This window comes from Kryptolebias marmoratus, linkage group LG17 (genome assembly GCF_001649575.2).
Source record: "Kryptolebias marmoratus isolate JLee-2015 linkage group LG17, ASM164957v2, whole genome shotgun sequence".
Taxonomy (NCBI): Eukaryota; Metazoa; Chordata; class Actinopteri; order Cyprinodontiformes; family Rivulidae; genus Kryptolebias; species Kryptolebias marmoratus.
Window position 1 is genome coordinate 19,889,409 of NC_051446.1, and position 144,179 is coordinate 20,033,587.

The 144,179-nt window shown below is 38.0% G+C and overlaps 4 protein-coding genes and 1 long non-coding RNA gene across 6 annotated transcripts in view; 1 reads left to right on the plus strand and 4 right to left on the minus strand.

Annotated features, from left to right (window-relative positions):
* Positions 1-1,119: 1,119 nt before the first annotated feature.
* cpxm2 (carboxypeptidase X (M14 family), member 2) lies at positions 1,120-33,282 on the minus strand. The gene is made up of 14 exons (XM_017433900.3): positions 32,705-33,282; positions 29,027-29,125; positions 24,229-24,338; positions 20,546-20,685; positions 15,671-15,755; positions 13,384-13,534; positions 12,920-13,008; positions 9,750-9,873; positions 9,402-9,598; positions 8,122-8,301; positions 6,703-7,000; positions 5,340-5,479; positions 4,038-4,137; positions 1,120-1,930 (listed from the first exon to the last, which is right to left on the minus strand). Exons 1-14 carry the CDS (start codon positions 32,976-32,978, stop codon positions 1,674-1,676), a joined length of 2,244 nt encoding a protein of 747 aa, XP_017289389.1. The 5' UTR covers positions 32,979-33,282; the 3' UTR covers positions 1,120-1,673.
* An 11,464-nt stretch (positions 33,283-44,746) lies between these two features.
* On the minus strand, positions 44,747-88,636 carry LOC108246576 (carbohydrate sulfotransferase 15-like). Its single transcript, XM_017434205.3, has 8 exons — positions 88,453-88,636; positions 63,857-64,428; positions 60,010-60,349; positions 54,596-54,739; positions 49,259-49,415; positions 47,544-47,700; positions 45,332-45,479; positions 44,747-45,243 (listed from the first exon to the last, which is right to left on the minus strand). Exons 2-8 carry the CDS (start codon positions 64,292-64,294, stop codon positions 45,044-45,046), a joined length of 1,584 nt encoding a protein of 527 aa, XP_017289694.1. The 5' UTR covers positions 64,295-64,428; positions 88,453-88,636; the 3' UTR covers positions 44,747-45,043.
* Positions 88,637-100,906: 12,270 nt separating this feature from the next.
* On the minus strand, positions 100,907-125,183 carry LOC119617853. Its single transcript, XR_005234273.1, has 2 exons — positions 125,021-125,183; positions 100,907-102,389 (listed from the first exon to the last, which is right to left on the minus strand). It is a non-coding gene; the product is annotated as an uncharacterized LOC119617853 (long non-coding RNA).
* Positions 125,184-132,296: 7,113 nt separating this feature from the next.
* On the minus strand, positions 132,297-139,920 carry oat (ornithine aminotransferase). Of its 2 annotated transcripts, none has more exons than XM_017433993.3 (10): positions 139,772-139,920; positions 137,369-137,601; positions 137,059-137,283; positions 136,648-136,743; positions 136,396-136,523; positions 135,788-135,910; positions 134,753-134,881; positions 134,515-134,628; positions 133,422-133,566; positions 132,297-133,326 (listed from the first exon to the last, which is right to left on the minus strand). In XM_017433993.3, the coding sequence occupies exons 2-10, from the start codon at positions 137,580-137,582 to the stop codon at positions 133,166-133,168; spliced, it is 1,335 nt and encodes a 444-aa protein (XP_017289482.1). In that variant the 5' UTR covers positions 137,583-137,601; positions 139,772-139,920; the 3' UTR covers positions 132,297-133,165. The 2 variants fall into 2 exon arrangements, with proteins under 2 accessions (XP_017289482.1, XP_017289490.1); XM_017434001.3 differs by having other exon boundaries at positions 137,369-137,598; positions 139,772-139,912.
* A 1,144-nt stretch (positions 139,921-141,064) lies between these two features.
* Positions 141,065-144,179, plus strand: part of LOC108246879 (phospholysine phosphohistidine inorganic pyrophosphate phosphatase) — a 25,962-nt gene continuing 22,847 nt past the window's right edge. Inside the window, exons 1-5 of the mRNA XM_017434638.3 lie at positions 141,065-141,200; positions 141,417-141,604; positions 142,156-142,309; positions 142,407-142,470; positions 142,558-142,650. Coding sequence (XP_017290127.1) covers positions 141,070-141,200; positions 141,417-141,604; positions 142,156-142,309; positions 142,407-142,470; positions 142,558-142,650 — 630 coding nt within the window. The 5' untranslated portion in view covers positions 141,065-141,069. The remainder of the gene's footprint in view (positions 141,201-141,416; positions 141,605-142,155; positions 142,310-142,406; positions 142,471-142,557; positions 142,651-144,179) is intronic.

Here is a 144,179-nt window from a genome sequence, read left to right on the forward strand (position 1 = left end):
GAGAGAAGGAAGCTGGAGTTGTCAGAGTAAGCTGGTGATCCATAAAAGCCCCGGCAGAGCTCCGATAATTAGAGTTTCCCTGTCCCAACACTCCCAAGATACAATCTCACTTCTGCAGAAATCATAAATTGAATGTAACCACAATCATTAAGTTATCGGAATGTAACTGAGTTTGTGTTCCATCAGGGACATTCAATCAAGTAAGAGCAAACGTGAAATCAGACCTAATTTAAATTACTTACAGCAGCATTGCTTGTGACATCAAATGCAAATGTAAGCTGGCTCCTCAGTGACCATTGCCTGTCTGGATGTGTTTGTCTTTGTGCTGGAACAATCATCTTGTATTCATCAGACCTAAGTGTGAATTTCAGCCCCTTGTTGTCATGGTTCCTGGGTTTTGGTTTGTGTTTGTTGTTTTAAATGACTTCAGTTCTGTTTTGCCTTCACTTTCTGTTTTAGTTTGCAGAGTAAGCCCATTTTTCTGTCATGTCTTCATGTTCCAGTGTCACTCCTGCTACACATATGTAATCAGCACACCTTTTTCTTATGTTAATTATTTCTGTTTGTGTTTATATTTTTGCCCAGTTTCCCTTTGTGCTTTGTCAGATTCTGCTTTTTCATTGGTTCCTCTATGCTGTGTTGTTTATTTTTGTTCCTATGTATGTCAGGTTTGCTTTTAAAAGCTGTCCTTCATAGCCAAAGCTGAGCTCAGTCTTAGAAATAAGGTGAGGAACTCAGTCATCCCAAGCTGCTGCTCCTCTACATAGACAAGAGTCAATTGAGGTGGTTCAGATATCTCATTAGGATGCCTCCTTGACACCTCCCTTTGGAGGTTTCCTAGGCACATCCGATTAGGATGAAACCTTTGGGCAGAACTCACTGAAGGGATTATGTATCCTCTCTGGCCTGCCCTGGGGATCCCCAAGGTGGAATTGAAAAGTGTTCCTGGGGAAAGGGATGTCTAGACATCCATCCTGGACCTGTTACATTCATGACTAGACTTCTGATAAGCAGCAGGAAATGATTGGATGTTTACCTTTTTAGTTATAATAATCATCATGGAAAGTGTGATCACTTAACCACAAATAAAATGTACACACATTACTAACTAAACAGATGTAATTTGTCCAGACATTTATTTAAAAACTAAAAGTAAAATGTATCAAACAACAATAGCATACTTACTTGGAGGTAATAAAGCTTTTGGAATGATTTACATAGCTGTTTTACACAAGTTATTAAGTATGTACATAATGACATTCATGGCACTCAGGCTACAACAGGCTTCACATCAATTTGTATTTAAAAGAATAATCTCTGATGTGATTTTAATGAGTTATCTCTAATAAGAGCATTTATAAAATATATTTTAATCTCCCTTTGAGACGCAGACTTGGCCTTTGTCAGAATGAAATACTTGCATGTTTATGATGGCTATGAAGAAGGATATGTCAACAATAAGCACCCTGATTATGTCAGGGTACATAATCAAACAAAATCATACAGGGATCAAATAAAGCTTTCGTTTAATTTCATTTATGTTTTGAGTCTCCAAACAGTAATTCCTCTGACGGCACTCTGACGCAGGTCCAAACCCAAGCTTGGACACCACCCCAGTCTCATCAGAGCAGATGTTTGCTTTTAATTCATGTTCTGGCTTCCTCCTGTGGCCATTATGTTCCCAGAATTCGTTCTCTGAATCTGCGAGCTTGAAGCTGCCTCATAGGTAGTCTGATGGGCTGTTTGTTGAACTTCTCCATGATTTCTCTGATTCGAGATAAGTTGGTCCGGAGAATGGTGAAGTCGCATCGCGTGGCGCCCATGTCGTAGCCCACCTCGCACTTTTTGCTGGTGAAGCCGTAGCCTTCAGCTCTGGCTGTTACTCTGTACTCTCCAGGGTTGAGCAAGCGCCAGTAATCACCATCAGCAGCTGAAGAGACACACAGAACAGGTCAATATTTCTGTTTCGAGTTTTCAGGTATTGTGCAGTGGCCACTCAGGTTAGCCAAGCACAAGTTTTTTCATTGATTTACAGTTGGGGAACTTTGAAAATATAAGCTGCCAGCCTGACAAACATCTTTACACTTCAGAGGATCTTAAAGATTCAATATTACACTGGTTGTCAGTACTGAAAAAGAGTTTAATCACAGTTATGTTCCTGTGTATGTTCGAAAAAAAATAAATAAACAACTTTTATGTGATTATTCATCATGGCCAATTACTCACACCCCCATTACAACACTGTAAAGTCCTTGAGCAGCTCCTTCAGCACAAGACTTTTACGTTCCTGGTGCAGGAAGGAGCGCGACCAAAGGTCATTCCTGCCCACAGCCATCGGACTATATAACTGTAATAAATCATCTCATTACTTTACACTTTCTCCTCTGCTTTTATTTTTCTTTCATGGACAAAAGTCAAAGCAATCAATTCAATCATAATATGTGCAGTATATATGTACATGCTTTTTTCTGTAAATGCAAAGTTTGTGAATTATTATTTTTTTCTTTTTGTCTGTGAATATTTATTTCTGCACATTGTCCTGTTACTGTCATGACATCCAAATTTCCTCATTATTATAAATGAAGTCTTCAATCTCTTATCTCATCTTATTCATACAGGAATTTTTGCTTTTGGCTAGTTGGTTTTACTTGTAAACAATAACAAACAGTTTATTATGTAGATACTTCTGTTTTTATTAACAGTCTCTTTTAAGATTAAATTGCCTCATCTGTGCAGCTGCACACAAGAGACATATGAATGTGCAAAAACATTCTTTGAAAAACCCTTTGGTAGCTAAAGAATTTGGACCTACTATTATTGGTACAACTAATTTGGGATTTTCAAATATTTTATATGACAACCCCGAGCCAAAAAACACTAAAATTTAGAGTAATAAGAAATTACTAGGAATAAAATACGAGTTTTTTAGTAATATATTAACCCCACCCCCTAGAATTCCTTGAAGGAATTGATAAAGCCCTCGTTAAATGTCAGGTTTTGATAATGTGCTTTGTAAATAATCTTTATTTAGCTCAGTTATATTTGTAAATTGTTTCATGTTTTGCTGTTTCATCATATTTTTAAATAACTGATATTTAAATCTCTCTTTGTGCTAAAGTATGCCTTTAAGTGACCTGTCAAGTTTGTTCACATTCCTTCATTTTCTTCATTTAAATACTCACACATGAGACAGTCACTGAGTCAAATAAAACACGATGGCCTGTCTGCCTTCAGTTAAACATCCAGGCTCACATCTGGTTGATTTATTGATAAATCAGGGTGGAATCTATTTGTTTTGTGAAATGCCTCATTATGAAATGCCATTAAACTGAGAAGTTTTCACTTTTGAAATGAAGCATCTGCAGCAAGGCTATCTGTCCTTTCCTGCCACTACCGCTGATTCACTGGGCAGGAAGAAAACTCCATTGAAAATGTCTGTTTTCCAAAAAGTCATGCTGTTATTAAACAAATTCAAAGCAGATGAGAAAGTATACTTTTCTAAATAACTTGCCTAAATACATTCCTACATCTGAGAATAGCAAGGAGTTTGAGAGGAAGCAGTGGCTTATTCTCAGTTCCAGGAATAATAATGCCTAATGTCTTTGTGATAATTTGATTTCACACTCTAAGTATGAAGCTACTTTGGCTGGCTGTATTTTTTTAGGCACCAGCAGAAACTGCCTTGAGGACTCCCAATCAACAGTTAAACTAAGATCTAGAGACCTCATCCATCTTGGCTATGAATTCAATCTGATTCCAGTCGATGGTTTTGCTAAAGAAATACATCTGTTTCTGTTTGTGCCTTTTATTTAGTCTTACAAAATACTAATTAACTGCAAAAAGAATATACTGACATGTGGAGAAAGTTAAATAAAGGCATCCATGAGGTATGTTCATCTGCAGATGGTTGCAAAATCTCACATTACCCACATAAAAACAATAAAAAAGAAACATTTTTATGGTCCTAGTTGGAAGCTTAAAATAACCACAAACACGAACAGTTACTGAACAGACTCAGATGAAATGTAGGAACGTACCTGTGCGGATATCATGACTGATGCCCTCCACAGAGACGATGGCATTAGCTATTCCCCGACCCTGTAGGTCCCTGACTACACCTCTAATCCCACGATGCACCTGCACGGGGAAAGTGTGACACAAGTTCACTTTTCCAATACTCGCTGCATATAATTCCATACAATATTTAATGCATTATGTGATCACATCTTATTTATAATAAATGATGTGAACTCAAGTAAAGAAAGATCACAGTATCATACATTGCTGTTGATATATTTTCCCCACATCCAGCATCAATATTTAAATAAAAACTGTGTCAAGTCAGTGAGTTCAGGTTCTCTAGAGAGAATAAGGGAGTTTTCTTGCAAAGCTTTCTTTGTGTTTCTGGGAAAGCAGCCCTGATTATAGAGAGAGCTTTAAAATCCATATTATTTATCATTCATTTTAAAAGAAGACACAGTCTCATGCTTGATGTTTTTTGGGGTACACAAATTTCAAGGCAACTTCCTGAGTTTACTTTAAATGCAAAGTTCCGAAAAAGCACAACTTATAACTTCAACTAAAGGATTTGCCAAGAATCTCTTATAGTCTGTGGTATAGGCTTTAGTAGTATTAATACAGCATTTTTATTTAAGCACTTAAAGGAATAGTTCAGATTTGTTAAAGAAGGATTATGTAGAAAGGTTAGAAACAATTAATATTTTACCTGTTGTAGATAGATCTTTAATTTGGTTCAAAATGACAAGCTAGGAGCTTGCCTGAGCGGTTCAAGCTCAAAGTAGACTGCTGCCATCTTAAAACAACTTCAAATTTAAAATATTTTGCTGCAGTTAATGCAAATACATTTTTTACCAACTATTACATTGCTTTCAATTTTGCATTTTATTGTTATTTTCATAAAATGTGATGATTATTTGCAAGCAAGTATAGCTGCATCTATTTGCAGCAATTCCAGTATGGCTCGTGGTACTTCTGGCAGAAATAATATTTCTCAATGGGAAGTATGGGTGCAGAAAGTGCTGCAGCACCCCAATGGATGTTCATATTCAGATATAACAACATGCACTGTCAGTGTGCCTTTTTATTTTTGGTATTATTCACATAATACCAGGTTCTAGGATTTTCAAATTCACACACAGCACCCACCTGCTAAAACACTTTCCCAACACTATGACAGATAAGCTTTTGGTTGTTCATAACTTTTCCACAGAACCACACTCCAAAAGATTTGAACTACACCTTTAGGTGAAAGGACATCTTGTACTTTTTTGTGCACACGGGGATGTTCCTTTGTGTTAACGAGTAAGCTGACTTTGTACCTGCTCCATGAAAACAAGAAGAGACTCGCGATTGTTCTCCCACTCCTCTGGCAGCTCGCTCTCGTGAGGGAATTTGTCACAGCCCACATACATCGACAGCTCAAAGCAGTTGGTGTGCAAGTAGCTAAAATCATTCATACCTGCCGGGAAAGAGACACAAATCCATGGTTCAAATTACAGGGGGATAAAGGAAGAGTTTGACCCCCATAATTAAGCCCATAATCATATGCTTTACAATATATTTGTCAAATATGAGCACAATAGAACCTAGTGTTAGAATTTCAAACACCCCTAAAGTTCAACATGCCACTCCTTAGCCCCCTTTGCACACATCTAATTGCCATTTAAATAGATAAGTAAATGTTATAATTAATTCTTTTTATTTTCCCTTCAGAATTGCTGTACTAGACTGTGAGGTGTCTAAGTTTGACTGCTTTCCTACTTTTGCTGAAAGGCAGCTGACGTAAAAATGTTGTCACCCACCATCCCAAAGCTGCTAACCATAATAAAACTCAGAGGTTTTTAAAAGTTCAAATGTATGAATAACTCATTAAACTAGATTACATTAACAGTCAACATTACCAGTCAACATAAGCAACATGGAAATAAACAACTGGCACTTTTTGTGCCTTTTTGTGCAAATATTATGACTTAGAAAATGGAGGTTGCATTAAAATCACTGCTCATTGTGCAGGTTTAATACTGAGCATGATAGCTTGTCATATTTAAGTGCTGTTATCAGTTTAATTTTAATTAAAAACAAAATGTTTATTAAAAATAAAATTTTTATTAGACTATAAACCGGCTGACACTATAAATAATTTTGTGGGCTTTAATGATACAGAGGAACAAACCTACTTTAAATGAGGAATGATAGGAATATGTCCCTCTTATTCATATTAATGGTTATTTTTGATAGCTGCATGTAATGTGATTCTGCTTTTAATGTACTGTGTTGCTGTTGGGTCTGTTTTGCTTCAGAATGCTCTGTTAGGGACATCTGAATGGAAAAATTATAGTGTGATAAACAATCAATGAACTGGAGAAATGAATGTGGTTTTAGTACATGTCAGACACTCGTGTAAAAACAAGCAAAATATTGGATAGATTTTAAGATTTCAGTTTACCAAACTCTATGTCAGCACTATATTAGATTGCCTTCACTCCTTAGACAAAATGTTTGAATTATTCCGTGATGCATCAGGCTAAAACCAGAAGTACTCCCCAGTACTCAATCTACATGTGTTTCCATGTTAGCTAAACAAAGAAACAATCCAAAAGCTCCATGCTGAGCAGAAAAGAACTTTCATGGTACAGTGTTAAGGTTAGTGACAAAACAACATCAGCAGATATGGACACTAACTTCCGGCTGCTGTGTGCCAGGACGCTCCGTTGATGGTCCCGTCCTCCTTGGCAAAGTCTTCTGTGTGACAGACCCGTCGGTTGGCATCAGTCATCAGTCGGTGGGTGGACGCGTAGGAGAAGGCCAGCCAGCGGAAGACGTGGTCATCAGGGGTGGGGGTCTGCTCCATGGCCACCCCCTGGGAGCGAGTTCTGTCATACGGGAAGGTCACCACCAGCTCCCCTCCCTGGAGGTTCCCACCCAGCACGAAGGGCATTTTCTCCATCCATGCTATCAGCGCTCGTGTCTCCAAGGCAACCTGCAGTGAGGGTACACAGGAGGCATGGATAATGTAATTAGTACAATCATCTAAGCAGTGATTGCTAAATTAACTCCCTCATGCTGAAATAATCTCACTGCAATGTGCTCTCAAGGGGATGTGATAGAGCTATCAAAAAGGCTGTTTACACAGTCCGTGCTGCACAATTATCTCAGGAATAATGACTCTAATATGTAAATCATTACAGCCCAGCTAGAATCCAGTGATCAGCAATTGTTCATGCTGTCAGGCTTGTATGATAAAACCAGCCTTCTTATCTTGTAGCACTAGCTGGACCAGCCAGTGGGGCAAATAAGGATAGGTTTCGCTGCTTTTTGAGCACAGATGGGAATCCCAGTCCTGCAGCTGCAGTTGCTATTCTGGAGGCTGTGTGTGACTCATCCACAACTCCCACCAACGTCAAAACACTCGTGAGGGGGAGCTTTTAATAGAATGCTCGGTGTATTTTAGCTCTCAGCCTTTTCGTCACACATAGCAAACTCGTTCTCTTGTCCCAAAATAGACAGTGCTGATGCACCCTCGTGACTGCTGTACCCTTTTCAAACGGCTGACGGTCTTTACTGGGAGATTTGTTTGCTACTATGGGGGTGGGAGGCACAGGAAAAGAACACAATGCCAGTCTTTATCACAGAAAGGTGAACTGTTTCCTGTTTTTTGACAACAAAAAAACGTTTAGGCCCAAGAATACCAACTAGTTCCTGTTAGAGGAGTAACTTTTAATTTTAATATCACCAGTTAAGATTTATAAATGCAGTTGAAAGTAGTAGTGAACACATGTGATTTTATTGTTAAACATAGCATTGACAAGCTCAATTTGAATCTGGATTTACAGTATATAATGCAAATGCTTTTCTATTGCTTAAATATTGGTGCTAAAGGCTAAAATATACACACACCATAGCATTTAATATGGCACATGTCAACAAACGCCCTTAACATCAACAGCACAAAAACCAAAGTCCGTCCACTGGTAATAGAGGTTAATACGAGATAATACGAGTGGAACTAAATCTATCACTTGTGATATCTTCAGTTGTAGAAAGATTGAATTTCCCAGTTTATTACACAGTACTACAAAACAGTCAATCAGTAGGACTCACTGAGGCATTTTTTGACTGGTACCATTCTGGGATGGGCACGTGGTGGTTGGGCATTTTGCGAGGAATCCACTTCTTGGCCTCAGCCTCCCACAGAATGGAGTTGAGATCGGGGAAGTTGTGGTGAATATCTATCCCATCATTGCTCCATCGACCAAGAGACCAGCCGCTGAGCTCTGAACCCTGTGTTAAAAAGTAATACAATACATAGAAGAAAAAAAAAGATGGTTTGAGTGGCAAGCATTGAGTTGTATTCATGCAAAATAGGCTCTGCAGAATCATCAGAGTCAGGTCCAGAAGGTGCAAGAATTACACAAGGATGCATTAGACTTATGAACATTAGAGAGAAAACAATGAAGACTGGTGACTCCTTTGCATCTCCATAAAGATGCAGAAATCTTCTCTTGCTACTTTTAGCTTTTAGCTAATGTTTTGCTCCTTTTAGCTAATGTTTTGCTCCTTTTAGCTAATGTTTTGCTTCTTTTAATTTTAACAATTCACTTTAAGCTTCTTCAGTAGATTTCAGTCATTCAGCAGCACTCAGCATTCACACTGTATTTGTTTGTCTAGATGTGTGTTACTTGCTAGAGCTGGTGACTGTGTTGTTTTGTTTATGTTTTTCCCGTTCTTACTGCATATAGCAAACAGTGAGTCAAGAGAAGCTAAAACTGTTAAACTGTGTATGATTAGTAGTACTATTGCTGATTTTTTTCACATAGCAAAATCATCAGATTCCAATAAATATATTAGAGCTTCAAATACTAAAATTACTGCAACCCCCTGGACTGAATATGATTATGGTAGCTAAAAGGGGCATTTTGGCTGTCATTTTTAATTTGACAGGGTTGAATAAACTTGTCAAATCTAATGTATATTTTCTGTTAAATACAAACTGACATGTGGATTATTAGTGAGACACGTCTTTGGTTTGTATCTGTGCCTCAGCTTACCAAATGACATCTAGAGGATCACTTGACTTATATCAGGCAAGCACTTGCTCTTGACCTCTGACTTATCTTTATCAATTCATGTTTCATTAAAATCTGGCCTTTCATCTCGTAGCATTCACCTGATTTAACCAAAACACAGTTATCAGTGGTAAATTACAGCAGAATGTGCAGCCATTGTTCATTTTATGCAGTCTATCGCTTCATAGAAACTCATTTCCAGGATGGACCTATGCCACTTTTACTATAGACCTGCCTATTAAGCACATCAGATGCTGTTTTTGCCACAGGTCAGTTGATGAAATGAGCTCACTAATGATTGTCTTGCAGACTTACCACTTCAAAGACTTTCTCGTACCCATCAGGGTTGACGGATGGCAGCAGGTGGATTCTGGTCTCCTCCACCAGGTGACGGATTCGCTGGTTGCCAGATAGATACTCCAGACACATGAACTGCATCAGCAGGAGGAGGAGCTCTCGTCCCAGCACCTCGTTACCATGGGAACCTGCTGTGTAGCGAAACTCTGGTTCACCTGGTCAACAAGATTGCATGCGAGGAGCAGTGAGAGTCAGATAGAGGGGGATTATTTACCCAGTAGTTTCAACTATGGCTTCATGAATGCAATATGGTAACATCAGTTATTTGTACTTAAAGCAAACTACAGTGTCGCAGTAGACACTCACCCACTTCATGTTCTCCTGGCTTGTCAGAGATCTCAATGGCGTATAATTTGAGGCCACTCTGAGACTTTCCTATGTTATAGATCCGGGTGATGTTGGGGCACATTTCATTAACCACTTTCATAAGCTGCAGAGGGTGAAAAAAATAAACAATTTACTTTTGATTTTTTTGTTTCCTTACAAAATTTAATCATGCATATGCCCTAAAAAATACTTTACTTTTTGAGTTTTGCCAGAAGTGCTCACAGATGTGGAAAACACTATAAAATGTAAGTTTTTAACTATTTCATCTTTTGTCAATCAAAGACTTACTTTCAAAAATAAACATGACCTCAGAAAAACAGCCCTGACTTTTCCTTTGAGGATTTTTTTGCTAATCTAACCTGACTATGATCTCTATAGTTTAGTAGAAGTAAAAAAATGTTCTTGCAAAAAAACTTGATAGTAGAGTTTGTCACAAACATTTGGGGCAGAACAGTTTTTACTTACTCAGCAAAAACTGAAGTTGTCCTAGCAAAAGGCAACATATTTGCTTTTGTGATGCTGTAAAATAAAATGCATAAAACAGAAAACACTCAAACATAGCCAAAGTTTCCTTAGGTTATACTCCGGTAATTGTATTTAGCTACATCCTACTATTATTCAGAGCTGAAAAATATGCTGCTGAAAAGCAATCAGAACAAAAGGAAAGTTAAAACACCTTTTACTCAAAAAAAAAATTCAGAAATTAACTGAGAGATGAGAAGTGTTCAAGTCAGGATTTGAGCTAAATAATGAGCTAAATAATGAGTTCTCAAAACATATGAACATGGGACCAGGTTAAATGAAAGAAAAAGTGATGTTGAGTACTTGATTGCACCGGTCAAGCTTGGTTCTTCAAAGCAACATTCACAAATCTGGTAAATCTTATTAGGTCTGTTTTAGAGTTTAAAATTAAATTATAAAGCCTTAAGAAGCTTCTCACTTTGTTGCTGCAAAGCTTTTGTGAAAAGTTAATTTAGCAGAATTCATTAGTTTGTATTTCTTTTTTAATACTGTGTGTTTCAAACCAGTTCTGTCACAGGGCTTTTTTAGTTTTTCTCCAGCCAGTGAGGGTGACTTTGGAGAACCAGTGAAGGCAATTATAACGACAGGCTCATCGAGGAATTGATTGAAACAGCAACAGTTATTATTTACCCATTTGGGCATCAGTGGTCACACAAAGATGTGCAGCAGGAAAAAAGACCAACCAGCTGTGAAATGAAGCAACAGCATTAATGCCGGAAATCTGCTTTGGTTCGCTGCTCCTGCTGCTGCTGAAGTCATTAACCACTCAGGTGTGATGGGCTTTTAATTAAGTGTGGGTTAAATCTTGACCTCTCTAACCAAGTAAATCACCAAACAAATGTCAGGTTTGTCGATGGGAAAAAGGATTACAAGATGATGGGGGTGGGTGTGAAAGTCCTGCTCTCACTTTAATAAAGCTCAATGTTCCCCTGATAAATACACCCGGACAGTTTTATTTACCAGGATCAATAGAAGACAATTTTCTTTTTCTACAAACTACTCACTTCTTCTTTATCTTCTTTTTAAAAAAATGTTGGAAATGGTCTTTCATTTAATTTCTTTTCTTTTCTTTTCTTTTCTACAGTCTGCTGTACTGACCTATTCCCAAGGCCACTACAGTTGTGCTCTAAGAAAAGGACAGTCCTTAAACAACTTAAGGGATATCTTTTTACTCTCATGGGGCATGTACTTTACTTTTGAGAAGCCACAATCAGCTGCCTCCACTTGAAAGTTCTGGCACACCACAATTAAAGCTGCTGCAGACAAAAGGCGGAGATACGGTACCTGGTTCCAACACAAAGAAGCAAAATGTCACAAGTGAAAAAAGCTTTTTTTAAAAAGGGCTTTAAAAATAGTTCTTCCTTTCTTTGTAAGACCCTACTGAGGCTGTAGACTCTGCATGGCACATCTTAGCCTCAAAGGTAACAAAAAGAAAGAATAAAGACCTAGCATTCTTTGAAGGAATGCATATCGTCCACAACCTTTTATGCAAAATTTTATACGAAGATCATCTAATGTTGAGAAATGAGTGAGTTGAATAAGTTTTGGTCAAATCTTGTAAATAACTTTAGGTGCCATCTCATATGGTATCACAAAATATCAAGCTCAGAGTAGGTGATGTGAATGACTCAGCTACTACCACAACAAATTTTAGCTCAATATCTGTAAATTTGCCAGAAGTACAGCCATTTTTGTACTGACTAATGTTGATTAGGCGTGGTGAACATCTTGAATTGAATGAACTCCAAAAGGTAATAATTTGTAAATCTAATTATTAATTTCTGAAAGTTTCATTACATTCATCTGACTGGTTCGAGAGTTCATGGTTAAAATTATAAAATAAAGATCTTGCACAAACTGTCAGTGCTCAGAAAGTGTGATGGGGCTCAGTTTCAGCTACTACCACACCAATATGTAGGTAAATATCTATCAAATTTAATCGGTCATTTTTGTCTTTTAGGGTCAGTTGGCTGTGACAGCCATCTTAAATTGGATTGACTCCTAAAGTTAATTTTAGACGTACATGCAATGATTACTTTATGCAAATTTCATTCAAATTCATCCAGTGGTTCATGAGATATTTTGGTAACATACAGACACATATGAATATTAATGTCCACCTTTCAGCAGCGGAGGATAAAAAGCGAAGACCCACACTTGATTTATTCACCTTTCAAATCATTTTAGGATGCCATCTAAGAAATAATCTGCTGATTTACAAAGAACCTGAAGAATGTAATGTATCTTGTGGGTGAGATAAACAGCAGCTCAGGACACTTCTATTCCACTGTTTGGCAAAAACACAAGACTTGCTACATTTCAGAAGATTACAATTCACTGCCACTCAGGCACATTGTGCACTGTGACAAACACAGCTGTCTTCCTTCTCGGTACAAACAGGCTTCTGCTCATGACAACTATATGAATAAGTAATGACACAACCCAGAAGGTGCATCATGCATTTTTATGCTTCTCCAAGTGCCTGGTTCATTTGTTCTGCAGCATTCTTTGCTCTGGCAAAGGGACACAATTTAACTGGTATTGGCTTGCAGTTCAACTTAATGTTGCAAAAGAAAAAAGATCTGAGGGTTCCCGAGAACTGGATGCTGTCTGTTACCATGACTCACCTGCCTCATTTCTTTATAGCTGTGATGCCTGAAGTCCAAGTCATCGGTTGTTATGACTTCATTGCGTCTGTGGTAATAATTATTTGGATCTGGAATCAGATTAGACACAGTTACTGATATTCAGTGACTCAAAGAAGCAAATAAATTCCTTTTGTTTGGAATAAGACCCAATGACTAGCCATGATTCAGCCTCATAAGATATTAAATAACACATTCTGGCCATGCAGGCCAGTTTTGGAATTTAGTGACAAGTCAATCCCAACTTTAAGGAAGAAAACTTGGATATATAAACTGTCCTGCTGGCATTCAAGAGTCAAACATTAACAGCTCAGTAATTGTGCCAAACTTTCATCATTTTGTCAAACCTTGACTCATAAAACCAAAAGTAACATTTTTCATCCGCTGTTAATCTCAAGTTAACTCAAACCATTCATGTGTCTGCTTTGTTCATACAAATCCGCCACCTGGCAAAGGACAGCCGAGGATTTCCACTCTCATACAGATGCTGCCGCTGTAAAACCAGGAGCGAGGGTTGATCCGAATGTACCGGGCCACCACGGGCGACGGGAAGATGTTCTGGACTGGGATTTCTTTTTCTCTGTTTCCACGGAATATCTACTGAGGCAAACATATGGTGAATGAACAGTTAATAAATTAAAAACAAACTACTTTTTTCTAAATTTAAAAGCTGTAAGTATGCGAATATGGACTGGAATGCTAAAAGAGCTGCAAATCAAAGGTTTTAAAGAAGTATCCTTAACAACAACAACTCAAATAGTTTGAAGTTGAGGTTGTGCAGAAATTAACATTTATTATCCTAAATTGTTGTAGATAGCTTCGTGAATGATCTTAGAGAAAAAGGGTTTTTTTAAGGACTGGATTGACAAGCTAATGGTTAGCTCAGACGGATCCAATAACAAAGTCTGTTGACAGCATTTTAAAGGAAATATTTAGTCATTTTCGAAGTGATGTTCTGTTAAATAGTGAAGTCATAGAGAATGAAGTCATAGAGAAAGAGCTAATAAAGAAATATTCAAGCTAATGGCTAGTCACACTAGTGCCACTTTAACAGCATGTTCTTTAGGCAAATAAAAAACAACCCTTGCTCAAAAATGTCTTGCTGGTGTGATAGAACACAATGTTTGCAAAAATTAAACCCCTACATTTTTGCATGACATCATTCGTTTACTTTGTTGCTGTTTTCTCAACTGAACAACGTCGGTGTTATTACACAAACATTAGGTGTGCTGAGGCTGCTAAATATATCAGTCCACCAGGATTATTCCAGGTCTTCCATGAGTTCAGTAAACTTTTAGACTGACATGTTGATCAGGTGGACTGGCTTAATAACCTGGACGTTGTTTGGTTGAGAAAACAGTGAAAAACTAAACAAATGGTCTCACAGAGGTTTAATTTTAGCCAATATAGTGTTATATCACACCAGCCTGGCTAGCCGTTAGCCTGATTCTTTGGTGGATTTTTTCCTCTTTCTTCATCACTCCGTTCTCTACAACTAATTTGACAGAACATCACTTCGAAAAATGATCGATCCATCCTTTTAAAACAGCTTGAATTGCGAATATTTTGAAGCAGTTTATGAAAACTATTGTTTTTGCATTGTTGTTATTTATAAAAAGGATTCCATGGTTATTTGCAAGGACAATTAGCAGCAGCTAGCTGTAGCACTTCCAGTGCAGTCTGAGGCACTTCCTGCAGGGATGCCGTGCCAAAATAATGTTGTAATGCAAAACTAATGGGAGTGAAAAAATTTAGAAAATACCGTCCATAAAAGGAGTTGTTATAAAGTGGCAAAAATCAGACTAGCCATTAGCTCACCAATCCTGTAAAATTAAACTTTATTTCTTCATACTGAGGTCAGTCAAAAAACTGTCTACAACAGGTAAGACATTAATTGTTCATCACCTTCCCACAGAAAGTGGAAAAACTTTAAAAGAGTTAAACTATCACTTTAAAACTAATACAATGATATGTAAATTAAAAAATAATAATAATAAAAATAAAAATGACAACTGCAAAAACTTGAAAGATTTGGTTATTAAGGTCCAAGGCACAAATCCACGCCCCCCGAACCATATCATGAAACCTTTATACCCTGAGGATTTCCTTGCAAATTTTACCACCCACGGCTGGAGTTCTTCTCTGTACCTTTTCTGGTATTTTGAAAGGCCAACAGAGCAGCTTGGCATTTGGCAAGAAGGGTGGGTGAGTGGGTGAGAGGGAAGCTTGTAGCAGAGACTTCAATTACTGCAGGGGGTTTAATCACCCACACAGATGACATCAGCAGACACAGGAGCGCACAGTTACACTAAACTTAGCTTGAATGTGAGCCAAAGCAATTGTTAAATTTAAAAAAAAGATTTTTTTAAATCTCATTCGTAACTGATATTCTCCAATTTAGGTATGACTGTTTATTACATCAAGTGAACAAGCAGACAGCAAAACCAGGCACAACTCTAAGAAGATGAGTTCCCATATGCATGAGAATCATTAGTATTTACTATCACCTCACAGCTCATTAAGCTTGGAAATAAGCAGACATCTGACTCTTCCCTAGTAATTACTCTCAAGCTATAATTCATTTTTCCTTCTGGTTCCAATTAGCAATTGACTAAACTTCTTATGTAGCTAGTTAACAGGAGAAAATAAGGACAATGTTCTCAAGGTTACGGTGTGATAACGATTTTCTCTTCATTTGGATTTACCGCATGTCAGAAGATTGATTTAACTCACCAAGTCCTCAGAGCCATTTGTGACTGTGATCCACGTGTGGCTGTCGTTGCTAACCATAACCTTGTACGAAGTTACCCAGTCGCTCCTGTTAGCATTAGGAGACAATCAGAGAATAAGAGGAAAAGTCTAATATTTTCAGACTGAATTCAATGCATACAGAGCACCAAGGAGACTATAAAGAAGCCACTCACTTCGCATTCCGACACATAAAGTCTCCAAGGATAAAATCCCATTTACAAGTAGTACATTTGGAAATGAGCAATTTATATTATAATGTATTTTATTATGTTTAGGGGAACGGCAGAAAGTGTAATGGAGGAAATCTTGCTAAAAAATGAGGCTATTTTGGCAAGACTTTTATAAAGACTGATACTTGTTTCATGCAGAGGTAGAATGCAAACAAGCACACAGGCTTACATATAGTACACACATGCAGTCATGATGCATATGAATCTTTTTTTTTTTAACCACTACATCTCAGAGACAAATGTTAGTACTTTTTACATCATCGCTGAAATTATTCAGCTCCTCAAAGGAGCTTAGGAGAAAAATACCAGATTTTGTTTCAAATATTAACTTTTTACAGCAGTATGTAGTTGGCACAAACAAACAAACAACAACAAATAATATATATATTATTTGTAGCTCATGCAACTACAGTAACTGATTATTTTCTTTCAGTACATGAGTTATAATATTCTCATATTAACAAAATGGTCACAGATTCAAGAATTTTACTTGTAACTTTTTTAAAATACTTTTGCTTTACGTGTAAAAAGTTAATTTAATGTGATTCACATAGTATATTCTTTTCTTGATAAATGAATTGTCAAGTTTTTATTACCCTCGAATGAACCATTTAGAGCTTTTTGCTCTCATGGTTTTTTGTTTAAGGCTTATGTAAGAACCCAGCTGGCATCACAATAAATGAAAAGACTTTAAGAGCAGTAAATGATGTTTCTTTTTCTCTTTTGTAACATTGCACCTGACCTAATGTTTAAAGTTAATGCGATCCTGTGATTCATTAGAGGCCATATTGTGGCCATAAAAGGAAGGTGGATGAAAAGTTCGGGGCGCAGTGAAGAAAATAATTAAAGGATTCAATTATTGTGGATTGTTTTGTGAGAACTTGATGGTATGCTTTTAATAAATCAAAGTGCAAACCCTTTCACCTGAAGCAGGAGCTGCACATGAATATGAAGCAAAAACAGAAAGAGATTAAATTCATTTGGAATGGGCAAGGAAACAAGAATAAACATTAGTGTGGCTTTTCCTTGATGTTCCCCTGATGAAGAACAAATGGATTGAAATGTTGTCAAAGTTCCTTCTTCATCAGGTAATATGGTCTGCAGCTACAACTTCTTGCTAGACAGTGGGTGGATGCAAATGAGATGGTTACTATCTCTATTCTGTGTGCCAGGTGTGAGTAACTGTTACTCATGAACCTTTAAGGAAAACACAAGAATGCCTTTTTTACCTCTGTCTCTCCTGATAGACTGAGCTAACACCCACATGTTTTACAGCACTTCTAAACTTCACCAGTAGCCATATTTTATCTCAGTTCTTAAAGCCAGATACTGTTAAACATACTGTTTAATGCTGTAACTCACTGTAATGTTAATAGGTGCACAGTATATATAGGCTAATAAACATATCTAAATCATAGTTAAAGACTGAAACAAGTTTTTTCTTATAAATCTATTTTAACAAGAATTTTTTTCATTTTCTGCAAAAATAAAATGTGAATGCTGAATGCATGATGATTTTGATGAAATTTGTTAAGGAAGCTGAAACTGAGTTGTCAAAGTTATAAGAAAACAAACTGACTTCCATTTCACTTTGATAAAAGTATGTGCAAATCAATGCATTGTAGGTAATTTTGTTGCAATAAAACACTGCTTTCATTCTTTTCTCCAATATTTTTTGTGATAATTAGTTTGAAACTGGCTCTCAAAGTTGGGAAAGACCCATTATCCAATTATTTAATGAAAAAAAAAACATGAATTGCTCACCAATGTATTTTCCCTGTTTATTTCCTTATTTAGCCCTCTTCCCCTCTTTAAAAATTCTTTTACATTTGTTACCTGCAGCAAGGCGGTTATGTTTTCATTAGTGTCCATCCTTCCATTTGTCTGTCTGTCAGTTTTTTTTAATTAATTTTTCAGGATATGTTGGGGTTTTTACAAAAACAAGTAAATAAATTTGGTGAAATCCTGCAATCTTTTTTAGTGACCCTATGGCCTTGGTGAAAATTTGAGCTCTCTGAGTGCTTCTAGTTCCATTACAGTGAACATAAATTATATAATATTCTTTGTCCCATTATTTCTAAACTATATACTGTATAGTTTAGATTTTAGCATCCTTGTGAATAGGGCTTTTGTCCAACTACTTAAAATAAAACACATATCATTTTGAAAATTAATAAGGCAAAAATGATTCAGCTTGAGATACAAAAATGTCCATTATTAGCATTTAAAGCAGTTATCAATTTTACAAGCTGTAAATGAAAGTAATTCCGAACAAAAAGTTGTCCATTACACAGCAAAGGAAGTTTAAGAAGGGGGGCTTTGATGCTAAGAAGCAAAGCATCAATCATAAAAATGCCCTTTAAGTATGTCTGTAGGACTTCACAAAATACTCAATGTCAGCCAGAGCTCTACGGTATGTATACTTTGACAGTCCCTTCCATACTTCTGGATAAAGACATCACCGCTGAGCTGGTCCAGCCTCATAAGAATTCCCAGTTCTGTTAATTAAAGTGCTGTTACAGACAGGAGCCCCTGAGCTGGCACCGCAGACAAGCTCTACACACAGCTAATTGCAGTGAAAATTCACTCCCAGGCATCGGTATCTCCTGCACCTTTAGATAGCACCCGCCTTGAAGGCAAATCACAAATATAGCTTATTAAATAATCCTCCTTTTTGCTCAAACTGCGCGGCAGCTTTCAGAGGTCTGTGCAAGACCCTTTCCAATTACAGAACATAAAGGGCCAGAAGTTGTCAAAGATTATTTCAGAGCAAAGTCAGGTGGTTGGGGATGAAGTTAACTGCTTTTGTTCACAAAAGAGCAGCTTAAAATAAAGATGTTTGTCCACTCTTCCTCCTATTATTGTAATATCATTAAAAAAAGAAAAACTTGACATGAAAGTGATTTTATAGTATATAAAAAGATTAGTATCCTTAAGTTGCCACATTTGGTACTTTTAATTTGATATTTTCTTTCTCTCTGCATTAAAGACATGTCAAAAGCTCTTAATCAATATTTGTAGTGGCGGACATGATTGATTGTTGTAGTGGAAAAGCTTGTATTGGTGTTCCGACTTACATATGTAACTGCAGCTTTGATAGATTGCAGTTGAATCTGTTTAAATTGGCTTATTTGTTCCTTTTTTGTAGAAACATCAAGCCTATCAGTGGGAAAGGTTGGAAATTTATACAGCTTTAATTTATTCTTCTTATTGGGTAATCGCTGATTTGTAAAGCGCAACTGAATGGTTTTATGAACATGAAAGATTCAATTAATCACAGCTAACGGCTCATAAATCATTCATAAGGTATTCCACGTTCAAAGTGGGTATCCAAAAGCCATTACAATAATCCAATTCAGGCAAAAAAGAGAAAAAAAATAATTCTGTCTAGCTTTCTGCCACAGACTGTTTCTGTATAAAGTCTGATTTGTTCAAAACTGAACAAAACTACTTTTTTGGCTCAAAAACACCTTTAAACTTTGCATTTTTGTGCCACAAACAATATGTTCTTTAATTTACTTCATCACCCTGTATTTAATTTAAATGATTTCTAAGGTTTCAGGGGTGTTCAGTAATTTATTACCCTCTCATGGTGAAAGAAAACATGATCTGAGAGCATAGACTTTTAAATTGATGGATTTTTATTGGTCTTTTCTGTAATGGCATTTTGATTGAACATTTGACATGGAATCATCCATATTCATGTTTACGTATAATTTAAAAAATGTAATGTGCAGCCATAGAAAACCACTGGGTGTCACAGTAGAGTAGCACAGTTTTACATCAGCATTGGTTAAATGATGCATCCCAGGTGTCGTTTCTATAGGGCCAAAAGTAAGGATTGCACTGCAGCAACCAAATTGATGTGTTTGGTGACATTTTCCTGCTGTTTTAAACTATAAAGTATTATATATATATAAAATTAAACATTTGTTTGTACACAGTATTTTAAATTACTAAGGTTTATATTTCAAATTTATGTGAATATCTTCAATAAAAATTGTTGAGATGAAACATTGGGAGTGGACATTTATAATGTCGTGACCTATTAAGAGATATGAAAGACTGAGTCTGCACTAAGAATAATCAGATCTATAAATCCTTAATCCTACAGTGAAAAGATCGAAAAAGATTTATGAGAAAAGCAAAAACAAGTAAAGGTTTCATACCATCAGAGGGAACTATTGAAAAGCTTCCTTCCTTTATTTATTTATTTATTTATTTATTTATTTATTTACAATCTGTAATGTCAAACTTTCCAAAAGGTTTTAAAGGAAATCAGAGTCATCCAGATGACTGGATTAATTATTGCCATCTGTTTAGTGCTTATATTGAAGTCGTTTTAAATTTGTGCCATATGTAATTAGATATTTGGCAGTTTACTGTGTTTGGGTTTGAATTAGACGCTTTAATGCTCCATGGATGGCAGATTAGGTCTAAAACTGCTTTAACATTCTTGGTTAATATGGGCCTGAATGTAGAAAATACATGAAACCAGTCGTCAGAAAGACAACACCACCTGGCAACAAAAAATATCCCTCGCAATTGTTCCTCTGAATCAACTTCCTCATTCTGACCGTGCAACGTTCTGCAACTCATAATGCACACCTACAGGCTTCCTACTCACGACCAGAGGGAGTTCCTGCCCTGTGTGACGACCCCGGTGAACTTTGTCAGCCTCCTGGCATCCACCTCGATCCACTGAAGAGGGTCATTCCTCCCTGCACACCAGGCCCCATCGTACAGGTCGTCTTCGTAAAGGCCGGCCTGTGGGTCAGAAGGAGCCATTTCAGGCAGAGTCTTATAGCTGAATGAACCCCCAGTCTGAACCTTTTTTTTTGTGACAAACTTAATGAATTATTGACAGTAGAGGTAGTAATGGATGCAAAAGTCAACAAGGTTTGGCATTTTAATCCTCTTCTTTGAAATGTGCTGAATCAGCTGCAAGCAAACTCAAAGTAATCTTGACTGTAAGAGCGAACATGAGCAAACAGGAAAGTTACAAGAACATCGATAAATTAGGTTTGTATTTTTACAATATTGCATGCTTTTCCCCCAAAACAGTGGCAGTAAATGTAAGAAAACATGTTTTAGACATTATGTTATGTTCCACAGCAATAATTACTGTATTAGTCTGTAATATGTGCATTCTTACCCCCACTTCACCCAGATTTCTGCTTCGTTATCAACACTCAGACGTTCTAACGTCATTCTGTATGATGTCTTTATCATAACTGTCAAGTCGCTTTGAAGTCATTACCATTTCATAGGCTTTTTACAGCTGAAACAGGTCATTCAAAGAGTTATCTACAACAGGCAAAACATTGTTCCTAACCTTTCCACATAAAGAACCTGATTTGAAAAGATCTGAACTATCTCTTTAACTTGTGCTTATTTACACACTGACACCTCAGGGAAGGTGTTACAAGTTAAACAAGTTGATTTGTTCTAAACCTTGTAACAATAAGAATTACACAAAAACGAGGGGAACAAATGTTCATGTGTGTATAAAAGCAAATTGATTTATTGAGCTTGTTCCAGCCAGAATCTGTGGACTAACTGGATTGTTGTTCAGTGATGGATGAAATTTCCAAATACTGACCTGCCAAGTTAGCTCTGTTTAATGTTCTGTCAGGCTGTCACATAACAATGTGTCTCTACACTTTTACACAACAAACACAAAATATATTTGGTTTTTTATTCCCTTTTTGGTGCCATTTAGGATCCAGGTGCTAACACTTCAAAAACTATATACTTCAAAATAAATTACATGGCTCTTATATACTTTAATTGTTCAATACTGTATGTGTTTTTCTACATGATAGAGCTGAAAAAACTATACTGCACACAAACCTTTAGCCTCTTCCAAGTTTTACAAATTCCATTTTTTTTCTAATCTATTTTTAAATGATTTTTCTTCCCCTCATTAATCTGTGAACAATTCAAAACACTGACAGAAAAAGCAAATAGGCTATTGTATAGGTAATTGTATTCACTGCCTTCATTTAGTATACATAGCTCCTCTTGAAGTGATGGCAGCCTCGAGTATTATTGAAAATAACTCTTGGAGTTTAGTAAACCTTTTTTTTTTTTTGACTTTTTTTCCTTTTTTTCCCCAGACAGAAACATTTAGGCTCCACAGGCTGAACAGGAAGCAGCAGAGCACATTTGTCAGGCTTTACCAGAGATGCTCTGCATTTAGATTTAGACCCTTGCTGGGTCACTTGGGGACCTTCACAAGCCAATCTGTGTTTTATTAATTTCATGCTCTTGCTGAAATGTAAGCCCTTATTTGAGCACTCTAAAAAATCTTTATTTCTGGAATCACTTCTTTCTTGATTATTGTACTTCAGATACCAGTTTTAACTTCTTTAGGAGCATCTTGACTCTGTCTTTATTACAGGAAAAACATTCCTAAAGCATATTATTGGCTTCACAATGCTTTCCTGAAGAGGTTTTAATAATAAGGTGTTGCTCAGTGCCAGGCTGCCTTCACGCTTATAGCTCAATGTTTGCTTCAAAATTTTAAAAAGATTTTTCTTTTCATGGTCTGAGAATCATTCAGTTATGCGCTTTTTTTTTTTTTTTGAGGGAAAGAAAAGTCTATTTGCTTTACCATAAAGATCTGACTGCACCAATGGTCGTTCTTCTTCACCTATCACCAAAAATGTAAAACTGTGGATCTCAATCATAGTTATCATAGTTATTCTCATTCGCAATTACTCTCCTTAGTTAGCCAACTTGACCCGGAAAGTCTGTGTTTGGTTCCAAGATGTATTCAGTTTAATGCAATGGAGGCTTCTGGAGCCCTAAACTCTGCAGAAATCCTCACCCAAATCTGTGCCTTAACTGAATCTTTTCTTTCAGGTCCAGAGTAATTCTATTTGCCTCGTGGCTTAGTTTTCACTCCGCTGTACGACATTAACTGTGAGACCTTCTGTATATAAGCGTGCACCATTAGTCCAATAAACTAAATCTGAAGAAGTTGTTTCAGAAGCATTGCACAAGGAAAAAGGTGGGATGTGCCAGACTCCACAGAGGATTGAATGCTTGCACCACATAAACAAGGAATTTCTGTCTTTCATTTTTGATAATTACAAACTAAAAAACTTGTTTTTACCATGCTGTTGTATATAGAGTTTATCAGCAATGAATGTTGAGATTACTGCAACATTATGCAGATATTTGTGTTTTCTCTGCTGTATCCTGATATTGAGTGTCAGGAACATAAACAGAATCAGGCACATACATAAGTGAAAAGAAACAAAATGCATGGGAGACTGGCCTGGATCAACAAATTCATCTGTTTTTTATGTGTTTCCAGACACAATCTCTGTCCTCCATTGATTCATTTTACTTGGACACACACAAGTTCATACCCAGCAGACAACTAACCCTTTGTTTTGTTGTTTGGTGCCTCTTGAATAAATCAAGAACATGTGTTTGTGTGTTTTATTAATTGTGCGAGTGGATTTGGAGCAAGTCGGTTTAAAAAAGATGAGGATTGTGTGCAGACTGTGTGCAGCCAAGTACCTTTGAAGCACAACCAACAGGAAATACCAATACTCCTGAACAATTGTTTTTTGTTATAACAACAGTGCGGATCTTTTGAAGCTGGGTTCTGTGAAAGGTTATGAACAATTAGTATGTTACCTGTTGTAGATCGCTCTTTGGATGACCTCTGTTTGGAAAAAAGAAAAAGCTTTGACTGCAGTGGTAAAAAAAGTTTTATAAAATAGTGTTTGTATAAACTGCCGTGAAACCTTTGAGACTGTAGTTGTTTTAAGACAGCAGCAGTTCACTTTGGGCTTTGGTCTAGCCAATAGCTCGTCAAACTAGTCAATTAAACTTTATTTCTCCAAATTGAAAAGAGCTATCTACAACAGGTAAGATAATAAATACTCATATTCCTTCCAGAACCCCACATCAAAACATTTGCATTATCTCTCTAGGTGTGAGGATGAGTAACTGGTTTGATGGCAACATTTTTTTTAGCTTTGGGTATTATAATAAGAAGCAAGCTGAAGTTAGATGACACTGTAATCCACACTAAAAATAAAAAGCCACTTTCCACAGCTGCTATCTTTACTTAATGTTTAAGTACGACATTAAATCTATGCTGACACTGAAAGATACTGTCTCTTCTCAATCATATTTATTTTGTATTGCTGCATGGTGGGTGTAAAATATGAGTCTAGAAGACATTAAAGCTTCCAAAAAAAAGCTGAGATTTGCTAAGTTGCACTGCAAGCCCCAACAAATCCTTTGAGCTTGGCTGAGCTGCACCAGCACGTCACTTTTCAATCTTACCTGAATGTTAAGGCGACCTCTGTGCGCACCAAGGCCATAGCGTTTTGTAGACGAAGCATGAAGCTGGAAATCATTGATCTTTAATGACTCCAGTCCAATGGGAGGGCATTCTAGGCAAGAAGAAAGACATTTTGGCTTGTTATGGTAATATTATGTATCATGAGTTTTCATTGCTGAAACTACATGAAGCAAATTCTGTTTGTTATCAGATCTGTGATGTTTAAACTCCTGTGAAATTCAAAACGTGTCAAGTGTCAGTGGTGATTAATGATTGTACGCTGTGAATGCTTCATTTTTGTAACTTTGTGATGCACATATCAGAGCCACCACCCTGTATCCTGAATACATAACTAAATTATTGAAATGACTAAAGTAATGTGATTCTTCCTAATAGGAGATAATGGGAAGCACTGAAGCTGTCAGTCAAGCTTCAGTTTATATAAAACAGATAGAAAATGATCACACAAACATTTTTCAGGGTAAAAAACATGGTCAAATGGAATTTCAGTGTCATGTCAACACTTTGAGTTGTTATCTTTTGTGATGTGACAAGACACATTGTTATACAAAAAGAAAAAAAAATTATTAATGAAAAAGAGTCTGCAACGGCGTGTAATCAAAGTAACATAATATGAATGTCAGGATTCCAGTTTTCACCACAAAGCAACACTCTGTTTCTGTCAAAATACTTTCCTTGCTGTTATTCTCTTCCCAGATAAACATGCATTTTGAGAAAAAAAAATTAATGACAAAACCAGCTTTTTTCACTGCTTCACAGTTCTAACATATTTTTCTAGCAGGGACTGCACCACAACATCGTGGGTTTACAGGTTTATTCAAACTTATGGGAGTAAGGATGTGAAATTGAGGAGTCTCATCTGAGGAGCCTCATGCTTGGTGGCTAGGAAGGAGGGAGGTTCTGTCTCACTGGGCAAACATCCTGATAAACTTAGGACCCCTTAGATGGATAAGTGGCTCTTGGTAGGGATAAGGTTGTGATAAAGCTGATGTGAAGGTAAGGAGTACTGGAATGAACTGCAACAAAATGGAGTTGACTGAATCAGATGATGCAGACTCTGTATATCCCTCTGGAGTATCTTTGCTGCAGGTGAGCTGACCTAAAAGGGCTGAGTTAAATGAAAGGCATATAACAGAGTGGGGAGGATAAGAGGAATGAAAAAAGTAAGAATGAAAGATGAGGGGGAAAAGGATGGTTGGGATAAAAAGAGGAGTTGGGAGTAGGCACATACTGTCCATAACTGCTAGATTAAAATGCAAGCCTATATTAGCAAGCGATAGGCGACGATGACCAGTGATTTAGTTGTGTCCAATACTACCCCCCCACTCTCACACACACACAAGTTCAATAGAGGATAGTGGTCCTTACACACCATTTCTAAGGTACAGCCTAAATTTGATATCAGTGATTTGGAGCCATACATGCAAAAGGTTTCAAAAGTTTTGCTGGAAAGTCATTATTTTGGAAATAACACACAACATTTTCCTAAGAGAATAAAGCTGTGCATGTCTGAAAATGTTTCTTTTGTATGCTGGAGGGAGTTGCAAACTGTTTGAACAAATGCCCATATTTAAGTGACTGCAGAAACTGAGCTGGTGCTGCTAAACACAGCTCTTTGTGGAAGAATCTCTCATCTCTTTACGCTGCCGTGGATGTTATCCAGCGAGAGCCAAATGGGGAAATCGGAGCTGACGTGTGAAAAATCTCTGCGGCCCAACAGCTCTTTGGGTTAGATCAAGCTGGAGCACAGCAGTGGAACTTCAGAGAAAGAATTTCAGATGGAGCGCCGGTCTGTTTGTACATGCAGCACACGGTGCACGTGTCGCTGTCACACTGCCAGGGCTGCATTAACTAATGAGCACCCAGAAGTGCAGGAGGCGCAAAGGAATTCTCTTTTTCAAAATACATGTGAGCTTGGACATCCAGTACTGCTGTAAAGTACAGTATTTTCATAAAATAAAGACTTGAGATTCCCTAAAGGAATGCACATTGCCCACTGCCATTAATGCCAGAGTTTTGTATTTAGATCATCTTATGTTGAGAAATTAAGTAGTTGTAGTGATTTTGGTTGAATCATGAAAATAACGTTATATGTAATATATGCAATATTGCAAGATGTCAAGCTCAGAGTATGTGTTATGAATGACTTTCAGCTACGGCTATCGTCTGCTTTTGCCTTTTGGCGGCGGGCAATAAACATTGCTGCATTCTATTACAAGGGTAGTATGTCTGTCACATGCTTGAAGATTTGAAAAAAAAAGGAAAACAGCTGGTAAAAAACATCTATATGTGCATGAGACAATATGAGACAAAGCAAACTTAATTAATTTCTTCTGTAAACCAAAGAACAGAATTTGCTAAATATATAATAAAAAGAGAAGCAGGACCACTGGCAAGCCCAGTTATAGTTGCATTCACAATAACTCTATATGGCAATAAAACATGCAGCTGTACTTCACCCTTTAAGCCTACATCTTTTTTGACTCAAGCTGTTCATTCACAAGAGTTTAATAGTTGGCAATCTCAACATATTTTGGACGTCTTCAGACCTAAAATGAAGGCCAAAGGAACAAGCTCAACTTTACACACACACACACACATTTGTATGTAGGACATTGTATTGACTTTCATTCATTTTTAGAGCTTTATTCTGACCATAACCTTAACCATTACCAGTACACGACTAACCCTAAATCTAACCAAAAATGCATTTTATATCTTAGCCCTAAACCTAATCCCTAACCCAAAAATGAGATTTCCTGTATTAAAAATGGGTTTTGGTCCCCATAAGGACTACCACTCCTGACAAGGTAGGTGATTACCTCAGAAAAGGTTTTTTAAAAAATGAACAACCAAGTACAGACATACACATACAGAAAAAACTGTCTGCCAAATTGCACAACCCCAAATCAAATTCACCATTTGTATGGAATCCATAAGGATTCACACAGGAATAAGGCATATGGCTTCCACAATAATGTGCAACCCGACCACATTTTAAAAAGTCACATCTTCCTACTGTATGTTTCTCTTCGCATGTTACAAGTTTTTATTTGACATCTGGAGACCTAAAGTTCACATACTTTCCATGTATGATTTATTCATAGTGTGATCTTTCAGCAGCTTTAAACTGCTTTGAAACAAAATTGTTGGTGATTTCTAATAAAATGGACACCTCATTTCTGTAGAAGAAAACAAAATGTTGCCGTTTTATAAAGTTTAAATGTTATGGTGACATGCAGATCATAAAATGGGCATATCAGATGCATTTCTGCAGTCCCAGGCAGTTACTGGGTTTGTGCCTTTATCCTGAAAGTATCAAATTTATCCCAGAAAGAAATGCAAAGTAACCAGTCCTGAGATGAACATAAAAAATAAATAAAATAAATAGAAGATGAAGCAAAATGACCAGATGGAGACATAAAATATCCCAAATGTGAAACAGCTGGAATGCAAAACCACCAGCATCTGCACAAATGTCACAAAAGCCCTCAAAGACACCCAGAGAGGCCACAAATAAATAAATTGCAATCCATGTGTGACCCAGATATATAAAGTTAAACACAAAGTGACATAAAATGATCATGTAGCAGTAATGCAAATAAATAAAATAAGAACACAGAAGAACAAAATGAACATGAGAGCAAAAATGCTGCAAAACCAAAGACAGAGACAGAAAACAGTTAATGTTACTTTCCTCTGCAATAATGGCATTAGCATTGCATGAACATTAGGGTGATGGATGTGCTCCACTGTCCAAACTGTCTGAAAGGAATGTTTGATGATGCCTGATTTGAGTTTAATTCCCTAGGTTTTTAACCCAAAAGTGCAATAGCTACATAAAAATGTTTGTATATCACTGTGGTTTCAAACTCAGTCTCTGTAGCTTTACATAAAACATCTGTATAATATGAGCAAAAAATCAGCTTGGCTCAACAGATTTATCTTACATCTGATGGCAGTAATGACGAAGCATCCTCCTGTTCCACATCCCTGTTGGTCTGACATCCTCCTCCCAGTTTAATGAACTTCCTCCTGTGCATGTGGCAGGCACTTATTTCTGCTGCACTACTGGCAATAGCCTGGTAATAAAACTTGCAGAGAGCCAACAATTACTAAAGATGAGAAATTGAGCTCCTAATCCTTAGAAAGTGTTTTTATAGTGGTAAAGCCAAACAAGTATCTCCAACTTTTCTTCTCTGTTTTCTACTGTGCCAAATTAAAGATGGCTGCCTTTCATTTTTGTCTGAAACGTTCCTCACAGGAGCTTCAACATGAACTCGTAAATTCACTCCTGATTATCTGCACCTCTCCCAGCACCATGAGCTACAACTTCCTTTGTTTTAAACTGTCAGTAAATTTATTTATTTGCTAAAGCACATGCACTTTCACGTTCAAAGTAGAGTTTAATCTTTCTAATGATGTGCAAGAAAAGTTACTGAGGCACCTTGGCTTGCGTGTAGGAAACTTACTGCAAGCACTGGAAACCAAACAGAATGGCTTGTAGCTAAAGAGGACATCAGTGCCTCTGTGGCTAGACTCCGCTCCAGAGAGTATCAGCTACACTGCCAGAGCTTTCCTCTGAGGGAAAATATGCTTTCTGAACACATCATTTGCTTCCAAAATATTTGTCATCTCTGAGAGAGTTTGTTTCTTTTTTCCCATCCTCATGGCTCCCGTGCAGGTGGAGAAACAGTCCTTACACATTGGAGGAAAGATGAATTTTTATGAGATTATGAATTTCCCATAACAAGTGGAGGAGTCTGGTTTTTCACTCACTCTCTGTTATTGAGCTGTACTGTCCGACTCCTTCGGAGATGCTGTTTGGATCTTTCAGGGCGCTCTTGGTCTTCGCCACCTTCTTGCTGGGTGCTTTCACTTTGAAACAAAATCAAATTAGAACAAGGAAGGAGTTAAAATATGCAACAATAAATGATTCAAGCAGTCAGAAATGTTGATTAAGAGGTCAAAGTTTTGCAGTGCTGACAAAGGGGTAAAATTCTGCCCTGGCATTAAGGGCTGGGGACTAAGACAAAAAAAAATCATTTCTAAGCACAAACCTTTGAATTTTCTGTTTCCCTCATTTCTTAAAATTTACCTTTAAATAATCCAGAGTGTCTGGTAATTGTTACAAGTGATTTTCAAAGTTTTTCTTGGGGCTTTAGCTGCTTTTTGTTTGTTTTCAGTGCAGTACCTGACCATTTTCTAAGAGATTTTGAGTTTTTGTTTGTTAACTCACTTAATTCTAACCTATCAGTTTCTTATGTGATCTTTTAGCTACTTTGTTATCAGCAACCTGTCATAAAGTCACAATTTGAACTGTTTCTTTTTCTGAATCTTTGAAAAATATAAAAAGGTTGATGAACATGTATTTTAGCATCAACAAGGTGATTCCCAAAAAGCTGAAAACTCGTCATACAGGAGATGATCAGCTGAAGGATGATGTATCCTCTGCTGGGTTTGTTTCTGTTTATTTAAAAAGCATGACTTTCAGATGCTGTTCATTTGCTGTAGGAAATTTTAAGACCCAATATTTCTTCTTTTGTCTCACCAGGACCAATTTCCTCATATTTTAAAGCATAATAAATTGTCAAGTAGAAGGACTGGACAAAAAAAAAAGAATAAAAAAGCAGCCAAACCTCCAAATAAAGACTTTCATAAAGGCTGAATAACTATTAATCAAAACTACTTTAAACTTTATAACAAAGTCTCGCTCCTTGGAGCAAAGAATAAAGAAATTAGAGATGATTGAATCATCTGTACAGTATTGTCAATCTTCTAAACACATCAGCTGACTAATACATTAAAATAAGTGCTTTGATGCTTTCACATATTAGATAATCTGCCCTCAGGTTCAGTCCTGAAAACATCCTGTACACGAGGCCAGATTGGGGTAAAGAGTCACATTCCACAGACTGGAGACATAAGGGAAACGTGTGCCTTTTTTTTTTTTTTCCAACAGAGTCTCAGGTCTTGACAAAAGCCTCTCACACATCTGAAAGTCTTTATCCTTTTTTTCAGCGTGAGGACAGTTCCTTCTTGATGCTCGGAGCTGCAGATGTGCTTCAACATAACAGATGCAGAAAGTGCCAACATCTGCTCAACAAGACATGACTGTGAAACAGACTCATACTATCATGTTGAGGTGATCAAAATACAGTAGTAGCTGTTAAAGTCAAGTAAATGTTAAAATCCCTTTGATGACAAGCACATTTATGTGTAAAGCATCCTTATTTTACTATTTATGTTTGTGGATTTTTTTTTTCAACAAAAAAAGAACATTTTTAGTCTTTCAGATCATATAAAAAGCTAAATGTGTTTCTAAGTTTACTAAAAACAATGCCTGCCAGTATTAAAGGTGGGCAATCATGTAATTGCTTTTGCTTGTGCATGTTTGTTTGTCTGTCTGTTAGCAAAATATCTCATGAACCATTTGATGAATTTTTTTGAAACTTTCAGAAAGTAATCCTAGATGTTTATCTACAACTGATTAACTTTTGGAGTCAACTTGATTCAGGATGGGTTCTATAGGTTATCAACCTTAAAAAACAAAAAAAAAAGCTTTAACTTGATCAGTTTTACAGATACTGAACTAAGATTTGGTCTAGTAGTTGCTGAGAGTCATTCCCAACAAAAACCCTGCAAATTTAGAAATCAGTACAAGCAGCACTTAGAGGAACTGTTACGATAAGTGCAACAAAAGTGAACACACTTTGTATAATACTTATCTATCGCTCAAATTTAATTTAAAAGACCTTTAAAACAACTGAGTCCGTTACAGAAATATTATGAATAAGCAGAGCTATTTGTGTAAAAAATTAGAAATTTATTTAAACAATTTTCAATATAAATTCTACCAAAAATTATGAATTTCATTCAAAATGTTGCTTAATAAAAAAATAAGTCCTGTTATTTGTATTTGCAAGGGGCCATGCTGAAATTGATACTGGATACTGGTGATCTTTGAGTCTTTAGGCAGCACTGCATAAAACACAGACAGAGAGTTAAGAAGAAATCACTTCTTTAGTCACACAGAAAAATGGGACAACTAGCATGAAAAGCTGATCTATGTATCCATTTATCTGAACACCATTTTGGCTTTTTAAACTTTAATTGAAAGTTGAGTTTCTCTTGATTTAAATCCACAGATTCAGCTCAACCATTGACCAACACAATATCAGTAAATACTTTGGCTTTTAAAGTCTTTGCAGTCATCATCCATGTCCTACAAGCACCTTGCAGAGCAACGCAACGCAGAGTGAACGCAAAAGAAACAACTTTGATCAGAAAGCTTCTGCAGACTTCTCCTCCTGTGGTCCCACCTGCAGCAGGAATCCCTGCTCTAACATGTGAAGTCAGATGCCTGGAGGATGAGGTCAGTGTCCACACTCACCTAACTACAATAAAAAACAGAAACCCTCACGCGCACACCCCACCGTCCTCCAATCACATGGCTGTATTTCACACATACAGACACATAAACCTGCCACTGCAAAAACTGAGATTCACATGGTGAACTCACTTTTCTGCAAGAAATGTGTAGATTTCACTCAGACTGTCTTTTTACTTCTGCAAAGCAAGACATTTTTTTATTATTTTGCTTTTGCAGAAACCTGACAGAAACATAAATCTGGTTTGTGTATGCTGGGAGAAAAGGGGTACACTTTAAGAGGTCATTAGTTTGCAGGATTGTTATTTTCCTATAGAACTGTAATCTGTTCCAGGTACATAAGAAAATATGTTATTAAAATTACAGTTACTTGTAACAAATGGTCATGACCACATTTTCCTTTACATTTTCTGTGAAACAAGCTAGGCCATATGTTGATTATTATTTATTTTGTTGCTTTTTTAAACTTGTGCATAATATCGTTGTCTTTTTTGTCCGTGAGCTCTTGCTGTGGAGGGTTGAAGTTGCATTTTATAATAACATATATCTAATAAATATCTATGATTTTATTTTAAGTGTTCGAAGTATTTCAAAAAGAGTTTGAGAAAGGTCAGTTATTGAGTATGGCTATGAGGTTATGATTGCAGGTGTAAAACAGTTAACAGTTAATTGAAGTAACTTATAATGGTAACTAATTACATTTTTAAAGTCACTTTCCCAGCACTGTTAGTTTACATGTGAATTATAATTTAGGTGCTCCCTGAAGTCAAGGTTCAATTTGATACTTTACCAATCCATTCAAAGTTTCTCAGTTGTTGCTGTTTTATGACAAATTCTTTAAAGGTTTGATGACTGAGTTCTAATTTTTATGCAATGTTTGCTACACTGTTTGAGACAAATGCCTGTTTTTAATTAATGCTGCTTTTATGATAATTTTACTGAGAATTAAACCTAACACTGACTTAAAAAAATATGAAATATTGACTTTCATTTAATGGTAACACATCTAAAAGTTTTAATCAGAACTTTACACAAGTTGTGTGTATAAGGTGTAACCATCTCTTTACCTGACTTTGTAGGAGCTGCATTTTTTTCTGTCTTCTTGTTGCTTTCTGCCTTCCCTTTAGGAGTTTTCTTGCTCTGTCTTGGGTGCTCATGCTCATCAGGTGTTGAGGAAATGGGCTTCTCTCGCACTTGAACCTGATTGTATCGTTCCCTTGTCAGCATCTCCTGCATGTAGTAATCCTCATGCTCCCCAGCAGAGCCAAGGCTGAGGTCTGCGAGCCCTGTGAGGAGCAGCAGAACCAGGGGCGTCAGGAGGCTGATGCATTGCCTTGTCATGGCCTGGGGAGGGGAGATTATCTCCGGCTGAAAGTCCCGTCTCCAGATGAGCCTGCTGCTGCTGCTGCTGCTGCTGCCGGGCTGTGTCCCATCAACTGCTTGTCTCCCTCTCCCCTTCCCACTCCAACGAGAAGCGAGTTCACAAAGTTCTCAGAGCACTCCAAGTAAGTAATAAAGGCAGAGGAGCCAGAGGGTCCATGAACGCTTCAGTCTGGGAAAAATGTAGTGAGGGAGGGAGGAACGCAAAATGCAGGGGATGAGGGAGCAGACACAGAAACAGGTGATTCACTTTTTTCCCCTAATTTAAATCCACTTAGCTTGCTGACACATTGTACTGTCATTTTATTGGTCTGAGAAAAAAAAAAAAAAAAAAAAACAGGGACAGAAACATGACCTGACACCTACAGGATCTGTTTTCATCTTCATCCCCTCCCATTTTGTCTTCCATGTGAGCTGTTTAAACAAGAGGAAGGTTTCTTTTTTTTCACCAGCAGGGCAAACAACAGAAAAGAAGCAAAGCCAAATGTCTTTTAAATGCAGTCTAAAATTGCACAAAACATGCGTTTCTAACCAACAGTAGGAGTCAAATCCCTGTTTAAGACTCACTTGTTGCTTTTCTGTTCCTGTGAAGCCAATACATTTGCAGTACTTCGAACATTAACAAGGAGTTGAGATTTATCCAAACAATCTGTCAGTGGAGGATCGAGGCATGTTCCAACACAGGGATGGAGCGATGCCCTGAGTGTCACTGCTCATCACATCAGCACTGTCTATTCCTGAGAACACTTTTTTTCCCCTTCTTTTTTTTTTTTTTTGTGACTAATGACTACAGCAGCTTATGAAGCCGAACCTTTGCAAAAGTAAAACTACAACAAACCCCAAAGCAAGTCTGAAGCTGAGATCAGTTTATAATTAAAGTCATAGCATTCCTTGAAGGAATGCATATCAGCTGTAACCTTTCATGCCAGCATTTTAAACTAAGATCATCTTGTGTTGAGGAGGGATGGAGCTGTAGCTGTTTTGGTCAAATCTTCTAAACGACATTATGCACGATCTCATACAATATGTGATAGTGTATGTATTGAGGATGACTCTCAGCTACTACCACACCACTTTTTTAGCTCTATATCTGTAAAATCGACTGTCATACCCATTTTTGTGTTGACTAAAGTTAATTAGCTGTAGCGGCCATCTTGAATTGGGTCGTCTCCAGGTATTAACTCCAACAGTTAAAGGTTTTTAGCAAAGATGTTGCGCAATGTATAGAAGTCAAACATGTGCTGTAAATGACTCTCAGCTACTACCACACCAATTTTTAGCTCAATATCTTGAAAATTGTCTGGGTTGCAGGTATTAATGTGTTTGATAAGTTCACTTAGCTGTGGCAGCCATCTCAAATAGGTTTGACTCCAAAAGTGGATCTGCTGTAGACATATATTCAATAGTTTAATTCTGAGAGTTTAATTAGAAATCCATCCAAAGTACCATCAGATACTTTGCTAACACTACAGACAACACATTTACACATTACACATTCTACTGTTAGCAATTTAGCTAACTGTATAAAAGTTAGTGACATTTTTATTAGGAGACTCCCTGTTTGTAATCTTGAACTTTTGGGAAAATAATTGAGTTACTCCTATAAGTAAAGAAATGTCAAGTCCAATAGAGTATTTTCTCTAGTCCTATTGCAACATTTCATCAGCCTAATGCAGAACAAATTGAGGCAAAGTTAATAATCCCTTAATAGGCCTGAATTAAATGCACTGGTTCATCACACAGAGCTAAGAAAGGTGGGCATTCTATGCAGAAAAGCCTACATAATAAGCATGATGATCCATCTGTAGCACCTGAGACAGAGTTCTGAATAGAGGCAAAAAAAAAAGGAAGGTTTGTGCCCGCAGGCTAATCACAGAAGAACAGGATCTGGAGTGGGTGGACAGCTTACGGCTGCCAGGCTCTGCTGGCACAATCCTTCGCCAACTTTGCAGGCTCTCATTGTTCGCCCACTCTTCATCTAGACTACACCCATCCTGAGCTGTCTGAGAGGAGGACGAGGAGGAGGAGGAGAAGGAAACGGAAAGAGAGGATGAGACAAAGGAAGCCAAGAGGACTTGAAGATTTTACTGTATGCAGAAGAGTTTGAGACATAAAAAACCCTTTCATGCACACCTCAAAACAGCTGCAGCTCAACTGTTTAACATCTTCATACAAACACTGGATGGCAGTGAAGCCTCTGGGGAGAAATCTACAGTATATAGGCGCAAACTTAAGGAAAAGGTGCAAGAAAATATCACATGAGATTTTATTCAACATTCATTTTAGTTAGTTATTTGGCAAACTTCTTCAGAGTCACAACCTTACATGCTAAATTTTTAAACAACGATCTTGCACAATCACTTGGTGCTCAGAGTATTAGTTGGGAAGGACTCTCAGCCACTGCCACACCTAATTTAAGCTCAATATCTGTAAAACTGACTGAGTTATAGACAATATTTGTGTTTAACAAGCTGTGGTGGCCACTTTGAATCAGATTAACTCCAAAAGTTAATTAGTTGTAGCACCCTTTACAGATGCAAGCACAAATGTAATTGTTATTTCTTCAAATTGTATACATTTTTTTTCTAACATTATCAAAGTAAACGACACTCCAACACTGAAGATTTATCTAGTTGTTGACATGTGGCCATAAAACATGATTCTTTCTAACGTCTCTAGGCTGGAAACTAAACTTAGTTAAGTGTGATTTATCAGTCCCTGGGCATTTCACAACGACTTTGAGCATGTAGCATTTCAGTGGCATCAAAATGAATTTGAAACACATAAATTTAGGGTTCACACATTTCCTAAGGCTGCTTCAATGAGAACAGTAATGGTTAATGCATAAATAGTTTAATAAGTACAACACAGGACATCCCCCAGCAGCTGAGATCTATAGAGCACCTTAAAGTATCACAGTCTAAAAGTGTTGTTCTTGAATGTATGTGTTTTTGTTTTGTTTTGAGGGTTGATCTGGAATTTGTTAAGCTCAATTTGTGTTAGTTAGCTTTGTATGGTAGCCTTTAAAAACTTCCTTTTTGATTTTGTAAAGTCAGCACTTTGTTCTGCTTCCCTGTCTCACCTGAGCAATATTAGTAATCAGCACATCTGTTCTTCATTCAGTTATCACTTCACTCTGCATATATGTCTCTTGGTTTCCATAAATTTGTCAGGATGGGTGGAGACGGAGGCAAACCCAGAACGCAGACTCATATTAAAAAGAAACTAAATTTATTAAACAAGAAAAGTTAACAAAACAAAAGCTGACGAGGCAGCAAACAAATAAAGAACAAACTAAAAACTAACCGAAACAGGACCGGGAACAAGCAGGACAGAAACAAACTACCAATAACGATGGAAACAATAGACAATGGACCAGCGGAGTGTGGAAGGCCGGGTTTTAAAGACTGAGGATAATTAGGTAAATGGAGACAGGTGACGTGATTACAAAGTGGGGACAGGTGTAGGTGTGGCAGGGAGATAAAGAGAGAGACTGAGGAGGAGCAAATGAAACATGAAACAAGAGACAAGACAGAAACCAAGCAAACCAACAAACTAAATAAAAACAAAACCATAACACAGAAAAAACCCAAATCACCACAAAATTAGTGTCCGATCAGTGTTTTAATTTGGGTTTTGTGCTGATTTTTGCTGGTTTGGTCATCGCAAACAAAAGCCTCTCCTGCAAAATAGGGTTCAAAGGGCCTCAGCTGACAATAGAGCGGAGCCAACACAGGAATTTCAAATCGACAAGGCAAAGAGCTTTAAGGTGAGATGCTTGTTTTTGTGTTTGTCAAGCAGCTGTAGGCAGCTTAGACAGATGTGTGAGGATCCGATACGCCTTGGTTGTGTGCAGCGGCAGAATTTATGTTTTTAGTTGGTTCAACTGTTTCCCATCATGTAGCTGGTGTGCACGGTGATGTTGCTTTGGCGTAAAAGCGAGACATACATTTACAGTCTTAAAAATTGACCAATAAGAATTTAAAGTTCAATAAGCTGATCTCTTCTGCAGAATGTTTTCCAGAGCTTGTGTTGCTGCATTTTGTATTTTAGCTGAAAGCATGAGTCTGTAGTAGACAGTTCATCATTTTAATGTGATATGTTTCCATTTAGTTTTCTGTCAAAAACTGTCAACCTAATCATGTTTTTAAGTTTTACAATGGAAAATAGTTTATTAAAATTCCATAGTAATAATTTAAAAATGTGTGATTGGGTTTGAAAGTTTTTTTAGGTAACCCTAATAGATACTGGGAATCAGTTTCTATTAAACTCATCTGAGTTACTGGAAATGTGTCTTTCACAGAATGTATGCATCTAAGTTTAAAAGAAAGTAAAACATGGCCATCATAAATTTAAAGCATGGCATGATTTGCTAAGCCTGAATCTGGAACAGACACATTTTCTGCAATAAAATACCTACTTTGGTTTGAAAGCGGGCAAAACCTGCTTATCAGATCAGGAAGCAGAACAGCTTGAGACAGGCTGTTTGGACAATACCTGTCTTTCTCCACCGGAGAACACCAAAGACAGGAGAGTGACGGTTCCTGCCTTCATGCAAGAATCTCTTATAGGAAGAAATCCCCAGCTGTATGCTCATTAATTGGATGCCAGCACCAGGAGTGACATTTTTGTGACTCAGCGGCAAATACCTTCCTGCTGCTGCTTTGTCACCTTGTAATACATAAAGAGGTGGGAATCTGAGGGTGTAAAGTATATGTCTACGGAGAGAATCTAATTATTCTTGAACAATCTGTAATTAGCATAGATCAAGTGTGTTCCATTATGACTCGTAACTCCAGACCTGGACAGGCATAAAACTGAATTTGCAGCTAAATCTGATGCTGAAAAGCAAACATATTTAATTAGGATGGACTGGTGCTGTCACCGTTTGAATTTAACAATGATGTTGATTTAAAAAATTTGAAAAGGAATAAGTACAGAGCCCGCTTTGGTTTAATTTGAGGGTTTAAAGCCATGTCAGAATCATTAGCTTTTTATCCAACCAATCTGCAGCTTTTAAATGTGAAAAACATGACACTTTCTTCAATCTGCCACAAATAAGATATATTTCTGTATCGTTTCGACATGCTCTTCTAAATTTGGCCTAATTTAGCTGTTTGATCACTGAGTTAACAGAGGAGAACTGGTGTTAGACCACTGCAGGTTTTTCTCCTGTGTCCATGGAAACCGTGGAAAACGCGGCAATGGTCAGATTGAAAGACAGAGACACATGTGGAGCTGGAGGCTTTGAGATGCAAAGCCTTTGTCAGTTTATGTCTTCATAATATCCTTTTTGGAACTCAGAGGTTTCAGCCTTTCCAAGACAGTCCAGTCGATGTGACAGCTAGATGAGTCAGTGCAGACATTTCAGATTGCATCAGAAACCAGTTTTTTTTTTTGTTTATACCTCCTTTCTTTTCATTTTGATAAATCAAATGTTTTAAGCAGCAGGAACGGTGTGAAGTTATAGGTCAGCCACGTGATCTGAGCCTCTCTCATCCAAATTCAAATTTTCTACACTGTTGTTTACTTCAGTTTAGGAATGTAGGGTTTGAAACCTATACACACAAATCCTGACTCGCTTTTAAGAAGAAAAAGTTAAATACTTGCACGTATGTCACATATAAACTTTTAGAGTTCAAAACCAAAAGTGATTCTATGTGTGTCCTGAACTACTCAATAACTGAATGATAGCTGAATGAAATTTGGAGGATTCAAAATGTAGAGTTCAACGTTTGAAGCAACCCCAGATAAGCATAAATGGATGGATGGAATTCAACATTTTACTTTATGATCATTTTACATATTTAGATACTTTTCTGTGTACATGGAAACCTGAAAAAAACAAGTCATCCTTTAAAGATGAACTTCATTTTTAGTCATTTCAGCATCCTTTATTTTGTTGATTTGGTCAGATGCTTTCTGTTCTGATTCCCTATTATTCACTGATGCTCAGATGCTTTAAAATATAGCATTTTTAGGATCAGATTGCAGTTGTTTCTAACATATGCAATGAAACAAAACAGTTTTATTTTTTAAAAATATATATCTAAAATGTGGCCAGAGGGCTACAAGCTGCACTTCGACTATCTCCTTCTGGCCTTTGATGTATTTAATGAAGAAAATAAAGGCTTAGATTTTTTTTTTTTTTTTTAAAACGACCTTTTCCTGAGTTTTGAGGTGAGTAAAAAAAGTCTAAACCAAACATCTTGGCTGTTGAAATCCAAGACTGTGGAAAGTTGGGGTGCTGAGGATGCTACAGCACCCCCTGTAAGATGCCTGAGGAAATGGGTGTCTAAACACAGTTTAAAAAATAATGAAAGCCAAAAAAAAAGTTTTATTCATGTTTTGAATTCCAGTGGTATTTCAGTATTTATTGTATTAACCTGATCTATCAGCCAGCAAACATATTTTCTCAGCACTCCCTCAGCTGAAACATGTCTAAATCCAAATGTTTTAGACTAAACTATGCTGCAAGTTTTATTTCTGAAATTAGTAGAGGCCAAATGTTGTATTGGCAGAACCAGAATGAGGATTACCATTTTTGATTGTTTTTATTTTTTTTTAGAAAAAGGAAAATAAAGCGCTCTAAATATCACATCTTGTAACAACCAGCTGTTCTGTTCTGTTTAAGGTTCAGCTAATCTGGCTAAAGAAAATGTTTTTTAAAGCAGTAGCAATTAAGTAAACTTTTATGTTGGTGAATTTAAGCAAGTCTTTCTTTGTTTGTGATTTTTTTTTTTTTTTTTTTTTTTTTAAATATGCATAACAGTGGTGGTTAGCATACTTTATATGGGTTTTATTTTAATTAGTGGCCCTCTAATTGCCTTAACTAAGTCAAATGTTTCTCCAGAAACAATGTTGCCACTCCTGATATGCACAATATATCTTAATTTTACAAAACTTCCACTGTTCAGTTGATTAAAATACAGAGCAAAAGAGTGAACATCACCTAAATTTATCTGCAGACCTGTGACACTCTGCCGGTGTGTAAATACTCTTTATAAACAGGGTTTTCAGGTCAAAATGAAAGCAATTATTATATTTAACCTGATATAATACTCAATACATCTCTAAACAATGACATTCAAGGCTGAAAAGTATAGATTTTGAAGCTTTTTTTACAATAATTTTTTTAAATTTCAGCATGAACTTCTGTATTTGTCACATTTTTACAGTTGTAGAAAATATATTTATCCTGTAAGGTTTGCTACCTAACAGTCCCACCCAATGTGCGACCTGAGCTGATGAAAGGGAACTTTTTTTTATCACAAACGTCAGATTTGTAACAGTGTTGGGTCTTGGTGCATTTCAGCATCGATTCCCTCAGTTTCCTTTTTTTAAACTCTTCCTTCCTGAACACCTGTGTTTCTAATTTTTAGCTGAGATTCAGCACAGCTGGGAGAAGCTCCAGCTGGATGTGACCAAAGCAGGCCAGATGTTCTCATTTAACAGTTTTTACTTTGAATGGCAAGAAGGGATTTTTCATATGGGCTTCATGTAATGTAAGTAACTTGAAGCAACATGTAGCTTTGTGTGTGTTCTTCGCTGCCCAAGCAGTTTGCCGCTTTGCCGTAGGTAAATTCAGCTCCTCTTACGGGACTTCTTGACAAAACAATGGCAAAATAAAACATGACATGTGACCCCCAACCCTATGTATTTTTGTCCATACTGAATCAAGGATTTGGAAGATCAGCAACAGCCAGAAAACTAACACTAAAGCCTTGTGTTTTGCATCCTTAAGGGACATCTGTTGATTTAACTGCTTCGAAGAGATGCTCCACCCAGCCGCAGATGTAACCACATTGAAATTCCGTCCCTGTTCTAAAAAGCTTGGCTGACGTTTAAGGTGAGAGCTAATGCAGAGCAATGACCCTGGTTGCATTCAGCGTTGTTGAAAAGAGACACAACTGCAAGGACACGGGAGACTTGGGAGGATGGGGAAATTCTAAGAAACATCTGGTTTAGCTGCACTTTTTTTTGTTAAGAACCAACAAAAATTGCTAAATTTTCCCTATGAAGATGACCCAACACTATACGTAATTGTCAGGATAAATAAACATGCAAAAAAAATTTTTCAAAAAGGCTGTCAGTCAGTAATATTTACAAACATATTTGAACGTGCTCAGAAAACTCAGTTAGCTGTGCAGACTGTGGGAAGAGAGACATGGGGCAGGAATCTCAAGCTTCACCAGGAACCATTTCTATTTCTGCAGCACGTGTTCAAAATAGATAAAACTGCATAGCGCTGTATATCACAAACAGATGTTTAGAGCTGAGCCTCTCCAACGAACGCTTGGAAAAAGACCAGGATGATATTCTCGGCCTGTAATAAAATTACTGCTATATCACTGGTTTTTACAGAGAAATCCGGCATACTTGAGATAATTCCCCTTTAAATTTATAAAAACAGATTTCTGCAGCTATTGTTCTTTTTGGTTTCTTTTTTGTTTTTGCTTCATCATCAGTGGACATGACTGAGAGTCCCACAGCCTCCTGAAATACAACTGGCAGCCTATCAGAGCATTAAGTCAGCTAGATGGATTACAAATGTTTGTTTCATGAGCTTGTTTATCCAGATTGTACCTTTCTTGTTATTTCAAGAAATGTGCTATTAGCCAAGTGAGATGAAGCTATGATTCAAATAAGAACTTTTTCTTTTGACTTATGAGCAGGGAGGAATTTTCACTTTGTTGCTTTTCCTTGACAGACTTCTTGACCCTGGTTGGAAAGAGTTCAGAGGTCTTTGCTGTAAACGGTTTAGGTTTAATTTAACAGAGGATTTAACTGTGATGAGGCTGAGGGCAGAAGTTAAGAAAAGTGGTGGTAAAAAGATAGAAGAGTGAGTCTTCACCTTTAAAGCCGTGCTTCGGTGCCTTTCCAAAATGACTGAGGAGAAATGGACCATGAGAAACCCCAACCCCTTCCAACAACCTGTTACAAATCTCCTAAATGTGACCTGAAACGGTCACATGTTACAGGTTCAGGGACTCAATCCTCCTCCTGCCAGCATCTAGATTATATCTGTCAGATTACATCAATTGGATGATGGAAGCAACTCCTCTCAAAGGATAAGACTTTGATTTTGACCTTCCCTTTTTGGCAAGAAATGTCCTTAAAAGGCCAAATACTGCTTTAGTCTTTGACAACTTTCCTACAGTTCTGACCCACCTGTGGTTCTTATACTCAGGACCTTTAGTTTAAGTCATTGGGTGTAAACTGATCGAAAAGACAACATTTATGTTCATACTGAAATGAGGGAAATGCATGCAATAATAAATTTGTTGTCATTCTTAAACAGAGAATCAGTCCTGGCATTGTAAATTCAAGCATTCAGCCGGTTTAAAGTGAACAAACCTGCCACTGGGTAGTTTGGTGTTGTGTGTGTTGTAAAAATAAAAAGCACACATGGCAACATGTGGATTAGCCTAACCACATAATCGGATTACAAAAAAATGAACAGCAATAAAGTTTTCTTCTTTTCCAACTTTGACTTTATTGACATAATAATGATTAATGGATAATAAAACTTAAAGCCTTTCCTTTTTATGCTGAAAATAAAAACAGTATTTTGGGTAAATTTTTCTAAAAGTCTCCCATATGACTTTTGATCATTGAGAAACACAAAAAAACCCTCTGCAAAAGAAAAATAAACCTACATGTTGCAGAATATGTATAATCTGCTGAACTTTTTGAGTGGCTATTTTGATTTATGTAACTCTTTTGAACTTTATTTCCAAAGTTAATGCTATGAGACATTTTACAGACAGTATGGTGAACTTTCATTAGTCAGAAGGTCACTTCTTTGCTCCTTGACCTCTTAGGTAAACAGTGCTGCTCCTCCAATTACTTCAGTAATTCCTTATTTCAGGCTCACTTTTAAGTGTTAATTTTTATCAGATGTCAAGCAGAATAGATTTTATTTACCTTCACTGCACTTTCCTTTTGTTCGTGAGGTTTATTATCCTCACTCCTGCTATCCTGTGTTGGATTTAATCTAAATTTTCAATGTTAAAATCACAGAAGTAAGAATCTCTTTGCCAATCATCAAGTCTGTGTTGCCATTATAAATCAGTTCCATGTGAGCTGTTTGATTGAGAGAACTGCCAAAAACATTTTCCATGACAGCAAGCTGCCTTTTCATCAAGCAAATGCCAAAAGTCGGCACAGAAGTAAAATAAAAACAATAGTGAAGAAGCCTTTAGGGTTTTGTTTAAGGCAGCAGCTGTCCAGTTGGCTGTCAGTAACTGGGTTCTGATACAACACAGACCAGGTCAAAGGAAGCTTTGATAACTTTTGTGAGTTCCAAGAAAAATGAGCTTGGCTGAAGGCTTTCATTGAGGTGTGACGTCTCAAACCAGACGGCTGAAGCGTCCAGCTCCAAACAAAAATATGCAACAGATATGTTGATTTTCCCGTCAGGTTGCCTTGAGTCAGAAGGAAAAACTGTTGCAACTAGACAAATAAAGAGGTACAATCCTTTTGTTACATCAACTAAATTAACTTTATTACATTCAGTAAAGTGAGCCTGATTGTAAGTTTTCTGGTAACTGGTGAAAATTTCCAGTTGCACAGATGTGGTTCTTTTTAGTTTCTGCTCTTTAAAAATGAGGCAAACTTTATTGACATTTTTCGTAGGTCCTGTCTGCCCTCTTGTGTTAAAAATAGACATGCTTAGACTTCAACGAGCACAAACAGTACTTCAGTATGTCAAAGTGTCCTATTTCCTCGCAGTTAATAGTTAGCATTCCTAGGAGTGCATATCGCCTCCTAGACTTTAGACTAAGATTATTTTATGTTGAGAAATGATGGAGTTATAGCAGTTTTGATCAAACCTTGAAATATGCACAATCTCATGCAATGTCATGCTCAGAGTAAGTGTTGTAAATGACTCTCAGCTACTACTACAACTAATTTTAGCCCAAAATCTGTAAAATTGACTGAATTACAGGCATTTGTGTTGTCTAAGGTGAGCTGGCTGAGGCGGCTATCCAAAAGTTAACAAATTTAATTAAAATCCATCCAGCAGTTCTTGAGATTTTTTGCTAACAGACAGAGTTGACTGTAAATCAGACTTTTAGGTCAATTTACAGTGGTATAGTCATTTTTGCATGTTTAAAGTTAGTTGATTGTGGCAGCCATCTTGAATAGGGTTGACTCCAGAAAAAAAAAAAGTAATTTGTAGATGTAGACCCAATGATTACTTTCCGCAGGTTTCATTAAGATTTGTTCAGTGGTTCAGGAGCTATTTTGGTAACAAACAAACACTTCTGATTTCTGATCACTCATTATTCATGCTTAGCTGTGTCTCAAAACTGATTAAGTGTTTAATCAGAATACTTTTATAGTTAACTCTTTGCAAACTTACTCGACCACAATTTTAAAAATACTTGATTATATTTATGTTGCTTAAACTTTTGTCTAACTTGTCTGAAGTTTGTCATTAAAACAACTTTTATTCAGTTGTAAACGCCTCCTAACAGTGGGAAATTCTTCTTATGTTGCAGTGACATGAATTTTACAGCAGAGGGCGATGTTGTCTCATTTATCTATGGTGACATTGATTTCAGCTCTTGTATCAGACCAGGAGTTATAAGTAATGAAAAAAATCTTTAATACATTTGAGCTAAAAAAAAAAAAGACTATCACATAACCTGTTTTCAAATCTGTGCTTTCAGCAATTGTTTATGAATTAAACCCAATTTAAAAAAAGACAACCTCAGAATCCGTTTTGTTATCTTAAAATTCACAATTTATTCTTGTTTTTTTCTGGACACAAGAAACCACCAATGAAAACCTGCCAGCATCACTTGTATTCACACACTCCTCTTCTCTTACACACACACACACACACACACACACACACACACACACACACACATGCAAAACCATCACACTCGCTTTGTGCTTTTTACGTTTGTTGTATCTGATTCATCTCTGCATTTATAACTTAAAAATAATTTACACTGAAAAAATAAGTTGATTTTCATGGGCACTTGAGAAAGATGAAGATGAAGTCTGGCCATTCAGGGTCTTGAGTCATTCTCCCAAAGGAAGGAGTCATTCCGCAGCATTTTAGCCAGTTTCTGGTTGAACGGCGTGTAAAAGTCCCGCAGGATCTCCTTAGTGATCGGCAGCATGGGCCCCAGGTTTTTATCTGCTGGTCTTCTGGTGTTGGATGCTGGACTTCTTGTGATTTCTGACTCTATTTCTTTTGCCAGTGGTCCTGTAAGAAACAAACATCTTTGTAATTTGCCTGCTTTCTGAAGAAAAGTTGTTTTGTGTTACACTGATCTAAGTCTTATCTTACTTACCAAGACTGAGAAAGTCAAAGACTTTGTGCATTGTGTATTTCCTGTTATTAGCATGATCTTCCAACCTCAGGACCAGAATCTGTTCCCTGCTGAAAACGGTCAGCCAGTCCATTAAATATACAATATAAAGGCCCACTTGCAATCTCACCTGTTGGGGTACAAAAGAAGAAAAAAAAAATGGATGATCAAGTTTTGTCCAAAAAAGCTTTATTATATGCAGAAGAACATGGTGGTCTTCTTTAACAAGAACAAAAGGAGGCATTTTTACCAGCTTTTTTTCATCTACCCCATGAATTCAATACAGAGGGTCACATGTTCACATGTGCAGGCACTATGCCATGGTTTATATGTGTAAAATGGCAGAAGGACATGAAAAAAATATATATTAATGGCTGTTCACTACTTTCAAGTCAACCAGAGATGCTTTCACATTATGTAAAGTTTTCTGACGTGGAAGTTATAATTTAAATGCAAAAGTGAAAACAAATCTGATGAATGTAAAATCGAATGCTCTTCTCCTAATAAGCAGTAAAAAATATCTTTATATTTTGCTTTCAAAGAGCCAGACATTCTTGTAATTGCTATAAATGATATTCAGCAACTGTTCTCTGGGCTTTCCAGGAATATTTCAAGTTTTTCCCTGTAGACATTGGCTACTTTTTGCTCATTACAGTCCCGTCGTTTCTTACCCGACAGCTTCCAGAGATACAGGCTTTTTGTTGTCAGGTTTTCTAATGCAGGTGTTTGAATCACTGAGGCAATAACAAGGCTAACTCACTTGGTGGACCAGAGTTGTGTCTAATTGTCATACGTAACTTAAAAAGACCCCTTTTTTAAGTCACAAAGACAAACTACAAAAATAATGCTAAAGAAAAGGATCTTTAACAAGCATTAGAGTCGCATTTCTTGAAGGAATTCATATTGCTTGCCGCATTGCATGCCAAAGTTTTAAAGAAAGATCCTGCATAGTCAGCGCTTAGTGCATGAGAAAGAGATACCTCTCAGCTACTACCATATCAAATTGTAGCTCAATATCTGTCTATCTTTTCACCTCTTGTGCACTAGACAAGTTTTCTGTGACCTTCTTATGGCACACAGTGCCCCCTTCTGTAAACTTCAGGGACAGCAGTGGACAAAAATGGGTGAAAAAGCAGCCATTATTTAATTGAATTCTTTAAAAAACCTTAATAAAGCATAGAAAAATACTAATTCTAAGATTATTAGGAATGCTTTACTAATAGGATACAAAATGTAAAGAAATGAAGGACTGCATGTTTAGCAAATTGTTTGTGAAAAGATTTTAACAAACCAGCTAAAATTCTCTCTGAGTTTTATTGGCATTTTCTGTTATTTTATACATTTATTATGTTTAATCAGTGTAACTGGAGGTAGACTCCTTGTTGTTGAAATGGACAGTGAAAACTTTTACAAAATTGCTGTGGAGCCCAAAATTACTTATTATTTTTGGCCTTTTTTAGCAAAACTAAAAAACACATTTTAAATGCTGACTATTTATAACACAAACCAGGAACTCTAACCACTGTTCCATCCACATCTTTCTTCACTTTATAATTAAAAATACTTGTTTTTACAGATTAGGTCAATTGTTTTCTCTAGCCGGTGTTTGTAATTGTTTTATCTGCGGCCTCAAATCTGAGCTTTATAATTTGTATAACAGAGACAAAGGAATGTAAGCACAGCTGTAATCCTTTTCAACATGATCTAATAACTCTGATATTAGAGGATGGACATTTAGGCCAGCTGCAGGGAGTAATCGCTGACCCACAGGGACGTGGAGCCTGTCAGAGGCAGTTTGGGAGACGGACCTCTGAATACCAGGCAGTCTACGCTCCGAGCCAAAAGAGGACTGTCCAGTCTGCCTCAGGGTAGTGTGGGAAAAGCTGGCCTGAAGCCTAACACCCAGACTTGTTCTTTGAGCCAGAAGGAAGTTCATCGTTTTGCTAAACTAGTTTTTGTTGCACACAAAAACGGGCTTAAAACATTGAATTGCATAGCAGTGTTTCAAATTCTTTTCTTCAAACTCAGTTTTTTCAAGCTTTAGCATGCGCTAATGAAGCGTGGATTTAACTCCATCTGCTGTTTTTCCAAGCCCTTTTTCTTTTTCTCTCTTCCCACCAGCTAATAAACTGGTGGCTAAATGCGGCTCTAAAGCGGAGCTGCCAGACAAAAGCAGGAGGGAGGGACCACTCACTGGCATGGCGTTGTTGACGGTAGTGTTGTACACACAGGAGCGCATTGTGTACTCCGTAAGGCACCCCTCGAAAAGCTGCAGCGACTCGGACACCTTCTCGTGGAAATCCTCCGCAGATTTATTGGCAATACCGAAGTAAAGGTAATCAGAGTAAAGCCTGCAAGACAACAAAGTAAACGAATGAGAAATAAATGACCAACTTGTTATTTTCTCAGGCTTTATATACTTGCAGCACTACAAAATGTATCTACTAAAGACAGCTGACTATGAAGCTACTCCAGTACAAAAAATAAATCAATAAACAAAGGATGTAAAGCTGTCAAAAACCAAAAAGCCAGCACAAAAAAGGATCGGTAGAGTGAGTCATGTAGCATCTCCAATAAAACTTAACATGTGGCACAGTGTTTGTATTAAGGAAAGGCACAGGTTGTAAACAAGTCTCACATAATGAAACTGGCGTGGTTAGTTTAATCGACCATGCAATTCATTTCCCCCACAATTGTTTTTGGGAAAGGTAGCACAGGCAGCCATCAACAAAGATAATTACTGTACAGAAAGCCTGCTCTGATGTCCTTCGAAGAAAAAAAAAAACTCACAAGGATAGTTCAGCTCTTTTGAAACTAAGTTCTGTTGAGCGGCTTTAAACTGTTTCGGCGGTTTATGATTGCTCGCACACGAAAATAAAAATCTCTCCACATTTAGCAAATCTTTATACTCAAGTGGAAAAACACCCGCCCTGATCTGTACAACTGGAATCACAATGTCAGCCTCACACTTTTTTACAAACACGAAATACAGTAGTTTGTAAAACACGAAACACAATTATCTAATTTAGACAGAAACATATCATAATGTCTCTTCCTTGTCATTTCAAAGCATTGGCTTTTAAATGACCACACCTATTGGTTAAACTACCAGGTGTGTAAACACTTGTGTGCTTAACTGAAAACCCACCAATGAAGTGTAAGTACTATATGGATGCAGCATCTGTGCAGGGATGGATTCGGTGCATAAGGAGGCTGCTAGTTGAAGAGATGAAGCCTAGACTAGATTTTGTTTTTTCAGAGCCCCCAACCCTCCCACTGTAATTGTGTTTGATATAGTTATTTTGTTTGTTTTTTTCCCCCCATTATGTGTCTACATGAATGCTTGCCGAGCTTGCAAGAGTCAGAGAACTGGAATATATTTTGCTCAGCCTTTCATAACGGCTGACTTGAGTAAATGATGCCGTTTTATAGATGTAGGTCTTTGAACGACCTCAGTTTGCAGAAACAAGGTTTGATTCTGACAGAACTGATGAGCAGTCGCATAGAAAAACTCCAATGATTCCATAGAAAAACTATTAAGTCAATAAACTTAATTTCTTCTAACTCAACTCATTCAAAGTGCTATCTACAACAGGTAAGATATTTGATGTTCTTCACCTTTCACAAAACCCCTTTTCAAAAATCTGAATGATTTGTTTAACATGGAAACATCACAGGGATTAATCGTTACTGTCCTTGCATGTCTAATAAAAACATAAGGAAACTTGTGTGACAACCAGTTTCAGTAAAAAGCCAACCCAGCCTTCATGACAACACAGCTTTTGTTTCCTATAAACCTGAAAAAAGTATCTGTCTGTGTCAGCAGTGTAAATAGCAATAATAAGGCTATTTTCCCAGAACAATATCATCTGTAGAGCAGGTCTACAGTGAGGTGGAAAGTTCTCCCACCTTTCCACCGGGTCCCTGAGCATGACAATGAAGCGGGCGTCAGGCTGCAGGGCATGGATGAAGTCCTGGATAAGGAAAGGAGGCTCTCCCTCTGTGGTGTTGTCATAAAAATACACCCAAGCGTTGTTGTCCCACATGGTGGAGGCACTGGCTTCTCCTGCAAAGCACATCCACAGCTGCTCAAAAGAACATGATATATACACACAGGAGTTGTTGCAAACAAAAACAAAACAAAATACATGTGCAGACACATTTTTGCTGCTCGTGGTGTAGTGTATCCATGACTCAAATTTATGTTTTTGTAGATTTTTACCAAGAAAATTCCAAAGTTGTTGTGGTTTTTTTTGCCCACCCTTGGAGAGCCTGGACTGCATCTGGCTGTGTTTATCATAAAAACTCAACCCACTTCACAATTTCAAAGGTTTTCGGGCTTGGCATATGGACCACAGAGGGAACTATGACTAAAGTGACAGGAGTTTCCATCTTGTTTAACTTCTCGTTGCGAGTTCTGAACAGGTTTTTGTGTAGGCTGGCATCCATGTGAACCAATGAGAGCCGTTAGTCATGTATAGTAAAACATTTAGGCCATTTGCATACATTTTTCCGACCAAAACTTTGTATTGTCTAACATGTACACCTGACCATATATCTTAAAATCTGAACCTTAAAAGGTTGTTCAGATCTGTGTGTGAACTGCCTCAATGTGTACTGAAAATGTTTTCATTCAGACCACCTTTGGAGGTGATCCAGACCCCTTTGAACCGTCATACGTTTAGTAATCCGAACCCAATCCATCCTGAGCCAAGCTGTAGGTTTTCAGCTCACCTATATTGTACAGCTAAATAAACCAACTGAAAGGCATCCATAGACTTGTGATCATTTCACTAAGGGTTACTGATAATACTACAGTAAATTTCCTCCTCAACAATTTACCACCAAGTGTGAACAGAGGTGTCATAGCTGACCACTTGAAGTCAAATCACTCACAGCGGATTCATAACAACAAACTTTAAAAGTCTGAGTGTTTCTTTTTCTGAAACTCAGGTTTTACACTGTGGAGCATCACCTTTAATTTTGAACATATGTCAGATAAGATCACGTATTTATCACCATTGACAGATTTGATCAAAACTAGCAAACTTAATAATGGAAATCTGATTAACCTTTGAAGTTGACCTGATTCAAGATGGCTGCCACAATTAATAAACCTTAACAAGCACAAAAATGCTTCAAAAATTCATTTAAAAAAAAATTAAGCTGATATTTGGTGTTGTAAGAGCTGTGAGTCATCTTCAACTCATTTTCTGAGCACTAATGCTTTAAGACTTTAGAATTACCTGAGAGTCAACTCTGCCTGTTAGCAAAATAGCTCATGAACAACTGGACAGATATAGATACAATTCTCAGACAGTAATCACTGGATCCACATTTACATCAGATTAAATTTTGGAGTCACCTGTATTTAGGATGACCATCACAGCTAATCAACCTTAGCATAAACATGGTGATAACTCCGTCCATCTTACAAATATTGAGCTACAATTTGGTATGATAGCTCAGAGTCACCAACACACACTGGAAGTGATAACAGAATATGTTTCATTTCTTTAAGATTTTGACAAATGCCTGAAGCGCCCACTCTTTTTGAAAATAATCAATATTAAATCATCTAGTAGGAGAAGTTTGTTTCAGCCTCCTCATACATGCATCTAAACTGAGGCAGCAGCTAACAGCGAGAGCAGATTCTTGCTACTCCTGAAACAGGTCTATATAATGACAAATTCACAGCAAAAACACAAACAATAAGACAACAGTAATTGTTTCTTCGATTGTGAAGAAAAAACACTGTATTACACATCTACTCAGAAGATGTTTTTCAAACAATTTGAGCCCAGAAACTTTCTCAGGCTGTGCTTAGCTATGATATTCAGGATTCATTAGGCTGTCTGTGCCTTCATTATTCGCTTATCTGTGAAGTGAAGCTGTGATGTATTTGGATGAGCCTTATCTTCCTCCCTTCCTATTTTCTGTGATGACAACAGTGAATGCGAAACAGGATCGCTGCTGACGCCTGAAATGATCCACACTGTGATCAAGTCTATTTAAGGGTCTCCATGTCCATTAAAGGGGCTTGTTTTGCTCCACGGGAGGAGGCTGGAGCAGGACAAACAAACGAAGGAGCCAGACCGCCGTGTCCCTCTGCTGCTCCGCAGTGGCAGAGACTTGGCAGACAGTTGAAGAGAATCATGGAGTGAAGATCCTGGCCACAGGCCTGCACCTCGCTGGGTTCTCCCAGGGCATGGTATGAATACTGAGTGGGCTTTTGGCACACACTCCACCTCTGTTACAATGATTACTTATTTAAAGAGGAAAACAAAACAGTGCGGCACGCTAAGTTGCGCTCAATGCACTGAGTCCAGCATGAAAAGACGATTGTTTCTCGGTTTTTCTTTGCAGCTAAGCAGCTTCTTTGAGACAGTGTTTGGGCGATGGGAAAGGACAGAAACAAGTAGACACAGCAAGGCTGGAAACAGGATATGCGGATAGAGGAAGGAGGTTTGTAAGACCCCTCCACCCCGCTGTGGATATTATTGCTAAGCCTGACACACAAAAACACAATGATTTCTTTATACAGCACTTCAGTGAAGTGGCTAAGTGAGGCAGAAGAAAGTCCAGTATTATTAAGGTGTTAGAGCCTCTCTTTAGGGCTGAGTCACCAGCACTAAAGAGAAGCATTTAGCCTCCCTCCCTCGCTGTAGTGAGAGTGGCCGCTCTGTAACACTGCACACAAGGTTACAAGTGAAGTTTCAGGCACCTGTCAAGTCGAATTCAACCAGAAATGCTACCGGCTGCAGCTTGATCAGGATACAGAACGCTGCCAGGTCACTTTCACACACATATCCTGAAGCTGCAACATGACCTGAGTAACGATCATGAATTAAAGAGCTTGCATTCAAGAAATGCATATCACCTGCCGTATTTCATGTCAGAGTCTTAATTTTAGGCAAGGATGTTACACAATGTGTTGTGTTTACACGTATGTGTTGGGGACAGTTCTCACCTACTACCACACCAAATTTTAGCTTAATAGTTTAAAATTGTTTTCCACGGTCAGTTGGCTGTGGCAGCCATTTTAAATTAGGTTCAGTAGATTTAGATGTACACCCATTGATTACTTTCTGAAAGTTTCATCAAAATCCATTAATTGGTTCGTGAGATATTTTGCTAACAAACAGACCACATTGATTCCAATAATTAATGGCAAAGTTTTAAAAACACAGATCTTGCATGTTAATTTTGCCCTCCAGTTGTAAGTTGGAGCTTAGTCTCAGCTACTAACCACACCAAATTTTAGCCCCGTATCTGTAAAACTGACTAAGGTATAGCTATTTTGTGTTTGCTAAACTTGCTTTGCTGCGGAGGCCATTTTCAATTGGATTGACTCCAAAAGTTAATGAGTTGTATATGTTCATTTGATGATTACCTCCTGAGAGTTTCATTAAAATGTGTTTAGTGATTTATGAGTTACAGACAAACGAACACACAGACATGGACAAAAACATTACCGCTCCACCTTCACCAGCGGGCAATAACCAGCAAGGGGAGTGAAGCAAACTGATGCTTTGACAAAACAGAAATATTCTGCTGAACAGGAAATGTATGTCCTACTACAGTTGCCTACAGATCTGATTAGCAACATGTCAGGCAGCGTTCCACGTGTTTGTATCCTGCTCCCTCAGCTCTCCACTGACACGTCGATCTTAAGATACTTTTCATGTTATAGACTAGTAGTGTTTCACCGGAGTAGGAAAAAAGCAACTTCCTGTCACATTTTGCAGAGATCAAAGTGACGTATAGAGCAATACAAAAAGCAGGATGTCAGAATCTGGGTTACACTTCATCACAAGAGGTAGATTCGTTATTTGATACAAAGAAAGGTCAGCTTGCTTTGGAACAAGAATGGAGGTTAGTTTTAACTTCATGATTTACATTAAAAATTTACAGCAATCCTCTCATAGATAAATTAAAGGTTTTAAAAAGTTCACTAGTAATATCTCCACCACAACACTGTTAGGTAATCCATCATGTTTTAATTATAATCCTTGCACAGTGGCTGTGATTGCATTTGTCCATTTAAACTTATTAGTGAATAAAACATGATCCCCTTGAAACTGGCATTTAACTCTTTTTATTCTTTTATGTACTGTTGAATTTGAGACATTTGTTATGGTATAGGTAACGCAAGAAGTTGTGTTTGTGCGTGTGTGTGTGTGGAAGGTGGTTCTTGCATGTAGAGGTGTAACGGTACGTTCGAGTCATGGTTCAGTATGTACTGTGGTATTAGAGTCACAGTTCGGTACGGCTTCAGTACAACAAGAAGGACAAACAAATGCTAAATGCTAGAGGGTTTTTGTTTTAAACAGATTCCCCCAGAAGCAGAGACAGAAAAAGCAAAGCCCCTTTCTTGGTGGGGAGGGTCTAAGGTAGCAGGCCATGTACAGAAAGGTTGGAAAAAAATCAGTGTTGCGTATAGGTCATCAACTGAGCTGATTTCTGAATGTCGGCACTGACCATAGAAAAATTCATATTGGTCGACCTCTACCTTGAAGGGCGTGAAACGCTGCATATACAGTTACAAGTAAAGTTTCAGGCACCTGTCAAGCCATTGGTACATTTTTATAAATACAACACAATCTGGTAAACATGGGACGGCAAGTACATTAAAAAATAAATATGGAAACCATTATTATTAATAGCAACGACAGTAGTGAAAATAAAGCTAAAAGTAGTAATTAACAGCAACAACAGTGATCATAATAAAAGTCATAATGTTTACATTGATAATGATATTAACAATAACTAGAAAATCTTTAATTAAAAAGGTTCCAACCAACGCACAAAACCCAGATACAACCCTGCAACAACCCAAGCCAAGAGAGTGCGTAGTGAACCAAGACCAAAGGAAATGTCACTGGTGTGGTTTATAATGAAAACGTGAAAAGCAGGTAAAGAAAATGTGACCCAAACAGCTTCTACTGGCACAGGGAAACATACCATCACTTTTTTTAACCTTCTCAAGCTAACCTTAGTGGTAATTTACTGACTAAGAAATCTATAAACATAGCGTCAGTGTTGAAACTGGTTAAGTAAGATAACTGTTCTTTTTTTTACTGTCAATTGTTTTTGTGCTTTTAACCTACAACAAATGACATACATTACATACAAACATATCTACAAACTACAAATATAAGCAGTGCAGTAGATTCCAAGCAAATTATTATAAGTTGATTATTTTATGTTGAATATCTTCCATAAACCTTGTGTTGCATCACTTACCTATAATGATGTTTGGGTGGCTGGGGGACCCATTGGTGTTTGCAGTGAGGTTGCCCTGGATCTGGTAGGCAGCCTGATCGAACAAGTCGAGGTAGTCTTCCATCGGGTATCGATCATGGAAGCCCTCGCTGAGACGAATGATGCCTGACAGAGCAACAGGACAGCAAAGATTAATTCATATGGACAAGTATCGTTAGAGTTGTTTAGGTTTTTAGATTGAAAATTGCTGTGATAAACATTGCTTTGCATGCAAATATATATACCCCAATGAATGTGCATTTGTTAAAAGGATAGTCTGGTCATTTTTTTAGGTGATGCTCTGTCAAATAGTCGTCAGATAGAACCTTATTAGCCGTGACATCAGTCACAGAACAGAGTACAAACAGAAACAAAGGCCTGTTTCATATTGTTTTTCTAGCCTATAAAACAATTCTTTTTCAACAATGTCATACTGGTATGAGAGACAGACACGTTAGCTAAAATTAAACTTCCACACTTTTGCATGACACCGTTTGTTTAGCTTGTCACTCTTTAGCTAATGTAGAGTTCTTTCATATTGTTGTGTCATTATTTCTCAATACTCAGTGATGTATGACTGATGTCACGGTCGATAAGGTACTAATTAGGGACAACTATTTGACAAAGTATCACTTCAAAACTGACCAGACTCTCTTTACGCTTTTTCGACTTGTGGCAAATAGTACTTCACTGTTGTCCTGAGTGCAATGTGACCTGAAGAAATCTAAGTTCAAAACCGGACCAAATTAATCAAAAAAACAATCTTTTTAACTTTAGCGTTTTCATTTGAAAGCCTGTGTAAAATTAATGCTTTAAAAGCCCCCAAAAAAGTGTTATTTATTTGTGCAGCAATGATGCACCAAACAATTATGATAATTATAATTTATATGCATTTGTTAAGAGTATCCATGCAGCGTAAGATAATGAGGTAACTCAGCCATCTGCTACATTTAATGAAGCTTTGATGCTGTCCTTCCTCTAAATAGCAGAAAAGACATGGTTAGAAAACTTTAGTGAAGTGGCCAAAAAGCCAGCCAGCCTCATTATTCATCTGGAACAATCACACTTGTATGAGGTGTGATGGATCTGGTTTGTCTGCACTGAGTGCATTTTTCTTCCCGTTTCTCTCCATCCCTTTGGTTTTGATATAAATTAAGTGTCAAGCAGTTTTCAAACAGGCCGTTTGTCTTGACTTCAGCCGCATAAAATGGACACATTTGCTTAAGATTCAGTGAGCCCCTCCGAGGAAGTTATGTGGCACAGATCGCATCAATTCACCTTTTCAATGCATCAGCCAAACGGAGCCTCGAGGAGGAATGAAATAAATAAATACAAAACAAGGCTATTTGAATTCAGAGTGTCCTCAGAGGAAGTCTTGGGAGAAAAGTGCTGATTACCAGCGTGGAGCCTGAAGTACAGGTCTGGAAGGGATGAAGAGGAAGTGACAGCAAACATGAAAGCAAGAGAAATGAAGGGGGACATTAACTTAGTGGGACCTATCGCTGAGATACAGCTGCACTACCGCAAGCTGCAGAAAATATAAGCAAGAGGCAGATAAATTTAAGGCAAATGAGTCATCCGTGGAAAATTATGAAGTCAGACTAAACTGAATGAAGTTCTGCATTTGAACTGAACAGATTTTGAGAATCTCAGAGGGATTACGGATAAAGCCAGAAACTGGATGAACTTCAAAAGGATTGTTTTGGCCGTTAAACATCTTTTGATACACATGATATATTTCCAACTTCAAAAAAATTGGGGATGTTGTGTAAAATGTAAATTAAACCATTCATTTGCATATGTCAAAAACTCATATTTCATTCACAATGGAGCATAGTAAACATATCAAATGTTGAAACAAAGGAATTGTACAGTTTTCTGGCAAAAAATAGGGCACTTTTTAATTTGATGATGACAACACATCTCAAAAAACTCTGAGATGTGAGAGCAGCAAAAGGCTGCAAAAGTAAGTGGTACAAATAAGAAGCAGCTGGAGGAGCAATTTGCAACTTATTAGTTTAACTGTAAACAAGTCAGTAAGAGGACTGGGTATAAAAAGAGCAAATTCAGAGAAAATTTATCTCTCAGAAGTAAAAATGGGTAGAGGTTCACCAGTTTGTGAATAACTGCATCTAAAAATAGTGGAATATTTTCAGAGCAATGAGAATAATCCTTGGAGATCTTGCCAATGTGAAAGTGCAGCTCCTGTTCTTAAATAAAAATGAGCTCTTTAGATTATGTAAACAAATCAGTTCTGAGTCATTATCTGATCCTTGTTTGACTTGAGTTGATTTTAAACAGTTATCAGTGCAGAGACAGATAAGTGCCCTTCAGCCTTACTGCCTCTCTATGCATTTTTTTTACAAGAAATGTTTCCTTAATGGATGTTTAATTTGCCAACGAATACTGACTCACACTGCTGACGCCTGCCTCAAGAGCTGCAGAAGATTTTCTATTATTAGTGGGACTTAATTAGTGTTTCATTTATAAATAAAAATAAAACAAAATGCATGTATGACACATGATGGCTTTCCTTATTTGGGGCAAAATCACAGTGAAATCTTACCTTACTCTGTTTGGAACTATCCTACTTCCAGTCTTACTGACCAAAGAATATGTGGAAAACAGGAACAACAACAATACGCCTTGAAGTGAGGTGAGTTAATTAAAAAGAATTTTTAGTGTTTTCCTAACAAGTATATTCTCACAACCAGATCTTGCATGGCTTTAAATCCCATCTGTCACGGCGTGATCGTTTTTTTTAACATCACAGATGCTCCTGCAACAGGAAAACCATGATGGCAACCATACTTTTAGACGACAGGGCTGTCACACGAGCAGATGCCTGCTGTCTTACTCCTCGACGCCCAGTGCTTTGTCTCTTTGTTTGAGTGAATCGCATGATGCCAACTGTTCAACCTTCTTCAAAGCCAAGACAGAATTATGGCAGCGGTAGGCTGCTACTTCTGAACAGAAATAAACTAGCATTCCTTGAAGCAATGCATGCCTCCAGCCAACTTGTGTGACAAAGCTTTAAACAGAGATATCACACAATCTGTAGTGTGACATCTTTACACATTTGGGACGACTTTCAGCTACTACCAATACTGAATTTAGCTAAATATATGTCAAACTGACTGACTAACAGCCAATTTTGTGTTTGCTAAGGTGGATTAGAAATGACAGCCATCTTAAATCAGGTTGACTCCAAAAGTTAGTCAGTTATAGATGTACATCCAGTGATTAGTTTCTGAGTTTCATCAAAATCTGTGCTGGGGTTCATGAAATATTTTGCTAACAGACACAGCAACGCATTAAGGCTAATTAACAACAATTAATGCTATTAATTACTGAAATTATTTAAGTCTTATACAGTCTTGTCAAACTAAAAAAATTCAAAAATGTTTCTTTAAGATTTTTGCTTGAATATAATGTTTTGCTGTTTAAATAAACCATGTTTGATTGAATAAAGAACCTGTTCAAATGAAAGTTTAGTATATGAGGGTGTGCAAAGTGTGATCAGCTATAAAAAAAATGCACAAACAGCAAAAACAAAACTCTGAAGAAACTGACTGACTGAAGAAACCACAACTGAGAGATACGTTGGAGGAAATGTGAGTGACAGTGCATGCAAAATTAATGCAAGCAAACGTTCACGCACACACGTGTGTGCTCAAAAGACGCAGCTCTTCAAACTATTTTTCACGTGTACAAGCGGCTCCAACCACAGAAAAGAATCTAGCACTACGTTTCCATTGCACATCTTAATGCTCAGTTCCGATTATTTTGCTCAAATCTGATTTAAGTCACGACAATCCAACACCAACGTTAGTATCATATGTTAATGTAGCTCCTCAGACATCCAAGAGATGGCAAATCTAAAAAGTTTAAAAAAAAAAAAAGATGAAGCAACTGGACTTCTATTCTGTAGCTGAAGATGTATGACGATCTAAACCTTAAACTGCATGATGTTGGTTTCAATAAAATTAATATTTGGATCAATCTACATACCACTTACTTCTAAGATAGAAATAAAAGCAGGATGAAATGCCGCATGATCATTCAGACTGCATCACATATGTATTTGATTAAGTACCACATATGAAGTGACCTGGGTTGGAAATTTTTTTAAAAAAATGGATTGGTTCAGTCTGTCATAAAAAATAAAAATATCAGATATGGGTCACATATGGGCAAAATAAATCGGATTTGGGACACTTTTGCCTGCAGTGTGATAGTTACAGTAAAGTTACCTGTAACTTTACTGTCACAGGTAACAGTAAAGTTGGTGCTGCGTGTAGTTTTGACTTAGTCATTAAAGAGCAGCGTTGACTGTGAGTTCTGCAGTCTGGATCTATGTACAGACATGAGAAGGTTACAGCAGTTAGAGGCTGGTGTGAAGGCAGAGGAAGGGGGGCAATTAGTGTTTAAAATGTTCCGTAGAGGGAAATACAACACTGGAGCTGAAAACTCTGAGCTTACAATTATCTGATAGAAAATTATCTTGGGTTATTATTATTCATGGAACTGCATGAGTCTTGAATATTCATGTTTTAGTTAGATGCAATGGGAGACTGAACAGAAATATTTAATAAATGTCAAAATCATGGCTGTGTATAATTAAGAAGAAAAACGTTTCTTTTTTTTTGTTTTTGTTTTTTTTTACATTTACTCAGAAGACTTTCAAATGACTTTCTTCATGCCAGAGTTTTAGATTTAGATTATCTTAAGTTGAGAAATGACAAAGTTGCAGCCGTTTTGGTCAAACCTTGAAAATAACATGCACAATTCTGCGTGATATCTCAAAGAGGTCTTGCATGATCTGTTTGTGCTTAGAGTATGTGTTGTGAATGACTGTCAGCTACTGCTACAACAAATTATAGCTTAATTTCTTTAAAATTAAAGAAAGTTATAGTCATTTTTGTGCAGATGTAGGTCCATTGGCTGTTGAGGCCATCTTGAACTGGGTTGAATTCAAAAGTTAATTAGTTGTAGACATATAGCCGATAATTAAATTTTCACTGAAATGTGTCCAGTGGTTCATGAGATATTTTGCTAACTTTACAAATAAACACATGCACACACACACACACACACATCTATACACACACAAGCAAAGATATTATCACTCCACCTTCAGTAATTCTCAAAGTGAGAATAAACTGAGAATTTCAATTTTACCAATGAGTGTAGGTATAGGTGATACATTGAGTTACTCTTATGAAAGTGACCGTTTTTTAACACCTCTACTCAGGATTGCGCTTCTGAAACCTCCTGAGGTTTGATTCTGGTAAAGTAAAAGAACTTTAGATAATCATGTTTCACACGTCTAATACTCTCTGTCACTCATTACTGTAGCACAGCTCGAGGTCTCTGCCGCAGGATGCTTTGCTTACCAAACCTCTTGCGGGTCCACCAGTGCGGCTCTTTGAAAGTGGTGAACCTGACGTCGGGGTGCAACCTCAGTCTGTCGTACAGGTCCGTCGTGCCACACTTTGGTTGGCCAATAATGTAGAAGTAAGGAAGGCACCGCATGCGGTAGAGTCTCCTGCTGCGACGCAACAAGTGGTCATGGAAAGTGCTCCTCAAGTGCTGAAAAACTGTCCGGAAGCGTCTCGAGTATCGTCCATACAAATTAGTCCTGTATGGGTCCGAGGTGATGTTCCCGGTGAATTCCTCGTACCAGCAGGGGTTCTTGACACCAGGCAGGAATTTGCGAGGAGTGACAGAAAACATCTGTTAAGAGAGAGAGAAAAATATACTGCGTCAAGATGTTCAATTCCTTATTTTCAGACACATTTCAAAGCCTTCTGCAAGATTTTCAATGCTAAGACTGCTCCATGCAGGAACGGAGCTTTCCGGTCATTTTGCACACACTCGTAAAAAAGATTTGTTAAACCTTTTGAAAGTTTTTCGGAATACTATTTTGTCTGGAGAAGAAAAACATTATGAGAGAAGAAGCTGCTTTTAGAGGGGCAGGTCTGAAGAGACAGATTTAGAACCTTTGCTCGTGGATGCACACTTTTTCATGTGAGATTGATGGCAACATCAGAAGAAGCGTTGTAGCAAAGTTACGCAACTCATTTCTTAGTATTCAGTGAGTATCTGAAGCTACATCAACTGGAGTCGTTACTGTGGCACCTCTGACAGATCTACTCTGCTGTCACTTCCCTTCTTAACTTATGGGAGGCTTTTAGTCACCATTCCAGTTTCTAAGCTTCAAAACACAAATTCACTTGAAATGAGGGCAGGAAACTCAATTTCGGATCATTTCTCTGACTAAGACTTTTACATTTAGCAATTATTTAATTGCATTAATCATGGTTATGATTCGTTTGTATTAACACAAAACTAAAACTGAAAGTGGGTGGTATATTTCCTCTGTTGTTGTTACAGGTTGCAGAGTTACAATGCCTTGTAAAAGTGTTCAAGCGCTTTGCACTTTTCCAAGCTGTGTGGCGTTACAACACCAAACCTCAAAGTATTTTACTGGATGTGAGAGACCAACGTAAAGTAGTGCATAATTCCGCAGTGGAAAAAAAATGATGCATGGTTTTCCATTTTTTATTTATTTTTTTCTACAAATAAAAATGGGAAAAGCGTGGTGTGCATTTTTATTCAGCCCCTCAGAGTCAATACTTTGTGGAACCACCTTTCACTGCCACTACAGTTGCAGGTTTTTGGGGTTTTGTCTCCACTGGCTTTGCACATGTAGACTGAAATTTTTTTGCTCATTCCTCTTTGCAAAAAAGCTCAAGCTCAGTCAGACTGGATGACAAGTGTGTATGAACAAAAGGATTTCAAGTTGTGTCACAGATTCTCAATTGGATTCAGGTCTGGACTTTGACTGGGCCGTTCTAACACTTGAATATGCTTCAATCTAAGCCGTTCCACTGTAGCTCTGGCTGTGTGTTTCAGTCTTTACGGCCTCCAACAGGTTTTCTTTTAGGATTTCCCTGTATTTAGCTCCAGCCATCTTCCCATCAGTTCTGACCAGTTTACGTGTCCCTCCTGAAGAAAAGAATCCTCACAGCATGATGCTTCCACCACCATGTCTTATGGTGGGGTTGGTGTGTTCAGAGTGATGTGCAGTGTTAGTTTTCTGCCACTCAGAATTTTGCATTTAGGCCAAAAAGTTAAATTGATCTGATGTGAGCAGAGCTCCTTCTTCCCCGTGTTAGCTGCGTCCTCTGCATGGCTTGTGGAAAACTGCAAACAGGACTTCTATACCAGTTATTTTTATTTGTAAAGGTTTTTGAAAACCTCATAAATTTCCTTTCACTTTACAATTATATACTAATTTGTGTTGGTATATTTGTTTCCTATACATAGATCATTTTAAAAGTTAATCAAAAACTGTGTTAATTTTCCGGCTTCTACAAAGGAAGCATAATGAATGACAGTAAAATGACAAGTATAATTTTAAAATAATGACATTCCTGTCTCTAATCACCGCCAAGACTACTCAAGATTCTTCATTCAGTCAATAAAGACGTGCAAAATCTTTAAAATTGTAACTATTATCCAGTCCTACATTTTCTGTCTCCATTGTATGTGCACATTATGGGTAAAACTAATACATGATTAGGTGCAAATGTGAGGTAACACCTGTCCAACAGTTCTTTCACTGTGATTTCAAATGGGTTTTTTTTTTATCTAACACGTCAACAGACCACATTATTAAGACTTGCTCACCAGCCTGTGGAGCACAGCTACATTAGGGACAATTAATGCTGAAACCATCCACTAATGCAGTATTGATTGTCCAGCAGCCACACTCTCCTATTCATGAAATTCTTCAAAATGAAATGTGCTTTGTTACAAACAGCCTCGCTACAGTCAAATATAATTAAGACTAACAATTAATTGAATCAGGCTTTGAGGTGAAACTGACAAAGACAGAGCCACAATGTGTTGAAAAACCTTGAAGGAAAAAAATAAAGTCATTATGGACCTATGCATTTATCTGGCACAACCTGAAGCGTTAATCAGGTTTTAAGTGCATGTTTACAGCTTTATAAATTAAATTCGACACTACATCAGTGTGGCTGTATTGGACCTTTTGTAGGCAACACCTTCTTTTTAATCAAGGCTTTAATAAACATTTTTGATTGTCTATTTAATATGAAATCTGGATCGTGCCAGGGCACAATTGTTGATTCAAATAAATTTAGAATAAACAGCATAAAAACAAAGGTACTCATGAAGAATTATTTCATAAGATCTACAACCCAAATTCTGAAAAAGGTGGGATGATGTGTAAAATGTAAATAAAAATAGAATGCAATGATTTGCAAACCCGTAAACCCATATTTTATTCACAATAAAACACAGGAAACATCAAATGTTTAAACTAGGAAATTGTAATTGTTTTGTTGGATAAAATAAGATAATTGGGTTTATATGGCAGGCATGTGTGGTTTCCAAAAAGAAGTTCAATTTTCATATTTTAGGACTAGACCATAGAACAATTTTCCAATTTGCCTCAGTCTATTGCACAGAGAAGATAGCTGCGTTTGTGTTTGTTGTTTACATTTATTTTCTCCTTTGGATGATAGAGCTTTAACCAGGATTTGAGGACAGCACAGGGAGCTGTGTTTACAGACAATAATTTGTAGAAGTGTTCCTGAGCCCAGTGAGGTCCAGAACCCAACGGGACCTCTTTGTTTTTCTAATACAGGGGGTCCCCGAGGGCCCAAAGATCACGGGCATCTTGTCTTGTCCTTTGAGCTCAGAGATTTCTCCAGATTCTTGAAATATTTTGATAATTTTATGAACCTTAGATAATGGGATATTAAAAAGTCTTCCCAATTTTTCACTGAAGAACATTATTTTAAAACTGTTCCACTATTTTTAGATAGTTTTTTATATACTGGTGAACCTCTGCCCATCTTCACCTCCAATATATTCAGCCTCTTTGAAGTAAGTGATATGTAGCTTGATCCAAATATTAATTTTATTAAAACCAACAGCATGCAGTTTTAGGTTTAGATCACCATACAGCTTCAGCTACAGAATAGAAGTCCAGTTGCTTCATCCAAAATTACAATTTCTGTTTTAACATTTAATATGTTTCCTTTGTTCTATTATGATTAAAACATGGGTTTATGAGATTTACACCTTATTGTATTCTGCTTTTAGATACCTTTTACACAATGTCCCAACATTTTCAGCATTGGGGTTGTATCTGAATGCATTAATTTAGAACATATAGATGCAAAGAAAGGTTTGTTTTTAACTCACATGTGGATCACTCCTAACTAGTGCTTTAAGATCCGGAATCTGTCGACTTCTGCCAAACTTCACCTTGGATGTAATGGACTTGACCACCACTTTGATGTGTGCATAGTCCTTCAACGAGGAAAGATTGAAGGCAAAAGGTCCTGGGCTCACCAGGCTGCTGAAGTGGTAAGAGGACGGGGTGAGGAGGAGGCCCTTTTTGTCCCCCGTCAAAATGTACGACGCCATGATGAAGAACGTGACAGCCAGGCCAAACAGGAAGCCATAGAGACGGATCTTACAGCCCACATTGTTCCAACGCTTTGGTAGCTCCCGTTTCACCTCCAGAACTGCAAATACATTCATAGGTGTATTGTCCACCTGCAGGAGCAATGGCCTCTTGTGGTAGTCGTTCACGGTGGAGCCCAGCAGGCTGTACTTGTAGTCCATCTGTGTCATCATGTCCACAGTGTGTATAGCAAAAGCGTCACTGCTCAGACACAACAAGTTGACAGTTTGGAACAAGGAGTAGGCCAGTAGAGGAGGTTAAGATCCATGATGGTTGGTGGAAAACAGTCCACCTTATCCACTGACACCTGCAGAATAAGAAACAGAAAGTTACATAAGATAAGACCACTTATTAACATACCCTTAAAAAAACTTAACCAAGGAATGAGTTCATTGACTTAAATAAAATTATGTTTATGTTTGTGTAACGTAAATATTTTGAGCTCATATAAAGCTTGCTCATACAAGATTTATTTTTGTTTCACTGAAATGTTTCAGTCATAATGTGAATTCAACCAAATCTGACTATATTTATTTGTTTAAAAATAAACTTTTACTAAAGGGAAATTTGTTTGACCCACCACTTAAAATGATTCAGACTCAGTCATAGGAAGAATTTTAATTATATCCCTCAAAAATTATGTTAGGTCTGATATATTACATTGCAACATATTTGATTTATTTTTAAAGTGTCACAACTCTGAGGGTTTAAGGTTTGAGGTTTTTCTTGTTAGTTTCCCCTGTTTATTTTGTACAGTCTGTTCCTTGGAAATTCAGTTTCCCTGCTCCCTTATCACACCTGATCCAGCTTTGTAATCAGCACACCTGTTCCTCATGTTCAATCAGCTACCTGTGTATTTATAGTCCTTGTGTGATATTCATCTCTTAAGAGCCATGTTCTTAATAAGGTGATTGTTTTTCTTCACTAATCAATTCACACTTTCTGTCTGCATTTGGGTCCTAAACGCTTTGCATGCCCTGGTTTTGTGACAGAATGAAAACCACAAAAATGTGTGGGATAGTTTTCAGTTTTTGTTTTTTAGCAGGTAGTTTTACTCAATGTATGTTTGCTACAAACTCTGATGCAGCAATAAGAATTATGCTCTGAGTTGAGAAAATATAGCAATTATAATGTGACAGAAAATTAGCACACTTTTTTGTATGGTTTATATATGTTGTGACAAAGCAAAAATTTGTCCCAGATTACCGCTTTTGGCTTCTTGCTAGACTTCCTGTTGTAATCAGACAATACCGCAACACCCTTCACAGCCCCATTCTATCCACCCATCCTCCCTGCGCATCAAAGACACAATATGGAGGGAGCGATAAGGAAAGCATTCAGTCTGAGAACTACAAGGCTGCACGTTGGACTCTCCTGGGGAGGGACACAAATATCAGAAACATCCAGGCTGACCTGCAGGAGGGATTATATTATCAGAAAATAGTCTTCCTCTGTATGAACTCACATGGAAGAACAGTCACCCGCTGATAAAAAAAAAAGAAGGGCCAATGTTTAAAGGATGAAAGAATCAGGGATTTTGATGATAATGCTCCCGCAGTAGCAAACGTCCATTTTATCCTTGAGCCTTTCTTTGTGTCTGAAGCTGAGCTAACGTAGCTGGATGTGAATATGATACAGCATAATGACAAAAATCCAACAGAGCCGAGGTCTAGGACACTTTTCAAAAAGACTGAAATTTCTTGTCATATTTCACACCGTCACACTCACAACTGCGTGGATACAGCCAATAATGTTGATGTACGACACACCTGCAGCCTGCTTCTGCTTGCATATATCATAAGATATGAGCTGCGTGGAGGTGAATCATTGCTCTTCCTCCTCACAGCTGCAGATATCGTCCGCTGCTCCCCACCACAAACACCTATCACTCACACCTTTAACCCATCTGTAGTGCTTGTGACAGAGTTGATAAGAACAGAGCTGTAGTGTTCATGCCATTTTCCTCAAGCAGTGGCATTTACCCCCAGCTAAGCTGCTTCATCCTACAGAAACACTTCCTTCCTTTGAGACGGGTTTAAATCTGCTCCCCAGACTGATTTTCAGCCTTGTCAACCTGTTCTTGTGTCCAAGCTTTGATGCAGGTGTTTTCGGTCAGTTTTCAACATGCTGGCTTCTGCTAAAGTGATGTTAATAAATGCACAAGGTCTTCTAAGCATCTTTAACATATATGTAATCAAAAACAAGATCTGATGATGTTGGTTTACCTTATTTTGGAATGCAGATATAGCCAAAGTCTTATCATCCCTTGAATGATAAAACTGTCTACTTGTTTTCTGGTTTAAACCAGTTCTCAGACCATGACTGCTTCCTTTGTGACAGTTTTCCTAAAGTGCATAAATATTAGTCTTTCCATTCACTTTCTTACAGTCAAACTCTGATCATGTAGAATATCAACCCCCTAATAAAGAGTACACAGTAAATTAATTGGCAAATTACCATTTGGGTATTGCCATTCTCTATTACTTTCTATTAAGAGTGTTTTTCAAGCCATACTTTTAAGCATACTTTTCACCATTTTATGTTGTGAAATGACAACGTTATCATTTCACACTTGATCTTGCTCGATCTGTTAGTGCTGGGAGCATGTGTTTATCATGAGGTCTTCTAGTTATCTTTATCTCACACCCTGTTCTTAGAATTCTTCATCATGGGGTTTCCACTTCACTCAAAATGCATCGCAAGCAATATCAGCAATTCATTATAAATCAGGGGAGAAGGCCTAGAGCAGACAGAGGCATCGGCCTTGAACCGCCCTCTTTTCCTTGGATTTATGTGACATGATCTTTGTCATCTGGTTTGGAATAAAACCAACTATTAATGTGCTCACTATATTCTCAAGCTAAAAGGGCGACAGTGGCTCAGGAGGGTTCGTCCTGTAACCGGAGGGTTACCATCAGTCTCAGCCGTTGTGTCCTTGGGCAAGACACTTCACCTGCCTTTCCCACTGGTGGTGGTCAGAGGGCTCGGTGGCGCCGGTGGCAGCCTCACTTCTGTCAGCCCGCCCCAGGGCAGCTGTGGCTGCAATGTAGCTTACCACCATCAGTGTGTAAATGAGTGGATGAATGGGTGAATGACTGATTGTAGTGTAAAGCACTATGGGGTCCTTAGTCTAGATAAAGTGCAATACAAGTGCAAGACATTTAAAACTGAAATGGTTAATAATATGTTTGGCTTTTAGGCACAAATTTGAAAAAGTCACATTTTATTACCTTAAAACTGTAAAGGCAGGCTGTTTAGGAAACTTTGAAAAATTCCACTAGGTTTGTTTTACACATACAGTAAGTAGTTACTGCATGTTAGAGATATTCCATCAAAATAAAAAAATAAAAAAAATACTTAGGTCAATGTTGAAGGTAGAATGATGTTTTCACAATCACTCTGTTTGCTTCTGATCAGCATTTATTGACTGTCTGCGTCCTTCAAAGCTGCTTAAGTCAATGGCATTTTTTTTGGCTCAAGGCTTTGGAAGAAAGAACGATGGAGGGTAAGAGTAGATTTATGGAAAAACAGGGACGTGGTTAAAAACAGAGTGGAGAGAAATGGAAATAGGATGGAAAGAAGACAAAAAAGGAAACTGTGTCATTGATGAGAGAATGTCATTCTCAAGGGAAGTCACATCTGAATCAATCAGTCTACTAAGAGAAGCAGCAGGCGACTGGCAGGTTGACAGATACGCTCTATTCATAAAGCAAATATGCCGATCCTGTCTATCACACCTGATGAATAAGCTTATAACTGGAACAGAAACGCATCCAGAGGACGGCGGGCAAAGAGAACAAAACGTTGGATCGGTGACCTTTTTCTGCTGACAAAACGTCTAATCCATATAAAAGCGTCAGCATAGATTTAAACATTTTTCCACACAAAGGACGAGAGCTCACTTCATTAATTTTTAAATTTCAAACACATTTCAAGGGCTTTGAACACTAAGAGCATAGCCATTTCTGTGAGTGTTTAATGTTGGCTGTGGATCAGGAGGAAGCGATGTTTGCTAATCAGAAGGTAATGGTTTAATTCTGGCTTTCCCCAATAAGTCAAAATGTCTTTAAACAAGACACTGATCCTCATGTACCACCCAGTTCTAAAAATTGGCAAGTGTGTAAATGAGTGAATGCCACATAATATAAAAGCAATTTAAGTGGTCAGGAAGATGTGAGAAGCTCAATATAAAATTGCTGTTGAATGTTTCTTTTCTACTTTTCTTCCTTTCTAGTTCAATTCTGTAACTTAAAATCTCGTACGATCATATTACGAAGTTACATCACAGGTTTTAATAGTTTATTGTCCTTACATGCTTGGCACAGAGCCAGGAAGGTCAATGGTGAGGTACACACTTCTCACAGTGCTACATTACCTAGATTGCATTTAAGTAAACAGCACTAGATTGAACATTTTTGACAGGTTTTGTTTTCATCTTTGTTGAAGTTCACTTCTTGTTTGTGAAAAGTGGGCTTAAAAGCTGCTCCTGTAACTTCCTGTTTCTCTTCTGGTAGATAATCAAATGGTGTATTAACCAAAGGTAAAAAAATTAACAAATCTATGGATTTTCTAAGTCTAAATCTGCCATTTGACTTTAGAGATGAAGCACACTAACCCCATAAATAAGACAAATTTGTAATATTGTAATTAACTTCAAACGCACAGATATCAGTAGTGATGGCGTGCATGCTGTGCTAAAGATTTGCTCATTTGTGGTGCAAATGGCTTTGTCCACAGCCTTAACAACTAATCAGAGGATGACCTCTCCATACTGTCTGTGCTGCGATTCAGAGACAGAAGAGCGAAACAGGCAATCAAGCAGATTTGTTTAAAGTATGTACTCCTCTCTACTCCTCTCTAACATGCCCATCCCCACTCTGAGAGGGGGAAAACTGATTACAGAAACCAGCAGTTAACCATTCTTCTTAGTTAACAATTCTTTTCTTTGTGTTTATTCTTGTCAATTTGAGTTGTTTGTTTGAGTGAAGAGCAAGGTTTTTTTTTTTGTATCTTCTGAAAGCACCAATCTAAATCTATTGTTATCCAATATGAAGCCGTCTGCTGCAGCAAATCAAGTGTTTGAATGGTTTTCTTGCTGCTTTTGTCTTGCTGTGAAGATGAAATTCTTTGCCATTGATTGTTTGGGGCAAAATTGTTAGAAGATAATAGGGAGGAAATACGTAAATATTGCTGCTTCTTTCGCAAAGTTGTCCTTGTGATGAGTTTGTGTCCATTGTCAATGTTCTCAGAAAGGAGCAACGGCAAGAACACTCCACAAACCTTTAATCGTTCATTTATCAAACCACAACAGGGCGTTATCATTACACCTGTAGTAGTGATGACCTACCTCTTCGCTTCTCCATGAAAGAAATGCATTAAATAGTCTGCTAATGCAACCAGCTGATTAAAAGCAAAGTGCAAGATGTTTCTAAGCCCCAGATAACTTTTCTTTGATGCATATAACATGAAACTGTTGAATAATATTTGTTATCCTCTCAGATCCTCTTTTTGTGACTGTTTTCATCCGCTTCTGCTGTAGAAAGTAGACTCTGGAAGACAGTTTGCATCATTTTTTGTCTGCATTTTTAAAATGTCCAAAAGCACAAGGTCTTCCCTAAGCCATTATCTCACTGGGTTGGCTGGTATGGCACTAGCTGGCAAACCACAAAAGAGTATCTAAAGTGTCTCAAAATATTTGCGGGAGTTCTAAATTATCTCAATTAAGTCGAAGAGGCTTGCAGCCTTGTCACTTGAATTTTGCACATGGTCAAAGAAATTGTGTGTCCGATTTTTTTTTTCTCAAAATAAGCCAGTATCTTTCTATGCAGAACCAATTTCAGAAGAGTATTTGCGAGAGAGTTTCTAAAAAGTCTGGAAATGTTTGCTTGTCTTCTCAATGTACTTGTGCAAGCTGCAGGGCTGCACATCTGCATGGATGCCGCATGGATTTTGAGCAAAACCATAAAATAAATGTTGTCTTAAAACAGTCGCTGAGTTATCAAGGGAATCTAGAACCCACCTTCAACGCTTCTCAATTTAGTTTCTGCACAAGAGATGTATTTTTTTGTGAACTGCCACTAGTGCATTTTTTTGCTACTCTATGGAAACATATATACTGTAACTTGACTCTGTATGCGTTTTTTGCATGTGCAAAATAAAATGTTTATCAAAGTGTTTGTGTGCAAAGAAAAAAGCTCCTGTAATCCTGTAGTTTCCCTTCAGCTTCACAAGAGTTTTCCTCTCTGAGATCTAATGTTTGACATGTAAACCAGAGCAGTCAAACTCCCCACCTGCCACAGTCCCTGTAGCAGGTCACGTTGGGACAGGCTGAGCACTTGACACCACTCTGGGTTCTCCTCTGCCGATAAGTGGAAAGAATAATGAAAAATGACATACCACTGCCAACTGGTCAATGAAATGTCTTAAATGTCTGGGGGTGCAGCCAGCCCACATTAATTAATATACATTTAATTTTTTTTCTTCCAATTCTTGCTATTGGTGCACAAATATGTACATGCCTCAAACTCTCGGTTCAGGTGTTTTGAATTGAATGCTCTGGGTGAAATGCTGTGGGCGAATGTAGGCAATAAAATCATGGGCATGGCCTAGAATACAGATTTGCAAGAAATGCGTACAACAATAAGCCACGATTTTCAAAAAATATCTCTTCCAAACAGAATTCAGTGACTGCAACTGAAAATTATCTTGCAATTTTGACTCACCACCTTGCCTTCAATATTTGCAGTCTAATGATATACTGCCTTTACTATTTGTGTGTGTTTTTAAAAGGACCGAAAGCTAGAGGTCTTCCTAAATGTCAGACCATTTTTTTTTATTATTCAGTGCTGTTTACGTTGCATGATGGCTTAAACTCTACTGATCTGCTCGAACTACAGGGAGATTAAAACTTAAATGAGAGACTGGAATGTTGATGCTTTGCACGCAGCGAGTTGATAAGCTCAAGCAAGCCTGATATTACCATGAAAAGTCAAAGGGAGGTTTTAAAACCTCAAAGACAAGTTAATCACTAGATAACACATGTGTAATCTTTTGTAAAATCAGAGATGTGGATGATTGCGGAGGAGGAGACAGCAAACAGGAAGGACTCTTTGTTTTCAGTGACAGCAGTAAGAAGATAAGTGGAAGAGGCAGATAGTTGGGGATCTTTTTTTCAAGCTGCAAGGGAATATAAAACATAAAAGACTTAAAAGAGCTTGAGAAAAGTATTGTCCATGAAGTCCTTTGGGACACCTGTCAACCAGTTATTGTCAACCTGTTTCACCTGTCCACAGTTATTTGAAACAAGCCATTTCCCTTTTGGGACCAATTCTAGACGCTTCAAAGCAAACAAGTTTTTAAAAAATGACGAATAGAAAACTGAGATAATGACTTCGTTCAGGTTGTGAGCAGAAAGAATATCAGAACTGCCTGCAGTGTAAAGCAGTTATAACTTTTTTACTTTAACTTTAAGCTTAGCTCGGATGTGCTCGTACTGCCTGTTCACTTCAGAGAAGTGTGCTCATCCTCGCTGGATTGCCGTGACCTCTCAGGAAGTGCGTGTTGGTTGACGTCTACTGAAATCACAGGAAGTACACTCAGGGGCAAGAATGTGACAGAAAGTGGTCAGAAAGAGGAACAAAGGGGGTGCCATTACTGTGTCAGCTGGAGGGGAAGAAAAACAGTTTTCCACCAAGCTGCTCCTGATAATTAAAGTTCAGCACGAGGCCAACGCAAGGAGGGTGAACCTAAGTTTGACATGTGACATTGGAACAAGCTCAGGATTGGTTGAAGAGAGCTGGTAATAAATTATAAAATCGGCACAACTTTTCCAGTAAAGTGTATTTTGTTTTGCCAGGTGCAATCAAACACAAATCTAATTCCATTAGATGTTTTCAATAAAATTAAGAAAGATGCAAGACTTTCCTATAAATGGCACAGCCCCACATACCTGGTGAACAGACACTGGCTCTAAAAACAACATGGCAGCACCCAAAAAACGTTTGTACAAGAGGAGAAGGCAGAGATGCTTCAAGCATTTTTTTATTAATGTAAATGATATTTATTACATTATCTTGAGGGGAAAAAAATCTTTTTTCAAAATTAGTTAATATATTCAGTTATTTTAACCTAAAAAAGCTTGACTAGAAACTATTTTGAAATAACAGTGAAACAAAAGGATTTCCTCTTTATCAAGAATCAGAACAATAATGGTAGCAATTAATTCAATGTAAAACTAATTCACATAATAAAACATCCAATAAACAGAGCTACACATGGATGACTTGACTTTCTAACATAGATCAAACAAAACTGTCATGACAGCAGAGCTCAGTGATGAATCTGGGTGTAAAAGGAAAAAAAAAAAATAATTTGTCACTCTATAATCATCTCATGAGTGCAAGAAAACAAGAGACCAATTTCTGAATATAATGAGATAAAAACTGAGGATTCCAAGAAAACAACTGCTGAGATGGGTGTTTGCCTTCCTTACCAATAATGAGTCAATTCTCTCGACTTCTTGGTTGACTTCTACAAATAAAACTGATGATAAAAGGATTTTTTTTTTTGTCGATGTAATTTCTGTGGATAAATCTAGTCAGCCACTTCCGTTTTAAGTCAAAAAAAGGAAATGGAGCTGAGATGAAAATCAAAAATGCAAGTCTTGAACTCTAAAACGTTTGCGTAGAAATGTCTGTAGTAACTTTTTCTTCAGTATCCAAATCAGTGCTCAAACAAACAAGTACAATTATGTAATGATCATGAAAATTATGCACTTTAACTATGAAATATTTAGTCAAATAAGTGAAATCAGTTGTAAAATGCATTATTGGTGAACCACAGCAAGCCACTGAAGCATGAAATGAGTGTTTGCAAAGGCTCAGGAGAACAGAGCATCTGGAAAAAGACTGCATTGAGCTACATGACTACAATGTACTAAAAAGGCCACTGATAATAGAGTGAAAAGAAGCCCTGTGACCTGTGACCTGTCAAATGTTTTATTTTTCTCCATCAGAACCCTCCCCACCCCAAAGGGTTTCCAGCTCTGTTTAATTATGTAAATCAAAACCACGTAACAAAAGAAAGAAAGAGAAAATGACCATTCATTGTGTGCAGGAAAGTGAATTAATTCGACATACTGCCCTAGGAGAAGTCATCCATCACACTCATCCAGATTACACACATCATTGGCCGAAAGATCGCAATACAATCTCCAGAAAGTCAAAAAGGAGACCCCAAGAACTCTAGAGGTCCTGCCCTCAACTCAAGCAGAGGAGCGCGGTGAATAAGGTACTCCGAACTCGGCGCTCATAAATGCTGCTTAGTTGGGATCTCAGACAGAGTTCCAGTTCAGCACTTTTCTCCAGCTTATCTTTTATTCATCATCTTAATTTCACTGGCAGCATCCCACTGCTTGGGCTCCCGCTGAGGTCGATAAGTGCTTATGATGGTGTCATTAAAATGTGCAAAAAAAAAACAATGGCTGCCATTTAAATTATTGATTTTGGTAATAGGTATATTGTAAAGAGAAGAACACCAAGCATGTTGGGTACAATGAAAATGAACAGGATAGTATAGAAGTTTGTGAGGGGTACTGATTTTAATGTCCAATTTCGAATAAATAATTGCCTTTTCATTTTAATAGCTACTTCTTTATCATTATATGCAATTAGGAGTTCTCCTGTGAATAATGAGTTCAAGGGGAATATGTAAATGTACTGTATATATATATATATATATATATATATAATTTTTTTTACTATGTATTCTGCCAGCAAAATATTAATGAACTTTAACAACAGAAACTAAAGATGTAAACAAGAACAAAAGGAAGTTTTCACTGACAAATAATACTTGTGAGAACTTTACAGGAAAAAAATAACGTCAAGTTGAAAAGATGTCACAAAATGCTGTTTTGATTAATAGATTCTTAGAGGTGTGTGGAAGGATTGGAGGATTCAGGGATTTATGAAAAGAATAAGCTTTCATCCTTTTCAGTTTCACCTCCAGTATTTTAAATTGGCTGTCTTATGGGCTCCAGATTTCATCCTCTTAGCTCTGCAACATTTGCATTGAGCATTTGTGGCAGCATGGCAAATATCACTGTCCTTATGTGATGGATTTAAAAACAATACTACTCATAAATTTGACCTATGTTAAAAGCAAAAGTGCTGCTATTTACATGCATATTAGTCGTCTCACAAAACTTTAAAACGTTTTAGGGTGATCCCTTCACAGACCTGATTCTCTGGCTAGAAACCAAACATAAATCTCTGAACAAGAATGTAAAGACTAGGATTGAGGATTAGGTCAGTACATTCCTCCTCAAGACTACACGGCACAAAATAATATAAGAATCTGGCAAACAAATATTTGTGTAACATGTAACATGCCATTCTCACAAAATGTTATAACATCAAGGTTAAGCAAGCATTCTGTTTAATCCATTCCTGTCCATACTCTTGTCCAGGATTGGGTCGCTAGATAAACACTGACCCTATTCCAAAGGTTGAGTCCAGCAACTCTCAAGAGGAAACTCATTTCAGCTACTTGTATCTCATTCTTTCACTCAGTGCCCATATCTCATGACCACAGGTGAGGGTTGGAATGTAGATCAATTTGCAAATCAACAGCTCAGCTCTCTCTTCGCCACAACACACTGGTACAGCGTCTGCATCACTGGCAATGCCGCCCCAGTCCACCTATTAATCTCCTGCTCCGTTCTACCCCAACACATGAAAAAAGACCCCAATATAGTTGAACATTTCCAGTAGGAGCAGTAGATCATTTCCAGTTCAGAGAGGCCAATCCATTTTTTATCCAGCTGAGGGCCATGGTATCAGATCGAGATATTCTCCTTCATCAATAGTCACCTCAAAATGGTGAAAGGGTTTAGGTGAACTAAGGACCCCAGGAGCTGCGTTCTTCATGACAGCTGGACCGTACTGAGGGCTCCCATGCTGAATCATTTTAAGATGAGGTGCGAGATTAAATTACCCTTACAATGACAACAGGACTAAATAAACCAAGATACCTTCTTCACACCAATTCCTGGTGTTTTGGTTCCAGGCCTAGAAAAGAAGCTTGTCAGTTTACACATGGTGGATGACCCTTCAACCACAGCCTGAACATGTTACATGGGGCCACCACCCTCCCAACCACATGCAGGAGGCACTATGAAAAACTGGTCAATTGTGGACTGGACGATGGTTGTAGGCAGAGGTTTTGGTGATCCAATCCCCAGTTGACAAACTGACTTTTAGACGTAAAAGACTTTGTATAATAAATTAACAGTCTGTAAAAGTGTCCCTAGTGGTAGTTTACCACCACTCATCAAAACAGACTAACATACCTCACCACTTGGGCTTTTTATCCACTATATCTCAGCTTTTATTAAATCAACTATCAAACTATCAGTTTTTTTTCTCATGCAAATTATGCATTTGTTACAATTTCAGAAATAACCTTCCATACATAGTTTTTTTTCTAAATGAACAATTTGGAAGCTTTTGATGCCAAAAATAAGGACAAAGTCAACTGAAGTTGGTTAATAAAATAATACTTTACCATCTGTGGTTGAGCACTGATGAGGAGTATCAACCCAGGCTGTGATGTTTTCAGAACTGCGTCCTGCTTCGCCTCCAGTTCCCTGATTTCTGACGGCTCTCCAGGTGGCGTGCAGTATTCCTGCGCAGTCGACTTTCACACCTAGTCAACAGTCATGTCTAACTGTGCTGAGTCTCCTGCCAGATAGGGAGGAGGATTGACTGATATCCCAGGACTGCCAAGAAAATGTGTGAATTAGGAAAACGTAGGCTATTACCGAGTCGTCTGTCTTACTGCTCCCTCGCTTGGGAGCAGGTCTGATGCAAACAGTTTTAGGGAAGCTAGGCAAGGACATCCCAGCAGATTCATAATATTAACCTGGCCTGTGGATTTTCAACCGAAAAGATTCTGTGCTTTATCTTGTCTCTGCTACATTTACATTTTATTGGAGAAATTCCCCAGGCTGAACAGACAGACAGGAAGGTTAATTCTCCAAATTAAAGGTGAGCGGAAAGGTTTCTCCTTTAAATATGGAAGAATTAATCCGGAGTTTTTTAATTTTTAAATTCCCAATATGTTCCATGTTCACCTGGAGGATTACTTGCAGTGTAATTTAAGTTTCAGGTAAATCAGAATGTCCTCCTCTGCTACCTTTAGGAAGTAGATTACAACACAAAAAGACAAATTCCACCTGCTTGGCCACATCCTGATAAATGAAGGCAGGGTGAGAAATGTTCTACAGCAACACATCCATCTTGGCAAAGTGTAACAATTTCTCTGCCACCGCCAGTGCTTCATATTGGAAGCAGCTGCCTGCACAGATATGAAACTCCAGCTTCAAATTAACTTGGCAGGGATAATCCCACAAAATGATAGCTGCAACGACAAAAATAACATTCGTGCAAACTCCTCATGACCTCGACCAGGCCAGAGCCTCCTCATTGCAAAAAAAAAAAGCCTTCAAAATGTAAATGACCCTGGAGGGATGTGCCTGACACTTCGGCTTGACATTTTAGAACTGACTGGTGAACAGAACTCCAGGTTGACCTCTGACCTCAACCAGTCACGTACCAAGTGTGTGTTAAGATGCCACCTTTTGTTTGGGATGAATAAGCCCCAGGGTCTCTGTTGTTTGCACTTCCAATAACCACATGCTCAGCTGCATTACTAGCAAGGCAGTGAAAACAGAAATTGAACTGGTCAGTGACAAGACTGATAAGCAGGTCTGCTGGACGCCATGATTAAATTCCTTGGGTAGTGTTTGTAGGTCATTCAAAACGAAAAAAAGGACACAAGGCAGCCAAAAAACAACTGGCCTATTGAATGGTTGTTTATTTAAAAGAAAAAGCCAACAATAATTGGAAATTGAACAAGTCTCTCTGTGGAAATGCACATTGTTAAGGGCTCCCACAGATTTGTGCAGCCCATTAGAGTGACGTCTGGTTGACAGATACTGGACAAGCAAACCAATAAAACAACGATTTTTAGTGATTGTTGTGCTTTCCAACAAAAGTAAGCATCCATAATCCAATAGAGGCGTATTTGCAGTATATCACATATAATATGATAAATATTTATGTCTAACTTTACTTTAGTGTCATCTTAGACAATAAGCTGGTTCACAAGAACAAACCTGAAGCAACAAAACAATCATTCATATTAAAATCAGGATGCAAAACCTCAGCTATTCAGGCTTAAATATTTATTGAGAGATAACCTGCCATTGTTTTACCTTGACCTTACTTTTACTGTAAGATTTTATTTTTCTTTGCAATAAATCATCTATCATTAAGAAAAACACATTGTGCTGCATCCACTGACTTTTCAGGAACTGATAGGAAAAGATAATAAGTGAAAGCAGGAGGCAAACTAAATGTTGATGCTGCAGCATTATCAGAAGCATGCATCTTTTTGTTATTTAAAAAAATAAAAAATTTCAGGCCTTTTACAGCTGTATTTTAGGCTAAGATTACATTATGCTCCATTTCATCCAATACTGCCAGATATGGCACTCAGAGTATGTGTTGGGAACGACTCTTAGCTACTACCACATGAAATTTTAGCTCAATATCTGTAACATTAGCTAATGGTTACAGCCTTTTTTGTTTGCTAAAATTGCTTTGTTGTGGCAGCCATCGTGAATGGAGTTGACTCCAAAAGATAATCAGTTGTAGATTTAAATCCAATGATTACTTTCTGAAAGTCTGATTAAAGTCTGTCAACTGGATAATGAGATATTTTGCTAACGTTACAAACAAACACCCACACGCACACGTCTGTGTTGTCTAACTTGTGTGAGTCTAACTTGAGGTGAATCAGTCTCATAAATCAAACTACAAACAAACGAGGTCTTTGCTTTGGCGCCAACTTACACCTGTGTGGCACAACTGGACACAGATGGCGAGGGAAATAAAACCCAGTTTAGTTTTGCACGGATCATTAATACAAGCAATGACCTCTAACATTGGCATTGGCAGAAAGTAGCTGCGGTTTGGGTAATTTAACTTCATACTCTGCACCTCAAGGCAAAGCAAGGCATTCAAATTACCTGCAGTTTCTTGTGTAATGTCGAAAAAATTTTCAAAAATCCTGGATACACATAAAAGCATATGTGCTTCTTTAAATTTAATGTGCATCACAGGACTGCATGACATTAGGAAAACAGACAATTGCGATAGTGATGCTGAATGTAAACAAAATTACATTAGTTGCAATAAACCCACATTTTCCTCACTGTTCTCTTTCCTTCTGTTGTCACTACATTTTCAACACTTTCCACATGATTTAGCATCTTGGCTAATATCAATTAAACTGGATGTAAGCATCTCCATGTATCTGATTGGCCAAATTATTTTTGGCTGGCAATTAGAAGATAATAGCCAATGATTTATTGCATTCTAGCAGTTGTTTGTAATACTGATATTTTCTCAATAAGACGTGTTTAATAATTGTACAGAACCAGTTTTTTTCATGTTGCTTTCACTCATTAAAGGTTGTAATTATTGCCTTCTACACAGGGGGTCCTCTGTCCTTGGGTGGCACACCAAAACCAAAAGTCATAATAGAATTTCAGGACTTATGCTGGTGTTATATACTGTATAGGCTGTTTGAAAATTCACATATTTCTCTGCTTGGTGGTGGATTTACAAAATAAGGAAGTCAGTCCATTTCAAGTTGGCTGCCACTAGTTATCAACATTAGCCAATACAAAACTGACCCTACAGATATTGAGCTAAAATCTGATGTAGTAGTATCTGTGAATAATCCCCAACACATCTTCAATTCTGAGCATGGGATTTCACATAAAATAGCACATAACGTTACTTTCAAGGAACCTTTCAAGGATTGACAAAAGCTGGTACAACTTGGATATTTCTCAACATGAGATGATCTTAGTCTAAAACTCTAGCATAAAAGGCAGCAGGAAATACTCATTCATTCAAGGAATGCTAGGCCTTTAATTTTGGGTGTTTAGGATAAACTCTGTTTTTCTGCAAAAAAAATTAAAAAATGAACTGAGCACACAGGCTGCCACTTCTTAATTACAAGAGCCATTAACACTGGAGAAAGAAAAAAAACTTGGGTGCAAGTCATTCACTCGATAAAGCAGATGAATGTTTGTCAGTGTGGTAGCTTAATCACTGGATGCTCATCAATCACACTGAGAAACAGCCTTGGACTTCTACCTCGCAGAGACAACATCGTATGGAGAGGTAGCTCATCCATAGGCTCATAAATCCTGAACTGTGATCCACTACTCTCATCAGGAATACATAACATAACTTCATTGGAGGATCCATCCATCAACTGGTGCCCTGCGCGCACCATTACTTTCAAAGTCCAACTCCTACACTTAATGCACAGGCAGACAGCAGCCAGATATTGTCTCAAGCTCAGATTATTCAGTCTAAAACCGGAGCCTGCTGTCACTTAGCTCAAAACGACAGGGTGACTACGAAAATTCATGCGGCAAAAGGGCTACTGGTGACAGGCGTGAAGCTAAAGATGGCATCTTTAAGAGCTGACATAGACACAGAAGCATCTGCATGTGACAGATGGTTTGTTGGTGTCGATGTAGAAGCTCTTTCTCTTACTGATGATGTATTGTGTGTTCAGAATACAAAGTAGTCACTTAAGCGTTGAAATTTTACACAAGATGCATTGCTCAAACAAATGCGTTTCACCCAAGTTTTAGACCAAGATCATCTTATGTTGACAATCAAGAAAGTTGTAGCCGTTTTGGTCAAACCCTGAAAATAATGTTACGAGGAGTCTCATGCAATATCCTGAGATGTCACTCTCAGAGTATCTGTTGTGAATAACCTTCATCTACCACATCAAAGTTTAGCTCAAAATGTTATAGCCATTTTTGTGTTGATGTTCATCCAATGTTTCTTTTCTTTTCCAGTGGTTTATGAGATACACATGCAGATACAAGCAAAAATTTTTATTGTTTTATAAAAATGGATAGGATAATAATGCTATTTCTTTTCTTCTGGGAAAGAATAAAAATGTACTTTTATACGTTTCCAATGTTTGATGCCATGTCTCCAAATTACTTCTTTTATTCATGAATTTTCCAACAACTCAATTTATTTCATTTGAAACAGGAGAAGAGCCTCATTTTTGAGACTCCAGTTCATCGCAGGGACACGCAAGACAAACAACCAGTCAGTTTAGCTTCACTAATATACCTAATGGGCAAGTTTTCAGACTGTAGAGACTGGAATACTTGAAGAAAATCCTTACAAACATCACACAAAAAGGTCTGTCCCCTTAGAAATGTTTGCTGTACATCTGTTAATTAATCTGAGTATTTTAAGCACTGAACAATAATGTCAAAGCACCAGTGCCTGTTTCACCCAGTGAGTTTGAGTTTCAAAGCCTCCCCAAACACAGACCGCAATGCTACAATTATTACATGCTCGGTGGCTTTAAGTACAGTTTATGTGAGCCTGTTGCAGGAAGAGAAGTATTAAAGGTTTTTCCACAGTGCTGTGGTGAGGCGAGCTGAGCAAAACCATGAAGGCCTGTGACCGTTTGAGCTGCACTGGTTTAGCACAAGTGTTTTTCTCCTGCAGCGCAGCATGAGCAGGGACGTGATGGAGGGGTGCAAACCACAGGACTTCTCAGCTTTCTGTTGCTGTTTGAGTTTGTAATGTTCCACACTGAGCTGCCTGCAAAAAAGAGCAAAACACTATATGTCTAAGTTTTTGTTTTTTTTAACAAAATCATACATTCTTTAAATTAAAGGCCTAGCATTTCCTAAAGGAATTTATGCCAGCATTTTAAAGTGAGATCATTTTACCTTGAAAAATTGCAGCGGTATAGCAAATTTGAAATCTTCATATAACATTATGTGTGACTGCATGTGATATTGCAAGGTCTTGTGCCATCTGTTAGTGCTTGAAGTATGCTTAGGCTATGACTCTCAGCTACTACCACACCAACTTTAGGAACCACAGTGGTTTAGTGGTTAGCACTGTTGCCTGGGGTCTTTCTGTATGAAGTTGTCCTCATTTTTGGTAGGTTTCCTCCCACAGTAAAAAACATGCCTGTTTAGGCTGCCTTCGTGCTTGGGCATATCATGAAAAAGAAATCTGTGTTCTCAATGGGATTTACCTAGTTAAATAAAGGTTAATAATTAATAAAGTTTAGCTCGATAGTTGTGAAATTGAATGAGTTATAGCTATTTTTGTGTTTTTTTAAGGTAAGGTGGCTGTGGCTGCCATCTTCTTTATTCATTGATTAATTTTTGAAAGTTTCATTAAAATATATCCAGTGGTTCATGAGATACTTTGCTAACAGACAGACAGGACTGACTCCAATAATTAATGGCAAAGTTTTAAGATGCATTCACACCTGATAGTCCAGTAGACTCGGATCGATTGGGGACCAAAATTGCAACATTTGTTACATTTTCAGCTGGTGTGGTTTGTATTCACACTGCACTGAGTCAATCGAGCCAAACCCTTTGAGCGACCTGTTCCTTCCCTCACCTGTGGTGGTGCTGCACTAAGAACTAATGAAGGAAACGACACGAAAACCTCTGAAGAAGACACTGAGCACAACTTTCTTTTTCTGGAAAAGTAAACAGACACAGGCTCGTGGTCAGAAACGCACATTTGTTTACGTTGGTCCTGTGCTATAGTCCGCTTCCTGCTTTTGGAGCGGTCTCCGGTCTGCTTGCATTCACATATGCATTCGAACCGTGCCAGAGTTCACTTCAACCGAACCGAGACCGAGGTTTTTAGGCAGACCAGAGTTTGCTTTTTTGGTCCACATCAGAGTTCAATTGCGAATTCACACCTCCCCAAACGAACCGGACTTTCTAAGCAAACTAACTAGAGTTCAATTAAAGCGGACTAAATAGGGCTGCTGTGAATGCACCCCTAAATGCAGATCTGGCATGATCACAATAAATATCAGCAACAGATATCAGTATCAATAGCAAAACACAAACATACACACACAAAAAAAATTAACATTGGAGACATCATGAGTTGTGTTCTGCTGCAGGACCACAACAGTGTAGCTCGACATGTCTCTCCCTTCCTGTGAAGCTGCAGTGGGAACACATGTCATCACAGCTTGACCTGATATGATGTAACTCAAACAGACTAACATTGAATAACTAGAACACCATAATAGGAAATGTGTACATATGGTTTGGGCGGAGGGGTTCAAGGAACAGGCGTTGTGTGCCCTGCTGAGCAGCCCCTTGATGCATTATTGACTCCTGCAGCAGCGACTGAAATAAAAGACCCCTGAAAGAGAGGTCAGATGCTTCATTTGAGAAACACAGAGTGCTGCTTCAGGCTTTCAGGCTGAAAAAAGAGCGTTCAGAAGACAAAAAATAAAAGAGGTGTCAGAGTTATCAGACCGAATATCTACAGAGGTGGTTGTGATTTTTGGAGACGCTGAGCCTCAGTCGCCCTGAAGGATGCAAAAAAAAGTCCCAGACAAGCCTGTGATCTTACAATAGACAAGAAAATGTGGGGCGTTTGGAACCTGGCAGCAAGTTGGGCCATGCGACAGTGTTTATTACGGCCTGTAATTTCTTGTTGATTTTTTTATTTTTTTTTTATTTTTTATTTTGATCATTCAACAACAGGAAGTTTACCACAGTTACAATTCAAACATGACCATTTTTTTTTCTTTTTCCCCCCCTCCCTTCCCTCACCCTGCTGCCAACCAGAGGAAAAAAAAAAAAAAACCTACAACCACAATAATAATACAGCTGAAATAAGGATCACAGGCATGAAAACTCTGGAAACCGGGACTGTACAAAACAACTCAAAGACTTTAACATACATATAAGCGTCCACACAGGAATGTGTACACAATCTGAGTCAGGACATAGATATCCAAAACCAAACAGGAAGATAATTATTGTCTGTGAACAGAACCACTGAGACCGGGAAAATAGGCACAGTAGAACCAGTTACCATAAGACCCTCAAGCTTGAGGAAGGGTGTCCAGACTTTCAAAATAAACTAAAAGAGGGGACCAAGTTTTATAAAATTTTTGGATGGAAGCTCGAACACAGAATTTGATCTTCTCTAAATTAAGGAACAAGGTCAGATCTTTCAACCAGAGAGAAGCCTTGGGTGGGTGGTCTGATCTCCACTCCAACAATATTCTCCTACGGGCAAGTAGAGTTGAAAAAGCCAGAACATCTTTAAAATCCCCAGGTAATATTTCTTGTTGATTTTGATAAATCAGCACACCATCGGGGCCTCTACTTCACAATTTATGGCATTCTCCTTGAGGAAAATGAAAACACATTAAAACAGTGTGCACAAACAAGTAGACCAGTGGTTTAAATTTATGTGACGTTAAGTGCAGGATGCCACAGGAACATCTTTATTTAGACTCAAATAGTACGAGCTGTACCGAGTGTATGGTTTGGAAAATTAAACGATCTTTCTTCACCCTCTGAACTCGTAATAATCCAGTCTGCAGTTCTGCATTTGTCCAGAAATTGGAAAACATTTCATCACTGTCGATGTCTATTGACCTTAAATAAATTAATGTGATAAGGGCAAAGCTCTTTGCATGTTTCCTGCCAATCGTTTTCTGGCTTTTCACATAAAGCAAACTTAAAACTTGGCATTCAAAACTGCAATCCCCTAAATCTCTCTGGACTGCAACTAGTTGACAAATGGGGAGGGAGGGAGTCTCTAGAGTGTCTCACAACATTCGCAAGGGTTCTCAAGTTCCTTTCAGTTTGCAGAGACTGGTTGACTTGTCACTTAAATTTGGAACATGTTCAGACAAAATGTGCAACAAATTTTCCCACAAAATAGTCACAGAGTCGTCACAGGTGTCTTGAACTAGGAATAGATTGATTAATCAAACCAATTTTGGCCACTTAAAAAAAAAATTCAGCAATTGGTCATGCCTGTACACTTATCCAGTTACTAAGCAGGTAAATGAAGTAGCAGTAGCAGCTGCTACAACCAGCTTATTGTAGTCCATAGTCTATTTTTTAACCAAAAATGCTCTTCTGTGTATTATTTTTAAGTGTACAAGTTCTTTAATTTATTGAGTTAAGTTAAACAATTGTTATATTTTGTTCAATGAAAAATACATGTTGACCAAAAATTTTAAATATTGTTGTTGAGTATTGGCCATTGGTTGCCCTGATGACTAAAGATTGGCATTGGTCATAGAAAAACTCATATCAGTCAACCTCTATCTTCATTTTAAAAGTGTACTCCAGCAGATTAAAATCATAAATGTGGGGTGGTTAGAAAGCAGGCAGAGGCAGGTATGATGCAAATTGCAGTGGCCAACAAAATAATGTGCAAGGCCAAGAATACACATTTGCCAACCCTACACACAAAATAAGCTATGATTTCCATAACTGGCCATGCAAACTGTGGCTGCTTGGCTTGCTGGTCGAAAACACTCCAAATTCAGTGAGATTGCAACATAAAATTCACAATTTTCTTACAGTTTTGAGTTGCCAAAAAGTCGCAGGCCAGTGAGATACCACCTTAAAGTCCCTCTTCTGTTTTTCATGTATTCTCTTCCCATGAGAAATCTCTGGCAAATATTGCAGTAACAAAGACATTCTTTCCATCTATGCTGCAGTAATTAAGAGTAAACAGCTGGTCTGCAAAAAAAAAATTCAACAAACATCTTATGAATCTGAGAAGAAAAATCTTATCCTAAAAGCTTGCAGCGCTCACATGTACATGCAATCAAAATGATTGAAAACTCTCATAGCTGAGAGAATTCAATTCTTATTTTATTCACCGTTCCGTGTCGTTTTGTAAATTAATACTTTATCAACCCAACGTAAAGAAAACTGCACCTAAACCACCGATCAGCCGGAGGAAAATTCGTCAAATGTATTTATTCACTCTACATAAATCTGCGGTGGGGGAGAGATGAAACGAGCACAAGCGAAACAGAGCGTGCCTGCTGGAGGCCACGCACATGACGCCCAGTCTAAATCATTCTAATCATCCATCCCACTCGCTGTATAATAATATACTGCAGCGAGGAGGAGAATCCCCCACCACGTTTAGAGTGCCTGCTGTGTGTCTCAGCTTCCCACTCATACACTTTGTCAACTTGGAAGAGGATGCACACACTGACACACAAATACACACACACATCACGCACACAAACAATGTGCAAATGTCTAAACAGCATCATTATGAAATGTGCAGCCAGAAACACAAGCCTGATTTAATCAGAAAGAAATGTTACTCGGGGTGAAAGGTGCCGTGTAACCCTATTGTTCATCACTTTTACATACAAAAAAAAAACAACCTTGTAAACACTGATTGTTTTTCTCTAGTTAAAACAAGTTTTTTGTTTTTCTGTTTTATATCAGAAGGAATACAAACGTGGTTCACTTTCTTTGAGGCTGTGGGTTGGTCAGTTAGCATGCGATACCTGTTCTAATGTTGGTGTAATTATTCCCAAAGTTTGACAAACTTAAGCAACCCAGCGTGCCATACCTTCACATTGTCATTACTGTCCTTGAGATATAAAAGTCTTTTTGCACTTTCTCCTTTTTAATAACATGAAAAGAAGCAGATTGTGTGCTGCTGGGATTACTTTTTTAATTAGAAAGAGCAGCATCTTCCCAGAATTCTACCCAGAATAAAATGTGCATGGGGACGGGGGCTTTTTTGGTCATTTCCTGTGCTGAATAAATTGAATTATAACACTAAAGTTTACAAGGAACATTTCTCTATTTTTTTTTACATCTGCTTGCAAAAGCACTTTAAAATGGTCTTTTTTTCTGGTTCACTGTTTTAATTTTTAGAGCAGCAATCTGAATAATTCAATAAGAATGGCTAAAATATGTCAGCGTAAATCATGATATGGATCAAATAAATGGAGTAAATCCTCACATTTGCTGTGCAGAAACTGAGGTTTGTTATCTTTCTCAGGTAGGTCAGCACTGATTGAGAGCATTCACACTGGAAAACTGTGCCATCTGCATCTGCTGAATCTCTACCAAAGGTGACTCTGAAGTCATAGTCTGTCTCCCCACATCATGATGCCAGGTGCCCCTTCTCCAATGCCCCACCGAATTACAAGCAAATCGAAACAATCTTTCTGGCTGCTCAACTTTTTTGTCAGTGAGTGTCATGAAACGTGCCTCAGACTAATCAGTGACAGTTTCCTCCTCCCCTGCTTTCCTCTGATTACAGCTGCAGCCCGGGTGTGTGGCTCAGGTATCAGCTGCTTCACCACCTCCGTAAATATCTGCTTCTTGTCGCCACTTGTTGAGTGGCCAAAGTATCCTGGAAGTCTCTAACTAGATTCTTGCCGCCAAGCATTAGCGTGCCTCTCTGTCTGACCAGATCACCGAGACTATGCCCTTAACGGCTGCACTTCCCCCCGAGACCTTCGGGATAGATCATCAATCTGCTGCCTCCCCTCTGAAGCTACAAGGCCGCTCACAAGAGTCTCCACTTTCAAGTGCCTCCACTCTCAAGAACCATTCCCCCAGCTTTGTAATAAACCACGTCAACTACCACTGCATCCAGAATCTGCTTTTAGTTCCAAAAATTCTTGCATGCACCACAGTGAGAGTATATTAACAAAGATGCTCCATACCTTAAGCATTACTGATTCATTTACCTGCCTTTTTTCACCATAAGCTGACTCTTTTAAAGTCTTAAACAGCAAAAATAGTGGTAGGCAGCTACCACACTGGTGCTTAATTAAAAGTCCAAGTACAGTAATTAAAAACTGTCTGCATTAGTCACAGAGCAGATTAACTTATTGAACCTCGATGCAAAAAAGGAGTAAAAAAAAAATGTCAGGTTGAAGGTGATGTGATTAATTCCAAGGACAGCCGCTACGTTTCAGACCTTCACATGAATGCTTTAGATGCACCACATGAACTCAACATGTGAAAATCCTGTTAAATTAAAGCACAAATATTTCTGGAAGGAATGCATATTGCCTGCTGCCTTTTATGCCAGCATTTTAAAATGATTTTTGGGCTAAAGCATGGCAATGAGGTACAGGTGTTTTTGTCAAATCTTAAAAATAATGGCATGTGCATCTGTTAGCACACAAAGTATGTATTGAGAAGGACTCTCAGCTATTACCACTCCACAAGTTCAGGTCCAGTATCTGTAAAAATAGCAATTCTATAGGCATGTTTGTGTTTGCTAAGGTCATTAGCTGTGTTTGATCATTCTGACTTGGGTTAAATTTAAAAGTTAATTAGCTGCAGATGAAAGTCTCATTAAAATCCATACAGTGGTTCATGAGATATTTTGCTAACAAACACTGTGGACTTCAAAGGTTTATGTAAAAGTTTTAGCCTCAGCTCTTCTATGATCTCATAGTACTTGGAGTTGTTGGGGATGAGTCTCAGCTACTACCACACCAAAGTTCAGCTCTTTACCTCTAAAACTGACTGAATTATGGGCGTTGTTGTATAAGGTCATTAGCTGTGGCAGCCATCTTGAATTGTGGAGACCCCAAAGGTTACTGGTAACCACGAGTTAAATTCCTGTTTTTTCCTTGAGGGTGTTTAAGAGTTAGAGCTGAATCTGGTGGGAGGAAAAAACTGACTTTTTTTATATAAGTTTAGAATAAAAATCTAAATTGTGTGAAGATTGATCAGCAGCAGGTGCAGAGAAGGTTCCGCTGTATTCGATCTGTGAGATGATCTAACACCTCCAACTGCGCATAAAATCATTTTTAAAGAGCAGCAGTTGTCTCTGTGTGGTCTGCTGGGTGTCCTCTGGTTGGACAAAAGACAAGCGTGGACCGCTCCGGTCCTCCAGAGGCTTCCCCTGCTCTCATTGGTCCGCTCCAAATCCCTTTTGTTTTGTCTCAACACACCAATCTCAATGTTAAACAGAAAAATGGGAACTGTTTGGACCTTTTTGCAGACGAGCTGAGCAGATCCCCCAGATAGCAGCTTTTATTTCCTCATAACATACGCCGTTCCATTTTTAAAAACATATATATACTTTAAAAGCCGAATAAAAAGGGAGTTAAATGAGAAAACAGGGAGCCATTCAGTTTCTCCAACTGTGCGCAGCGCGTCTCTTCGCTGAAAGGACTCCGTTATATATTAGTGATGTCTCCGGTTTTATACAAAGAACACACACACACACACACACACACACACAGGGAGGGAGTCAAATCAGGCAAAAACTTTTCCATCTCTGCCCGCTCCAAAAGACAGAAACCCCGAGGACAGAAACTTCACCCAAACGGAGGAGAACATAAAACAAAGCAGGAATCAGAATATGACCGATTGTTAAATAAATAATCAAAAATAAAAACCTACCATGACTTTCCTGCTCACAGCCCCGGATAGAAGAACTTCTCCTAGGTCTCCATTCCGCTCGCTGCCCTCGTTATTGCTAATATTAATATTTAAATCCGTCTAATTGTTAATCCGCCGGTGTTTTGCGGAGATGGGGAGAAGTTGTGGACTCGGTGACAGCCTCTCCGTCGGTGTGAGCCGAGAGGCTTTCTGCGAGTCTATTTAGTGCTGGTGAGAGGGGGAGGCAGCAGAGGCACCCCCCTACACACACACTGTTAGAATAATCTCTACACACACAGGATCACCACATCTGCTGGAACATGAAACATACAGGGTCATAAAATACACCTAAAGGGGTTATTTGATTAAATTTTACCAATAAATTTTAAAAAAATGTCATCACCTTCTGCAAGAAGCAAAGAAAGTCTATCTGTTAGCAAAATATCTCAGGGATTTCAACGAGCCTTTCAGGAAATAGACACTGCAAAGACCTTTACAGCTGATTACTCTGGAGTCAACCTGATTCAAGATGGCCGCCTCAGCTGGTCAACCTTCTCCAACGCAAACATGGCTGTAATTCAGACGGTTTTACCAACACTGAGCTTAAATCTGGAGTGGTAGTAGCTGAGAGTGGCCCGCAACATGTACTCTGAGCCCAGACTGATCGCACAAGACCTGTTTTTAAAACTTCGCCTTTAGCTATTGGCACCAGCTCTGTCTGTTATCAAAATATCTCCTGAACCACTGGACGGATTTTAATGAACCTGTCAGAAAACAGGCACTGGGTGGTCATCTTCAAATGATTGACTTTCTGGGTCAACCCAATTCAAGATGGCCACTACAGCCAGCTGATCTTCGGAAAAACAAAAATGGCTCTAACTCGGCCGGTTTTATAAACATTTAGCTAAAAACGGGTGTGGTAGTAGCTGACAGTGATTCACAACACATACTCCAAGTGCTACTCATTGTGCAACAAATTTGATTAAAACTTTGGTATTAACTGTTACAGTCAACATTGTCAGTCATGTTAGCAAAACATCTCATGAACCACTGGACAGATTTCAGTGAATCTCTCAGAAAGTAATCGATGTACATTTACATTTAGAGTAAACCCAATTCAGCTAACCAAGGGTATATAACACAAAAATAGCTAACATCATTTACAAAGTCAGCTATAACTCCAGCTTCATCATAAGGTCACCTTAGTCTAAACCTTTGATATGAAAGGCAGTAGGCAACATGCATTCCCTTGGGGACGGCTAGGCTTTAATTTTTTTTTTTAAATGTAGCTTCAGGTTTTTTTTTATAAATAATAAAGGTGAAAGCTAATTCATCTGTGAATCACACCGAGGGTTTATTAAGAAAAGAGAAATGAGCATCATGTGCTCATTAATGGGGTTCTTATTCCATTAATTAATATGCACTTTTCAAAGGATGACATTTAAAGTCTTTAATGGAAATGGCTTAAATTTTGCAAACAGGTTTCTTTAGTTGCAACGACTCATACATGAGGCAGAGTTTTATAAGGCGGACTTGCTCGTGAGCAGTCAGTGTTTTACCTGCAGAAGACCACGAACAGAGCGGCCTCTGTCTGAAAAACTGTGGGGGATGAGAACAGAACTAATAGGGCTACGAGAAAAACTAATTTTGTGCCACCCAAAAAAAAGTGAACGTCAGAAATTAACTGAAGGCAGTTGTGAGTTTTTACATCACTTTGTTTTTTTTTAACAGAACAGATACTTACTTACTGGGCTGCCACTGTTGGCGACTAATTGCTTTTGGGAAATTTGTATTAATATTTGTTTGCTTGTTTAAGAGATATGTAATGTCTGAACAGGATATGCTCAATGAGGGAGTGGGGTTATGTGGTTGAAGAAACTTACCTGACAAGTTCGGAATGAAGCCAAATACAGGAATCTTAGTATTTCCTCGCTTATAGAAAGAAGAAGGACTGGACTTGTTGAAAATGAAGCCAACAATGAGAAGACGATTGCAACCACTAAGATTGTGTAACTTAGGGAGTGACCACATGGATAAAAAGGCCACTAAGACGTCTGCACTCTGAGTTTCACCCTATGTACCATTATTCACCGGTGTTGCTACATTTTGTTTACAAGAGGAAAAAGATCTTATAATACATCCTGGACTCCTGTGTATATTTTTCTTTCCAACAATTGCAAACACCATAAAAAAACAGTCTGCCATGTATTCCAGTGCAATACAGACATGCATTTTGGCATTGTAGGAACAAAATAAATCATAACAGAGGGGGGAAAATGACCCCTTAAACTGCTATACATTATTATGAGGGACAATACAACTAACTTTTGTCAACTTTAACAATTCCCACATGTTTTTATTTCATTCTGTAACTTTTGTTGGATGAGATCCAACTTAGGCAGACGTAGGAAATGACTCACTGTGATGCGTCAGAACAGTTCAGAACTACATAAATCACCGCTCGACCGATGTGACCATTCAACATGTGGCCACAATTTTGTCTGCCAGTGGGGGGGAGGAAAGCGGGGCTTCAGATAAGCGTACACGCTCAGCTGGGAAATATGCTGTTTGCACATCATGTTTCAATGACGCCGCCTCAGTTCTGCTCCTGCTTTCGAGTCGGTAATCATCAACACGATCACTGTGATCCGTATGGAGTTGTTTTCCACATGTCTGCTCCAAAAGCTTGCAGCATCCCTTATTGCCAATATGCTGTGTCCTTTTGTTTATGGCAAGAAACAAATAACCTGGAGGAAGGTTATAGATTTTCACAAATTTAATCTGCTCACAATGTGATTATTATTTTTTTTCTATCAGAGCGCCTTATCTCATTTGTGGATTATTTCAGTCTAATCGACCAGTAGCTTAATGATGATTGGTATGAAGTGGATGTGTAATGGTAGGCTGTCATTTCAGCGAGTCATTCGGTTCAAAGACTGTATGAGTCACCCCCGCCTGCAGCTGGCTCCGTGCAGCCAGCTTCACGCTCCTTTCCTAATAAATAACTGGCAAACAAAGTGATACAGAGAGATTCCTGAAAATTTCTGAGGAAATCTAAGGTAATGCACTGACTCTGTTGGGCGTCGCTTGCTTGTTTAGTCTGTAATATTCCAGCATTGTTCTTTCAACTAGAATTCCTTGAAACATTGCGTATCACCCGCCACCTTTCACCCCAGAATTTTAGACCAAGATCGTTTAATTTTGACATTATGCGCAATACTGTGAGATCCCGCTAGATGTGTTAGCGCTCACAGTGATTGTTGAGGATGACTCTCAGCTATCACCACACCAAATCTTAGCTCAAGTTACAGTCATTTTTGTGTTGGTTATTGTGGATTAGCTGTGGTGGCCATCTTGAATGGGGTTGACATCGATGACCTGACTAAGATCCAAGTGGCAATGGTTATTGTTGTGCCAGAAAATGGTGACAGTTTCTACGAGCAATTTGCATTTCAGCCTTTTTCATTTATCTTTATGGGTAGCCAGCAAATCACATTTATAGAGCTGAAGTTTTATATGGTGGTGCTGTGATTTTAAGGCTTCAAGTTTGATTAAAAAGTCACCAAAATAATCAGTAATATTGAACTGTTTCCGCTTCTTTTATTCTGCCACGGGGCATTTCATTTAAAAGCCTCTACTTTAAACTGCTGCTGCAGTCACTCAACTTTTATTTTAATATATCACAACAAACACTTAAACCCTGTCATTTTCAAAAGCGTTTTTTTATTTTTTCCCCCTCTTTTGTGTTGTGCATCATTGCAGTTTGATATGTTGAAAAGAACTTAGAATGAGAATCAAGTCAAGTCAGATTGAAAGTAATAGCTCTACCTTGGATCCGAATGGTGATTTGGGTTGGAAAAAATGTCAGATAAACTTGTGCTGGGGATTTTTCAAAGGAAGAGTGGGAACTCTGACCTCATGCTTCAATGATTCACACTTTTCCCCTTTAATACAGTGTTTTTCCAATACTTTATTCAGAAAAAAAAGTAGATGAAATGTTTGCACTTTGTCCTTCAGGCTCCTGTGTTTGTTGTTAAGTCAAGCTGCCTGAAGCTCAAGGAGCTGCCGTCCTCTTCAACCTGAATTATTACTCATCTTTTTCATATTTTTGTTGTGTGCATGTGTCAGGGTTGAGCAATCATTACAGCCTTGCTGGATAATCTTTGTTCAGGTGGGGAAATGAGGACACACAGTTTACTGAATAGAATTTCGACAAATGAAAGAAGTTTTATTTCACAATATCTTTTCAGTTCTGTCAAAAAGGTTGTATTATTTTTATAATAATCCAAAAAGAAGTAGAAAAACAGCCTCAAAAAGTAGAATATACAAAGAATGTTATCACAGAATATATGAACGTAAGTCATCTGAGCATCAAGTGGCCCCTGGTTTTTCTCTAATTGTGTGAATGTTGACTCAGGATTCACACTATTGTTTCCTTTTTTATAGTTTCTTTCATACATTGTTTTGCAATAAAACTACTTCCACATACCTTTTGGTAATTTAATTATTCATATATCAAAATATTCGGCACGGTTGGAAATAGGGCGCTATTTAAACTTTGTTTTCAAAAACGCTCCCCATAGAAATACACCAGATCTTCAGTTCTTTCAAAGACATTGTTCTCAGGAACTTACCAAAATAGAGCGTACTTGCTCTGTTTTTAAACTTTTTTAAACTTTTAGCTACTGTCTTGCTAATTTTGGCTTATAGCTATTGTTCTGTTGCATTTAGCCTTTACCTACAGTTTTGCTAAATTTAGCTTTTGCAGAAAATGTCATTTCTCTAGTTGAAGATGACTTTTCTATTTGGTTTTCTCTTGAACATTGCAGGTTATTTCCTATCTTGAGAGAATCTTGTTTGAAAGAACATTTTTTCTTGTCGAGCTGTTGTCTTTTGAAGTATTTTAAAGTTCTGATATCCGCGAAGTTGCATCATGATAAGACTTCATTTCCAGCATCATCTGTATTTTGTCTCAAAATATTTGCGTTTGCAAGATGGCTGCAGTGGACAATTTTAAACTTTTCCTTGGTCATGGTTTGGAAGACTATTTTGAAGAATTAATAACACCACAATTCTTTCTTGTTGATCCTCTGTCTGGAACAGACCAAAATCATGATTTGTATGCTGTCGCTCTTACAGCATTTAGTCTCATTTTATTGAGTGAGGTGATGTGTGAAAGTGTTTAAGAGCTGAAATATAACCAGGTTCTGTTGCCGCAAACCAAAAATCTTCACTTCTGTTTGACAGTTGAGGTTTTTGTGCTAATATTCTCAGTTGGGTTTTTTTGAAATGTGACACTATTTTGTGGCCAGACATCTCTGATCTGGTCTTATCCAAAGGAATTTGTTCAAGATTTGTTCAAGATTTGAACAATCTGGTGGAGCTGGCTTCGTATTTTTCCTTTCGCCTAAACATTCCAGGTCAGTATATGAAAATAAAACTCTGGCCAGCTCAAACACATTTACAGAAATAAAGAATTTCTTCCTTCATTTACTTTCTACTTCAGCCTGAAACTCCCGTGTGTTCTCCTTGCAGCTCTATTCTGTTCAGACAAACTTTTTTTCAGTGCAGTTTTTGTAGAATCAGCAGCAAATTGTGCAGCTCAGGGTTCCTTCTTTGGGAATCCTTTTCTACGGAAGTTTAGCATTCTGAAACTTCAATAAAAAGATTCACAACAAGACTGAGACTTCTGTGTCTACTTGACACCATAATGGTGCTAAATTAGCACTGCCTACCTGTTTTGTCTGTACCATTAGCAAATAATGTGATGCACCAAGGTAAAAGATTTTAATATATAACTTTCAGAAATAAATAATTGGATGTACATCTACAGTTGATTAACTTTTGGAGTCATAACTGATTCAAGATGGCTGCCACAGTTAAGCAGTCCTTGCAAACACCAAATTTGCTATGACTCAGTCCATTTACAGATATTGGGATGAAAACTGGTGTGGCAGTAGTTCGGTCATTCAAAACACATAAGCGATGTGATGTATTCTAGTAGGTTTACATAACAGTTGTGGTTCGAGTTAGAGAGTTAATAAGAGTTTTTCAAACTATAAGCAAACCTTCCAAAGAAGTAAATCATCTCCAATTCCCAGATTTCTCCAACCTGGGCACAGAAATTGCATTTAAAAGACTCCAAGGAAAACATTATTGCAGACATTTATCTGCTTTAATCTGTCTCCAAGATGTTTGACTGAACAATCAGAGGGAGACATCGGTACCTGACGCCACAGTGAGCTGCACTACCTCAGCACTTCAGCAGTCAGGGACTTTCCATCGATCCTGCCACACTCCATTGTCTTCCTCATATGTCTTTGTGCTTTGGAAGCCGGCCCTGTTAGTATCGGTGGGGAAAAGGAAAAATTGAATATTTCTCTTGTGAGACTCAAAAGAAATCAATAAAACCACATCCATGTTGACTAAGCAGAGCTAAAGGAGTCACTGGAGGGGAAACAGGAGGATTTTCTACTTGAAATACGCAATTGATTTATGATTGCCTGTTCCTGCTCTTTGTGCAAAAGGTCTTTTGATTTAGATTTTTTTTTTTTTCTTCAACAGTTCCTTTCTCAGGAGTGAGCCGACACATTCTGCAGGGCCATATATTGGTTTTGCAGGCAGGTGCAACAAATATTTTCCCACGAAAGCACAAATAGACATATCTTTCAGAAATATCCATACTCAACAACCAACAAAAATCAGCATTAAAACTATGTTTAATACATGTATGCTAATAGAAAGAATAATAAAGAGGTGCTACGTGAGAGGAATCATTGAGAGAACTGTCTGCATCAATGAATTCCTCTGCAAAGCCAGACATCTTTATGTTTTCAGTGTCATCAGTTAGTCTTTCAGAGAGATTACAGAACATATAGGTTGTTTGTATGAATATCTCCTCATATATATAAAGTTTTATTTTAGATTCACTGACCTTAGCAGAAAAGTGCACCCAAAGTTTTGGGCTAGTTCTTTTTTTTTAATTTTCTTTCAACTTAAAGCCAATTAAATTATCTGTATTTTTTTTAAACCTTAAGTGATTTAATTTTCTCATATGAAGGGTTAAAAAGCGATTTTATTTGCTACAAACAGCTTTTAACATTAAGCAGAATCACTATTAGAGAGGCTAATTAAATCTAATGGCTTTTGTTTCAGAAAGATTGGTTTCTAAAAAGTGTTGAAGGTAATTCTTTGTCACCCATCAGCTTTGTGCCTTGCGATGACCTTAGGTTGCTTCCATTGGTCAGGTCAAAGTTCAGCAAAGTGCCTAAAAGACTCAGATTATCTAAGTACCTGAAAATATGTTTTTCCATCAGTTCGATTTTTTCTGTTTCCTGAAGGCTCACACATTCCCCAAGTTCAGATTTTATTGGACTTAAAATGTGAAAGAGTGTTTCAGGCAACATCAGCTAGTTTTTTACACATAAATTGTCCACCATTGAGCTCAAACTTATTAAAATTCTGTTGCACAGCAGTCCAACTCTCCTTTCATCAATACAAGATTGTGCAGAAAATTACTACAATTCTGAACAGAAATATGTCCTGACATTTTATAATATTGTGGCATGATAGGATTTTTTTTCCCCCTGAAGGCATAATTTTATAAAAACCATGACCACAAAGATGCCATCACTACTTTAAAAGCATTTTGTTTTTAGCTGTAATGTGAAGAATTGAAGGAATTCAGTGAATAGAACCAGACTTAGTGTGTCTCCAGTCTTTGAGCTCACACATTTTTCCAACACTTCAATTTTGTGTTTTCTGAAAACAATGCAAAGAAATGATACGTCTTAAGTTCCAAAGAAGCAGACAGCATGAAAGCAGGAGGATGGCCAAATTCTTTTCTTTTCATTCTCTTGCACTTTCCATTTAGACGTTGTGTAAAAGACTTTAGTTAATTCTGTGTGTGTGTGTGCATTTGTCTGTACCCATTCACTGGATGGATTTTAATGAATCTCTCAGAAAGTAAGCATTGGATGTACATCTACAGCTGATTGACTCTTTGTGTCAACCCTATTCAAGATGGCCACCACAGCTAATTGAGATTAACCAACACAAAAATGGCTATACCTCAGTAAATCTTACCGGTTTTGAGCTAAAATTTGACGTGATTGTAGCTGAGAGTTCTCCATAACAAATACTCTAAGCAATCATACATTTCACAATACAAAATGAGGTCACGCATGATGTTGTTTGCAATATTTTAACCAAAATGGCTATAACTCAACATGATATGGATGATCTTAATCTAAAACTCTGGCATGAAAGGCGGTGGGTGACATGCACTCCTTCAATGAAATCTTGGTCTTTAATTACATTTGAAATGCTTTGTGGTCTTTTACAGGGCTGCAGATATTTCGTATCGCCACATTCTTCCTCACAGTAACTGGAAATGGGACTCATTTAACACAATAATGATGCTAATGGAAAATCAGTTCTGTGGGCAGAAGATGGGACATATCAATGTGTCTGCTTTTTTTTTCACAAACTGTATTTTAGTGGACAGGATGATCCAACACTTGTCTTCCTGATGAGAATTTTTAAGTACCCCAATGGTTTGAGGAAGAATGTAAGACAATGAAGTAGTCAATAGAAAGTCTGTTTTTTCGCCTTCTTTGGGGATTTAATGAGATTTTTAATGGCATCTGAAAGTTAATAAACTGCAGACTCTAATAGAGTAATTAATACTGTGTAATGAAAACTTGTCAATCAGAACCAGATTTGTTTGGTTTGACATGTTTCATTACTTGTTTAACAGGGATCAGTCTCCCCTGTGGTGTTTGTGCTTGGAGAAAATATAGATTTTTCTGATGTTTATGTTCAAACAATATCTGTATCTCTGTATCAGTCTTTCAAGGTGATGCCAAATTGTGATTTCCACATTGTATTTTTGTGCGCCAGTGCATGGATACACATGTTATTTTTTCATTCTGCTCACTCGCTGATTTTTTTCTCAACATTTCCATCCCAGTGATTGTTATGAACCTTAGCGTTCAAAAAAGCTGAAACCAAAAAAACAGGAAACACGGGTAAGGAAAAATAATTGTAATTTTGTAGGGAATAGGACACAACATACATTTCTATTGTTTCCAAAGGTGACTTCAACAACAGTGAAACAACTGATAGTTGGAGGAGTGTCCAATAAGAAATAGTGGTTCAGCTATGTAGTGGTGCCAATCAGTCCAGATCAGTCACACACGGGTGCTGCAGCTGCAGCAATCAGCCTCGCTCTGGGGGAAGAAAACCTGAAACACAAGGGGAGGGAAAAGCCTGGAACGGGCTGGAATCCTGAGAGATCACAGAGGCTCCCTCTCCTTCATATGAAACAAACTGAGAGAACATCCAGTTTTGATATTCTCACCCCTGCGTGACTCTGCCCTGCTGGTGGAATTGATACAGATGATGCAGAGCCACAAAACCAAGTTTTATCTTGTAGATGTTGTTTTACCTGAGACTCCTGTTTTCAGTTCACAGCAGCTGTGTGGCTATTTCCCTCAATCAATATCAATTTCTATGCAAATACGTGTGATTACAGCCTGATTCGACAGACACAAAGCCTCTGCGATGCTTTGGTCACAGATCAAACGCAGATAATTGGTTTAACACAAAAAGATTTGCTCTGTGCATATATTACATCAGCAGCCTGATGACTTCCTTTATCTCCGGGTTTGACCGGAGAAAGGAATGTGGTTCTGATCAGTCAACCGGGCTGGATGGACGCCTCACAGAACCAACGGAGACACCCGAGCAGTCATTTCATTAAACATTAAGGGCAGCTTGAGGAGACTAAATTGGATTGATTTTTGGTTGATGATTATAAGAGTTTTATTTATTTTTTTAAAAGTGCACAAAGTCAGAAAGACTGTGACTTTTTTAAGGAGACTGTAACATGCAGATTTAGCATGAAGGTGAATTAATGAGGATGATGTGTACTTTTAAAGCAGAGCTTCTAAATTATGAGAAAAGTGATGGCAGGCACTCAGCAGTCTGCACAGCAGGTTGTTCATTGACTGATGCAAGTGTTTACCAGGAGATGAAAATTTTTACTGGGCTTTTAATCTTAGGCACTGTAGATATTTATCTGCTGTATCGTTTATTAGCTTAAACCAAGTGTGAGTTATGCAACATTAAATAAAGAAATACAATTTTTATGTGAAATTGCAGTGGGAATATTGAGTGCTGAATGACTTTGATGAAATTTCCTAAAGCTGAGCTGCTAAAACTTAAAGAAGCAGAACACTAACTGAAAGCTAAATGTAGCAAAAAACTGGCTAAAAGTGAAGAGTAGCAGTATAGTAGCTACAAGCCAAAAGTAGCATAAGACAAAAATAGAGCAAGTTTGTTGAAGCAGATTAAAAAAGAGAACAATGTTTTTAAAGAAGCTGATGAGATCTGAGAAAATATTAATAATTATGTTTAAATATTTTGAGAAGTAGAAGGAGAGAAGTAGAAATATTGCAAAAAAAGTACAGGAAAATAAAAAACAAGACAACAACAAGCTCATATACATCCATCCATCCATCCATCCATCTTCTACAGCTTATCAGTGTTCCGGTTGCAGAGGCAACAGGTCCAGGAAGGAGACCATGGCTGGGTGAAAATAAACACTAAAACCCAGACCAACTCTGCCTTATGTGCAGCTGTTGGTGTGGATACTAGCTAATACATGGATGCCTCCACATGACTAGATTTTGGAGGCAGAGCCTCAGCACAGCAGAGAGGCAGTGGGAGTTGCAAGTTTGATTTATTTAACTTTTCTACTAAAACCAATTTCCTTTTAGGGTTACCAAATAAGGCGTGAAAACTGCCTTTCATATGTGTAAATACTTCTTATGAATGCCTTATAATACATATTGTACATTCCTGAGACATTAAACACATCCTTTATGTGGTGACAATCCTGCATGAAAACCTATTTAAAGATAATTTGTATGAAAAACTTTTTGTCATTTAGCTCTGGGAAAATAAAGACTTGTGAGTTTTAATCAAGCTGCTCCTGCAGGAGGACAGCTGAGTCACGAGGGCTGATTTTTAACTACACCTTGGCTGATGTATTTTTTTTTTTTTCTTTATTTGCACAATAAGAAAAATACACAACAAAAAAACAAAAAAACAAAACCAAACAACATTATATTCTACATTACTTTACATCATAAAAACCAATGTGCCGGAGAATCGCCAAAAAACCCTCTAGGAGCTTGAAAAGCGGCAATCTCCATTTAAACAAATAATTTAAAAACATTTATCTATTATAAAAATACAGTGTTAAAAACATTTCTTTATATAAACAATTTAAAAAAAACACATTTAATAAACAAACCCATATGGGAAATTCAAACACATCAGAAGCAACGATTTGACTCTCTGATTAAACTGTTCTTTAGAAACCTCAATGAGGGATTTAGGAAGACTGTTCCAAATCTTTGATCCTCTGTATAAAACACTAAACTGTGCTTGAGTTATGCGAGAGTATGGAGGTCTAATAAGACAACTACCACGAGTCGAATACTGGTGAAATTCATTATTAAAAGTAAAAATATTACAGAAATGTTGAGGAAGTAACTTTTTTATAGAACTATAAACAAATAAAGTAATTTGAAATTGATTAACTTGATAAACAGTTAAAATACTTGCCTGATCAAACAACAACTGTGAGGGGTGTCTACGATTTACACAAAATATTATTCTTAAAGCTCGCTTCTGTAGTCGAAAAATAGATTCTAATTTGGATGGATGGGTGCTAGCCCAAGCAATATTACAGTAATTGATATATGGATACAGCATTGAATAATACAACATAGTTGCAACTTTTTTGTTAATCAGATGCCGAATTTTACCTAGTATACCAACAACTTTGGCTATTTTTGTACTTACAGCACTAATGTGAGGTTTCCAGGATAGCTGATCATCTATCATGACACCAAGGAAACGTGTGGATTTAACATTATTAATGAAAATATTATCAATTTGTATTTGCAATGTAGATTTAAATGTATAAGGCTTAATACTAAATATTATATAACTTTGTTTTTTTATGTTAAGTGATAATTTATTGGACTTAAACCAAGTGGATAACTTGTCAAGTTCGCCATTAACTACCTTTATTAGAGTTTCAAGGTTTTTATGTGAATAAAATACACTTGTATCATCTGCAAATAAAATTATTGAAAGCTTATCTGAAACATTAGAGAGGTCATTAATATATAGTAAGAATAACAGGGGACCCAAAATGGAACCCTGTGGTAAACCACACTTTAAGAGAAGAGGAAGTGATTCTGTCCCATTATAATTTACAGTTTGATACCGGTCTGAGAGATAACTTGTAAACCAAAGTAGTGGCTTATTTCGTATACCATAATGTGAAAGTTTTTTTAACAGAATGATATGATCAACAGTATCAAATGCTTTTGAAAGATCCAGAAAAATACCTACAGTGTTTTCTTTTCTATCTTTTGCTTTGTATATTTCAATCAACAAGTAAACAAGTGCCATGTAAGTAGAATGTTGTTTCCTAAAACCATACTGATGAGCATATAAAATTTTATTTTTGTCCAAATGTTTAATTACTCTTGTGTAAACAAGTTTTTCAAGAATTTTGGACAATGCTGGCAGGACAGAAATTGGTCTATAATTGTCAAAAATAGCAGGGTCATCTTCTTTATAGACTGGTGTAATTTTTGCTATTTTCAACTCTACAGGCACAACACCTTGGTCTAAAGAAAGATTAAAAATATAAAGTAATGGTTTAATAATATCAGGGCAAATTGCTTTGAGTAATTTACTGTCAATCATATCATGTCCTGGTGAACAATCTTTTAATTTGATAATTATTTTTCTAATTTCGTCCTCAGTAACAGGTTCAAATTTAAAATCATTGGAAATTGGAGAATTCATATATTCTAAGGGTCCAATATGACTAGGTGGAATCTTAGCAGCTAATGATGGACCTACATCAGAAAAAAAGTCTATAAATCCTTTAGCAATTTGGCGTGGATTTGAGACTGTGGACTTGCCTATTTTAAATTCATTGGGTAACTGTTTTTTAGAATGATTTTTATTGAGAATACAATTAATGGTTCTCCACAAAGATGATGCATTCTTCTTCTGTTCAACTAACCTCACATTATAATAGTGAATTTTTGCTCTTGTAACCAGTTGAGTTAAAAAAAAAAAAAAAAAAAACTAAGACCATTAGCATCTTAAACACATTTTTACTAGCAATGCGAGGTCTTTGGGGTGGTCAATTGTTTGGATGATATAGATGTGCTTATAGTGCATTTAAGTGGGGTGGGGATAAAATGTTGAACATTTCTACTTTTTAAATGTCTCAGAAATTGCTGATGAATTGTGTATCTATCAGCTAACCAAATGATTGTTTTTTAGCTTGCTTTCAAGCACACTGGTATTGACTCAAACCTGCATAAACAATAAAGATGTTTTTGGGGGGTTTGCAGACTTACAGACCGTGCACACATTCACAGAGACCTTCAGCAGAACCTTAGAGACTGAGAGCAGGAAGCATGCTGTTTGCACACGGCCAAAATCAACTCATGTGCAATAGATTATTTGATCGAATTACAGTTACAAATACATCCTGTTAGACTTAAGTCATGGAATCTGTCAAATCTTTTGGATGTGTGTCTGTTTTTCTTTAGAAATGGAAAAACTGGATTTTTTTTTTTTTTTTATCTGAGTGGGAACACAGGTGGGTAAACGTGCGCTGAAGTGGGTGAGTCAGAATGGCTGTGAGGCTGATGGTGTCGGAGATTAATTGAATGGCTCGTATCCAGGGTGGTGGTGTCTGCTTGGCCGTGTTCCCGCCTGCCCAGGTTCCCAAACTGCAATCTGTCAGTCACAAACAGGAGGACAGCTGCTTCATCCAGGTGCCAACCTGGACTCTTCTGCCAGGGCGGTGACTTCACATTCTCCGTCAGCATTGAGTCGCTTTCTACTCACAGCTGGAGGAAAACAGGAGCACTGATCAGAGTGAAGTCAAAAACGACGAGAATAAAAGTGAAAACAGGAAATACTAAACAACTATTATCACCCGCCACCAAAAGGCAAAGGTGGACAGTTGTGTTTTTGCCTGTGTGGGCGTCTTTGTGTGCCTGTTTGGTATCGAAATGTCTCACGAAAGGCTGGATGAACTTGAATGAAACTTGCAAACTTGTTTCGTGCCAGTGTGACGAAAAGAGGAAACGATTTTGCAGAGCCTGCACACCAACACATTTCTTTCACAATTCTACTCCTATAGCTAGTTTAAAAATGTATTATTGAGTCATGTTGTTGATTAAAACTTCTCTTAGAGCCAGGGTTTCTCAAGGTGTTATTGCAGCTGGAATATGTTTACGGACTCCAAAATAACTGGAAACTCCAGTGGACAGTGATGAACTACCAGTGCTGAACAATGCTTATAGACCACTGAGGCACTGAGTGTGACAAAGTGGTTCATTTTGTGTTTATCACTTGTCCCTTATTCTTATTTAGGCGTCACTTACTTTACCATTGGTTATTGGTTAAATTTGTTTCAAAGTATATTTATGGTTTTTGTTTTCCATTTTACTCACCATTGTTTGTCTTTGTAGATCTGCAGCAGGGCAGGAGTATGGGAGGGGCCGGCCCAGTATTTCCTGCTTTAATGGCTGGATGATGTCATTGATTACCTGGCTGGGTTCTACCAATTAGAGGGTTTTCTTTTGAGTAATGCTTTGTTTTTCTTTAAAGTAATTTTCTGGATTATCTTGTATTATATAGTTTATTTTGCAGACCATTTTATTATGTTGAGGAGTTTGTAAATTAGATTAATAATTTTATTCTTGTTTTCTGTTTAGATGTTTGTTGCCTGATCTGTTTCATTGTGGCTTAGTCCACTCATGCACAGGTGTGTTGCCAATTAGCTATAAAAACAGTATGTTTTGGAAGCTGGGGAAGGAAGGTCTGTCTGAAGAACAAATAAAAGGAATGACAAGAACTGAAATGGATGGCTGATGACGATTTTCTGTTCACCTTCTGACCCTTTTGCCTACCCTACCCTTACACTGAGTATCATTGATGGAAACACCCACAGCTCTGCCTGCTCTGCGGCACATTAGCAGGTCTATTTCTCTACATTTAACAGATTTCTGTCATGGCTTCGGACCATGGAAGTTTAGAATATTTATTGTTGAAAGTACATGCTTAGTGAATATTTATATCACATCTGTATGTGTATTTTTAGTACCTAAAGTGGCCCAAATTTAAATAAAACAATTCAAAATACAATTTTGTTCATTCAGTTTGAAAATATTTCCAATTATGAATGGAAAAACAGAAACTAAGAAGTTGCCTTTGGTGTTAAATTTCCAAGTTAATTTAAAGGGGGGAATTATATATTCAGTAAAAAGGAAAGTCGCTTTCCTTGAAGGAATGAGCATCACCCCCCCGCTTTTTCCAGTTTTAACCTAGGATCTCATCTGATCTGTTTGCAGTCAGAGCATATGTTCAGACTGAAATTTTTACACCGACATAAAACTTTAGCTCAACATTTGCATAACTAAATGAGTTATAGCCATTTTTATGTTTCCCAAGGTCGATTAGCAGTGGCGATCAAATTTAATCATCCAAAGATGACTTTCTGAGAGTTAACTTGAAATTGTCCAGAACAGTTTTTTAATTTGTTATAATTTCTTCTAATTTATTGTCCTAAATAAGAATATTTTAATCGTTTTATGACTAAGCAATTACTGATATTGTTTCAGTAAAACTGTCTGAACCAGAATAACACAAAACAAAACAAATGTTTTACTTTCTTACTTCCTGCAGCTCGGCATTAGTCAGAAACACTGACCTCTTAAACAGATGTGACTTTCCTGGGGGGGTTAATTACTCCCAGTTCTAATTAAAATCCACCAGTGGGGGTTAATTCTCATGATCACAAATGTCTTGTTCCATCAGGACATGTTGACTCACTTCAAGCCCGAGAGAGTGATGCAGTGACCAGATTTATGTATCCTGTTCTCATGAGCTGGCTGTTTGCAACGTTCAGTGTTACTCTGCTAACGTCTACACACACACACACACACACACACCTCGTCTCCTGGGCATTATCATGATGGCTTGCTGTTTCACACTCATTCAGGTGTTGGAGCAGCAGCTGCACAAAGTCTGTTGACTGAAACAGAAACGAGCTCACGTTCGAGGCACAGATTCCAGCTCACCTCCCATGATGATTCAAACTTTATTCGTCTGATTTATTACAACCTGCTTACAGTTTAGCCCAGCTGACGGTTTACTGGGTTTCGTTGCCAGACTATTTTTAAAAAAATGTTTTTAGTTACAGAGCAGATTTTGTTCTTTCTAAAATTAAAAATACGAAGAAGATTTTACGCACATAAAGTATAAATGTCCAAACTTGTGTCCTCGCTTTTCCTTAAACCAAAGCTCAAACATCTTCAGGCCTCTTAGACTTTTTGGATAATATCAAGGATGTAACTTGGAAAATTATGAGTTTATTATAATTTACAGGCCACAACTGAAATGTTCTAGAGCTGAAAAGAAACCACCTTGTCTTGTTCTAACTCATAAGTGATGCCATGCTGAAGGTGGAAAAATAAAAATCCTTCCTGTTTTTTTTTTGGTTACAGCTCAGCTTTCCTTCAGCCTTTTGCAATATTTTCATGCCAGAGTTTTAGACTAAAATCGTGTGTTGAGAAATGATGGAGTTGTAGCCATTTTGGTCAAACCTAAAACATAATGCGAGAGATGTGAGATGTGAGATGTAAAAAAAAAAAGATTTTGCACAGTCTCACACCTCTCTTTATGAAGCTTACTGAAATGTTTTCAGAAGAATTACTAGAGCAGTGGTTGTTGCCCATTTTTTTCACACTTAAGCTGTTTTGACATCTGCCTACTCAAAAATCTTTTGAAAATGAGTTTTTCCTGACTTATTTCTGCTGTTCTGTGTGTTTATGCTAATAGGATGTCTGCTGGTTTTAGTTTCAAGTTTGGACAACAGAAATGACAAAAAAAGCAAACATAGACCATGGTGCTGCACTTTGCGTATTAATCTGTTTTTAATTGGGGGAAAAAAGGATAAAATTTAGAAATATTGCTTCTCTTCTTTGATTTCTCCTCATCTGATCGGTTGTTGATGCTTATTTTCATTCCATAGCCTCAGGCAGGGAGAGTTGTCCTCAGCCAATTAGCTCCCCCAGCATCAGCCTCCAGTGTGAGCTGCGAGGAGGGCATGTAAAAAGATTTACAGGTCTGAAAATCAAATCCACCCTTATGCCTCATCCCGTCCCCCAGGGTTCTGGCCACCGTACAATGGAGCCAAAAGGCTTCATCACCTTGTGTTGGTCAGTCCAAGCTGCTTTTATGGGGAAATGTTGGACTGATGTCTGTCAGTGAGGAAACTGGGGCAAGAGGTTCAAAGTGAGCTCTGCTCCATGTCTCCCATCGTAGACTGAGGGGGCTCAAACAGCCCACGACGACCTCACATTTTCCATGCAAGACTCCTTTTACATACAAACACACATTAAAGCTGCTTGTCAGCACTTTCTGTGGCTTTCATTTGGTTTGAATCTCTCCCAGTAAACACTGTTGCAATTAAATCTGATGAACTGAGCTCTAAACTGACATCTGGTACTCGTCCCACCTCTGCGCTTTTAGCCCCTTTTGTTTTCAGAGATTTGTTGCCAAGTGTTTGTTTAGGTTTCATTTCCGCTGCTTTGCAGTTCATCTGTCTGAGATGCTTATTCTGGCACAGAACGGCAGCTGCTGGGCAATAACTCATTTTTGTTTACAAGTAGACAAGAGACACTGCAAATTAACCTGAACCCACTGCCGCAGTCTCAAAAGATGAGCGGAGACACGGTCATTTGATGGACACCACTTGTGGGATTCCACAGCCGAGGTTGGAACGCCTCAGGAAGTTTGGGCTGGAATCCTAATTATAGGTAAAACCAAGAAAAATGCATTTAAAATTCTTCTTTTTTTATTTGAGTCACTTTTAAGAGTCAATATAGATTATTATTCAGCCAATATAAAAAAAAACAGCATACGATATACTCATATATAGATAGAGAATTAAAACATTTTGAGTTTTTTCTGTGTTGTTTTTCTGTTTTAGCTGTTTAAAATGATTTAACATTAAGCACAGGATAATTGTCATATTAATAAATTAATAAAAATCAACAAGCTGAGTCTGACTGTTGCCCTTACTGTTTCTGCCACAACAGGGATTAAAAAAACAAACTCTGAGTAACACATAAACCAGAAAAAAGATTCCCTGTGTTGTATAAAACAGGCACTTTGTATCCTACAATAACTGGAGCACATTTAGGGAAAATGCTAGCTGTTTAAACTAAACAAACCAGTCCTCAAACATGTAAAACCTTTTGGGAAGTGTTTATTCAATTACCAGTAACATGATAAGATGATGTCAGCTTGAGTCATGTTTTGCTTTTTGAGTTTTTGCTCAAGGAAAGACATTTTCGTTTACAAAGACTGTTGCGTAAAAGCAGTTGTTCAATAAAACTATCTGTCATATCCTTTTTTTAAAACTTCATACGCTTTAAAAAGTGTTCCAGCTGAGATCAGCCCTTTTTTTCATGTGTGATTCAGGATGTTTTGAAGCCAGTCAGCATTTTCCACATGAATAATGCACATCGTGTCCATCTGCCTCATTACAAGTCAGTCTTTAACCTTAAAATTACCAGTTAACTGAATTAGTCCTTTATGTTTTTATCCACTGTGATTCATACATTTGCAAAGTGACTGATTATATTTAAAAACAGAAGTCAGCCAGGCTACCCGCACACACACACACACCCCACTCTACATCGGCAGTCCAGTCTGTTTAACAGACCAACAGTGTGAGACAAACTTTATACATTAATTAATCCTAAAATTCAGACTGCAATTTAAAGAACATGAATGTTTACTCTTGGGGTGTATTTTTTTTTTTGCTAATGCAACCTTTTTTGGGTAAATATAAATTTATATTTAAAATAAACAAAACAAACTCTGAAACTGTCCCTAGGTGTGAGTGAGAGCGTGAATGCTTGTTTGTCTCGTTTGTCTCTATGATGGACTTGCGACCTGTCCAGAGTGTCTCCTCCGTGTCTCGTACAGAGATGACTGGAGACAGGCACCAGCTCCCCGTGACCCGGACACGAGAAGCAGATAAAGTAAATGGATGGATGGAAAAACAAAACAGATGAACAGGTCAAAGTTGGAATCTTTCCATGCAGAAGAAAGAAGACTAACTATTGTACAGTACAGGTTTTAATAATAATTACTACAAATAATATTTAATATAGAACTGACTTTTTTTGTCAACAACTATGTTCATCAATTAACAAATCTGTAAACAACCAGCTGTTTTTTTAGATTTTTCACCTTTAAAGAAACATACTGTATATAAAAAGAAGAGTATACCGAGATTATTAATACAAGAAACAACTCTTTTTTTATGAAAAATAGAACTTATGATGATTTATATTACAACAGCCACATCATGGCCGTCCTTCCTTTGACGGAGGACATCAGAGTGTTGGACAGCACACAGACTACAGCTCTGCTGCAGACGACAGTCATGGTTTGTTGATGGAAATATAGTATGAAGGGCAAATTGAACTGGAAACTTCTCTGATCAGTGCCGAACCAGTGCTACAGTGTGTGTTTTAACAGCCACACAGTTTCCTCATTATCTCCCACCAACAAATGGTTGAGGCGGGCGACAGTGTTTTTGCCCATGTCTCTGTGTGTGTGTGTGTGTGTGTGTGTGTGTGTGTGACTGCCTGTTACCAAAGTATGTCATGAACCACTAGAATAATTTTAATGAAATTAGTCAATGGGTGTACAACTACAACTGATTACCTTATAGAGTCAATCCAATTTAAGATGGCTACCACAGCCAAACAACATGAGCACATGAGCAGACACAAAAACTACAATATTTCAGCATGTTCTACAGATACTGAGCTAATATTTAATGTAGTAGTAGCTGAGAGTCATTCCCAATACGTACTCTGAGCCTTACATCTCATGATATCACCTGACATTGTGCATAATGTTAATTTAAAGATTTGACCAAAACGGATACAACTTCATAATTTCTCTACATAAGATGATCTAAAATTCTGTCATGAAAGGCAGCAGGCAATATGCATTCCTTCAAGGATTGTTAGGTCTTTAATATACCCAAGAAACAGTCAATGCTGTGTTAGTCGTAACGGGTGCTGCATCTTAATGTAATCAGAAAAACAAAAAATGCTTTCTAGTTTTCGTTTCCTTTACTCGATGTGTTGGTTAAAATGCTGACATGTTTTGTTTCTACTTGTGACCTTAGAGAGAAACTGTGGAGAAGCGTGCTCAGTTACTCAGGATGTCAGAGCAAGATTGGATGGAGGCAGGTATTGAGCTCTTTCTGCCAATACATGTCGCCTTTCGCGTCTCTGCAGGCATGAGAAGAAAAGAGTCTAGTAAGGACAGTTCCCATGCAGCCTAAGGTTCAGATTTAGATTAGTTTACTTTACACAAATCCTTTCATTTACAGAAAACAATCAGCTCAGGTAATCTATCAGAGAGGTTTGATGAGTGACTGCAAATGCTCAAAAAAAAAAGCTAAACCCTTGCAGAAAATGCGAAGCGTACTGTTCTTCTGCTCATGCATATTCATGAATTAAGGTGCAATTGTGGATAATTTATAGCTAAATATCACACAAGGGATTGCAGATCTCTGGCCCTTTTAAGGATACCATCTATCAACTAAACACTCCTGACAACATTTTTAATCACACTACCTTCTTTGATTTATTATGCAGCTTAAATTAACTTGCAGGATTTTTTTTAAATGCTTCTAATTAAAATCCAGTTTTTCATTTGGGTTTATTTTCGCCATGAATCCTGGAGGTTAACCTGAACAAAGAAGGTATACCTGCCATGTCTTTATTTCTTTCATTCTATCTTTCATTCTTAAATGACTGCTCTAGAACAAAACAACAAAAATAGATCAATTTCACGAAAAACAGTACACGGTGCAGCTCTACGCATTCATCCACAGTCCTTAAATCAACATAAAATGATTTCCACATTGTTGTGGTGTCACTGTGTGTTGCTGCAAATGATATAAACCATTGTGCTGTGGATGCACACATTTAAATCAGATCATAAATAGATACAGGAAATATCTGACGCTGACTGATTTTCCAGGAAAACGTCAGGACTGCTCAAGATAATTTTGGTCACCTGTTTTATATTATCTTGTGTCTATTTTTTGTTTAAAAACCTACATTTCTTCGGAGCCTCACCTAATACTTTGCATTTACATTACATAACACATTATAGAATAAACATTACTTTCATTACAATGGAAAAATTTTTTAATGTTAAAAAGACAAATGAGACTTACAGTTAGAGCATAATAAGTGCAAATAATCCCGTTCTATTTTTATTATTTTTCATCCTGTCTTATTTTTACACATACATTAGTAAGTTTTTAAATGGAAGTTCCTTAATGAATTATACTGGTGGAGCTTATTAGTGTTGTTTAGGTTTGTCTGTTTATTTATGGTTCTTTTGTGAAGATACATATTGGGACAGCAACGGGTTCAAAACAAATTGTTGCAAAAGAACAGTGAAGAATATTGTTTTGTATTGTACCATATTGTGCTAAATCATATTATAGCATATTGTAATGTACCATATTATATCATATCATATTGTATTGTATTATATTGCACCTCATTCAGTTTACAGCTCAAAACGCCACACTCTCCAGTTCTGAGTTCAGAAAGCATCCCAGATGGGAAGCGAAACATCTTCAACTACAGAACAAAAGTCCAGTTGCTTTGTTTTGTTTTGTTTTGTTTTTGTTTTTGTTGTTTGTTTGTTTTTTACTTTTTCAATTTCCCATGTTCTGGATTATGAGAATCTATACAAGCTTATTTATTGTACCATACTGTATTGCATTGTTTCATGTCATATTGCATTGTATTGTACTGTGCCATATTGTATCATACCATATTATATGGTATTGCATTGTGACATGTCATATTGTATTGTAGTGAATAGTATGGTATCCTGTCATATTCTATCACATTGTGTTGTATCATTTATTATACACCTGGCAATCAATTTCTTTGCCACTTTTATTGGACACTTTTATTGAGTAAATAAGTTCTACTACTGCAGTTTTTTTCCATAGAGATAAAGTATGTGTGTTTTTTGAAATAAGTTGTATCTTTTGTCACTCAGTCTCTTTGTATCCATGTAGATTGTGTATGCTTTTGCTTTTTGCGTTTCGCTTTTTTTCCCTGCTTGGGGTTGCTGCTGAAAGCATTTGTGTGCTACACCTAAGTAGTTTCAATAACAGAGCTGCAATCATTTTTAAATCCTGATTCATAAGACTCCAGAAATCCTAATTGTGCTGCTTGAAACCACTTATTTTCTCGCAGTACAAGCAGTACTTCAAATGTGAATCACATTCAGGATCAAACTTTTAAAGACTGTGGTTTCAAAAAAGCTGAAAACATCGATGGGAGCTTTGACTTTAACTCTTGAGTATTTGTACTTTCTGAAGCATGTGGACATGTAACTGTGCAGTTTTATTTCTGTAGCTGTTAACTCGTGTTTTTTTCCATCCTGTTCTAAGGTGATTCACTGTGAGTCCTCTTGTGTTTTTCATTCCAGCCCACTATATCTCTGCTAGAGGTTAGGGCTCAGTTTTAGCCTATCAGCCTTACTGGGTCAGACTTGACAAAACAATCTCCTGCAAAGCCCTCCAACAAAGCTGCAGCTTTCACATTTCCACCAAACAGAATCTGCTGCTATTACCGGAGGCAGATGCTCGGGGACCTTCGGTTCACACACCATTGTTTTTCAGGCCTTGAGGTTAGATAGAGACATTAAGGACCAGTTCTGTAAAGTGCCACAGAGCTTTACGGCTGTGTCCTCCTCCAACAACCTTGAAAACTGAATTGGTATTTTCCAAAGCAGCCCAGAAGCAATCAGTGGCTTTATAACCCAAAGTCAAACTGGCATGGCTTTGTCAAATAAACATCTCAACAATTTGAAACTGTGACCTGTGGAAAAAAAAAATAGCCGGACACTTTTTTTGAGATGCATTAGCTGCAGAGACTTTATCAAATCTGGCACCACCATTTGGGGCTTTTCATGGAAAACCCTTCCAGGCAAACAGTTTGAGGGTTTTTTCTTTGTTATGTACTGTTGATGCTTCCGGTAAAAGCCATGCCATACGTGTTTTTCAGAACGTGTCTCTGTGTTGTTGCTGGCACCGTCCCCTCAGACCTGTGCCCTGTTGTGTACCACTGGGATTCCAGCCCATGTGCTGTTCGACAAAGTGCAAACACGAAAAAGGCACATCACAGTAATTGGTACTCTCTCGGAGCACACGTTTCTCTGCATAAACTCTCGGGGTCTTTTTCACTAAAGGAGCCATTCAGCTTCGAAGAGTGGAGGAGGAAGAGAGGGCGATGGGGGCAATGGCTTTGCTGTCAACAGCCGATTGAACAAGCTCAGAACTCTCTGGGAGCTTGTTCCAGCTTGCTACATTTTAGATTTCTGTTGAAAACATCTTCTAACACCATCACACAAAAGGGTCACAAGCTTGGACCACTGTGGCCCTCTGAGCTGGCTGTGCTTCTATAAAAACATTCCACCTTAATGCTCCCAGTATAATTGGATGCACGAATTTCCACCTCTCTGCTGCCTGCAGGTAGAAAAACAAATTTCAGGCTGAATTCTGCTGTTTACTCGCTCTAGTTTTACAGCTGGTTTATGGTTATTGCTGGAAGTCTGATGGAGGTATTTTGTAACCCTGGTTCTTTTCTGAGGGCCTGAATGCATTGCTTAGACTGGAAGACATTTTCTATTTAGGCGTGGATCAGTGGGCTGGAGTGGATTGTTAAGAAAATTGCAAGAACATGAACAGACTGATTACATTTTTTCTGCCCACTGGTGGAAAATCCAGCTGTAAAAATACATCCTCTATATCAACAAAGAAAGAAACAGGCTGTAGAAAACTCAGCCTAAACCCGGTGCTGATAGGCTCCTGTGTTTACAACAATGGGAATGCCAGTTATCAGCCCATGGAGATAGTTTATCTGCTAGTGCCACATAATTATGTCAACTTCCAGGAATCCTCTCTTTTCTCTTCTTTGTTTAAACAGCAATTGAAGGCAGATGTGGGTATTATCACCCGACTGCGTGCAAGTTCAAGCTTCCTTTGTTCGCACAACTGTGTGCATTGTGTTGTGTTGGTTTCGTTTCAGGAGATATAGCGAACGATCAAACTTATTGTTAGTTGGAAAGTTAAATAAGGAAACAAGTTTGTGTAGTCAAAGGTGGAGCCCTGTCTTTCATGATGATCTCATCCAGTGTTTCCCAAAGTTGGGGTCAGAACTCCAGTGTGAGTCACAAAAAGATCAAGTTCGGGATCTTGAGGGGATTTCCAGAAACAAAATTAAATTCAAAAATAATTGCTAACTACTTTTACTTTTTTTTCACCATGAGAAACATTATTTGTCTATAAAAATAGTAAAAATAATATAATGATGGTTTTTGTGATTTTAACTTTTTGTTTAATTGACCTAATTGTAATGTTTGCATACTGTAACCAAAGATAGTTGGGGTCCAATGTTTCTTTGTTATTTTGTGGGTCGGATGTTGTAAAGTTCGGAAACCAGTGATCTAATCCCTTAGAGATTTTGTTTGTGTAGTTTCTTCATTGATGGTTGACATCCATTGTTGTCTTTGTCAGCATGCTTCAGTATGTGTTTGTTGTGCATTTAAATCCCTAGACTCTGAAGATTTGATGTTTCTAGTCTTTGATGGTGAACATTGTTTCCTGTATCTCTTCTGCTAAATATTCCTATGAAGTTAGACTTATTTTGGACACAAATGGAGAATTAATGCAATGATTCAGGTGTTTAGAAGTAGGTTTTAAGGTTATAAACAATTATTATCTTACCTGTTGCAAATATGTATTTTTTAACAATATCACTTTGGAGTAATACAATTTAAAGGTACTCACTGTAATATGAAACCGCTCAATTTTTTCTTCATATCCATGGTTAATGTGTCCTCATAATAAAAAAATTGTAATTACCTTGTGCATTTGTTTAACTATAAAAACAGCCGAAGTGACTGAAAATAGGTCAGCAATGGCGACGTCCATGGAAGAGCTGTTTGGGGTCAAGAAGTCATACAATTTTGATTTACTGGTGCATATTTATGCTCAGATTTATTGAGTGAAGTATGCAGATAAAAGTGCTTCATTTCCATTGAGTGTACACCCTCATTTCACGACTGCATATCAATTATATCTGGAAAACTACCAGAGTAAACTTTTTTAAACTGCACCATTTCCTGGTTTGCAATGACTACCTTCAATTCTGATTGGATTGACGAGCTAACAGCTAGTTGAAGACAAAAGTGGATTGCTGTTTGCATAAATAGCAATAGCAGTTAACTGTAGCACTTCTGGTGCAGCCTGAGGCCTTTCAGAAAGGAATATCATTATATTTTTTCTGGAATAATCATGTAGGGTCAGAATTGACAGCATTGTAAAGATTTATAAAACAGTATTCACATGACACATTATGATTTGTTTTAGATTAAAGCTGCTTCAAAACAGAAGCAGTCATTAGCTGGACAATCTCATCAGAATTAAACTATTTCCCCCATACAGAAGTTGTTCAAAGAGCTATTTGCAACAGGTGAGATAATAATTCTTCATAACCTTTCCACAGAAACTTGCTTCCAAGATCCTGAACAATCCTTTTACGCCTCTTAGATAAGAGGAGCGAAGCAAAGGATGCATAAAAGCTCCACAATTTTCAAGTTGAATCAATACTAAAACACTCGGGCATTTACTCATAAAAAGGGAAAAGTTGAAATTTCACAACATCAGGAAGTCAATGCCTGAATAAAGTAATAGATTTTCATTTTAATATTAGAATTTCATTTTAAAACTTTTCAAAGTATGCTGTAAATGTCCTCACAGCAAAGAATCACGTTCATGTTCAAGTGCCAGAATCCATCTTACCTGAGGTCTATTTATGCACTTTAGATATTCAGAAGTCTGATGGACCCCTGAGGAGGAGCATTATAAGAGTGTCTCCCCCCAAAACTATTTTAAGCCCTTTCCAACAGCCCATAAACACGACTAAATATAGGCTTGTCTGTTGCCATGTGCTTGGCAGGAGCTCTCAAACAGTTAAAGCTCTGTCCAACAAACCTCAGGAATGTCTGATGGTGTAATATGAAAACCGGGGGCCTCTCATGGATGTAAACTCTGGCTTGGCCTGTCACCAAGGTGAGGGCGAGCTGAGTGGAACAGCAAACCTCTCAAAGATTTCCCAGAGCTGCAGGAAAAATGCAAATAAGAGTCGTGGCACCTTCAACGATTAGAAGAGGAGTTCCCAGAGACTGCTGTTTAACTACTTACTGGTGCAATATCTGACTGTGGGTTTTTTTTATATATATATACATTCATAATCTGAGTGCTGTTAAGAAAAAGAAGTACATAAAGACAGCAAAAAGATGTGCAAAGAGAAAGCTTGAGAAATAAATTTGATTTTAAAGAAGAAAATAGTTTAGGGTTTAATTTATACTTTTCAATTGATTGAAGAGTGTATTTATTTTCTTGGTTAGTAAGTTAGTTTTTCTCTGTATTACCACACCTGGATTAATAGTTTATACCACACATGTAAAGCTTTAGAAATAAAATTTGACTTTGACGCTGACAAGTTTGCTTGGAATGCCACGATAAGTATTTCCTTTCATTTTTTTTTCTTCTTTTTTCCCAAAAGCAACAAATGTCCTCCATAACTGTCCAAGTACATTATGAAAGACGATGGTGAAAGTTTCATCTTTAACAACAAACTCAGCTTTATGCCAAACTGCTAATAGAAGGATATAGACAACTAAATATTTCTTGAAGGACTGTATATTGTCGTCACAGAATATTGGTTAGCTGTGACGACTATCTTGAATTGGACTGACCCTGAAAGTTAATTAGTTGTTGATGTACATGCAATGATTCCTTTCTGGGAGTTTCATTAGAATCTATCAAGCAGTTTATGAGAGATTTTGCTAACAGAAAAACAGGGTGGACTCTAAAAGTTTTAAGCAAAGATTTTGTGGGCTTGGAGTATGTTTTGTGATTTACTCACAGCCACAACTGAAGCAAATTTTAGCACAATATCTAGAGAAATTACTGAATTAGAGCCATTTTTGTGCTAGCTGTGGTGGCTATCTTAAACTGAGTTGGCTCTAAAAGTTATCAGTTGGAGAGGTATATCCAATGATTTATATCCAAACACATATAAATATATATACCAACATCTCCCTGAAGTTATTTTAGGTATCTCATTTTATATTAAAAATCTGATTCAAAAACAGTTTTTTGGGGTCTTTGAAGAATATTTACTCATGCCATCTGCAGGAAGAGGAGATAATGTGACTGTGTGGCCCACAGACTGTAAATAATAACATTTTATTACAGTTTATGAGGCAGTATTGTTCTGAATTATTTCATATTCAGCCCCCAACCTCCTTCATAACTGCAACTAAGGGCCGACACGCACATAGCAGGAAACATGTGGCGCGAAATGAGCTGTTCATAAAGCCTCCCACTGCATTATCACCTGCCGCCTGGAAGAGGTTCCCTGAAGTCCAGGGGGAAGCACGGTGCATAACCTTCTGCTAATGTTTTATTCATGCTCTGGATTAAAGCCTGATTGTGTCCTGGCCGTTTTGCTTCGGCTCATTGTTTGTTGTTTCTCACTTCAACAGAATAACGAATGTTTGCCATCAAACATGTACAGCGATGCTGTCGGTGGTGCTCATTAGGAAAGGCGCTCAGCCCTCGGTGGGCTTTTTACAGTGAAGGGGAGTGTTGCACCTTAATGGCCTGAAATCAATAAGGAGGTTCTGGACAAACGCTTTTATCCTTTAAGTGTGTTTGTTGCTTTGAAGTTTGGGGAAATGAACTGGGATGTGTCCTTCCCTCCCATCTCTTTGGAGGTGAGTGTGTGTAAATATTTTCCGTATCATTAGTGAGCTGCTGAGACTTCCAAAGATGCTCTTTATGGAGTCCCTCCTTCATTACTGACACAGGAGGGCTGTTTGCCTCCCGCCTCACCACCCATGACGACACACGCCGAGCTGAACTCTCCTCTGTGCATCACTCCACACCAGCCGTCCTCATCGGCTGCACCTTTTTTTCCATTTTTCCTGACCTACTTTGCACAAACAGTGTAATCTGTGAGAATTCGACACAGTTTCCTTTTATTTTAGATCACAGATCTCGACTATTGGATATGAAAGTTGACAAACGTTACCTCAAATGTGGATCATAATAAGAATCTAATATTTGCAGAAGCAACTGGCTCTTTTTTTCTGGTCTCATCTAAGACCAATAATAATATTTTATGTTAAGAAATGATAAAGTTGTAGCCATTTTGGACAAACTTTGAAACAGTCACACTTAGAGTATGTACTGAGGATGACTCTGTTTCTTCAACATCAAATGTGATCACAGTATTTGTGGAATTGAGTTAGGGTTAAAGCCATTTTTGTGTTGACTGAAGTTATTTAGCTGTGGCAGTTGTCTTCAATTGGATTGACACCAAAAGTTAAGCAGTAATTATTTTCAGAGTTTCATTCAAATTCGTCCAGTGGTTCATAGGATATTTTGCTGTTGTCCTTTTAAGTCCCTTCTATGGAAACAAATTATTTGCCTGTGGAGCCACGGTATATATATATATCCATGGGGTGTTCAGCAAGTACAAAGAAGATTGTAACTTCATTTCACCTCGCTTTTTCTTTAAAGGCATTTTTATCTGTTTTTTTTTGTTCTGTTCGTTTTTTTGTTTTTCAGATTAATTTTTACTCGAAACAACAATCACTTTGAGCAGAGCAGCATAAAGTCGATATTCAATTTTACAAACTAAATTAAACGTGCCCTGTTTTTAGATTGCAAGAGAGAAATATGGAAGCCGTCGGTTTTAGTGTTTGTTACGCTTTCTCTCTTGCTTTCTCTTCTGCTTTCAAACACGGAACAGTTCAAATGGACTCATATATATTCATATAGCTTTCTTCCAGTGGTGCCTTATTGGTGAGGGTTATTCACATTTATAGCATGCTGAATATGAGAATGTTGTGTGGTCTCCTTTTCTGTCCTTCTGCATTCAGTAAAATAAAATAAAAATACCCTCTCCACTTTAAAGGCTGTCATATTCCACAACTGGCTGCCTCTGTGTTTATGCTTAGCATTTATTGGGTATTTTTTTATATATATATTTTTCATTAGCACTTCAAATGCATCTGACAGTGCTATCGCTGCTGCCTCATTTTGTATGTTGCACATGAGGTTTCAGTTCCTCTCTCACGGAGATGTCCTCTGAGAGTCATCTCTTTGTATGGAGCAAATGCATTCATATAGGCTGCCTGGTATTACGATCCGACTCAAGCACACTGTGGCCCAGAGCTGTTTTAAATGGAAAGCCTTCTTTTTCTGCAGTAGATTACATTGACACTTGTCCAGTTTCTAAAAGCAGCTAAGGGTGCCTGCACAGATTTTCAATTATATTCTGGTCTCCATGAGGTCACTTCACATAAAAAAGATCTACTTTAAAACAGTCGATATCATTTTAAGGGTTAAGAGGTTTTTTGGCGGAAATGTTATGATATTCTTGCTAAAGGTTCCCCAGGCTACTACAGCTAACTACTGCTGCTGCTATTTGCTCTTGGAACACAGAATTCTACGTAAATAGTTATGTAAGGTGAAATTAACTGCAATGTAGATGTTTATAACAGAGAGTCTCTCTTGTCGGACAAGTCAATCTGGACCCAGTGTTATACTGCATTGCATTGAAATGCATTAGTAAGATGCAAAGAGTGTTGTGGCTCCTTTAAGAGTGCGCAGACAGAAAGAGAGTGCACAGGGTCAGCAAGGGAGGGAGACCGTATAGGAGATATCCCACTTGACAGCAACTTTTTAAACTCAAATTAGCAAGAAAATAGAAGAATTTCCCATCATAGTATCAATGAATTCTGAGTTTTAACAAATTAACAGTCTGACAGCTTTTAATTTTTGATTAAAAGTCCTGTTAACACCCAGCCTTCTGCCTCTGTGTCCACATTCACCACCACTCATGACAAAATCTCACATACTGACACTTTTAGGACCTATTAGAGGCACCACTTAACAAAAGCCTAAGCTATCATCAGAAACATTGTGAAGTTGCATATTTCAAACCAACACACATAGTTTTAAATCCACCCAAACTATCTATTGAAAATTTGAATAGACAACTAAAGTGAGCCTGGGTTGAATGCACTGATTAAAGATGAAGAATGCATTGGGTTGATGAGGTTTGCGATGCAAAAGAGGTGCAGAAAAAAACATTTTAAAAAAACGTAAGGCTTGGAAAAGTCAAAGACCAGAGAAGAAAAACACGGAGAAAAAAATTAAATGCGTGGGGGGAGGAAAACTAGATCGTACAAAGAACGGAATAAAAGAAAGGCATAATTGTGACAAGCTTTGGCAGTCTTATGGAAGCAGTCGCAGCATGGCTCCTGCTTTCTGCACACAGTAGCAGGTCTGTCCATCTTTCACATCCTAACAAAGAGCCGGTTTCCTTTATAGTCCTCCCCCTTCTCCACCAGGGACGGACTAATGCTGCCCACACAAAGTCGGCAAATTTCTTTTCTTTTTCTCTCCGGGGACCTTGAGAAAGTCTCTGTAATTGTATTTTTTTTCCTATTCCCCCATGCCTTTTTCAGTTAAAGGGAAAGAGATAAGCATCAGTCCAAGACTTTTTTTATCAGCTCCAGCAATAAACACGCTAACATTTGCTCTGACTGGTGCGACTTTTACTACGCATGAGGGCATATGTGAAACATGTTCTGTCTGCAGTGTTTTTCTTTAAAATTTAAAGGCCTGGCATTCCTTGAAGGTCTGCATATCACCCCACCACCTTTCCTGCCAAAGTTTTAGACCAAGATAATCTTATGTTGGGAAATGTACAGTCTCAGGTGATAATGTGATATCTCACATAATCACTTGGCATATGTGCTGCGAATGACACAAATTTTAGCTTAATATTTGCAAAATTCCCTGAGTAATATTCATATACATGTAATGATTACTTTCTGAGAGTTTCATTCAAATCTGTCCACTGGTTCATGCAACATTTTGCACACACACTCACACACACAGACTCGGGCAAAACCATTATCGCTGCTTCACCTTCAGGGGTGGGCGATAACAAGGGTTCTAGTCATGGTTGTCTACTCATGCCTTTCACAAGACTTTTCTCTGCCACCCAACTTCTCCTTCACCAAGAGTCCAAAAAAAAAAAAAAGCAACTCTAGGCAGAGCTCAGTAAATAGGACCCCATTTATGTCCTGTCACCAAAAATTCTTATCTAACAAGATAAGAACTTGTTCTTAGAAAACCAATCATCCTTCCTTATCTCGACCTTTTCCACTCCTGTCTGTATTAAATCAATAAAAAGAGAAGGAAGAAACACACAGAGGGTGTCTCAGGAAAAAAAAAATAAAACACTTTTACTGGGAAAATGTCAGGGCAGATCACGTTACCTGCTTTCTATCAAAGCTTCAGTCCCAAACTTGGCAACCCATGAATTCACTAGAAACTAGTGGATAAGAAGAGAGGTGAGGAGAAAAAAGGACCACTTTGGTGTTTTCCCCAGCTCTTTATGGACTGGGTTCTGATCCTGCACAACAACACGAAAATGATCTGCACGAGGCACAATAGTGAGCTTGTTCTTTAATCTATGAACTGTTTTATGTCAGTGAATGTGGAAGTTCCTGAGTTGGGGGGATGGCTTCCAAGGCAACCGAAGAAAAATAATGGACATGACTGAAGCATTATTTCAGCAGTGCATAAAGAGGAAAACTCAGGTCTTAATAATTAATTACTGTAAATTAAATGTTTTAAACACACTTTGACTATTAAATCCTAACTGGAACAAATAAAATTTACTATATATTGTTTATGGTTTTGTAAAATTGTCCAGAAAATTGCAATATGTTTGACGTGCAGTCTCTGTGAAAGAATCAAAGTGCAAATTCAACCACAAAACCTTTGGGACAAGATCGACATTTTTGCGGAAAGCGTTAAAGTCGTTGATCTTCTTTTGGTTTTTCTTGTTTTTCTTCCTCTGACACCATAAATTACTACTGTCAGGATGGGAAAGAATTTCAGTTGTTGTTTTTCTCTGTGAACTGAAATGCTTTGAAGGTCGAGAAGTTTAGGGATGAATGCTGCACTGTGCTCGGCTCATGTGGTGGTAAACAAACCCTCATCAATCAGATTCAGCCTGTTTTCTATCTGTAGTCCAACAGTTTCATCCCAACCAATCATTTTTAGCATAATTACCAACTGACTTGTGCCAAAATTGCCATTTTATTGCAGTAAAATTGGTTCAGCACATCTCTCCATTTGGTATTTATCAGTTTTGCTTTTGCTTTACAAGCCCTTGTGGTCCTGTTCAGACTGGCTTTTAGTTGGAGTAATTAATCATTCATACATGTTTATCTGTTTAGTTTAATTTTAATCATTTTTTTTAAATTGACATTAACTTCGTGTTAACGAACTTCATATTTATTTTCCTAAGATAACTAACTTCCATTTTCTTTTACTTTCTTCTTGTTTTTCAAAGATTTTAGAACTCATTTATATTATTAACTTCTATTTACAGTTTTAATTTATATTAGTGGTGTTTCGTCATTAAGAAAATCCCATTTTCTCAGTTCCTCCAGTCTTTTCATACTTCAGTCACCGTTGTTCAAACCATTTACAGCTCATTGAATTCTAACTTATCTTCCTTGTAGATCTGTTTTCCTTTTCTGTTTGTGTTGTGTTTTGCTTCTATCTGCTGTAAAGCACTTTGTAATAGACTCTGTTGTGTGAGAATAAAGACTGATGGATTGATTGATTTGGAGGCCATATTTCATGAGTCCCCAAAAAGCTTCCTTGTTATTGTGCAACACTTGACAACATTTCACTAAGAGTTTTTTAATGGCTTTAGTCCCACTGGTCATTGGGCAGATTGTTGAAAACCTTTAGTTTTTTTAATAATAGAAGGAGAGGCCATCAGCACAAATGACATCACTAATGCTAGCTAGCTTAAGAGTGTTTTGTTTGTTTGTGCTGGCATTTACACTGCACATGTTGTGCCATTGCTTTGGGGCTTTGGATCCAAATTGGTTTTTAAGCATTCCTATTAGCAGTCAGAGGCTCAAAGATTTTTAAAGAGAAATGTGGCAGCTTGGGCAACAACTCCAGTCAAAGGTTGGAAATGTGATTTTTACCAAGTGGACGTTTGACAATTTTGGTTTGAAATAATAAAAAAGTTGCAGTAAGAATGTCGCAGGTTCACTTCCAACCCGGAGCCTTTCTGTTTGGAGTTTCCATGTTCTCCTCGTGCGTGCATGGGTTTCTTAGAGTGCTTTGGTTATTCGTCAACTCTAAATTGTCCCTAGGTGTGAGCATGAATGGTTGTCCCTGTGATGAATTTGAGACCTGCCAGGGTGTACCCTGCCTCCCACACAATGACCCCTGGAGACAGGCACCAGCTCCCTCTCCAGTACGTAGGTAAAGAAAATGCATGGAGATAATTTGATTTGGTCAAAATAAACCCACTAAGCACAAAACACTGACACCGTACAGTGTCATACAGGTAAACACAGGTAATAAATTCTGACAGAAGATATTGTGATGATCCTAAATATACTGCATATAGTAAAATAATGCTAAACGTTTAGTAATTTCAAACTTCAATTTAACACAAAGCAAATAATCAATTTTTAATGTATTATTGACTGTTGTTACTATATTGTAAGATTAAAACAACAACTATTTAACACAGATATATTTATAAGGTTTGCTTTATGAACATGAGAAAGAGAAACATTATTAGATTGAATCAGTTGAAGTTTGCATTGGGAAACAAAAGAAAAGTCAAGCCTCTGATAGGGTCAATCATCTTTTAAATAAAAGGACCAAAATCCAGCATTTACCAGCTGAGGGAGAATGGCTGTCTTATAGCCTGAACTGTGAATTTTATTCCCCATTTGAAATAAAAGCGAAGGATTTCCTTCCCTTCCAAACAAAAAAAAAAGAAAATACAGAGAGAAGACATGTAGGTGAGAGCTGTGTCAGAAGTTGGCAGTCATCTTTATCACCTGCTGCAGCTGTCATGGAGGGAAGGAAGTTATGTTCTATGTACTACATGTTCAAAAGGATTTTATTTCAGATTACAGGAAGGCGCCACAGCAGCAACCCGACTCTTTTTTTACAAACTCACTATCGGGGAGCTGGAAATTCTCATGCATGGTTTAACCCTGAAATCTCTGTTCTTTAGTTGTCAACTGGTGGCCCAGTTTTGTGTTTGGCTTCCTAAAAATTACTCTCTAAGTACCACCTGGCTTAGACTGACGCTCGCCTCGACTGTCACTTCTCTCTTAGAACAGTAAAAGCCACAAAAACAATCGATGTTTGCTGGAAAGCCACCAACACATTTCATTCCACCCTTCTGCCACATAAAATCCTCCATCTGACAGGGAGAGATGAGAGGAAGAGCGAGTCGGCGTCTGTCACCAAACTGCACCAGGGGCATACTAATATCGGCTCAGTCCAGCATCTCTGCATGCTTCGAGGGATAAGCTTGATTATGAAACATTACAGAGCTTTTCTGATTGCTGACAAACCATTGAACACTGGATCCCAAAGGTGACTAGCTAGTTGAAACAGAAAAGCTCTGCTGTCTGATTACTTATTATTCTGCCGATGTATGCAATGGTCACCTTGCATTTAGAGTGAAATGGTTGCAGGCGTTCTTTCCGGGCCAAAAATTCTTTATCTTATCTATCCCCCCAGGTAAATTCCTATATCTGCGAATTTAAGTCAAGATTCCTATTCTTTAAGTGTTAAATTCATTATTAGGGGAAAAGTGTTTAGTCCTGATCAGAGTCCATCATCACTAGTTGTGACTTCCTCCTAAATCATGGCGTAAAAACCTTTCACTGGTGACAAATCACATTTTTTTGCACTGATTTTCAACATTTCAGAACAATCTGCACACAAGCAATGGAGTGTTAAAGATACTGGATCAATAAATTAAATTCAGTTCAGTTTATTTGTATGGAGCCAAAGTTATGTCACACACAAAAAAAAAAGTCCAGAATTGGTCATTAACCCACTTCAGATCCAGATTCGAATCCTTTTAGAGTCAGTTCATTCCTATTATAACACAGTACTTTTACATACAGTAGATTATGAAATGCCAATTAGTAAAAGTTATCTATGAGCCAGCAGATTGACTGAAACCATCACTTCTTTGCAATCTCCCATCCTGAGCAGCACGTTGGTGACAGTGAAGAGAAACAATTCCCTTTTAACAGAAAGGATCCTCCAACAGAACCAAGCAGAGGATGAGCAACCATCTGTCTTGGCTGGAGGTTGAGAGGACAGGAAAGAGACCCAGACAAACTCTAAAGGATTCGGTGTAGTTTCTATGTGATGGAAAACAAAGAAAAACACAGATTATTGGCAGCAACATTATATTTGTATTACAAATACAAACATGGAGGATAGAATTTGACAGGGAGTCAATGGAGAGAAGTTAAAATGAGAGAAATGTCATCGCTCCTTCTAACTCTGGCAGCAGCAACTGAAGACTTTTTAGAGAGTTTTCCAGACATTTCATCATAAAGAAATAAACAGCCTGGAAGAACAATAAACATCATAGCATTGTTAGCTGGAGGAGCATTTTGCAACTAATTGGGTTTGTAAGAGGACTGGGTATAAAAGGAGAATTTTAGAGAGGCAGAATCTCACAGAAGTAAAGATGAGCAGAGGTTTACCAATGTTCAAAAACACAATCTGGAACAATTTCAGAAATTTCACTATAAGGGGAAATGTTAATGGTGTCTAAAAATGTATATGTGGACAGGAGTTTGGTTTGATTATGTGTTTAAATGGTTTCCCATTCCAAGACATTGTTTTTTTTAATAACATCACCAGTCTTAGAGGTGAGCTGTCACAACTGGAGAGCTGAAAACCCCATGGGGCATATCTGGACAAGGCAGCGGGCCTGCATTAGAGTTTCTCTGTGGAAGACTATTATAGTGTGTTACCATCAGAAGGGTTGAATGTGCAGCCTCAGCACCAAAGGATCAAAGCTCTGAAGAGCGCTTTTGAATTCTGAAGGCGCATGAGCCAGAAATTAAAGGTAAAAGTGTGTGGAAAGCTGCAATGAGACAACCGACTGCAATTACATGTCTTGGTGAAAACCACAATTTACATACAGGAAAGGAGCAGCGAATGAGGAGCGATATGAATGTGCTCCAGTCAAACTGTAACTGGCAACATTTGCTCAAATGTGTGTATGGAATTTTGTGTACTTGTCTTGTTCTGGTGAAACTGAGGGGGAGAATCTGCTGTCGTGTCATCTGCTCTTGTAATTACTTTCCAGTGTGTGTGTGTGTGTGTGAGCTCACTCCTACCTCCCATGTGTCAAGAGGGACTTTTGAGAAAACGACATCTTACTTTTAATTAAAGCATCACCCTCTGGTTGTGTTACCGTCAGGCACAGATGTCACTGCCAACTTCTCAACCAGCACAGCTAAAAAAAAATGACAAAATGCAGTTGGCTGATACAACCATTCGAACAGTATTACACCTAAATTTATTGACGAATTGTATCATCTGTTATATCGTACGCAACAGTGTAGAAATTACTATTTTTTATTTGTGTTAAATATTGGTGGGAAGCTTCAAACAGGTAAAATTAAATTAAATTGCAAGTAATTAAAAACTGAACACAGGCAACATGTCAAATGTAAAAAAAATGTAAGCATATCTATTTTTATTGTTATTTTTGAGCAATAAACAGACAAACAAACACAAAAATGTGATCAACATGTTTAAAAGGACAGAATAGGAGCATAACCACCTAAAAAGTAAATGTTTTAGTCTATTCTTACTTCATATACAGTGTCTTGCAAAAGTATGGGTGGATGTTTCCTGCTTTTATCGTTGTCATAATCCAGTCACTATAAATTGGCCTTCTTTACAAAAATATTTTTGAATAAAAAACCTTCAGTGTCAAAGTGAAACTAAATTTTGACAGAGTAAAACCAACTGAAGAAAAATATTTGAAAAAAAAAAGTTGTTGCATAAATATTCACCCCCTTTTAAAAGAATGTCCTAATTCAACTCAGAGGAAGTGATTATTATTGAAAATTACAGGTCAGGGGGTGGATACAAAAAGATTTCCAAGGCCCTAAACATCCCCAGGAGTTGTGATATATCCATCATCAAAAGATGGAAGATATAAGGGACATGTGTAAATCTACCAAGAGCAGGCCGTCCTCACAAACTGAGTGACTGTGAAGAAGGAGAATAGTGAGAGAGACCATCAAGGCAACTGTTGTTCAGGTTCTTCACCAGTCTAAGCTTCATTGGAGAGAAAACTCAGATTAAACCTCGACTAGAGTTTGTATAGATTATTTAGAGACTCATGTCAATACAGTAAATGTTTCATGTATGTCTGTTTTAATGGGCTTATTGTGATATTTTGATTTAGTTTTAAGGAATGATTGAGGATATATATAAGGATATATACATGAGGATGTATATAAATATAACTTGTTAAATTTTAAGATATTCAAAGGACAAATTAAAGCCATTTAGAGTTGTAAATTTAAATTTATTTTTGGAAACCCATTTCACGTTTTCAATCCCTAAAATGCCCATTGTCTCTGTTTATTTAGTGACCAAAACACAGTCATTAATAACACCGTGCTAACTGCATTTGAATAGATTTGTGAAATGAAATTTGACATCCCTCATTAGCAGGTAATTAGCTCAGACAATGAACAGGAACAACATTACTGACTCACTTCACCTCAGGCCGATGATAAGTGGGGAGCTTCTCCACCCTCGGGCCAACGGCAGTGCTGCCCCATGTTAGCTTTAAGCACATTTACACCATGAATCATCACATAAATTTAATGCACCTTTAATGACAGACACCACTGTGGTCAAACAGTAAGATTTTATGGCTCTTCATATAGATGGTACGTGTGCACACTTCTTGAATCATTTCTAATACGTGCAGATAGCACTCGTCAAGTGTTTTGATCTAAGATGCTTACATTCCATGTTTCCCCTCGTCATGCTTTGTGTCCTCCTTCAGTGGAAGCTGAGACCCACATCACTCCATCACTCCCACAGCCTGCTTCCTGCTGCCGCCTTCTCTTCCATCACCTGTAAGCTCCCACCCTGTAAACACTGAGGGCTGTCTGCAGCTGTTGTGGTCACTCTGTGCTTTGTAACGTCCTCACAAAGCTTCGGTTTGTGTTTGGGACGACTGACTCAGTGGATAGATACTTTGGTTGACCCCAAGAGACATAAGAGCCTGGAACTGACACAGTCTGCAGTCTACGTGTCCCTCAAATACCTGTTTATGCACATATTTTAAAGCCACAAGTTAAGTGCTCATTTTACTTTGGCTTTCTCTGTTGTGGTTGTTGCATGTGGACTCTGAGTACCTCCTGCTGCAATGAAATCTGTGGAAATTTAACCCAAATTGCATCAGAGGGTAGTTTGGAGTAAGGGGATAAATCAGAGAGAACTTAAAATTGTTGTAAAATGAATCGAATTGAGACCTTTGAAGCTCAAAGATAACAAACAGCATCTTTAAATGCCAAATATACAGAAAGGCTTTGATGGGAGCTCTGACATTTAAAAAAATAAATAAAAACAGCCTGGTTTTAACATGGTTTATTAAAGGTTTTGATATTTCTGTTGATAATTCGGATCAAATATTATTTTAATTATTATCAAACCAAACATGAAAGGGTGATAATGTTTTGTCCATATCTGTGTTTGTGTGCAAAACATCTCATGATCCACTGGACACATTTTAATGAAACTTGCAGAAAGTAATCAGTTGATGTACCTCTACAGCTGATCAACATTTGGAGCCAACCTGAATCAAAATGGCTGCCACAGCCAATTGACCTTAAGAAACACAAAAACGGCTGTAACCCAGTCAGGTTTTACAGATATTGAGCTAAGATTTGGTGTTGTTGTAGCTGAGAGTCATCCCCATTACTTCCTAACTGAGCACTAACTGATCAGATCTGTTTTTAAAACTTTGCCGTTAAGTTTTCTATTTAACAGTGTCTGTTAGCAAAATCTCTCATAAACCACTGGACAGATTTTAATTCAGGTCTCAATAAGTAATCAATGGATGTATCGCTACATCTGATTCCCTTTTGGAGTGAACTCAAGTCAATATGGCCACTGCAGCTAATTGACATTGGGGGAAACAAAAATGGCTAAAACTCTGACAATTTTAAAAATACTGAGCTAAAATTTAGTGTAGTAGTAGCTGAGAGTCATGAATAAACATACTCTCAGACACTTTGCCATATTGCATAAGATTAATTGTCATTCCATTTTCCAATAAAAAAAACATTGACTGTAATATTTCTGACAGTGGCTAATAAAACCAAGTGGCATTTATTTAAAAAAAGTAATGAATAAAATTAGCAAATTCAAATGAAGTTCGCTCCTTTTGTTTGCTCAATAAATTCTCATGTTGAGAAAAAATAATAACCGTACAGATTTGTCGGGCCTTTCTTATCCTTTTGCCTCTTTAAGGATTTGTAGGAACTGCATGCTTGTGCACGTACCAGAAATAAATCAGGCGATGGTGTGGAAAAATAAGATAATTTTTCTACAAGCACTTGCAGGGGAGTCGCACGTCCCTGTGCCTCAGCTCTGCAGGGACAGACGTGTCCTTCAAAAGGACCTTGCTGTGTGCTTGATCAATGTATACACATTAATGCATCCTTTTTAGATGTTAAAAGGCTCATGGTGTGGGGAGCAAATTAGCATGTGTCATCGGCACTTTAGGATGCACATGTATCTTATCAACGCATTCTGATGTCATAAACCTAATGCGAAAGGCCCATTAATTTGAGCACTGGCAGGCGAGACGTGCCTTTTCCATGATTTATCTGTGGCACTGCGGGATAAAAAGGAAAAAAAAAAATGGTGTAGCTTATCCTATTCTGCTCTGCATCCATCATCATTCTCAGGCTGGCACCTTGCACTCCACACCTTTAATGGATACAGAGCTTTTAAATTTATTGTGGCCTTAACTTCAACTTTACTGGAATTAAATTTCAGGCGCAGTACTTTTGATTACATCCTCTCTAAGTAGCACAATCTGATTTCTGCGTTATGTAAGACATGAATGCAGATGGGCTCGCTGAGTTGGAAGCAAAGGGGACAGTAAGAAAGTGAGAGAGTGGACACGTTAGGGGACAGTAAGAAAGTGAGAGAGTGGACATGTTAAAAGGAAATCAGACGCAGAGAGGGGGGAAAACAAGGAAGTGTGGGACAAAGAGCTGAAAGAGAGGAACAAAAGAAGCCATTCAGACTGGATGGGCCCTCTCTTGACCTTCTTGGTGAGAGGAATTGTGATGGAACACACAGCAAGGCTTTGAACCCAGCTTTGCTCAGATACACCACACTGTCTGTTGGCACTGAGCATGTAAGAAGGACGAGTGGCAAGGAGCTTTGCAGGAGCATCCTTGGGTTTGGCATATGAGGCAGCCGATGCCTCGACCGGCAGTTTTCCCAGATCCTCACAGAGCCTGTCACTCTCCTGCCAAAACTGGAGCTCATTTGTGGAAAAAGATGCCATGACGGAGTCGATCCCAGCAGAGTGTGGGATCAAAGTCTGCTTGTTTCTCAACGTCACCTGGTCATGACTCTCAGTTCTCCTGCCAAACTTGGATTCCACTCATAGTTCACAAGCAAACTGCAAACCTCGCTCGTACCTCAACTCACCTTCACCCTGTCCCAGGCTCTACTCACTTTATCTGAACCGTAACAGCTGTTTCGACAGTGTGACAGTGTAAATGTTTGCTCATTGGTTCACCTTGAATAACCTCATGAGCTAACCTTGATGATCAAGAGCTTGGGACTAGATATAGAGATTACCTTTATTAAGGATGCCAATGTCCTGTAGCTCAAAAACATGTAAATAATACAGCAAAAGACAGGAGGCTCAATCAGGAAAGGTGTGGAAATTATGAAAACTATGGCTGGTATTACGGAAATTATGAAAATTATGGAAATGAATAGAATTTTGTCAAAACCCAGGCCTCTTCGGAGCTCCACAGCTCAGGCATACCTCACAGTAGAAACATCACTTAAAGTGGAAATAGGACTTCACGTGTCTGAACTGATATTTTGATATCTTATACAGTTTTTACAGAATCACAGTTTATGTTTTATGATTTTTACAGATTTTTCTACTAAATGTTTAGCTGACAGCTGATGATGTCACTCACCAACTTTTGAGCTTTTTTTTTTGCAAGCAAACTCTTCTTTACTCCCACAGCTCTTTTTGGATTATCTGCAAATTATACATCAAAATGTAGGGATTTTTGTCTTCCTTCACCCAGTGTGTATCTCCCTGCTATAGGTTGTATGGTTTTCTCTCAAATCCCCCCAGAATAAAAAGAGCGCACAGTCACACTTCCACAGGTTCAGTTCTATTTGAGCTCAAAATAGTCTCATCAAAACTGGATGTGAAGGGAACTTTTAACTTATCATATCTCCTAACTAAAAAGTGTAGAAACATAAAAATTCACACATGTGACCATCAGTTTTTCTGCTCCCCTTGGTTCAAAAATCTTTAAGCTCTGACTTATATTTTTCACACGACAACTGTTCGTTTAAAGCTGATTTTCAGTCTGCGATTCTGTCTGCGTCTTATCAACTTGGCAGTCAGGGAGTGACAGACATGTGTGTGGTTACCATGGGGACATTCATGACCCACTGGCAGCAGCTATAACCCTTCTTTTGATCTTGGTACTCTTCACATTTCTTATACAGCTCATAAATCAAACCATCAGCAGTTTGAAGCTTAGATTATTACGAACAGTAGTCCCAAATTACCATTGGGCTTTAGAGAAGAAAGCTGATGGATGCTGGTTAATCTGACTGTAGCTTCATTATTTTTCTTAATTTTGAACATATTTTGGTCACCGAGCAAAAATACCGATGTAGCAGAAGAGCAGAAGCTTCAGAAATCGTTACAACCCTGTGACGTCTGAGTCCTCTCCTTGTCCAGCAACTGGAACCGTCTTCCTTTTTTTCTCTTATTATGAGGAAATTCATGTTGAGTGATGCATGTTTGCAACAAATAATTTAAGATTTCCTGGACGCACAGTTGTTCCGATAAAGCCAATCAATACAAAGCAATTAAAGAGAAAATGTGGGCAGCATTAAATTAATAAGAGTGGATTTTATTGATCTATAACTGCATGCATTATGCCTTATTTTACAGTATTTCTTTGTTTGAGTATTGCAGGTTCACTGCCTCAAAATTTGCACCTTAATAGACAGGAACTGAAGCATCTCTTCACTCCCAGTTATCTTTAAAAGACATTTAATATTTTCATTAAAGTGGTAAATTTGACTGAAAGAGTACTTTAGAGAGATGTAAACCGTTTGTTATTAAAATGTTTATATTTCTAACCTTTTGAGTGGAAGATGTTGAAAGCAAGCAGAACTTTTACAGCTGTAATTCTGGGCACCGAACCTGACAAATGAAGGGGAGACGAATTGAGGAGCTAAGAGGACGCCGCAGACTCAGCGAGGAGACAAGAGGGACAGTCAAGACTTATGGGAGAGTGTTGAGAAGTAAAACTGACTTCAGTGGAAAGCACCATGAAAACAACAGTTTGGTGGTCTGGAATGAGTCATATACAGTCATATACTTGTTGCAATACAATTTGGCAGTAACACAATTGCACATTTTATTGCTGTGCAGCCCCCAGTTTATAGAAAGTTAAATCAAGCAAATTACTAAGAAGTCTTTAACAACAACCTGCTCCTGGGATGTGCTGGTGTGCCCAAAGTCGAGGCTCCAAAAACACCAGGTTGGGGGGTCTTGAGATGATTTCATGAAATCAAATTGAAATAAAACATTATTCCTACGTGCATATTTTCACTATAATTGCTACAAAAGATACCAAAAATAGTTTATCTCCTAGCTTTAATGCACCTATTTGGAAATATGTTTAATTCATATTCATGGACTTAATACAATATTATGTTGGGGGCCTGTAAACTGGCCTGATAAGCCCTTTGGAAAGTCCAGACCTTGTTAATGGTTTTCGTTTGGGCGAGCTGTAATTGTGTGCAGCTGAAAGTGGAGGGCTTTCCATCCACAGCAGCCTTGTTTCGCTTTTTGATGTGAAGGTAAACAAAGAAAATCGTGTAATTATTACAGAGTAATTAGTTTTGTTTCTAAAAAAAAAACTCAGTTCAGCCTATAAATCAGATGGTAATGGGCCCCAGCAGTGAACGGCTTCAACCAAAACTGTCACATCATGTATTAATAGCTGTTTACTACGTGGTGAACTGGGTGTAGTCTGTTTTTATTATGTTGAGGTCAGCACTATGGGGATGAAGTTTTGACTCTGTCATTTAGCTTAAGGGTTACATGTGGAGGGAAGCCTTCGACTCCGGTTCATTCAAATCTCTCATCTTTTAGTTTTTTTCAGTAAACAGATTCTTCGTCACACTTCGGTTGGAGCACAGCACCACCTAGTGTCACGTGTAACAACCAACTCTAAACCTTACTGTTGCAAATCCAACAAATGAGTCAGCTTAAATCAAGGAAAACAATCTGATGGTAAAAGGAAACTTGTGTGCATTAATCTTCACATTATGTTCAAGATGCTGCATCACATCACTTCAGTTTGTGGCTCAGAACAACAAAAACACCAGAGATGGGACTGGAACAATTTATTTGAAGAACATCGGGGTTTTGTAACAATGTCAGATGTCTGAAAATACAATCTTTACATACATACTGTACATACAGCAAGTGCTCCAAACTAAGCCAGCTAGGTGCTCTTCAAACAGCATCGTTTCTTTTAAATACTGCAAATTACTCCGATTTAAGCTCAAGGATTTTAGGTTATCTTTTGGTTTCCTCAGTAGTAATATATAGCATAACATTTTGAATTACACAGACAGGTAATAAAATGTGGTCCTTCGGGACATAAATTAAAAGTAGTTTTTAAAAGTGACACAATTTATGTGCAAAATCAAGAATAATATATCACACTTTTATAACCTCTTATGTAACAAGATTGGTTCAGCTGACAGTGACAGCTCTGCTCTCTAAAGTAAACTAGACTTGTAAATTTTTGACATTACTAGAGATTACATCTCATTTCTGCAAGTTGCACTTCCTTCACAGTCCTACAGAGGGCTTTGTACGTTGCTGCACGCTACAATACTACTAATTTTTAAATATTTTTGTAAAAACATCACATACGTCAGTTTTTATGATCTATAAAGTAAACTAAACACTCCAAAAATACAATCTTTAACCAGTCTTGAGTATTTCCTGAGGCAACCTATCGGCACTCTTTGTCTTAACAGCAGTTTTTCTGTAAAAGTGTCAGTGGATCCTCACAAAAGCTCGCCCTGTAAACACTACTTGAAGACCATATTCCTACTGAAATCCTCTCCATAAAATCATTTTAGAATTACGAGTAACAACTAAGAAAAGCAGATGAAGGTGTGTGGTGACGAGCCCAGCTTTGGATAAATCGGGTTTCTGTTGATGGGCTGGTGACCAGTTGTCGTTTAGAAGGACATGATGGTCCTCTGGATGATATCGATGCACTCGCGCAGCTCGTGCTCCTTGATGATGAGAGGCGGGGCCAGCCGGATGATGTCACCGTGGGTGGGCTTGGCGAGCAGCCCGTTGTCGCGGAGGCGCAAGCAGACCTTCCAGGCGTCGTAGTCTGAAAGGAGGAATTCAAAGTTTCATGTTTTTTTCCTTTGCATTTACTGATTCAGTTAACATTAAATGCGTAAAGAGGCAGAATCAGTATTTCACCTTTGGTCTCCTTGATGACGACTGCGTTGAGGAGGCCTTTCCCTCGGACCGTTGCCACAATGTCTTTGGGCAGTTTATTCAGCTCAGCTCGCAACAACTCGCCCATCCTTTGAGAATTTTCTGCAAGCTTCTCCTCCTCCAGCACCTGTGAATTAAAACAAGAGTTAAAAAAAAAAAACAGATCTTCGATTATTAAGCGTCTCAAATGTTAATCCAATGTTTGGCAACTGGATTTTCTTCGTTTCTTGACAACTTTTTGCCTCTTACTCAAAGAGCTTTTTCAGTTCAGATTATTGATTATAGCAACCTGATTCATACAGTCACACTGAAATGGGTCCCTGGAGTCACACTCAGAGGTTGTTCAGACCTACACACAAGCAGCAGGGTGGACATCTCAGGGTGGACAATAAATGAATAAGGTCTGCTGAGCTGCCAGCAGTCCTTGGAAATATTCTGATTATACAGCTTTTTTGTTTGTTTTCTTTTATTTGGCTAATGCTTTTAACAAACTGCTTATCAAAAGCCTTTTTCTTTATAAATGTCCGTTTCGTCTGGATGTATTTCATTTAAGTAGATTTCAGGTCGTTGTATGGGTGTGATTCTCTTAGGTTTAATGTTCGTTCTGATTGGTTTTGGACCTGCTGTGGTCACTGTATGCTACAGTGTTGCATTATTTTAATCTAAGCTGGTGGTAAATTCTGTTAAGTATCTGTTAGGTGATTAAGCTTATCGAGAGATAATGCTGCAAAATTGAAACTCAGACACCTCTGAATCGTGTTAATGTCAAAGTAATGATATAGTTCGGACTTCTGAATGTATTGTCATTTTTTCAGAAACATGAGCAGACCTGCTGATGTCCTGTTCGATGCTCACTGACAGCCCTCGGTGTGTGTATACGCGTACAGCGTGGGAAACTGACACCCGATCGCAAAACATTTAGGGGTGCACAATTCACCACCAAGTGTGAACAGAGGTGTCAGAGCTGACCACGTGCACTCAGCTCCCCCCGAAACAGCTTTCTGAACAGCCTCTCAGATGTCCAAATCATTTCTGAAGACAAAAAAAAAAAAAAAAGTTGCACTTCAACACCAACCTCCAGTGATGCAATAGCGACGCTGCAAGCCACGGGGTTCCCTCCGTATGTGGATCCATGCTCCCCGGGCTTTATGGTCAGCATGATTTCATCGTCACACAGCACAGCGGACACCTGAAGGTGGCAGACGGGTTCAAACAAAGGTCGGTCACTTTCACTATCTTCTACTCTGACGCTGAATAATGCTGGACAGGTTTTTACACCTGCTGGTATGAAATGTGTCAGTAAAAATACTCACAGGATAAGTTCCTCCTGAAAGAGCTTTGCCCAGCAACACCACATCTGGACGAGCGCCCTCGTGGTCCACAGCCAGCCGGCGGCCGGTCCGTGCTAGGCCTGTCTGCACCTCGTCAGCAATCCACAACACCTGGACAGAGACCCAGATTAGGATTGGTAGGAAACCCGAAAAATATCAGATTTATTGACGTTAATAGTCTTCACTACATCAGAGTTTTATTTATAAAGTGCCAAAAATGAATTTTGGGGTATTTTACTCGAAAAGAGAGCCAAGAAATCACTTTGAACAAGTATGTGGCAACAACCTGACACCAGGTTTAATGGAGTTTTTTAAGGTAGCTGCAAAAACAGCTTGATTTACCTGATGCTCCAGCTTTGTTTTCCAAGCCATTTAATGTGAATTTTGACTTGTGTAAAGATTCTGCAACCCTGCAGCTACTAAAAACTGGACTAACTGTATTTTCATGTTCCAAAAGTCTAAAGTAATTTACAGTACGTGTGACAACTGAGACCCAGTGCTATTCAGTACACATAAAACTGGTCAAATTTGAAGTTTTTAAACACGTGTTCATCGAGTGTGCTAACACTAATATATAATGTTATGATCCAACCAGATGAACTGTGTTCGTAACATTCTGTAGCTCTGTGTTCCCATTTTGTGATGTTCTATCATTTTTATCAATTCAGCAACAAGATATGCAGCTGTCACAGCTCCCAGCAGTGGTAACTTTTTAGAAAAGAATGTTCAGTAACAGCTGAAACCAGCTCAGTCTGAATTTTGGGTTGTATACCTGAATTTCAGCAATATTACGTAAGTTCTATTTATTTTCTCTGGGAAAAAAGCAGCATGGTTTGGTTTGTATTTTAGCTCTCTGTTATCTCATGGAATTGGAATTCAACTCTGAATAGTTAGAGCTGTCCTGATACTGCTGCCCATCTATTTGATACCTACTGCAGCCATGATACTGTTTAAAACATCCAACTCACGCTAACACCAGCTGACTTGCCCGTGGCGGTTCCTCTCTACTTTACTCACGTTGTATTTTGTGCAAAGTTCCCTGACTTTAGTCAGGTAGCCCTGGTCGGGAACCACAACACCAGCTTCTCCCTGGATGGGCTCCACCATGAAGGCTGCAACATTTGGGTCTTGAAGGGCTTTCTGGAAATAAAAAGAGGAAAAAAAAAAGACAAGTCTGTTTTTTTTTAGTTGTGTTACTTTAGGAATATCAGATAAAAAATATAATATTTGCTGATCCAGAATGACATCTTGTTATTTAATTTTCTATTCAAACACATCTACAAACAGAAAAATGTAAAAACTTAAAAAACTATTAACTACGGATTGAAATGTTAATATTTAGCTAGAGACAAATTATTACATAGGATGATATTAATCCCACATATTTACAAGTAAAACCTACTGCAATAGAACATGATATAAAGTTAAAAATACATATTTACATGTACACATGCATAGTAAGCTATTTACAGAACAGTTCAGCATCCAGTGAATGAATTATTAAAAGTCCCCAGGACAGCTAGCTTGGACCAAAGTTCAGATTTTCCACACAGCTTCTGCCTCAGAAACACCTCTCGCCTCTGCTGTCTTCATTTAGATTATAATTAACGAAAGAAAACCTGTACCTCCAGCGCAGGAATATCGTTGTACGGGACGAGCTCGAAGCCGGGCATGTACGGCCCAAAGCCCTCATAACTGCTGGGGTCAGTCGAGCTGGAGATGGCTGCCATGGTGCGGCCCCAGAAGTTCCCCTCTGAACAACAAGAGACGTTTCTTATATTTGCAGCAAATTTTTAAATAATAGATAAACAACAAACGCATTGGAGAGAAACCGCACCCCAGAATGAGAAACATGCCCTCCTCCCCTCCTGACTTACCTGCAAAAATGATTTTAGCCTGATTTTTTGGGACTCCCTTTACGTTGTAGGCCCACTTTCTTGCAAGCTTACAGGCGGTCTCACCAGCTTCAACCCCTAAAATGTAAAAAAAAAAAAAAAAAAAAAACTTGACTGCAGAAATTGTACCTTTTGTGAAAATGCAGAGAAAATGCTAAATGACTGCTGAAATTTTTAAAGCTGAAACTGAGAGAAGACAAAAAAAGAGCTAGTATGCTGATGCAGATTTCAAAGAGAACAAAGTTGTTGGGATTTACAGTAATAATGGGTCAAATAGAAGAAATTATACAGAAGTTAGAGTGCAAAAAACATGCACAAATTAAAAAACAGAAAAACAGTGGTGGGAATCAACAATCCTGGGATATACCTCCTACTGTTAGTATCTGGATTTACCTGTGTTCATTGGTAATACTTTGTTGTATCCAAACAAGCTGGTTATGTACTCTTCGTAAGCTCCCAAAACATCGTTGTAGAACGCTCTGGAGGTCAGGGTGAGTTTAGTCGCCTGTGCGCTGAGCGCAGCGACGATCTTTGGGTGGCAGTGTCCCTGATTTACTGCACTGTAGGCGCTGAGGAAGTCGTAATATCGGTTCCCTTCAACATCCCACACATAGATGCCTGAAGTTCAACAGAAAACCAAGTTACTGTGAAAGTCTCAGCTTTGATTCTGCATTTATGTGAACAGCCATGAGCACGGCCTCACCTTTCCCTCGCTCCAAAGCCACGGGGAGGGGATGGTAGTTATGTGCTCCATATTTGTCCTCGCGGGCGTAGATCTCCTCTGGGGTGAGCGGACGTTCCAGCCTCAGCTTGGAGGCGACGGCGGAGGCCGGACGAGCGCCGGAATGGATGCTCCGACGGAGAACTGGAGCAGCGCGGCTCAGGCTGCGGCTGAGCAGAAGAATCATTCCCTTCATACTTTTATGTTTTCTGCTGCTGTGTGGTTGAAAACGAGAAAAAAAAAAATTAACAAGGTTGCACTGACGCCAAAAAACAAATAAATAAAAACCAGATCTGTGAAAGCAAATAAAACAGAACAGTTGGTTCACAAATTAAACCTGTCACTATGTTGCTGCTCAAAGGAAATTAGGTGTTTCAGTTGTGGAGGATTTTCAGAAATAAAGACTTCTAACAGGAGACCTGTGTTTTGTGGTGACTGATTACACGTTAATGCACGTCACAAAGTCAACACAGTACAAACGTCAGCAGAAGTTGGGGCAGAATGACTCGTAGTTGCCCAATCCCCCAGTTCAGTGTCCTAATTTGCACGTAGTGATAATACTCTTTTCATCCAGATATAACAAATATATAAAATGTCCTTTTGCATTCAGTCATAACATGTTATAATCTTGCATCCACATACTCATAGTTGTGTCTTGATACGGCTTTCAGGATTGGTGTTTTTCAAATAAGATTAGCTTCTTAAAAGAAAAAATAAATATTCTGAGCAAGCTGAAATGCCGCTCTTATACATAATTCTGTGCTGGATTACTGCAACTCATTAGGTGTAAGATATGGACTCATATAGTTTTACACAACATTTCCAGGCTTTGTCTATTTTTTTTTCCTTTTGACATTTTTGCAAGACTAAAAACAAACAAACCTGCGTGCATCAATGTTAGACCAACAACACGGGACTGTAGCAACACCTGATATGTTCTCTTTGCTCTTTGTTTAATTATAAATAAGGCTTAAATAATTTGCAAACACTGGCATATAACATTTACTTCACCGCAGGCAGAAGCTGGAGGTAATAACACCCTCAAGTACTTCAGAGTGTTTTGCCAAGATAAGAAGTTAGATTTGTTTTATGCAAATGAAGGAAGAAGGTTAAAACAAATTATTAAAATTATATTTTGTTTCAACAAATGAATTCCCAAAAAGCTACTAAATGAATAAACCGAAGGGTCAGAGGAATCTCCAAGCTAAGACTCTGCTGGGCATTCTTTTGTAAGGAAATGACTATTATGATTATAAAAAAAATCTTTTGGAAAGCTATTAATCACAAGAAAGTTTGGTCTTTAGGAAGAAAAACACAATGGCAAGAAATTCTTGCACATTCAAACTTAGTTTCCCCCCCTCCTATGTCTGCATACTATTAACTGCAATCATAAACAGCTTAAAATAAACTCATGCAGCTGCAGAGCATGAGCCTAAAGCGTCCGACCGTCTGGGTTTCTATACAGAGAACGTAGTCGGCTTTACAGGTCTGCTGAACCATGCTTCTCTTTCAACACAAAGGAGAAGCGTTTGAGTAAACAAAACGTTATAATTCAGCAGCAGAGGCAACTCCATTGTGACGTTCCAGCTTTTTCTTTTTTGGACACACAGCCCAAACTCAGAGTGGCACTGCTTTAAATATGTATTTGTTAATTAGAAAAGGCACATATCCTTCTTTAAAACAAAAGAACACACTGATCTGGTTTTTCACCAGTGATTTTGGCATTAAATTTTAAACCAGTCTGGCAGGGACCCCGACACGTGTGCTTTGTCAGCAGTAACATGATGAGCCTGGATAGGAGATCAGTCAGTTCATCTGGGAGGGGAAATTATATTAAAATACCATCAGTCTTTTAACCACCTGTTAAATGGAACAGCCATCACTCACTGACCACATATTAGATAACCAGTTAGGGTTATTGATTGCCAACTAAAACCTGGGGAGCCAGAGAGTCATCTTTCAAACCTTGATAGATGATAGGTTGCTGAGGAGCTGCCTAACCACACACCCACTGGCCTCGGTGCCAGGCTAAATTAGAACCTACAGTGTAATTTCTAAATGGTTCCTAGAAGTAACACTCCCGAATCGCCTGATATTATGTAACACCCCGTACAAAGCGTTTCTGCTTTTGTCAATAGGAGCTTAAACAGTGGAGAACAACAAAATTAACGAGACAACCCGGCATAAATAAATACATGTCGTTTCTCGCTCAAAGATCAATAAGCCGAGAAAGATGAATACCGGCCAAGCAGGAAGGAATTGCCGGAGATAGCTAGCTTGCGTTAGCTAACTGTTAGTTATTTTCCACTGTACTCTCTCACTAAATTATTAATTTACAGTTTATATTTTTAAAAGGAGGAATATTAAGGAGGATTGAAACAGTACCAGTGCCAGTAATAAATGAAGCGTGACTCTGAATCCTCCTGGGTGACGTCTGTCCTGGTTTAGATGCAGTTTGATGCGCGGTGCGGTCCCGGTCGGTGAGGATTAGCTGCAGTTCAGATCGTGGCGCTTTCGTGCGTGCTTACGTCACAGGCAACGCCTCCATGCTGCAATCTCTCCCGGCGATTACGCAGATTAAAATCCTCCCAACAATCTGCATCGGGCGATAATCTCCAACACAAAATTGACGCACACCCCCCACTCTGATCCGTGTCTTTTTATTTACTTTGTTACCGAGACTGTCTATAATAACTATAAATATTGTGTTAAGTGTTATATAACCACAGGATATATGAATGAAAATACAAAGGGTTTGTTACATTAAGTTAAAAACATGAGCAATAACATCAAATTGTGAAACAAGATTTATTTTAAATATATGAGAAAGTAAAAAGAGTACAAATGTTTTGACATAGACATGAAATATACATCTATAATTAGCACAATTTTATTTTTGCACTATTTTTGTGTGTGGGGGGGTTGTATGTAAATTATTTTCTTTCTTGGCCTACAAATAAACTTTTTTTTCTTCATTTCATTTCATTTTTTAAACAAAGGCTTTTACTTAAAAAAAACATTATTACATTTTGTGAAACTTAGAAATGAATTTCCTTCTGGAATCAGTAGAGTATAAAAGTTTACTTATTTATACAGATTTTTATTTTTTTTAATCATCCCTAACTTGGTCATGATCATTCCCAACAAATTCATCTTTTCCAGTCAAATGAGGGCAATGGTGAAGAAACATGAAGAAATTTGTTTGGTAATCTAAGAATGGATGCTGGAAGTATATATATAAAAAAAGAATTATCCTAAATTTGCACCTTTAAATATACATTTATTTTAAAAACAAATTATTCACGTTTACAGTTTGTAACAAAATAAATTTAAAAATATGATGTGATTCAGAGCGTAAAAACAACTGTTTAGATGTAAACAATCTTGATAAATTTTATTGAATTCTATTTAGTTAAATAAATCGACTAGTTGGTTTTATTTAATGTTTACATAATTTAAAAGTTTTTGTATTTTAGTATTCATCATTTTAATTAGTTTGTATATTAATTTTATTTAAACACATTTTCAATTTTTACATGCACGTCATATATAAATATGTATTACTCTTTTTTTACATAAATTATTTGCGTTTCGTGTTTTCTTTTTTCATGGCACTCCCATGACTCTATACACGGTGAGGACGCTACAGTTGCGCGCATGCGCAGCTGAGAGCATTTCCCGCCATGGCTGACACGGGCTGGCCGGGCTGTGCGAAGAGTTTGAAAGGTGTCATTTTGGACTTGTGTGGAGTCCTGTACGACAGCGGGGAGGGCGACGGAGTTGCTATTTCCGGCTCGGTGGAGGCTGTGAAAAGGTGAGGGGGGGAAAAGTTTGTCACGTAGTTTGTTCAGGGTGGAAAAGTTAAGTTTGCAGGGACTCGAGTGAAGACTCTGGAGGACGCACAGGTGGGTTCGGTCCTGTTCTTTGACAGCCAGTGGCTTCCTGGATGCATGCATGATGGCTCGTGATGTGACCAATGTGAGAACATATGCTGCAACCTCGGTCTGACCTCCTAACTTCATTACTTTAGGCTTAAAGCGTCGGACCTGCAGCTGCGCTTCTGCACCAATGAGACGCAGGCGACCAGAGAAAAGTTCGTCGCCAAACTCCGAAGGTTGGGGTTCGACATTTCTGTGTCCGAGGTCTTCCCTCCTGCGCCTGCAGCCATCTCTGTTCTCAAGCAGAGGGGCTTACGTCCCCACCTGCTGGTACATGAAGGTAATGCTTCACTGAGACCTGGGAACAAGCAGTCTGTGGCACTTTGATATCTCTTTCCATCAGTGGATGCACCTAAATGCTTCTTAAAGTAAACATGAGTTGTTAGTGATCTGTTATGGAAACACCTAGAGGAGCATTTTGCAACAAGTTGGCCACAGGTCAGTAAGACGACCGAGCGTAAAAAGAGTATTTTAGAGAGGCTGAATCTGTCAGAAGTAAAGATGGGCAGAGGTTCACCAGTCTGCCAAAAACTGTGCCTAAAAGATATATTGCTGCCATAAATTTCAAAATGAGCTTCTTTCTTTCCTCCAAAATGGTTCCATTTCTTAGCTGAAACCTTCGATATGTTTACTGTGTTCCTGTGTGACGGAAATATGGCTTCATGAGACTCAGAAGTCGTTGCTTTCTGGTTTTCTTTTACTTATTTACATTTTGCCCAACTTCTTTTTGGCATTGGGGGTTTGTGAAATGTTTGCAAAGGTAGACAAAGAAAACACAAGGTTGCCGGATTTCTTTAAAGTGACAATTTTCTCTTTTGTCTGTTTTCTCAGGACTTCTCCCGGAGTTTGACGGCGTCGACAAGACCGACCCAAACTGTGTGATCATTGGAGACGCGGCTGAACACTTCTCCTACCAGAACCTGAACGAGGCGTTTCGGGTCCTGATCGGCCTGGAGAAGCCAGTGCTGTTCTCTCTTGGCCAAGGGTATTCGTCCCCTTCCACCTTCACCTCCACCCCCCCAAGTAATCCATTTAAAAGTAAACCAGGATCAGATTTTCACGACTTCCTTCTTGTTTTTTAGGAGGTATTACAAGGAGACGGATGGGTTGAAGTTAGATGTTGGTGTTTACATGAAAGCTCTTGAGGTAGATTCATCATTTGCACTGAGATTTGGTCGAGAAGAACCAACTTTCATTCTGTATGAACTTTATTTGTATTATTTTTCCCTCTAGTATGCTTGTGATTTAAAGGCTGAAGTAATTGGGAAGCCGTCCCCGACGTTCTTCCAGAGTGTTCTGAACGACATGGGGCTTAAACCGCACCAGGTACGTTATAGTAAACTGCATGGAGATTCATCATTTGCAGATGTATTATGTGGATTTTTGTCAGTTAGTCTAAGCGATGAAGTTACCAATCAAACAGGTTAAATAGAAAGTTTTCCCATCTTTTCTCATTCAAACCACCGAGCTGTTTGTTTTTATGCACCAGAAACGGTTCCTACTCCTGTCAAGTCTTACGTATAAAATAAGTCTTGTGTCGGTAGTTTGGTGTTTAGCTGCAACAATTAAAGGGGTAAAAAAAAAATCAAAAGGAAACACAATAGCAGGAAGTCAAGAAACATGAATATCAAACTAAAATAACCACATCTTTATATAATTTGTAAAAAGGTCTGTTAAAATCAGACAGCTGCACCGTTTACAAAGATGGTTGTTCTGAAACATGTCTGTGCTTTTTCTGCATTGATCCAGATGTGGAAGCTGCCCATGCCAGGGTCACTAATGCACCCCCATACCATCAGAGAGGCAGGCTTTTGGACTGTGCGCTGATACTAGGCCTCTCCTCTTTAGTATGGAGGACATGGCGTCCGTGGTTTCCAAAGGAACATTTTAAATCGTCTGACCACTGAACAGTTTTCCTCTTTGCCTCAGTCCATTTGAAATTAGAAGCAGTCAGAAAGTGCAAAAGAAAGCGCATTTAAAAAAAAAAAAAAAAGATAGGATCCGGGACAAGATGATGGAAATTTCCGTTGAGGAACATTTTTCTGAAATTGTTCCGCTGTTATTATTTTTTTGCAGACTGGCGAAGCTCCGCCCATCTTTGCTTCTGACAGGTTCAGCCTCACTAAAACGCTCATTTTTTAAACCCGGTCCTCTTACTGACCTGTTGATAATTAGGCTAATTGGTTGCAAACTTCTCCAGCCGTTTCTTATCTTCACCACCTACCTTCACGCCCCCGCCTCGCCTTGTTTCAGATGTGCTGAGAACAGACAAAGATCAGCTCTGAGTTTGCCTGGACGATCTGTTGTCGGAACACGTGTTTGGCATCCGTTCCCCGGTCAGTGGACCCCATCTGTGCCGTGTCTTTAAACCTGGCAGCTGGCACTGATAAAAGTCGGGCTTTTCTCAGCCTGAACCTCATTCCATTCAGTGGATATCTTTCCTTTTAAGCCAGACGTGGAGATAATCAAACTCTGCTTCTGAACTTTTTTTTTTTTTTCCGTTTGTGTTGAAATTCCATGCTGATTCACTCCATCAAACCTCCCCCGTACAGACCGCTATCATTCCTCTCATTCTTTACAGGAGGTCATGTGAATACTCTCTGGAATGGATATCTCATTCATGATCCGAGGTTTTACACGGCACACGCCCTGTAGATGCTGCGCCCCTCCAGCCTGATTTACTCCCAGCTCTATGTCCCCTGGCGTCCGGTAGTTTTTCACCTCACAAATGTGTCATCGTGTATTAAAAGAATCCTAACTGGATGTACTGATGAAGACAGAACCAACAAGACGATTCACTGCTGGTTTTGATTCAATATAGACGTAATTCATTAGTTTGAGTCACATTGCAGCTG

Bases quoted from the DNA above. Each gene is read 5' to 3' on its own strand.
- cpxm2 (XM_017433900.3), bottom strand. From the start codon at position 32,978: ATGACAAGGCAATGCATCAGCCTCCTGACGCCCCTGGTTCTGCTGCTC. The intron at 9,599-9,749 runs GTGAGTGTCTAC...CTTGTTGACCAG, and splicing joins GCCAGGAGAACATGAAGTGG to GTGAACCAGAGTTTCGCTAC. The intron at 1,931-4,037 runs GTACGTTCCTAC...GTGTCTCTTCAG, and splicing joins CAGTCATGATATCCGCACAG to CTGCTGATGGTGATTACTGG.
- LOC108246576 (XM_017434205.3), bottom strand. From the start codon at position 64,294: ATGATGACACAGATGGACTACAAGTACAGCCTGCTGGGCTCCACCGTG. The intron at 47,701-49,258 runs GTGGGAGAACTT...GTTGTCTTGCAG, and splicing joins CTCAGGGACCCGGTGGAAAG to GCTTTACTCTGATTACCTTT. The intron at 45,480-47,543 runs GTGAGTGGTCCC...GTACCCCAACAG, and splicing joins CCGTCAACAACGCCATGCCA to GTGAGATTGCAAGTGGGCCT.
- oat (XM_017433993.3), bottom strand. From the start codon at position 137,582: ATGAAGGGAATGATTCTTCTGCTCAGCCGCAGCCTGAGCCGCGCTGCT. The intron at 137,284-137,368 runs GTGAGGCCGTGC...GTTGAACTTCAG, and splicing joins GGCTTTGGAGCGAGGGAAAG to GCATCTATGTGTGGGATGTT. The intron at 134,629-134,752 runs GTGAGTATTTTT...TGCCACCTTCAG, and splicing joins TTTCAGGAGGAACTTATCCT to GTGTCCGCTGTGCTGTGTGA.